Genomic DNA, 108,317 nt, shown 5'->3' with positions numbered 1-108,317 from the left:
TTATGGAATTGCCTATGAAGGCAGGTACTAAAGAGGCTGGTTTGGGCGTTTTTACCAAAAATTATCTGGATACGTTTTTGGCAAGTATTGGAATATATAGAAGTTCGGACTGGGCCGGCGGCACACCGGGAAAAAACCCGGTGGTATCCGGCTCCGGTGGGCCCGCTGACCCAGACCTGCTCCCTGTCAGTTGTTCCTGCTGCTGACCTCCATCTCCAGGCTGGTCATGGCAAAAATACTTGTGCGTGAGATGATGGAGGGGGATACGTAACGAAGGTGGGTTGTGGCAGGAGGCCGGGGGGGCCTGAGACAGCAGCCATGGTGGGCCCCGGGCCCTCCAGCTCGACCCTGATTTTATGCATATCACTGGCCAATAGGTCAAGGCAGATGAACATTTTCTCTTTATAAAGAGTTTTATTAGAAGGGAGACAAAGACAACAGTAAATTAAACAGAAGCAAATTAAAACATAGTTACATGTTTAAATTCCACCTCTCCAAATGAAACCTCAAATGATAGCTTTATTTATAAACATGTCACAGTAAGTTACTTATATTACAACATGGCCAACAATTACCAGGGTATTCGGGGAGTTTTAGTGCAACTGCTGGTTAATCCTGGGGTCCCTGCTCTCTAGCTCTAGCTCTTATTATTAAGGCAGTAGCACATGTGAAGATTTTGGGTTCTTTTTCATGCACCTGTCATAGTTGGTAGGGCAGAGCCAAATTGCCTAAAACCACCCTGATTGCCTGAAAGCAATAATGCATGCCCCTTTAAAGGCATGTGGAAACATTGCAGTCTATATTTTGAAACAATAAAGACAAGACCCCTACTTGAGACCCTACTTTGTCAGAGTCAATCCTAGCTCATAACAAGATTATAAAACATACTAGCCTTTACACCACGTCTCACCCCAATTGACCTTTAGGCTGGTCTTCCATAAGTACATAAGAGAGAGAACTATTCCCTCCAAAATTTACCCAAACCTCTCTTTAACCTGGGCCCTCAAGCCATTGAGCCTCTGGGCCCATAAAGAAACCTGCCCTTCTATTTTCAAACTGTTGTTCTACTGGGATGAGAGCACTTACTGCTACAGATAAGTAGTAGCTGCACAGCTTCTCCTCGCAAATGACATCAACTAACCCCCATACCACAATGGATAGCTAAGTAGTAGCCCACCTGCACAGCTTACACTCCCCAACCACATCAATCAGTTTGCTAAAGAGCTTCCTTGCACCTGCTGGGTAGATAGGGTTGGCATCCATCATGTCTGGCCACATCTCATTTGATCATAGGCTCCATGACATTAATTGCCAAGCAGGTACATGCTCATGGTTGGAGATCAACACCATGGGGCCTTTGATGCAAGGGTGACCAATACCATTATGTACCTCTGCATTTGCCCAGCGAGTACAGGGAAACCCCTTACTCTGAGGCAATTGAGTCTGATGCTATTTAAAAACCACTTATGGCTTTTGGTTGATCCCAATGTTATTAATAGGGGAAAAAAATAAATATATAGGAGGCCGGTATTTTTTGAGGTGGCAACCCTTCTTCCAACTCCAGAAAGAACAGAATGATAGGAACAGTTTGTAGGAACTGTGAGACCCTCGGATGACTGAAAATACACAACAATAAAACATACTTTGCTATTAAGCTTTGATGGAACATTAGGATGGACTAGAACTCTCCTTGAAGGCATCTGGGCAGAGGCGGACATAACATTCTACTGAGCATCTGTTTCCTGTTTCTTGTTCTTGCGTCCTTGCCAGTCTTTTCATCTTCCAGCTCCTCTAACAGGAAACATGTCTGCATTCCTGGTCCAGCGCTCTCTTTTTTTCTCTCCGGGCTACCATTGCTGATGACATTAAAGCAGATGTTGCTCAAGAAGAACCAGTGATGCCAAACCCACTGAGCTAATTCTAATATTTAATATCTTGTGCTTCGTGGAGTCTTGCGGAGAGCTGGTTCTAAAAGCAGCCTCACAAGGGGAGGGGGAGCAATTAGCTATTGTATTTTATGGGTTGTTAATTCTCTCTGGAGTGGAACAATGCAGTTTGTTTTGCATTTGTAATTGTGTTTGACCAGTGACAAATTGTTTTATTATTATTAACATGTGCACACAAACTCACAGCACTGGGCAATGGGCTGCAAACATTAAACATATAATAAAGAGCTTAAAAGTTTCTTCTACATGTTCATTGAAAATGGGGATAATTTCATAAAATGACAGCAGAAGCCAGGTTTCTTATTTGTATCTCAATTAAAATTTGTCAACAAATTACCAAAAGCAGCACCTAATTCCCTTGGTTGCCCCAAACTGGTGTAAGGTGTTGAAGGGGTTGCACACCTATAAATTAAGGGGGTTATTTATTAAACTCTGAATGTTACAAACTCGAAAAATTTGAGGTTTTTTTACTATAAAATCCGAATTTTTAGTGAAAAAACCCCTCAAATTTTGTAAGATTTATTATAACCCGAGGCTGAAAAAAAGTCTGAATCTGAAAATCCATCATCTGAGATCTGCCTTGGTTGTATATAAGTCAACGGAAGAGGTCCCTATACTATTTGGAAGTTTCTGTAGTCTGCGCAGGAAAACGACTATTTTGGGCTTTTCGGACAAAAATCTGAAAAATTCTGACTTTTAGGGTAAAAGCCAGAAAAAAATCGATTAATTTGGGGGGGAAAATCAAAAAAAAATCACACGATTTGGATTTTCGCTTGATTTTATTGAGTTTTTCCTCATTTGAAAGCTGGGATGAGTCAAAAAAATAAGGCAAAACCAATGAAAAATAAAAAATAAAGGCCAATTCAAAAGTTGCTTAGAATTAGGTATTCTATAACACACTATTAAAATTAGGCATTATCAGTTACATCGGAAAGTCCTACTTTCCCACCCATGGAATACTTCTGTTATTCCCTCATATTATTTTGTACCTTGTGTCCTGTACAGGTATGGGACCTGTTATCCAGAATGCTCGTGACTTGGGGTTTTCCATATAACAGATCTTGGATCTCATATCTTAAATCTACTATAAAATCATGTAAATATTAAATAAACTCAACAGGCATGGGCATATTATAAATGAAATATTCCAAAGGTGAAACTATCCCCTACAATATATATTTTACATCGAATATTAATAGACTGCAAACAAGTTATAGTTTATTTATATAGAATATAAGTTCTTGGGAGAAATAAGCTCTTTGTCCATTTTTTTTATGAAAAACCGGGTGCATTTTAATTTGAGTAATGATGGGACATGTAGAAAGAAATTAAATGTAAAATGTCAGGGCAGGTCCAGTTTCTGTTATATCCCTGTGTGTGAGTGCAATCAATTTTGTATAACAAACTACGATGACACAAAAAATATACTATACACAATAACTGATCCAACTATATTGGGGAAGAGTGCAACTACATTCCTCATGTTCATCTTTGTCTTTGTGCTGATGTATTTGTTCTGGGCACACCTTGAATTATTCACCAAATACAGGTATGGGATTCATTATCTAGAAACCCATTATCCAGAAAGCTCCACATTACGGAATGGCCATCTCCCATGAACTCAATTTTATCCAAATAATCCACATTTTTAAAAATGATTTCCTTTTTCTGTGTAATAATAAAACAGTAGCTTGTATTTGATCCCAACTAAGATATAATTAATCCTTATTCGAAGCAAAACCAGCCTATTGGGTTTATTTAATGTTTACATGATTTTCTAGTAGATTAAGGGGGTTATTTATTAAAGTCTGAATGCCAAAAACTCCAAAAATCTATTTTTTTACTACAAAATCCAAATTTTTAGTGGAAAAAAAATCAAATTTTCAAGATGGAAAAAGTCTGAATCTGAAAATCAGGCATCACAGACCTGTCGAGATTGTAAGTTAATGGGAGAGGTCCCTATCCTATTTGGAAGTTTCTGTGGTCTGCATTGGAATTAGCCTGAAAATCTGATTATTTTGGACTTTTCGGGCAGAAATTCGAAAAATTCTGGCTTTCCGGGACAAAGCCTGAAAAATCGTACGATTCGGGGAAAAAACGCAGAAAAAATCATACGATTCGGATTTTCGCTTGATTTTATCGTTTTTGGGCCCGATCCGATTAAACCAAGCTTTCTTGATAATAAAGGTCACATCATGGATTCTAGTTTGGTCGGAATTTTTTATTTAAAAAAACAGATTTTCATAAATAACCACCTTAATGTATGAAGATCAAAATTACAGAAAGGTCCATTATCTGGAAAGCCCCAGGTCCCAGCATTCTGTATAACAGGTCCCATACCAGTATTTCACTCCACACGCTACAAGGTATGGGACAAAACACAATCAAAAACTTTATTCACATGATTTAAGAATGTCCAAAATTATATAAATTCTGGACTAATATGTAACCAGATAGTAGGTGATCTCCTGAGGATTGGTGGGTGAGTTTGTTCCATTCAATAAAACTAAAATTCTTTTTTTCTGCTAAAAGATGAATAAAATAGCTGTTAAATTCCTTGCTGTCTGCAAGATCAACAGATCAGCGAGAAACTGTCCCCAGAAATTTGTATTATGGAAGCCGTGGTTGGATTCCTGGCTTGTGGAACCCCATAATGTACAAGATTGTATGCATGATATATTGCTATGTGTACAACCTGTATTTGCAAGGATGACACTACGTTGGTGGGAGGGGGATTTTAATTTGTTTTAGCAGCCCATAGACTCTTATGGCTTCCGCCCTACCATGGGCTGATGTTCCTTTTCTTTAATCACACCCACACATGGTAAGAACCTGGAATAAAAATGTGTAAAAGACCCCCTTTTATAACCCAATGCAAGGAAAATGCCATTATCACCTCAATATTAAGTGGGAATGATGTGGTCTAAAAATAAAAAAATAAAACAGGTGCCAACAAGTTTGTGCCTTTACATTACATGCAAGCTAGGGGGCATATAAGAGGACTTCCATATACTGCCCCTACCACCCAGCAAGCAAATATAACACTGCTGAATGCTGGAAATGCTTTATTCATGGGAAACATACAGGTCTTTGAACTCCATTATGGAGCCTATGGGAGGCAAACCACAAAATACATGATGCTTTGTAGCCATGTTGCACACCCTGTCTGGAAGGCCACCAGCCCTGGAGAGCTGTTTCTAAAAAGCTGTATCTGACACACTCACAATTTGCCTTTAAAGTTCTAATTAATTTATTAAGAGAAGGATAGTCCTCGGATTTCTCTGGTCTTTTTACTTTGGGTATTGGGACATCACTCTCTGTGTCTGCTTAATAAGAGACATGTGTAACATACAGTATTTATAGCACGGGGAAACCAAGCCGTGTAGCTGTTTATTTATTCATGTAGTTTGGCTGGAAATGTTCCCACTCTACATGAACACTATCCAAATATCTGGAGGCAGGCTGATTTCTTTTAATCTCTTGCCACCCTGTGGCATGCGCTCCAAGTTTATTATCCAACATCCCAAGGCAAGTATGAATGCACCAATAATATATAATATGCCTTTTGCACCCTTTTCTTCTACTGATTTGAAAAGCTGTTAACACCTGGATTCAAGGAAACCAACAGGCGTCAGACCCTGTAACTGCAGGAGGTACAAAGGGTCGCAAAAAGGAGAGACATCCCACAGGATCAAAGTAGACATCAAAGTTTGGCAACGCTTTGGGCCCCAGAAACGTTGCCAAACTTTGATGTCAAACTTTGAGCCAATAAAAGCACTTTCTTTGCACTACAAATTGGACCAATGTGCTATAGTTTTCTTGGATTTCTATGATATTTTGTCCCTGAGCAGGGGGTCGTATAGACTGTTTAGCAACTGGTACCTGGAAAGGTCTATTGGTTACAGGTGAGCACTCTCATTTTGTCTTCTATAAAGAGGCAACATGATGTTTTCATCCCTTGAGTTAATGACCTTTTTTATACAAGACAGAACTTTATTTGCTTTAGTAGCCACAGAATGACACTGCCCAGAATTAGACAACTTGTTATCTACAAAAACCCCAAGATCCTTCTCATTTAAGAAAACTCCCAACCAGTGTCGGACTGGGATGCCAGGGGCCCACCAGAAAACCTTGGACTGTGGGCCCACTTTCCAAACTATTATTCCTCCTCACTCAAACTCTTTATTCTCCTAGTCTTTTATATCTACTTACTATTTTCTTCCATTATTAAGCTTTTTTTTCACCATTAAGACATAGAGAATGACCATTAAATTGGCCAAATGGTTAGAACAGGGGTAGGCAACTCGCGGCTCCGGAGCCTCATGTGGCTCTTCATCCTTTTTGCTGCGGCTCGGTCTTGCCTGTCACATTATGGTTATGGCAACTAATGGTTAGCTTACCGCGGTCGCACACTCAGGAAGCCACCAGCAGGTGCTGTATAGACATCCCAGGAGTGAAAGCAAGACTGAGCTGCTGCAAGATGATTCATCATGGTCCTTAACGCGGTCACACACTCAAAACAAGATAAGGAAGATCAGCATGGACTTTCAGAAACAGAAGTTACATTAAACAGATGAGAACACTAGCATTTAATAGGGATATTTAGTGTTTAATTTATTTCAAAGTAGGCCTACACATACACACTGCACTTCTGTTTAATTGTGTTATGTGTTGTGCGGCTCCAGACTATTTTTCTTTACTGAAAGAGGGGGCAAAATGGCTCTTTTGATAGTAAATGTTGCTGACCCCTGGGTTAGAAGCATCAGGGCCCACTGACACCTGGGCCCACCGGGAGTTTTCCTGGTATCCTGATGGGCCAGTCCGACACTGCTCCCAACACACTGCCATTTAGTGTATAACTTGCATTTATATTATTTTTGCCAAAGTGCATAACCTGCATTTATCAACATTGAACCTCATTTTCCAGTTTGCTGCCCAGTTTCCCAACTTAGACAAATCACTGTGCAAAGTGGCAGCATCCTGCATGGAACCTATAGTTCTGCACAATTTAGTCTCATCTGCGAAAATAGAAACAGTACTTTCAATGGCCAACTCCAAGTTGAAAAGCAAAGGACCAAGCACAGTGAGTGGGCCTTGGATATCAGGTTCTACGATGGACCCTTAGATGGACAGTCCAACTCTGCTTCTATGGAACACCAAGGGACTTTCCAGGAGAGCAAAATGCTGCACTAATAAATGGCACAGTTTAGATTTTCTGGTAAGTGGTAGATGGGCCCTGACAGCAGAATGGGCCACACAGCCCAGCATTTATACATTCACAATTTTAAGTAAAGTAAATTAAATTGCTAAGCATTCACATGACATAATAATGAAGGGATCCCATTTTAGCTGCCGTGCTGTGTGAATGCACAACTAACTGCTTGAAATCGCTGAAGCATACATTGTTTTGGCAGCCTGCCCTTGGTTCATGTTCCAGTTAGGGCCACTTTAATGCACCGGTAGGTTGAGGGCAAAGATCCCAAGGCATTTATGGCATCACTTGGCACTGTCTGCTATAAAAACTCAGGTATGATCAGGAATAACTTAACCAAATGGAAAATTGCCATTCCCTTTCGGACTGAACACCAGTTTAAGTATTTCATTTTTTATTACCACTATTATTGTATTGGTATTTCCTTGCCAACCTCTAAATGACCATTCTCAATCAGAGCGTTTATACATCAAGTGGTGTCTGTACCCCTTACAAACATGGACTGTACCTCAATTCACGTGCTGTTATAAGACTTCAATACCTTGAATGCCACAGCTTTGTATGGGCACTGATTTCTGTAGCTCCTAAACCCAGGGGATAAAATTTGTGTTCAGAACTAATAAAACAGGGAAGAAAATCCCAAGAACTTCTTGTGGCTCTGCTGGGGTTCAAACTTTTAGGTTTCCAGCTGCATGCATTGACCGCTGGGCTAGGTGAACACCTAGGTGGTTTGCTTACATTAAAATATCTTATTCAACTCTCCAGTTTAGAATTTCAGCGACGATCTGGTTGCTAGGATCTAAATTACCCTAGCAACCAGGCAGTGGTTTGAGTCAGCAGAAGAAGGCAAAAAAATTGCAAACTATACAAAATAAAAAATTATGATCAACTGAAAAGGTGCTATGATTTTCCCATTCTATAACATAATAAAAGTTAACTTAAAGTATACAGCTCCTTATGAGGTTAAAAAACAACAATGTTGAGATGTAGTGATGAGCAATTTTTTCGCCGAGCATGGATTTGAGCGAAATTCCACACAATTCGCAACCTGCATATTTTTTCCCAAAAATGCGGCAAAATCCACTGAGAAAAATGTTGCTAAAACAAAAAAGTCGAAGAAACAAAACAGTCCCCTTGACTTTAATGCATCTGAAGTAAGAAAAAATTGTTTTTGTTAAAAAAAATTTGATGCCTATTGACTTCACAAATTTTTCTCCATTTCGTGAATTTTTTGACAAAGCGAAACGGGACAGATTCGCTCATCAGGAATTATTTGCCTTCGTCTTCATCTAAAAAGAAAATGCTCCGTAAGGCTACAAATGTATTGTTACTGCTAATATTTATTTCTGACTTAGAATTAAGAATTACTGTCTATTCATGCCTCTACTATTAATATTTCTGTATTTCATTCATCTCAATGTGCGCTTGCTAGGGTAGTTTGAAGTACAATGGGGGTCACTGACCCCATCTAAAAAAACGTATGCTCTGTAAGGCTACTAATGTATTGTTATTGCTATTTTGCTGCTGCTTTTTATTTCTCCTCTTTCTATTTAGCTATTTAGGCCTCTCCTATTCATATTCCAGTCTCTTATTCAAATCAATGCATGGTTGCAACTCAAACATCATGAATAATAAAAATTGAAAACCAATGGCAAATTGTCTCAGAATATCCATCTCTATATCATACTAAAAATTAACTCAAACCCTTTAATGATCAGTTTTACTCGTAAGCCTGTGGCCCCCTCGGGTCCCAGCAATGCTGTGTAATGTAACTGTATATTTATTAAGCATCAACCATATATACTACAGTGAATTGATAGTCACAAAACAAAGAAGAATGAAGACATTGCACTGAAGAGTTTCTGTATTTTTTGATGCACAGTCTTTCCCTTTGCTGATTCATTTCTTTTGGGCAAGTCACTCCCTATTATTCTCATACCTTGCCCTTGAATATACATGCGTCAGGCACTGGCAGTGTACTTAGATGAAAGATGCATGATTTATATGAATAAATACTGTCGTTTATTCAGTATCAGTGCTCCTTATTCAGTTTGTTTGCAATGCAAATATCCTGCTTGCATTACACGTTCATTGGAATTTATTTGCATGGATTTGTCATAGTGCAAATGCATTCGAATGTCATCACTAGGCTTACATTTATTTACTCACACAAGGTGTTCTGTGTGTACAACAGAACAAATATAAATATGTTAACAGATTTTAAAAATGTGTAACAATAATCTTGGAGCTTTTAAAATGCCAACATATCACTGCTGTGCTGTACATTAAAGGTAACAGATATGAGTAATGTATGGTTTGTCTTCCACGTATTTCCATTTAGAAGACAATAAAGAACAAACATGCTTAGTGTTGATGTCTTAAAATTCAAGGGCTGAGCTGTTGGCCCAGGACAAATTTGAGTCTCTGCGTGGTGGCAAACTCAGGTCACCAGCTCTTGAACTAGTGGGATTTCACCTCCAACTGGCCATACTAGATAAAATAATAGCACTAACTCAGTAATAAAAAAAAAAAAATAATTTTAATCCATTATAATAAAGGAAACTGTTCCACAGCATTGGAGTTTTGCTATCAAAACGACCAGCACAGACAGACTCACTAGCTAAAGTTGGCCATGTATGGTAAGATCCACCAAATCACCAAATGCCCACGTGGTTGGTGAAATAGGACTGATATGATTGTTTGGCCCAGACTAAATCACATTGAGTCCCTATTTAGACCCATCATGAGAGGACCATATCCAGGATCCAATGTGGTTCTCATCCAACAGAATTTGGTAGCTTTCTTGAAATTGCAACATTCAGGATCCAATGTGGTCTTCATCCGTGATGAGCAAAATGTTTCACTGCATTTCGCCTCAAAAATTATGCCTGTAGACTTCAATGGGTGAAAAAAAAAATTTACGTGCCGCATTTGACAACCATAGATTTAATGCATTTTGGCAAAGTTTCACGAAATTTTGGCAAAGGAAAACAGGTCAGATTCGACCATCACTAGACTCTTCATCCAACTGAATTTGGCAGCTTTCTTCAGAGGGCCTCATTCAGGACCCAACCTGGTCCTCATCCAACAGTATTTAGTAGCTTTCTTGATAGGACCACATTCAAGATCCACTGCGGTCCTCATCCAACAGAATTTAGCAGCTTTATTGAGATGATCACATTTTAGGATCCACTGAGGTCCTCATCCAACAGAATTTGGCAACTTTCTTGAGATGATCACATTCAGGATCCAATGTGGTCCTCAACTAACATAATTTGTCCACTTTCCCAATATCTGAGCCTCAATTTGATGGAGAATCCCTATACAAGGGCAAATAAGCAGCTGACTAGGTCAGGGGATAATGTCAGTCCGTGTATGTTTAATTTAGGTTCATTAACGTATTGTTTTTGGTCTGTTGTTGGAAGTTGGCTAATTATTTTCTAGAGACATCAAAAGAGGTATCATACTTTGTTTCCTTATTGTTTTCTAAGGAATTAATTTACCTTATTGCTCAAGGAAATTAGTCTTGTGAAAGAATGTATTACAAGCTATCTCAATGTGGGCGAATCTGACCCATTTTGCTTTGCTGAAAATTCACGAAAAGACGAAAATTCACCAAAATGCATTGAAGTCTAAGGGCGATAAAATGATGCGTGACACATTTTTGACCTGTGACAAATTTTTTCACCCACTAAACTCTATGAGAGTCATTTTCTTGGCAAAAGTTGGCGAAATATTTTGCTATCACTATTAACGATGGCTACAAAACAGTATTAAAGCTAATTGTAACAACATTTGGTGATAGTATGTCAAAATTGCAGGAGCTGTTAATGCTGCTATCGACACGTTCTGGTATCATCAGTACTGTAATACTCTGGTATATTGCCAAAGGGAAAAAAATAGAAACTTTAAAAAGGTAAAGGGGCTTGAACTGCAGATGGAAGGATGTTCCTGTGGATATGGATTATAAACTTGCAAGATCATTTAAAAAATCAGGGAAGCTTTTAATAATTGCAAGTTACTGGGCTCTACTGATTGCATTCATTGCATTCAAATGTAATGTAATCAGGAAAACACTTTTACCTGAATTTTCTAAAAGTGTTCCTGATGTTTTACTTGATCTGGTAACTTATTATAGAGGTCATAAGATATTTAGCCAAAGAGATCAAATGAAAGAAACAACAAAACTAGTATAAATGCCTTTAGCTGAGTAGCAGGGGCAGAAGGCTATAATAATTTGATCGGCTTATCTGAAATATTGGAGAAAATCCAGTCACGAGGGCTTCATGGATTGTTTTTCATTTAAACACACTCACTTTGTAATCAGTGCAGCCAGCCACTTGTATTTATTATAAGTCTCCTGGATTTTTAGGATGATCAAATAACCTTCGGCTATAAGTAATTGGCAGCAATAACCAAATAACTAAATCTGTTCATTCAATTGGGAAAATAGACTGATGCGTTTGTATGCATAATAATATAATATATAGGCATTATAGATAAGTAGAGCTTGGAGAACGAAGAGCAAAATAAGTGAGGGCAACTTTGTTATAAGATCACAGATGTCTCATCAAAAAGGGGATCATACAGTTATTTTGAATGCTTTATTTTTTCCAGCAGACATTCCCATTAGAAGTAAAACAAAACAGAGGCGCCAAAAGGATAAAAATAGCTAAAAGCACTTAAAAACCCAATGGGTAATTCAGAGGAGGTAGTAATAAACTTACCTCCTTACCTCCTCCTTTCTTCTAATTCCCATTAGAAGAAAGGAGGTTCCGGCTAAATATTCGGAAGAGGCTTGTTATGATGAGAGCTGTGAAGATGTGGAATTGTCTCCCTGAATCAGTGGTACAGGCTGATACATTAGATAGGTACAAGGAAGGGTCGGATGCTTTATTCACCTGTAGCTCCTCCCAGCAGACAGGAGGGAGCCAATGAGATTAGAGGAGGGAAAGGGGTGTTACAGGGAGAGCTGGGAAGTGAATCAGGGGTACAGGCTGATACATTAGATAGGTATAAGAAGGGGTTGGATGGTGTTTAGCAAGTGAGGGAATACAGGGATATGGGAAATAGCTCATAGTACAAGTTGATCCAGGGACTGGTCCCATTGCATTTTGGAGTCAGGAAGGATTTTTTTCCCCCTTTGAGGCAAATTGGAGAGGCTTCAAATGGTATTTTTTGCCTTCCTCTGGATCAACTGGCAGGTTATATATAGATTTAAAAGGTTGAACTTGATGGATGTGTGCAGTGTCGGACTGGCCCCTGCCAAACCCGGTGGGCCCCTGCCAGGCCAGAACCCTTCTCTCGATATTTCCAATCGCAAATTTTTTTTTTATTTTCGGCGATGCGCAGCGCCGAGTGGTGTTGTTGCGCATGCGCGCCAAACGCCGTTGTTGCGCATGCGCGCCAAACGCCGTTGTTGCGCATGCGCGCCGAACGGCTGGGCCGACGGGTTTTAGTAAGGGGGCGGGGGGTCGGCGGGGGGGCGGCGGGGGGCCCCTGGACAGCAGTCCCAGTGGGCCCCGGGCCCCCCAGTCCGACCCTGGATGTGTGTCCTTTTTCAACCTAACTATGTTACTATGTTACCATGTTACTATGCTACCTATCTCTCCATAGCTTCAGCTCCACAACATATGTCACCCTGGTGGATGCGGGAAAATGCGAAGGGAGGCAATTTCCTCCAATTAAGCTGAATCATGGCTACTAATAGGTTTCACTTGTGGCGATCTAAATCCGTGTAGTAGAACATATTGAATCTCTGGTGACAAATCTTATCATGGTCCAGCCTATCGCCCTAAAAGCAGAGAATGTCTACTTTCTTTCCAAAATACTCCTTAAAAACTTAGCATAAAGGTTGAACTGAATCAAAAGCAGATTAGCAAATGGAATTCCCCTTGAACAAGGATTATTGCCAAAACGTCTGGGTAAGTCTTATTCTGTAGCCAGTGTATCTGCTTCCGTTTGCTAATTTGCTTTTGATTATACAAGGGTGGCATGTATTGACACTTTCTTTTTTTGCTCATAAAATTGCTATGTATAGTATGAATTGTTAAATGGATTTCTTCTTTTTGTGAAAATGATGTATATTTAGTTGCCTTGTATAGGGGCACTTTTGGGCTTATTATTGGGTCTTAAAGGGGATCTGTGGTCAAAAAATATAATCTTTCTTAGGCTTTGGGAAATAAATATAATTATATTTCTAATATACATAGGGCTAATAGTGAGGGCTGGTAGTTAGACACAGATCATGATATCTTCTCACCATTCCTTTAAAGTTTCCTTCTCTAACTCTACTTCTACTACATTCCCTCTCTCAGTTGGAGTTCCTCAAGGCTCTGTTCTTGGCCCCCTGCTGTTCTCGCTCTATACAACTTCACTAGGAAAACGTATTCAGTTGTTTGGACTTCAGTATCACCTTTATGCTGATGACACCCAACTCTACTTGTCTACTCCTGATCTGTCTAATTCTGTCCTTTCCCAAGTCACAGACTGTCTCTCTGCTGTCTCCTCCTGGATGTCACAGAGCCACCTGAAACTGAACCTTTCTAAAACAGAACTCATTATATTTCCTCCAAGATCTTCCCCTGTCCCTCAGATATCACTCACCGTAAACAACACCACCTTTCATTCCACCACACAGGCTGCCTAGGAGTTATCTTAGACTCTCATCTGTCTTTTTCACCACACATGCAAAATCTTGTTGTATCCAACTGCACAACATTGCCCGAATACGACTATATCTCAGTTCAAAATCATCTAAAACACTGATCATCTCCCGCCTTGATTACTGCAACCTACTCCTCGCAGGTATTCCAACAAGTAGCCTTTCACAACCCCAATCTGTTCTAAATGCTGCTGCTAGACTCATTCATCTATCTCACTGCTCAATATCTGTCAGAAGCTCCCGACGGAGCGTCCTTCCCCTTCGGCTCAGAATCCAAGATGGTGGCGCCCATAGCTACCACATGGGTAGCGGAGGCGCCGGCGCAGTGACGTCGGCATCACATGGACTGGCGCCAAATTCAAAATAAAAGGACACCCAGGACGCCGGTTCAATGCCGGTATAGGTTCTGTTTTCTAGCGTTCCTGGGTGTTATACATTTGCTAACTTACTGATTCCTGGACTTTGACCCTGTTTACTTTGCAATATGTGCTCAATATGCACTAAAGAGGTGTCTCACCTTTAAAGGAGAAAGAAACCCTTAATAAAAAAAAACGTACCCTACATAGAGCCCCCTCCCCCCCAGCCTAGCTGCCCCTGGGCAAATGCCGCTAACTCTTAACCAGTGCAGATTCTGTCCACGGGCGCCATCTTCAGCCGCTTCGTCGGAATGAGCCCGGCCCTTCTGCAATTTTTGTGAATTTCGCAGCATGCACAGTTGTCGTCTCATGCAGAAGATTACCGAAGAGAAGAAGATGGCACCCGTGAACTCCTCTGGACAGAATCTGCATGGAGGGGTAAGTAAAGAGTTAGGGGTATTTGCCCGGGAGTGCAGGGAGGGGGTCTATGTAGGGTAGGGGTTGTTTCTCCTTTAAGTTTACTTTTAGCATGTTATAGAATGGTCAGCTCTAAACATTTTTATAGTTGGCCTTTTTTTTATAGTTTTGAAATCACTTGCCTTCTTCTTCTGACTCTTTCCAGCTTTCAAATGAGGGTCACTGACCCCATCTAAAAACCAGATGCTCTGTAAGGCTACAAATGTAATGTTATTGCTACTTTTTATTCCTCATCTATTCAGGCCTTTCCTATTCATATTCCAGTCTCTTATTCATATCAGTGCATGGTTGCTAGGGGAATTTGGACCCTAGCAACCAGATTGCTTGCATTGCTAACTGGAGAGCTGCTGAATAAAAAACTAAATAACTCAAAAACCACAAATAACAGAAAATGAAAACCAATTGCAAATTGTTTCAGAATATCCCTCCCTACGTCATACTAACAGTTAATTTAAAGGGCAACAGCCCCTTCAGAACGATTTATTCCAGTGTAAGAACCTGGTGCTTGTGTGTAGAAACCCTAAGGGCTATTTGTTCTACTACATCTCCTCATGTTTTGAGGGTTTATTGTTTTTTTAGGCAATGTAGTTATCAGGCAAACAACGTGTTCTCTTTCTCCCCCAGCAACTTGACTGCTAAGAAACAGTTTGCTCAGAGTCTTGTAACCCATGGCAACCAAGCAGCATTTAGACGCTAGGAAGGCTTATTGGTTGCTAGGAGTTACTAGACCTCACTATTACTGCCCACAGCACGTCATTCAGTTTTCACTGCTAGAGCCGCATACAATCAGTTAGAGCCGAGTTTATTGTCAGAAAATCCCTTCTTTGGGTTCACACTTGCCCGTTTCATGCTACAGTGACTCCTCTACACAAGGAAGCAGTCAGCACTGGGACGAACGTTGCCATGGCAGCCAAGCCAAGCGCAACCACCCGGAGCATGCGCAGCTATGGACCCGTGCTGACCAATGAGGAGGCTTGAAGGCGCGCTCCCATTAATTCCGCTAGCGCGCGCCCACGCTTCTCTTCACAGGGGGAGTGAGAAGCACGTGACGCTGCGAGAGGAAAGCTGAGTTGGTAGGGGCCGCCCCTTCCCATGTGACCGAGACCCCTTATTCCCGCCCATCAGATCGGAGCTTACCTAGACCTCACATGTGATCCATTCCGCTCCCGTTCCTGGTTCCACCGGGGTCTCCGGAGCTCGTTGTTACAGGTGAGCGCTGGCCACGCCCTTATAACGGGCCTGAAGGGGGAGGGGAGAGGCCGGGGGTCCCACAACTCCTTCCGCTTCCCCCTCACTTTTACTTCTTCTTGTTCTGTTACTTGTCTGTGTCTCACCCCCCCCCCTTGTTATTTGTCTTCTACTCACCCCCTGTATTTTACTCAACTTCCCTTATTGTCTCTCCCCCCCCTTATATTCTGTTTTCTACCTGCCCCTCCCCCCTTATTCCTTTGCACTGAGCCCCCCCTTATTCCTTCTACTGCCCCCCTTATTCCTTTGTACTGAGCCCCCTTATTTCCCACAGTCAGTCAGTTCCTGGTCTGTGAGTATAATCCCCCCCCTCATGTTCTCTGTGTATTTCAGGCCCCGCCCCCACAGTATCCATTGGGTGAGCAGCCCCCCCTGTATGTAGCCCCCCCTCATTGTCTGGATTTCCCCTGCACTTTGTGTCTCTCCATTTGTTCTCTAGTGTGTGACACCCCCTCCCCAAATTGTCTCTATTTTAGCCCCCACCCCCAGGTTATTGTATGTGAGTCCCCACCTTGTTGTTACATTCCCCCCCCCATGTGTCTCACTCTCTGTCTAACGGGGGCCATAGACGTAACAATTAAATCTTTGTTCCCAGGACAGACCCTTGGTTCCAATACAGACGTATATAGTCACACACACACACGTATATATATATAGACACTGTATAATCAGATATACATATCTATAGAGAGAGAGAGAGAGACAATACAGACATATATAGTCACATATATATATAGAGAGAGAGACACACTACAGACACTGTATAGTCAGATATACATAAATATAGAGAGAGAGACACTACAGACATATATAGTAACACACACACACATATATATATATATATATAGACACTGTATAATCAGATATACATACAGAGACACACTGTATAGTCACATATAGAGACAATACAATTGTACCTATATCTGACTATTCAGCAGTAACAATGGCCGATGTTTGGTCCCTTCAAAGGCACCCGATCAACATTTACTGTCCAGCCCGAGTGACCGATCTCCAAATCTTCTGCCCATATCGGTCGGCTCTTTTCCCACCAAACGCGCACGGAATATAATACGAAAATGTGTTTCTTACAATATTATGTGTGTGTGTCTATGGCCTCCTAGTGTCACTCTGTCTGGGTCCCCCTCTATATGGCTGAGCCCACCTTATTGTCTGTCTTGTACTAATCACCCCCCCCGTGTTATTGTGCCTGGTCCCCCACTACTTTATATCTCAGCCCTGTTACCCTGAAAATGTTTGTGTGAACTGTCCCCCCCCCTTCTATGTGAGATGAGCCAACTGTTACATAATTACATAGTTAAATCGGGTTGAAAAAAGACAAAGTCCATCAAGTCCAACTCCTCCAAATGAAAACCCAGCCCCATACACACACCCCTCCCTACTGTCACATAAATGATATATACCCATATCTATACTAACTATACAGTTTAGTATCACAATAGCCTTTGTATTATGTCTGTCCAAGAAATCATCCAAGTCCCTCTTATAGTCATTAACTGAATCATCACCCGGCAGTGCATTCCCCAACCTCACTGTCCTCACTGTGATGAACCCCCTACTCTGTTCCTTTAAATGAAACTTCTTTTCCTCTAGTCTGAAGGGGAGGCCTCTGGTACGTGATTCTCTTTATGGGTAAAAAGGTCCCCTGCTATTTGTCTATAATGTCCTCTAATGTACTTGTAAAGTCTAATCATGTCCCTCACAAGCGCCTTTTTTCCCAGAGAAACAACCCCAACCTTGTCAGTCTCCCCTCATAATTTAACTCTTCCCTCCCTCTAACCAGTTTAGTTGCACTTAGTCTCTGCACTCTCTCCAGCTCATTTATATCCCTCTTAAGGACTGGAGTCCAAAACTGCCCCCATACTCCAGATGAGGCCTCACAGGGACCTATAAAGAGGCAGAATTATGTTTTCATAATGTCACATACCTGTTTGCCTGTCAGCCCCCATGTCTATGACTCCCGTCCCTCAGCCCCCCCGAGCCCTCCCCATGTGCAGCTGAGCCCCCCTTATTGTCCTGCTCTGCCCGTGAGTAACACCCCCAGCCTTGTAATGTATCTGCCCCCCCCAACTGCCACTTGTGTGTTAATCTCAACCTTTGTTTTAACCCTCCATCACCTTTACTTACCTCCCTATAACCCTGCGAAGCCCTCCATCACCTTTATTTACCTCTATATAACCCTGCAAATCCCTCCCTCCATCACCTTTATTTATCTATATATAACCCTGCAAATCCCTCCCTCCATCACCTTTATTTATCTATATATAACCCTGCAAATCCCTCCATCACCTTTACTTACCTCTATATAACCCTGCAAATCCCTCCCTCCATCACCTTTATTTACCTCTATATAACCGTGCAAATCCCTCCCTCCATCACCTTTATTTACCTCTATATAACCGTGCAAATCCCTCCCTCCATCACCTTTATTTACCTCTATATAACCGTGCAAATCCCTCCCTCCATCACCTTTATTTACCTCTATATAACCCTGCAAATCCCTCCCTCCATCACCTTTACTTACCTCTATATAACCCTGCAAATCCCTCCCTCCATCACCTTTACTTACCTCTATAAAACCCTGCGAAGGCCTCCCTCCTTCACCTTTACTTACCTCCCTATAACCCCGCGAAGCCCTCCCTCCATTACCTTTAATATTTGTTTTTTACTCTATAAACCCATCTGTACAACTCCATGCTGTGTTTGCTTTCTAAAGGGGTTGTTTGCCTTTCACTTAACTGTTGGTTTGATGCAGAGAGCGATCACCTGAGACAACTGGCAATTGGTTTTCATTTTCTATTATTTGTGGTTTTTGAGTTTAGCTTTTTATTCAGCAGCTCTCCACTTTGCAATCTGGTTGCTAGGGTCCAGCTTACCCTAGCAACTATGCATTGATTTTGAAAATCGACTGCAATATGAATAGAAAGGGGGCCTGATTAGAAAGGTGAGGAATAGTAGCAATAACAAGAAATGTGTAGCCTTACAGAGCATTTGTATTTTAGATGGGTCAGTGACCCCATTTTAAAGCTGGAAAGAGTCAGAGGAAGACAATAGAATATAAACTAATAAATAACGAAGGTCAATCGAAAAGATTCTTAACATGTTAAAAGTACTCCCCTCCCATTTTGCACATGTTGCACATTTTCCAAACCCAGTTTTTCTATTGTCTGCTGCTTCCCACCATAGTTGACTGTCACCCCACCCCCAACCCCTGGTACCATCTTCTCCAACGTCCCATTCAGTGTGGGGTTCTCTGGTGTCCCGCCAGGACCTGATCAGCAATGACTGCCCTTCTGGTTCTGGAATGCTTCACAAATGCTCCTAATTGACAGTTGCTGCCAGAGACACAGACACACTGGCTGTCATGAGGCCCAAGTTGGCGCTTGCCAACCCCACAATCTTCAACGCTGCAGTTAGAGAGCCAGCCCTTTGCTGTTGACCCAATTTCTGATCTTTTTTTATCTGAGCTCATTTCCTATTCAAATAGTTCTGAGTTGAAAAGTAATTTTAACTTTATAAACCTGTATTGTTTAAGGAATGTCTGAGGTCCAAAAGATTAGAAAGGGATCCGACCGACTGCTGCAACTGTCAGTTGAATGAAAAGGTGTGTGGTTATTGGTCAGAAAATTGCAGCCTGATGCAACAATAAGTGCTTTGTTGGCGTTAGTTGTATTTTTACACTGTTACGCAAATACATTATTCTTTCTGCACACTAATCGCCGCGTCTTTGAGGCGACTAATCTCCCTGAATGGCTTGCTGGTATCTCGCACCCGCTAGCGCTAAAGTCGCCTGCGCCTATTCACACGCGGCGATACGTTTTTCAAAGTCGCTCGAAATTGCCTCGAATCTGACTTTGTGTCTCTGCCCTAAAGGGGTTTGTTCAAAGGGGTTGTTCACCTTCAAACACTTTTATCAGATCAGTTGGTTTCAGATTGTTTACTGGAAATAAAGACTTTTCCCAATAATTTTCTATTTGTGACCATTTTTCTAATAGTGTAAAGTTTAATTTTTCACCTTCTAAAGCAGCTCCGGGAGGCTGCGAGGGGGGTCGCCGACTCTGTGACTATTCTATATGCGTCATTTATCTTGTGATAATTTGGACACCATATTTAAAATACGCTGCGTATTTATGTAAAGTGTGGTTTCAAACTTGCAGATCCCATAGAGTGTTTTGATTTGATAGTTTCTCGACGTTTTAGTGTTTCTGCTAAAAACCGGCAATGCTGGCGTCCTGTGGCGGATTTCAGCTTGTAAGCGCCCTGTGAGAAGTGCGTTTTCCATTAGTTTCAGTGGTTGTGCAGTTTATGCGTATTTACGGCCGACTGAGCATTTTTAGGGTCAGTCCATACGAGCAGATTTGGGGAGATTGTCGCCTGGCGACTAATCGCCTCTTCTTCTGGGCCGACAATCTCTCCGAACTGCCTTCACGTGTCTTCCTGTTCTGTTTAATGAAAAGTCGCCTGTGCTAAAGCCTCACGAGGAAACTTCGGGCGACTTTGGAAAACGAAGCACCGCGTGTGCTTTAGCGCAGGCGACTTTTCATTATAGCGAACAGGAAGATATGCAAAGGCAGTTCTGGGAGATTGTTGCCCAGAAGAAGAGGCGATTAAATTTAAATCTCCCCGAATCTGCTCGTGTGGACTGACCCTTAAAAATGCAACGTAAAAATGCGACGTCTGGTCTTGCCCTTATGTTTGTCTCTGCTGAGCAGAATCCCAGAGTTTCATTAAAGGCAGCTGTTAGACTTGATACAATAGTTGCTAATATTCCACAGATACTGCTGAGAAATGTAGCAGCTTCATGTAGCAACATGTAACAACTACATGTAGCAACTTGTAAGGGTCAGGGCACACATGCAGATTCTCCTCTTCTTCGGGGGGACTAATCTCCCCGAACTGCTTTCCTGCCGGCTAAAATGAAAGTCGCCGGCGGGATGGCACTCTGAGCGATTCATTTCCAAAGTCTCCCGAAGTTTCCTCTTTGAACGGCTTCGGAAAACAAAACGCTCAGAATGCCATCCCTTCGGCGATTTTCATTTTAGCCAAAGGGGAGGCAGTTTGGGGAAATTACTTGCCCAGAAGAAGAGGAGATTTGTTGCCGGGCGACTAATCTTCCCGAATCTGCCTGCGTGCCCTGACCCTAAAAGTTCAGATTCTACTTGATCACTGAGCTGCCAGACTGAGGCACCAGAGACATGAACATTAAATTTACATTCTGGGGAAAATGGTAAAAAATTAAAAGCAATTGAAAAAAAGTCTTTTATGGTTAACAACCTGAAAACAACTGAACTGAAAAAGTGTTTGGAAGGTAAACAACCCCATTTAATGACAAATTGAAAGGTTAATGGAAATGAAATGGACATTCATAAAGCAACTCAGTGTCATTTATAACCCTGATTAATTTAAAGCCCCTCGGAAAAACCCTGTTTTTACTCAACGTTGCATCTGAACTCGCATGCCAGACTCCCATCACTTTAGCAATTCTGATTCTTGTGAGAAAAAAGGATCTTCATTGGATTGACTTAACTAAAGGCATAAGCTGCTTACCCTGGATAAGGTGTCTGTAAGTGGGCTTTTCAGTTATGCGATGCTGCTGGCTATTTAGCTTATTTGTGAACATGCTAGTCTGGGCTTGAGGATCTTTTTACATATATATATTTATCTCCTCGTTTTTAAAGGCCAGAAACGCCTAGAAAGAATTTAGATTGGTATACCCACAGTTTCTGTCTTGTATCTTCTTTCAAGAAGAAGTCCAGATTTTTATTGCTGTGTGTTTGCTGTTAACTCAGGTGCCGGATATATATATATATATATATATATATATATATATATATATATATAGTCGTTTTTTTTGTCGTTTTTTCCTATGGTTGTGCAGATCATGTGCATTGTGTGGTTTTTATAAAAAAAAAATATATATATATATTAAAGACCTAACGCACCCCATTCATCAGTTAGTTAAAGATTAGATCATCTACCTGGGTGCTACCTTAAAAAGCTGTATTATCCATCCACTATCCAAGAAGAAAGGTGCACGATTTTTTATAAGTGTTTAAATGATTTTCTAGTAGACTTAAGGCATGAAGATCTAAATTACAGAAAGATCTGTTATCCAGAAAACCACAGGTCCAGAGCATTCTGGGTAACCGGTCCCATACCTGTTATGGTTTCAGAACTTTTTCTGTGGGTAACCTTTCAGTTAACTAACTTTGAGTGTGCAATAGAATGGTTATTCTAAGCAACTTTTCAATTGGCCTTAATTTTTTTCTGTTTTATAGTTTATTTGCCTCCTTTTTCTGACTTTTTGCAGTTTTCAAATGGGGGTCAGCTTTTATCTTCCGGCCCTCTCCCTTTCATATTTATTCTCTTATTCAAAATCAGTGCATGGTTGCTAATGAGTAATTTGGACTCTAGCAACCAGATTGCAACGCTCTACATTATACTAGAAGTTAATTTAATGGTGGACAACAATGGAATAGAATAAAGCCAGTATCTGTGTGTGTGCGTGTATATATATATATATATATATATATATATATATATATATATATATATATATATATATATATATATATATATATATATATATATATATATATATATAGATAGACAAATACAAGATTCCTCTGCACTCAACCCATTATCAATATATTTAAGACAGAGACATTTTGTGCATACTGCTACTGAAAAATGCCTTACCCTTTAAACAAAACAGGGATTGTTTGTCCATATATTGCAATATATTTAAGCTGAACAACTACTTCACAGTCATCCCATATCTGGCCAGTCCTATGCTCAATTTTCATCTGATTCATTAAGAATTCTATGGTTTAATTATACATTTTATAAAAGGGACGAATACGTTTTACCTGCAACTTACTAGCTGCTTTCAAAGTAAAACTCCCAAACTTGGCTGCCCTTTTATTAGACACCAGTGGGATCACCTGACTATAGTTGGAGGGGGTGGGAGCTACAACATGGAGTTTGTTATAGTTCTACAAGAGCAGTGACCAGCTCCATGTTGTAGCTCCCACCCCCTCCAACTATAGTCAGGTGATCCCACTGGTGTCTAATAAAAGGGCAGCCAAGTTTGGGAGTTTTTACTTTGAAAGCAGCTAGTAAGTTGCAGGTAAAACGTATTCGTCCCTTTTATAAAATGTATAATTAAACCATAGAATTCTTAATGAATCAGATGAAAATTGAGCATAGGACTGGCCAGATATGGGATGACTTTGACGTAGTTGGCCAGCTTAAATATATTGCAATATATGGACAAACAATCCCTGTTTTGTTTAAAGGGTAAGGCATTTTTCAGTAGCCAGTATGCACAAAATGTCTCTGTCTTAAATATATTGATAATGGGTTGAGTGCAGAGGAATCTTGTATTTGTCTATATGTATTTTGTGGTCACACCCTCATTGCACCCCCGCCTAATGTTTTTTAAAAACTAGTGGTGAGCACAACTTTCCCTTGTTTGTTATATATATATATATATATATATATATATATATATATATATATATATATATATATATATATATATATATATATATATATATATATATATATATATAGTGAATAAAGTACCCCCTCTTGTAAAATATAAGGATATTATAAATTACAGAGGAGTTTCATGACCATTCGGCCTCGTGTTTTTATACAGTTCATGGAACTCCGAGGTAACTTCTAATATCCTCATATTTTGCAACTGGGGGTACTTTATTTATTATAATACACAAGTTTCAGTGAGTCATGTGACAGAAATGACATCAGAACTCACCGTTTATAACTGATGACATCAGATCTCACCGTTTATAACTGATGACATCAGAACTCACCGTTTATAAGGATATAATTTACAAGATATTCATGGCTTTTGTGTATTATATAATACACAAAAGCCATGAATATCTTGTAAATTATATCCTTATAAACGGTGAGTTCTGATGTCATCAGTTATAAATGGTGAGTTCTGATTTCATTTCTGTCACATGACTCTCTGAAACTTGTGTATTATAATAAAAAAAAGTACCCCCAGTTGTAAAATATGAGGATATTAGGAGTTACCTCGGAGTTCCATGACCTTCCTTCGGCCTTGTGTTTTAATACGGTCATGAAACTCCTCGGTAACTTATAATATCCTTATATTTTACAAGAGGGGGTACTTTATTCACTATATAATACACACACACCGGCTATTCTAAACTAAATGTAGGCCAAACCAAGTATCTTGTTTTATAAATGCCTTTTCTTATTATTTATGTATATTTATGTCTTGCTCGTTGGAGCACAGAAACAATCACATGCCATACCACGAGCCAGAAGGCCATCAGCTGCATGTGACAAGTCAGGCAGGAAATCTCCTTGAATTCACTTGTGAAAGTATTCAATAATAACTAGCGGCTAATGCATATTTATTTTTATGTTTGGTCAAGTTAAATCACCTCCAACTCTCCTCCTTTCACTTGGTGTTCCTGTCTATAAAGTGCAAATATTTGTGCCCACAGCCTGCAAGAAATTGAAGAAAGCTTTGGTTAGTGGTCATTGTCTTTGCCAAAAAATTCTTGTTGAAGGATAGTGGTGCAAACCAGTCAAGCAGTACAGAAGGCCTGTTATAAGGGGGGGGCAGCTGGGAGATGGTATGGGGGCCCCCCATGCATTTGATACAATGCCCCCCCCATTTGCATGTCACAAAAAGGGAGTGCTTCTAGCGGTGGGCTTTGGGCAGATCAAGGACATGTCTGGGCGTGGTGGTGCATGTCCCATTTATTAGCATTTTTGTTTTTAAATTGGGGGTCCCATTCTGCTTAATCTGGCAGTTGGCCCTATGCTGGGCCTTTTCTGACGGGCATCTGGCAGTGGGCCAATAACTAGGGGGGAAGGGGTTTGCTAATTAAGTAGCAGGGGTCCCTAGAATACACTCTGTGCCCCTTTAACTCTAATAAGGGGTCCGTTTACTAAAGTGCGTTAAAAATATTCGCACAATATATAGACAGAATTTTCGCCAAATATGTTATCGCCAGTTTACTAACCTGCGGTAAATATAAATTTGCGAATTTTCTTGCGCAAAAATAATTGTTCGCCAGTTATCGCATTCACTGAAAATAACGCTACGTACACATTAACGCATGGTTTACTAAACAGCGAAATGTGCTAAAGACAAAATTAACGCCAGAATATTCGCAAACTTTTACCGCCACCTATGTAGTGGCGTAAAAGTATTTTTTCGCCAGAAAATTCTCAAGGGGCAGGAAATATCCCATAATACTGTTTTTTTTTTACCCATCATTCTTTGCTGACAGGAGACAGATCTGTAGCTATTGCTGATGTTTTGGCTTCTGCTTCTATCTGGTGCAACAGCAGCAGTTTCAGCTCAGAGTCGTATTATTGGCAGCGGCATCACAGTCCAAGGATTCGTCAGCCTCTACACTTTTTTGGTTTCATTGTGATTGGCTACATTAAACTGTGCATTTCTATGAAGCAAAGAGATTGACTGGTATTTCTTGTTCCTATGATTCTATTGGCAGAAGGGTTTATATGATGCAGACATGTTTGATTGCTGTTACTCTGGTGATGTTGTTGGATGGTATAATCATCAGTCAATAAAGTTTGAGTTTTGAAGATGCATTTCTGGCCATAAACGTCACAGTAAAAATTGCCATAATAACCGCCATAAAACAAGACTATTTTATAGCATAAATATTCGCAAAAACCTAATTTTTCGCCAGAAAATTCGCAACTCGCTAAAATTACTGCTAACGTAAGCTGGTTCCTTAACGTAGTTACCGCAAGTGATCGCAATGACTTCTGAGCGCATCGCTGTTTAGTAAACTTAGTCGCTGCGAATATTCTGGCGTAAAAATATTCTCATCGATAACATGCGGAAACTTAAAGTCAGATTTACTGCACTTTAGTAAACGGACCCCTAAGTGACTTTGGACCCGTTTCTGCGGCATGAAGAGTAACGTTGGGCCGAAGCAGACGGATTTGTTGCTGTTATTTCCAGGTAGTCGTATGTAAGTGCTGATCTCTGATTGATTAACGTTATAGCTGTGGTTTCCTCTCCGTTGGGAAGCAGCATTGTGTAACTGATCAAGCTGCCTGATCGCTCGTCTGTGTTGAAACATGAAACATGAATGGAACATTGATTTGTTATCCCGCGGACATGTCCGCACTGAAAGCTTGTGCATTTAGCAGAAAAGGTCAATTCTTCTCATGCATTACACATGCAACCCACCTTCATTGAAACTGAAAGCAGTATTTATGGTCTCTCTGTCTAATGCCTGTTCTTCTCCGGCCAGCTAGCTTCTGCAACTTTGTTTCAGGAGTCAGAACCAGCAGTGCAGAAAGATACAAACCATTGAAAATTGACTCGAGCTTTTTTTTATCTTTGTTTGTCCTTGTGACATTGTTAGAAACAGAGCTGATATGAGGAAACACAATGACTCTGAGTTTTATCTGAGCACCAGATACACCCCGAGCTCCTTTAATCTGAACCAGAGCAGAGAATTAGTGTTTCTTTCTCTGCCCACTCAGACATCTGGCACCAGCTGTGTCCTCTAACTGATTCCCCAGCCCCCATGCCTGCTCTCTGCTGGGCGCATGCTGGGCATACATTTAAAGGAGAAGAAAAGATACCGAAGCAGTTTATTGCCAATAGTTTCGCCACAATAGTGCAGCTATAACACTATATTTATTGTGCAGAATGCTTTACCATACCTGAATAAACAGCTCTAGAAGCTCTCTGTTTGTTTAGTATAGCAGCTGCCATATTAGCTTGGTGTGACATCACTTCCTGCTCACTTATAGCTCTGTGCTCAGATTACAGCAGGGAGGAGCAAACTGAGCATGCTCAAGCCCTAGCCCTGGAGGTTACTGAAAACAGTAAGTCTGATACAGAAGCCCATGAGTACACAATAGAAGGAAACAAATGTGCTGTTTCTTTGGACAGAGGACTCAGAGCAGCATTACTTTGAGGGTTTACTGGTATATTTATATAGACCTTTCTGATAAAGCTTACTTTAATTTTAGCCTTTCCTTCTCCTTTAACAAGGACAGTTTAAAGTCATAGTTATGTTTAAGTGTCCTGCTAAGGTTGGCAGCTTATGAGTTAATTTCTTGTTGGCTTTTCTTGTAACCTCCGGAGTCCCATTTAAGAGCATAAAGAATGTCCATCTGTCAAAATGTCACTTGTGTTTCAAGCAAGGTATTTTCCTTAGTGGGTCACGCGTTTTATCGCTAAGCTGCGGCACATTTTACCAATACAAGTATGCGATCCGTTATCCGGAGACCTGTCATCCAGAAAGCTCCGAATTACACAAAGGCCATCTCCCATTGGCTCCATTGTCATCAAATAATAAATAGTATTAAAGTATTTCCATTTTCTGTGTAATAATAAAACAGTCGCTTGTACTTGATCCCAACTAAGATATAATTAATCCTTATTGGAAGCAAAACCAGCTTATTGGGTTTATTTCATGTTTATATGATTTTCTAGTGGACTTAAGGTATGAAGATCCAAAGTACAGAAAGATCCATTATCTGAAAAACTCCAGGTCCCGAGCATTCTGGATAAAAGGTCCCATACCTGTATGTATGTTTCCTTGATACTGGAACACTTTAAACTCCTGGACTTACCTATTAAAGAAGAAAAATACATCTAAATGCTTTGTGAATGTAGCTAGTGGACATAAAGGTGGTTATTTATCAAATTCTGAAATGTTAAACAAAGAAAAAAGTCAGACAAAGCTTGAATCCACAATTTGCTCTTATTTGTCAATAAAAAAAACTCAAACGTCGACTTTTTTTGATTCTCGTGTGAAAAATGCAAATTTTCTGCGAAATCCCAAAATGTTCGGGTTATCGTATGAAACACAGGGCAGACAATAATGTCTTTAAATTGCAAATAGGACCTCTGCCATTGACTTCTACATGACCTCGACAGTATGAAGATGGAGCACAGGTATGGGACCCGTTATCCAGAATGACTGGAACCTGGGGCTTTCTGGATAATGGATCTTTGTTATTTGTATCTTCATATATTAAGTCTACTAGAAAATCATATAAACATTAATTAAACCCAATAGGCTGGTATTCTTTCCAATAAAGAATAAATTTATATTTTAGATCAAATACAAGGTATTATTTTATTAGTACAGAGAAAAAAGGAAATTGTTAAAAAAAATTGGATTATCTTTACAAAATGGAGTCAATGGGAGACGGCGTGTCGGTAATTCAGAGCTTTCTGGATAACGGGTTTCTGGATAACTGATCCCATACCTGTATTTTCGGATTTAGACTTTTTGCAGCCTTGAGGTATAATATATCTCGAACATTTGACCTTTTTTTTTTCCCCACTAAAAAATCAGATTTTATAGTAAAAAAAAAAAACAACTTAAATGAATAACCCCCTAAATATGAAAAAATGGGCAAGCTGTATTCCTCCCAAAACTGACCCAAAGCTCTATAGCTCTAAATCAGGGCTGTCCAACTGGCGGTCCGCGACCCCCCCCCCCCCCCATTGTGTGGCCCTCCATATCAAAGTCTGCCTGCTGTGTCTGCTTACCATGTGTAAAATTTAAAAGGTATCACTACAGAGATTAAGTGGCCCCTGCATTGTTTAAACCTCATTCAGACTAATCCCCTGTATTGTTCACACTTGTGACACCTCTATTGTTCACATACTAAAGCCTGTACTGTTCACACCTCAGACCGAGACTGAAACCGACCACATTGTTCACCTGTTCACACCTTATTTAAAATGCTAATGGAGCCCCAGCACTGTGTCACTGTATGTAGTACATATTAGACTGAGAGCTTTACTTGTCTCCTGCTCTGTTTTGCCTTCTATATGCTCCCTGTGTGTCTCATACTTTGCCTGCTCTTTGCTCCCTGTGTGTGTGTCATACTCTGCCTGACCTATGATCCCTATGGAACGTAAGCCTGGTATTTGTTCTGGGGGTTTGTTAGCATTTGAAAATTGTTAGGGGTCCCTAAGATTACTGCCCGCTGTACCTGTACCAGCAAGCTCATCAGCCATCCATCATACAGCCCTCCAGCAGCCATCATATTGCCCCCAATCTTTACCTGTGTCAGCAGCAGCCAAAAATAAATCTGATCACATCATATTGCCCCCAAGTATTTATGTACCTGTGCCAGCGCCCAGCAGCAACAGCAAATATATGGGCCCCAAATCTGTACGTGGCTGTGCCAGCAGGAAGCTTCACACTTTAAAGTAATAGAAAGAAAGTCTTGAGTTCAGTGTAACTGTGCAAGTCTGAGAGCAGCGAGAGTCACACCAAGCAGCCCCCCAGCTCTCTGCCTCTCTCTGTCACCCAACATATCAGTGATGTCATTGATGCGTATACGCACGTCGCGCTGCACCGCACAGAGGGAGATATTACTTGCTGGCAAGAGGGAGAAGGTGAAGGAGGGGGATTCCACCCAACAAATTATTAAATAAACGCTTGAAAAACAATGAAAAAAAATAATTTAAAAGGGCGCCCCTCAATGATGGCGTCCTAGACAGCCGCCTACTCTGCCTACCCCTAGGCCCTGATCCCTGCAGTAAGCACCAACCATCTGTTTTTTTGGTGTGCTATTAATGTTGACATGGGTGTGGTTTAAAGTGGGTGTGGTCTAAAAACAGGGAGTGGCTAACACTGGCTTACATTATCGGCCCTCCACCATGTAGATTAGAAAAATTCCGGCCCTCGGTACCATAGAAGTTGGACAGCACTGGTCTAAATAATCTATGCGGCTGGCGGTGAACTGTCAAACTTGTACGTTCCACCTATGATTGTTTGTTCATGTGTAGTGTGTACTCATTGTGTAGACCATTCAGTGTGTAGTGTGTACTCATTGTGTAGTCCATTGTGTAGTGTGTACTCCCTGTGTAGGCCATTCAGTGTGTACTCATTGTGTAGTCCATTCAGTGTGTAGTGTGTAGTCATTGTGTAGTCCATTGTCTAGTGTGTCCTCCTTGTGTAGGCCATTCAGTGTGTAGTTTGTACTCGTTATGTAGTCCAATCAGTGTGTAGTGTGTACTCATTATGTAATCCATTCAGTGTATAGTGTGTACTCCTTGTGTAGTCCAATCAGTGTGTAGTGTGTACTCATTGTGTAGTCCAATCAGTGAGTACTCCTTGTGTAGTCCATTGTGTAGTGTGTATTTCTTGTGTAGGCCATTCAGTATGTAGTGTTTACTCATTTTGTAGTGTGTACTCATTGTGTAGTCCATTGTGAGGTGTGTATTCAGTGTGTAGTGTGTACTCATTATGTAGTCCATTCAGTGTGTAGCCCCTTCAGTAAGAACTTGGTTTAAGCCGACCATTTTAATGTAACAGGCAGGAAAATTATATTCTACATTCATGGGTTATTGAGGCACTTAAACAGTTGGGGGGGGGGGCATAGAAATCTGACGGGCCACGTTTGACCCATGGGCCTCCTGTTGGACAGCCCTGTTTGTACCGGCGTCTGAGAGCCAGTGAAATTGACATCCCTTGCACAAGTAAAGCAATCGGTTATGAATATTGACTTGCAAGCCGTAATGTGATACCAGACCTAAATTGACCGCATCCAGTCTCCAGTCAAAATAATATCTGGAAGTCAATTTGATTTCCATTAGAAGAGTAATATTAACGCGAGTCACCGTGGGCTTTGTATTGTTCTTGCTGTAAAAGCCTTAATGCCTTCCTGGTGCTAATGACCCAATTCGTCATCCTTTTAAAAGTCCCCAGTTCACCATTCGTTTGATGGCCCTGTGATTTTCTAACAATGATGCAATGCACTTTTACTGTTTTATTTGTGTTCCTTAAAGAGAAACGGCTTTAAAGGGGAAGGAAACCTAGTCGGCGCAAACCCCCCACCCCCCCTCCCGTTTGTTGCCCACCCTCCCTCCTCCCCCCTGGCCTACCCGTCCCGCTGGGCAAATGCCCCTAACTTGTTACTTACCCTTCTGCGCAGGTCCAGTCCAGGGAGTTCACAGGCGACATCTTCTTCCACGCGATCTTCTTCCTGCTGTGAACGGCGTTTTGGGGCATGCGCAGTAGGATCATTTCGCCGGTACAGATCTACTGCGCATGCGCCAAAAGTCACGCGCATGCGCAGTAGATCGTACCGGCGAAATGATCCTACTGCACATGCGCCGTTCAAAGCAGGAAGAAGATCGCGTGGAAGAAGATGTCGTCGGTGAACTCCCTGGACTGGACCTGCGCAGAAGGGTAAGTAACAAGTTAGGGGCATTTGCCCAGCGGGACGGGTAGGCCAGGGGGGAGGAGGGAGGGTGGGCAACAAACGGGAGGGGGGTGGGGGGTTTGCGCCGACTAGGTTTCCTTCCCCTTTAAAAAATGCTCGTTGTCAGATAAAGGAATATACCATCGCATTTGCACATGTCCATTCACGATTGTCTTCTTTAATCATTGCTATTTGTAGGGACCATTGAAACACCCAGTACTTATGACAATGGCCAATATTGAGCAAAATAACCGATGTTTGGGAGTGTAAAGGCAGCCAATCTGGTATCGGTTTGCCATTTTCTATTTTCGTTTGTTTTAAAAAAAAAAAAAAACACAATCTTAGAGGGGTTGTTCACCTTCAAACACTTTTTTCAGTTGGTTTCAGATACTGCTGAGAAATGGATTGACTAATTGTATCAAGTAAGGGGCAAATTTATTAAGGTTCAAATTGGAAATTCAAATTCACGAGTTGGGATTTTTGGTCAAAACTCAAAAATTTGAGTTGGGAATAATCCAGATTTGAAATTTTATTATACCTGAGAACAATTCAAATTCGACTATTCCCACCTAAAACCTGCCGAGTTCATGTAGAAGTCAATGGCAGAGGTCCAGTTACCCATTTGAAGATGTTAATTGCCTTCCTGACATTCGAGTTTTTTTTCTGAGAAGTTTAGTCGAATTAGATTCGAGTTTAGTCGAATTAGATTAAAGTTTTCGGGTCCGTAATATTCGTTCAGGTTTTAGATTTTTTTTCTTAAAGGAAAACTATTCCCCCTGAACAATGTAGGAATATATTGCATAAAACAGCTCATATGTAAAACCCTGCTTCATGTAAATATAACCATTTTTATAATAATATACTTTTTAAGTAGTATGTGCCATTGGGTAATCATAAATAGAAAACTGCCATTTTAAAAAACAAGGCCCGCCCCCTGGGATCGTCCGATTCACGGTGCACACAAACATAACAAACAAACTGAGCCAATTAATAGACAGTTCTATCTTTTGCTTCCACACTTCTTCCTGTTACAGTTAGAGCTGCAGTATTTCTGGTCAGATGATCTCTTCCTGTTACAGTTAGAGCTGCAGTATTTTTGGTCAGGTGGTCTCTTACTGTTACAGTTAGAGCTGCGGTATTTCTGGTCAGGTGATCTCTTCCTGTTACAGTTAGAGCTGCACTATTTCTGGTCAGGTGATCTTTTCCTGTTACAGTTAGCGCTGCAGTATTTCTGGTCAGGTGATCTCTTCCTGTTACAGTTAGAGCTGCAGTATTTCTGGTCAGGTGATCTCTTCCTGTTACAGTTAGAGCTGCAGTATTTCTGGTCAGGTGATCTCTTCCTGTTACAGTTAGAGCTGCAGTATTTCTGGTCAGGTGATCTTTTCCTGTTACAGTTAGAGCTGCAGTATTTCTGGTCAGGTGATCTCTTCCTGTTACAGTTAGAGCTGCAGTATTTCTGGTCAGGTGATCTGAGGCAGCACACAGACCATCACATCACTTAAGTTGATATAAACTGTCTGTTGCTCAAGTATTCATTTTGGGGTGAAGTTTTCCTTTAAATAAGATACTAGTCGAATTGTGAGGTAATTTGAGTAATATTCGACCTTTGATAAATCTGCTCCTAAATGTAGCAAATTGTAACAGTTCAGATTCTGCTCCTGGATCACTGAGCTGCCAGAGACACAAACATTAAACTTACATTTTGGGGAAACGGTAAGGAATAAAAGTTGGAAGGCAATTGAAAAAAGTCTTTGTTTATGGTGAACACCCTGAAAACAACAACTGAAAAAATTGTTTGGAAGGTGAACAACCCCTTAAAAAGCAGAAAGTGAAAAGGAGCCGTAAGTTCTAATCTCTCCATCTTGTACAATGGCTTTTATTCATTATCGGAATGTTCCAAAAACAGGCAAACAATTTTAGTTGGTCACATTTGCAACATTTTAGATTTCTTTTGGCAGTAGTTTATGATGACTCCATCATGCAGGATCAGTAAAATGGAAAAAATATGAAGTAAGTTCTGGCAAGCCAAGTGTGGGGCTTTTTTTATTTGTTTTTTTGGATCATTAAAAATATTTCTGCATCAGACTATGTTGGCCTGTGAAGGGAGCTACAACAGTCTCGTGGAAAGGGGTTAACAACAGCATTACCCATCTTAAGATCTCTCCAGCTTCAGGGTATAATGAGTCAGCATCAAGAGGAAGGAACATTTCTTTTTATGATTCAGAGAGTGATGATGTTTTGATATAAACACTGGTAAAATAAGTCAGGAGTCGCTAGCTTATGGCGAAAATGTTTTACCTCGGAAGTGCTTGTGACGCTAGGAATAGAAGAGATGTTTTAAAGGTATACTATCATGGAATTTTTTTTTTTTTTTTTACTTTTTAATACACATCAGTTAATAGTTCTGCTTAAGCAGAATCCTGCACTGAAATCAGTTTCTCAAAAGAGCAAACAGATTTTTTTTTTTATATATTTAATTTTGAAATCTGACATGGGGCTAGACATATTGTCTGTTTCCCGGCTGCCTCCAGTCATCTGACTTGTGACTGATAAACTTCAGTCAAGCTTTACTGATGTACTGCAAGTTAAGGTGGCCATATACGGAGAGATCCGATTGTTTGGCGATGTCGCCAAATGAGCGGATCTCTCTCCGATATTCCCACCTTGAGGTGGGCAATTTCGGGCTGATCCGATCGTGGGCCCTAGGGCCCAACCATCGGATCCTAACGAATGGGAACGGGCGGTCGGATTGCGGGACCGCATCAACGAACAGATGCAGCCGCGATCCGACGGGATTTTTTTGTCCCATCCGATCAAGATCTGGCCGACTTTTGGCCAGATCTCGATCGGAGAAGCCTGCCGGGGGGCCCCATACACGGGCCAATAAGCTGCCGACTCGGTCTCAAGTGATATCATCCCCTCCCTTCTCTCCCCCCAGCAGCCTAACAACAGAACAATGGGAAGGTAACCAGATAACAGCTCCCTAACACAAGATAACAGCTGCCTGGTAGATCTAAGAACAGCACTCAGTAGTAAAATCCAGGTCCCACTGAGACACATTCAGTTACATTGAGTAGGAGAAACAACAGCCTGCCAGAAAGCAGTTCCATCCTAAAGTGCTGGCTCTTTCTGAAAGCACATGACCAGGTAAAATGACCTGAGATGCACCTACACACCAATATTACAACTAAATACACTTGTTGGTTCAGGAATGAAATTTTATATTGTACAGTGAATTATTTGCAGTGTAAACAGTGTCATTTAGAAATAAAAACTACATCATAAAAACCATGACCGAATCCCTTTAAGCGATATCAGCATCGCCAAAACAACAGATTTTTAGCCGATGCAGATTACCATGTTATCCAATCATTTGACCCCTCTTGCCAAAGATTTGTTTTATGATAGAGGTCCATGTAGGACTGTTGTTGTGTAGAGGACTAGATCAATAGATGGGTGATGTCCTCGTCCCACTGGATTTTAAACTTGCACAAATGACCGTCCCCAGATATCAGGCCGACAGGTTATTTGTTTGTCCACATAGACCAATTAGCTACAAACTTGTTCTGGTTTCTTGTTGGCTTAATAAGATGAAGACAGTATTTTTGTCTCTCCCCATGATTAGCATTCCGTTATTCCATGTGTTTAGTCACCAAACAGCAGTTCATATGCTTACTATTGCTCTTTGTTGTACCCATAGTGTTGTATTGTGTTGATTACCGATGGATTTTGTGTGTTTCTCGAAATAGAGTTATATCTAGTGCAGATCAAACCATAATAAATACTCACAAATCTGGTGGGAAATTAATCTGCATTACCCTGGTTATCCTGTCATCCTATAAGCACTGGTCGTAATCTTTGAGGGAAAACCGTATATTCCCGATATGAATGTGATGCTACACATTCCTGTTTGTAAAATGTTTTTCCCTCTGGAATAAAGGCCCCCATACACGGGCAGCTAAAAGCTGCTGACAGACCGAGTCGGCAGCTTATTAGCCCTTGTGTGGGGACAGGCTTCCCTGATCGATATCTGGCCGAAAGTCAGGCAGATCTCAATCGGGCAAGTTAAAAAATCCAGCCGTCTATGCGGGCCCGCGATAATGCAGATGGTGGCAGCTTAGATATTTTTAGACGTTTATCTCCTCGAAACCAGTTTTATGCCAATACTGTGTCACCACTCCTTCACCTTGGCCTTAAAGTAAGTCTGTTGGTCTGTATGTAGGGTTTATAGCCCAGATACTCCCGACTGTCTTGTGCAGTTAATGGAAAACTATACCCCCAAAATGAATACTTGAGCAACATATATTTTATATCAAATTAAGTGACATATTAAAGAATCTTAACAAACTGGAATATATATTTAAGTAAATATTGCCCTTTTACATCTCTTGCCTTGAACCACCATTTTATGATATTCTCTGTGCTGCCTCAGAGATCACCTGATCAGAAATACTGCAGCTGTAACAGGAAGAGATCACCTGACCAGAAATACTGCAGCTCTAACTGTAACAGGAAGAGATCACCTGACCAGAAATACTGCAGCTCTAACTGTAACAGGAAGAGATCACCTGACCAGAAATACTGCAGCTCTAACTGTAACAGGAAGAAGTGTGGAAGCAGAAGACAGAACTCTGTCTGTTAATTGGCTCATGTGACCTAACAAGTATAGTTAGTTTGTTTATGTTTGTGTGCACTGTGAATCGTACGATCCCAGGGGGCGGCCCTTGTTTTTTAAAATGGCAGTTTTCTATTTATGATTACCCAATGGCACATACTACTAAAAAAAGTATATTATTATGATAATGGTTCATTTACATGAAGCAGGGTTTTACACGAGCTGTTTTATGCAATATCTTTTTATAGAGACCTACATTGTTTGAGGGGTATAGTTTTCCTTTAAGGTGACAAAACCAGCAGATCTTTCCCTACGATATGCCCACCAAAGGCAGGTGATATTGGACTAATCTGATTGCTCTGCCCTAGGGCTAAACGCTTGGATTACAGTAACGGGCATAGGCGCCAATGGGATGAGGACTACATCAACTAGAAGATTTGGTCCTCAATTGGATGGGAAAATCAAACCTGCCTGGTTGACATCTAGCCAATTTTCGGTCAGATATCGGTCAGAGGGCCTTATACAAGGATGCTGAATTAGTCTTGAGGGCCTGAATCAGAATCTTATATCTGCTAGAGTTAGTCCATACAGTAAGAACACACAGTCTTATTTCTTACAGGTGGGGGCCGATTCATCAAGCTCGAGTGAAGGATTCGAAGTAAAAAAAACTTCGAATTTCGAAGTGTTTTTTGGGCTACTTCGACCATCGAATGGGCTACTTCGACCTTTGACTACGACTTCGAATCGAAGGATTCAAACTAAAAATCGTTCGACTATTCGATCATTCGATAGTCGAAATACTGCCTCTTTAAAAAAAACTTTGACCCCCTACTTCGGCAGCTAAACGCTACCGAAGTCAATGTTAGCCTATGGGGAAGGTCCCCATAGGCTTGCCTAAGTTTTTTTTGATCGAAGGATATTCCTTCGATCGTTGGATTTAAATCCTTCGAATCGTTCGATTCGAAGGATTTAATCGTTCGATCGAAGGAATTATCCTTCGATCGTAGCATTTGCGCTAAATCCTTCGACTTCGATATTCGAAGTCGAAGGATTTTAGTTCCTAGTCGAATATCGAGGGTTAATTAACCCTCGATATTCGACCCTTGATGAATCGGCCCCTTAGTGTTCATTACTACTAAAACCGCCTGATTATAAATAAGTCATATTTGGCTTCACCCGCTGAAGATGACCAGCTTTTCCCATTCCTCGTGCGTCTAGATTATCTTCTGCTTTGTGCGACTTTCATTTTCTTTGTTTTATGTGCTGATCAATGCTTTGGCTCTGAATACGTTCCAGCCTTTAGTGCAGTCGTTTGTAATGTGTGTCCTAATCCTTTCTTTTGAGAACTAGAATATCCTTTTATCTTGTGGGCAGGGTGAGTATTGTAAAAAGGCAAAATCTGTGTATCGCTGTTCAGCGCTGGCCCGTCCCCATCAAGACTCGCCACACTAAATTCTTTGAAAAGCGGCTTTTATTCAGCTTGCGTAAGTGATAACAGGCAGTGGGTAAGTGGTGCCAAGGGGTGAGTATTGTCTCTGCATTACACATGTGCTTTCATAATAAACGGGCAGAGGCAGGTAGATGGGCTTATATTGTACCAGTACGAAGGTGTTGCTGTCGTTTCTGGATAATGGATCATTCTGTAATTTGGATCTTCATACCTTGTGTCAAATAGGTAAATCATATAAACATTAAGGGGCTGATTCACTATGGGTCGAATATCGAGGGTTAATTAACCCTCGATATTCGACTAGGAATTGAAATCCTTCGACTTCGAATATCGAAGTCGAAGGATTTAGCGTAGAAAATTCGATCGAACGATCGAAGGATAATTCCTTCGATCGAACGATAAAATCCTTCGAATCGAAGGATTTTAATCCAGCGATCGAAGGAATATCCTTCGATCAAAAAAAGTTAGGCAAGCCTATGGGGACCTTCCCCATAGGCTAACATTGACTTCGGTAGCTTTTATCTGCCGAACTAGGTCGAAGTTTTTTTTAAAGAGACAGTACTTCGACTATCGAATGGTCGAAAAGTCGAACGATTTTTACTTCGAATCCTTCGATTCGTAGTCGAAGGTCGAAGTAGCCCAAAAAAACCTTCGAAATTCGAAGTTTTTTTACTTCGAATCCTTCACTCGAAGTTAGTGTATCAGCCCCTAAATCAGGGGTCCACAACCTTTTTTACCCGTGAGCCACATTTAAATGTATATAGAGTTGGGGAGCAACACAAGAAAATGAAAAAGTCCCTTGGGTGCCAAATAAGGGCTGTGATTGGCTACTTGGTAGCCCCTTTGTGAACTGGCAGCCTACAAGAGACTCTACTTGGCACTATACCTTTTTTATACTAGTTTTTATGCAACCAAAACTTACTTCCAAGCCTGGCATTCAAAAATAAGCACCTGCTTTGAGGCCACAGAGAGCAACATCCAAGGGGTTGGAGAGCAACATGTTGCTCACGAGCTACTGGTTGGGGATCACTGCCCTAAATAAACCCAACAGGCTGTTTTTTTTTTTTTTTTTTTTGCTTTCAATAAGGATTAATTATATCTAAGTTGGGATCAAGTATTATTACAGAGAAAACTGAAATAATTTTAAGAAAATTGGAGTCTATGGCAGACGGCCCATAATAATTCAGGGCTTTCTGGAGAACGGGTTTCCGGATAACGAATCCCATACCTGTAACTAAGGTTAACTGCAGGTGCCTGGGCTGATTTTATGGAGAGGAAATAGTTTTCTCAAAGCCTCTGTAGGGTTAATGCTGAATGCTCAGGGGTTGGCCCTCCTGCTTTGTTTCATTAGTCATGTTAGTGAGCTAAATGCTTTATAAATGCAAACACCACTCCTTCCCCTGCCTGTTATTCTCTCTAGCCGGGTGGGACCCGGGCTCCTTTACAGCCTTTGACTCAGCATAGAAGTGTCTTCTTAGACACACAACTTCCATCTGCTTTTAATTCTCTTTTTCTTTTAAAATCCCTTTTATTTTGTCTATTACAGACTTGGAATATCTGCTGCTGAAGAACTCCATGTGCCTCTGAATTCCTTGGCTTATCGGGAGCCGTGCCTTTAAACACAGAGATAACCTTTTTACAGTCACATGCCGAGTCTCCGCCGTGCCTTGCTCCGCCGTCTATATGGAAATCGCCAGAAATACGTTTATTTGGGAAGTTTTCATCTGAATTTTGCAGCTTTTTCTGTTTTATTTTAAAAATATTTATCTGTAACAAAGTTTTGTTTTTTTGAAGAAGGGGGGGGAAGAAAACAAATATTTTTTTTTCCTTCCCCGTTGATGCGATAAATTGAGCGTATTGGGAGCGTCCTTTCCTAACCTGCCAGACCTACGGAGAACAGAATGTACCCCAGCTGCTGATTTTTTTCCCTGAATATTATTTATTTTTTCTAATTCAACACCAAATCTTCTGGACAAAAAAATGGTGATCTCTAAGGGTCGCTACCTGCTTCTATTCCTCTGCGTCCAGCTAGTGGTCATGGCTCTGCTTTATAGAGAAGGCTACAGGAAAAGGGTGGCTTATTTCTTTGGGATATTTTACAAAGGGGGGTCTGCTTCCATGGGACTCATCAACCCCCACAATTTATCCCAAGCTGGGGACGTTTATGCCAACCTCAGCTTAATATCCAAGCCTTCGCTGAGGGAAGAGGAGTTGCCATACTGTCCTGAGACCTCTCCTTTCTTAGGTAATTAGATTTTTTTTTTTCGGTTTAAAATTATCTTTTGTTTAAATGTGAGATTTTATGACCTGAAAAAACATTAACCACACAAGGGCTGCCTTTGTTTTCTGCTATTCTAGACTCTCTGGTATGGTCATTACATATAAATAACATAAATATAGGGATATGCCACTTTCACACAGTTTGTTCAATTACTAGAGTCCTGTTTCTTAAAGGAACACTAACTAACTAAGTGTTTTAAAGTAATGGAAATATAATGTAGTGTTGCCCTGCACTGGTAAAACTGATGTTTGCCTCAGAAACACTATAGTTCATATTAACAAGCTGCTGTGTAGCCATGGTGGAAATTGAGAAAAGACTATATGGCACAGGTTAAATAGTGGGTAACAGATTACACCATTATGTTCTACAGAGTAACCTGAGCCTTTTCTCCTTTGAATGGCTGCCCCCATGGTTACAGAGCAGCTTGTTTATATGAACTATAGTAGTACTTATCTGTTATCTACTGTGTATCCTGTGCTTGAATGGCTGCCCCATGGCTACACAGCAGTTTGTTTATATAAACTATAGTAGTACTTATCTGTTATCTACTGTGTATCCTGTGCTTGAATGGCTGCCCCCATGGCTACACAGCAGCTTGTTTATATAAACTATAGTAGTACTTATCTGTTATCTACTGTGTATCCTGTGCTTGAATGGCTGCCTCCATGTCTACACAGCAGTTTGTTTATATAAACTATAGTAGTACTTATCTGTTATCTACTGTGTATCCTGTGCTTGAATGGCTGCCCCCATGGCTACACAGCAGCTTGTTTATATAAACTATAGTAGTACTTATCTGTTATCTACTGTGTATCCTGTGCTTGAATGGCTGCCCCCATGGCTACACAGCAGCTTGTTTATATAAACTATAGTAGTACTTATCTGTTATCTACTGTGTATCCTGTGCTTGAATGGCTGCCCCCATGGCTACACAGCAGCTTGTTTATATAAACTATAGTAGTACTTATCTTTTATCTACTGTGTATCCTGTGCTTGAATGGCTGCCCCCATGGCTACACAGCAGCTTGTTTATATAAACTATAGTAGAGTTTCTGAAGCAAACACACCAGCTGAAGGAGTGCAGGGGAACAGGACACTATATTTTCACTACTTGAATAGACTTTCATTTGTTACTTTTCTTTTAATGGCCTGAGTATTACTTGTTATATCTTGTTGCTTTCCATCTGTCAGTTGTACAATGTCAATTTGGGCAACAGTCGGACACCCCCATTCCTAACTGCAGTGTATTTATCAGAGTCAATGTGTTAATCTGAGCTAAAACACAACCAGGCACAAATATGGAAACTCATTCTGTTTTAATCTTTCATCTCGTGCCAGAGGACTGACTCCCTGTGGGATTTGTATTTAGTAACACAGGTCTCAGCCATGTTCTGGGCTCTGGAATGTGCTCCGTGCCCCCCTGGGGTTTAGAAAGGCAAATGAGTCCCTTATATGTAAGTAGATAGTTTCTTATTTAGGAGAACTAAAGCCTAACTAAAGAAGTAAGTAGAAATGTTGTACATGATGTTTTGTGCTTCTGTACCAGCCCAAGGCAACCACAGCCCTTTAGCAGTAAAGATCTGCGTCTCCAAAGATGCCCCAGTAGCTCCCCATCTTCCTTTCTGCTGATTCATTGCACATGCTCTGTGCTGCTGTCACTTACTGAGCTTAGGGACCCACTCACAATATACAGTACACATAGAATAGAAATGTCACAATATAAGGCTGATTAGTAATTAATACAGATAATTACTACATGGCAGCACAGAAACCAGTGCAATTAGCATCAGAATTGAATAATCAGCAAACCTGTAGCATCATCTTATATTACAGCCAGGGAAGCTCATTTTCTGCTGGATAATTAGTGACGAGCCCTAAGCCTAGCTCCTCAACAGCCAATCAGAGCCCACTGAGCATGTGAGTGTCACAGACACTTTCCAAGATGGTGACCCCCTGTGACAAGTTTGAAGTCCTGGATCATTGCTGCTATTGACAAGCTGACACTTTAGCCTCGTGCAATAAGTTCACTATGTGATATATGGCATTTTTAACCATATTCAGTTTTAGGGTTTACTTCTCCTTTAAAACTGAGAAATGGCAAATTTCCTGTGGGTGCATATATATGAAGTGTTAGGGCATAACTTACTGTTTGCGCAGAATGTTCCTTCTATGCGTGGGAGCTGCTTATGTGCTTATCTCAACTAGGACTTGCTCTGCAAACATCACTGGTCAATGATATCTATAGAGAATCTTTTATTCTTACAGGCAGCCTGGCAGTGCCTACTCGTGTAAATAGATATAAGCAGAGAGTTCCCTCTCCTATTGATTGAGGGGAAGTAAAGTGTAAAATAGAATAAGGCTAGAAATGCTGTATTTTGTACACTAAACATAAACATGAACTTACTGCACCACAAGCCTAATCAAACAAATGATTTATGCTTTCAAAGTTGGCCACAGGGGGTCACCATCTTGTAACTTTGTTATACATCTTTGCAAGACCAAGACTGTGCACATGCTCAGTGTATCTGGGCTGCTTAGGGATCATCATAAATGATCCAAACTGCACAAGTCAAATAATATCTGCCAGAAGCCGATACAACAAGACTGATTAATAATCAGAATATACAGACTGCACTGGGTCCTGTGTTGTCATGTAATCTAATGTGGATTTTATAGTTTTTGTATTGTTTAATACAAACTTTCTCCAACTCTGCAGAACCAGTGGCTGCAGCAAAATAATCCTCCAAACAGAATCCCAGTTTATCTGTTTAAATCTGGCTCCATGATCTTTGTCCCTGCAGCTGGAGTTGGAAACAGTAAAGGGGATGTAAAGGCAAAAATAAAATCCAATACAAATCTCTACACAGTCGCCGACTGCTCTACAGGGAAACAAACAAAGCTGAGTTGAGTTCTGCATGGCTGGGAAGTAAGGCGGGGGCTCCCCCTGCTGTTCATAAGTATGATTGTTTCCCTGCAGAGCAGTTAGGGACCGTCTGACAATTCCTATCCACAGCAGTAAATGAAGGGAGAATTTTACTGAATACAGTCAGGTTTCTGATAAAAACGGTACAGATTTTTTAAATAGGTTGAGATAGGTTTCTTTTTAATTAAAGAAAGTAAAAATGGGTTTTTATTTTTTTGCCTTTACATGCCCTTTAATAACATTCCCATATGTGTTGTGGCACAAAGTATAGAGACCCCATTTGAAAACTGGAAAGAATCAGAAGCAAAAACTATAAAAAAAGATACTGAAGACCAACTGAAAAGTTGCTTAGAATTGGCCATCCTATAACATGCTAAAAGTTTACTTAAAGAAGAACCACCCCTTTAAATAACTTTTAGTATGATGTAGAGAGTGATATTCAGGGACAATTTGCAATTGTTTTGATTTTTTTTAATTATTTGTTGTTTTTGAGTTATTTAGCTTTTTATTCAGCAGCTCTACAGTTTGTAATTTCAGCCATCTGATTGCTAGGGTCTGAATTCCCCTAGCAACCATGCATTGATTTGAATAAAAGACTGGCATGTGAATAGGAGAGGCCTGAATAGAAAGATGAGTAATAAAAAGTAGCACTAACAATTAGGGATGCATCAAATCCAGGATTCGGATCGGTATTCGGCCTTTTTCAGCAGGATTCGGGCCGAATCCTTCTGCCCGGCCAATCAGAATCCAAATCCTAATTTGCATATTAGGGGTGGGGAGGGAAAATAGGAAGTTATTGTGGTGAACCACCCCTTTCAGGTACCGAACTTTATATTGTTCCAAATGTTTGGTCTTAAAGTCAACTCTCCCCACTTCTTACCTGCCAATGCATTGAGAATCGGCACGTGAAGTTTTCAAACCAACCTAAAACGGTGATATAATAAATCGAATGGCGAGGTCTCCAAATAGTAAATGGTAACTCACCACAACTAGCATCCAATATTCCTCCCCTCCTACTGCAGTTCTCCATTCTCTCATTTCCTCCTTGCCTTCTAATTTGAGTATGATGTATTTTAAACAGAATGTTTGTTTTTCAAGCAGCTGTTTGAGATTTAATATTCTATTGACTTTTTGTATACATTGAATCTTAGAGCTCTAACGATTGTGAAATGCTCATACAAATAATGTCGGTTTTTAGAAGCTCTATATTGTTAATGGTAATGTCTTTTATCTATATTTCTCCTTGAACCACATGTTTGTCTTTTTTTAGTCTATTTATTACACTACTTTATACTATTAGCACTTTGTATGTATTTTTAAATTTAAATACAAGTGAATATAATATTCCCAATAACTGTAATAGTGGTGCACACTTGTTTAAATACCTGAGGTATGGCTCTGTAAAGATAACCTATGATTAAGTGTTTGTAACATGAAACGCGTAAGGCTGTGGACACAAACTATTTCACTTTGATTCAGCTGCCTGGTGTAAGATTGCCTTTGAGTGCCTGCTTCAAAGAATTTTTGGTTCAACCCAAACGGTGAACCAAATTATATTGATCGGGATACACTATACATGGTTTATTTTGGGCAACTTGAGCATTGATCCCCAACCAGTAGCTCGAGAGCAACATGTTGCTCTCCAACTCCCCGGATGTTGCTCCCAGTGGCCTCAAAGCAGGAGCTTATTTTTGAATTCCAGGCTTGGAGGCAAGTTTTTGTTGTATAAAAACGAGGTGTATCGCCAAACAGAACCTCAGTGTAGGTTGGCAATCCACATAGGTCCTAACAAATGGCCAACCACAGCACTTATTTGGTACCCAAGAACATTTTTCATGCTTGTGTTGCTCCCCAACTACTTTTACTTCTGAATGTTGCTCATGGGTTCAAAAAGTTAGGGATCCCTGGGTTGGAGTATGGGCAGCTTTACTTAGACGAACACTTGTATCCTGCTCGTATTCCATCCTTGGGCTGGAGCATCGACTCAATACAGTTTCTCAGTCGGCCTTTGCAAATCCACTTCTCCATAGTCTGTTTTGTTTTCCCATATTTGCAGATGGGGTGTAGCTTTGGCTACGGTTCACGTGCTCCCTGTTTTACCTGACCTGCATCTAAGAGCTTTCAATTACCTGCATTCATCATTGTCGTTTGTTCTGCTAACAAAAGGGGTTTTGTTTAAAATGGGTCCATCTTGCTCCTGTGTGATAGTCCGAGGTGTTCTCTTGCAGCTTTTCTGGATTTCAAGGTCTCAACCCAAGATTGAATGCGGGACCTTTGCACCTTGGATTTGGTCTATACAATTACTGCGTGGCACTCTAGTTAAGGTGGGGTTGAGCTTTTTATACGAGCTGGTCACTTCTAAATGATATGCATAACCACCGGCCAAAGACACAAAGATAAAGTTGTCCGGTTTTTGGACGGTGTATGCATCGTCCTGTCCTTTTTCATACCATGCCGATTGGACGGGTTAGAAGATTTCTGTCGGCTAATGATGATATCTCTGCATGTATTGCCTATCTGACGGTATCAATGGGTGACAGTTACTTCTATTTGTCAGGCATAACTTTCGTACGATTGCTGTAACGGGCAGAACATCGTCTGATTTGTTCTTATTATTTCATTGTACTTTATTTAATCTTGAATGGTCAGTGGCTGGTCGAAAAATTGAGACGCCCAATTGTTCGTCGGATACAAGACTAAAATCTGTGGCCAGCTTTAGTGGTGTGCCTCTTGTTGCCAAAATGCATAACCTTATCCCTTGCTCTTCGCCATAGTTAGTGTGTGCTTATTTTCTGTTGCCTGCTCTCGAGTATTTGGTGGGGTGTCCTCCATCATCATCATCATCATTATCTGTACCAAACAGAATTGTAATTGCCATAGAGATCCTCGTATTTCCTAATATGTGGTTGGGGAATGTCCGTCAATCATTGGGTTATCCTCTAGCTAGCTGGTCCTTCTAGGAGAGCTGTTAGTTGAGGCTCATGGATGACATACTTATTAGAAAGTTAGTGTTCCATAACCATTCCATTGTGTTGCTAATTCTGCAGTTTCAGCCTTGTCTTGTTTGTTCACATGGTGGGGAACCTATGACTACTCTTATGACAAGACCAAAACCGTGACCTCTGTTGGTCACGTTGCCGTGAATACGGCAAGAAGTTATGAACAAAATATCTTTCAGATAATGTCCATTTTCTAAGCCCGTTATAGGTCAGTGTACGTCTGAGGTAACCGTTGGACCAAGCTGCCTCTTGATAAGACCCAGAGCAGTCATGGACAGGTGATATTGTGTGTTACAGGTGTGGGATCTGTTATCTGGAAACCCATTATCGTACCCTACCGTCATCAGTTCTCATTTATAGAATGTTCAGTAAATATACAAGTAGCAGTGTAATAAGAAGGAAAAAGAAAAATCATAGTAAATGGTTCCTCACCAAGACAGTCCCCAGTCCAATGGTTGTCTGCCAATTTTTTAATCTCTACCCATTTTGGCACGAAACGCATTAGGCTTCTTGTATGTCCTAATAGTCGTTTTATTTTACTAAAACCTTAGCTACTGATTTACTAGCAAATGGACCTCAACCCACTTTGAATTCTACATATGCAAGGTTGTCTCCCCTTTCTTTGCTACTTTCATTATAAGCTCTATTGAATGGGAGGAATCGGTTTAGCATTCTGTGCTCACAGTATATACTGGAGTATAAGCCATCCCGAGTATAAGCCGAGGTACCTAATTTTACCTCCAAAAACTGGGAAAGCTAATTGACTCGAGTATAAGCCTAGGGTGAGAAATGCAGCAGCTTCTGGTAAGTTTGAATCAAAAAATTGAGGGTTTCTGCTCCCATTGGAGGTGCCGGCGACCATTCTTGGACACTGGCGAATATTCTTGGAGACTATTCTTGGACGCTGGCGACTATTCTTGGATGCCGGCGACTATTCTTAGGCGCATGCGACTATTCTTAGACGCCGTGACCGTTTTTGAGCTTGACCCGAGTATAAGCCGAGGTAGAGTTTTTCAGCATATTTTGGGGGCTGAAAAACTCGGCTTATACTCGAGTATATATGGTGTGTGTGTGTGTATATATATATATATATATATATATATATATATATGGCCAGGTCTAACTAGATTTGGGCAAATATGCAGGTCTTTTAACTCTAGTCTTAAAGTTAGACTGTGTTTATGATTTCAGATCATTAGTAAAATATATGGTACTTTTTTGGCTTATGTTGCGCTTTGCCTTTAAATAATGCCTTGTTTTCTTGGAAAAACTCGGGTTAGAGCCCGGCGACAAATCTCCTCTTCTTCTGGACGACTAATCTCCCCGAACTGCCTTCTAGCCAGCTAGAATGTAAATCGCCAGCAGGATAGCGCTCTGAGCAATTTGTTTTCTGAAGTCGCCCGAAGTTTCCTTGTGAGGCATCTTCAGACGACTTCGGGAAAACGAAGTGTTCCGAGTGCCATCCGGCCGGCGATTTACATTCTAGCCGGCGGGAAGGCAGTTCGGGGAGATTAGTCGCCCCGAAGAAGAGGAGATTTGTCGCCGAATCTGACTGTGTGTCTGCCCTAAGTGAGGTACATGTTTTTTGTATTAAAATGGGGCTAAACCATGTGCATGGAGGGAATTTGAGTTTTACATGAAATAGAAACGTCCTACTGTTATTAAATGAATCCTGTATCAAAAGTTACTCCATCTACACACCCTGGGCCTTTCAGAGAGCAGATATAATTGTTACTGTGAGTAAGGAATGGGAATGTCTGAAGTCAGACAATGAAATACTAATTCCATCATCTGTCCATTTGTCTTGTACAAACGCGTCTTCCTGGCGGGCGTAAAAGCTTGTGATCATGTGGCAGTTGCACGGTTGCCAGGCTATAATGTCGTGCGAATGGAGCTTTGTGTTTAGTGCCCCTAACAACTACCTGTGTTATTAATACAACTGCTACCGACACTCTCATAAACCAGGGTGTTGGCTTTTGTCTGGAGAATACAACAAAAACATCTAGGAAATGAAGGGCTTAAAGGAGAACTAAAGCCTAACTAAAGAAGTAGGTAGAAATGTTGTACATTATGTTTTGTGCTTCTGTACCAGCCCAAGGCAACCACAGCCCTTTAGCAGTAAAGATCTGTGTCTCCAAAGATGCCCCAGTAGCTCCCCATCTTCTTTTCTGCTGATTCACTGCACATGCTCTGTGCTGCTGTCACTTACTGAGCTTAGGGACCCACTCACAATATACAGTACACATAGAATAGAAATGTCACAATATAAGGCTGATTAGTAATTAATACACATAATTACTACATGGCAGCACAGAAACCAGTGCAATTAGCATCAGAATTGAATAATCAGCAAACCTGTAGCATCATCTTATATTACAGCCAGGGAAGCTCATTTTCTGCTGGATAATTAGTGACGAGCCCTAAGCTTAGCTTCTCAACAGCCAATCAGAGCCCACTGAGCATGTGAGTGTCACAGACACTTTCCAAGATGGTGACCCCCTGTGACAAGTTTGAAGTCCTGGATCATTGCTGCTATTGACAAGCTCAAACTTTAGCCTCGTGCAATAAGTTCACTTTATAAAGTATGCCATTTTTAGCCACATTAATTTTTAGGGTTTAGTTATCCTTTAAAGTAGAACTCAACCCTAACGTTAAAAAAACCCCTACCCAATATAGACCTTCCTCCCCCCAGCCTAAGTGTTACCCCGCGCAAATGCCCCTAACTTACCCCTCAGTGCAGATTCAGGCTTCAGAGTTCACGGGCGCCATCTTCAGTCGCTTCGCTAATCTTCGTAATGAGACCGGCTCTTTGACTATTTTCATGAGTTTTACGATTCAGAAAAGCGCAAACCATTTAAGAAGAATTAACCCCTCCCACCAAAAGCCCACCTAAATTTTCTGACATTGCCCCCCTCCTCACAATGCCAGAAAGTTTAGGGTTGCTTTTGGTAAGGGGAAAGGTTTAGTTCTCCTTAAAGGGCCAGTAACATTTTTTTTAAAAAAAATCGCTGGTAAACCACGATAAAAAAAAAAAGCACCAAGACAAATTAAACTTTAAAATCGCACAACCTTTATTAAGAAATAACTTACCGAAACTCTGCTTGCGCTCCTCTTCAGAAAAGGCGATCCATCGTGTGGCACTCGATTTCTCCTCCCTGGCTATTTCCTATAAGGAAGACAGGGAGGAGAAATCGAGTGCCACACGATGGATCGCCTTTTCCGAAGAGGAGCGCAAGCAGAGTTTCGGTAAGTTATTTCTTAATAAAGGCTGTGCGGTTTTAAAGTTTAATTTGTCTTGGTGTTTTTTTATCATGGTATATTAACGCTTTTTTTTAAAAAAAAAAAAATGTTGATGTTACTGGTCCTTTAAAGGGGTTGTTTACCTTTGAGTTATTTTTAGTATGGTGCAGAGAGTGATATTCTGAGACAATTTGCAATTAGTTTTCATTTTTTATTATTTGTGTTTTTTGAGTTATTTAGCTTTTTATTCAGCAGCTCTCCGGTTTGCATTTTCAGCCATCTGGTTGTTAGGGTCTATATTTATTCTAGCAACCATGCATTGATTTGAATAAGAGACTGGAATATAAATAGGAGAGGCAAGAATAGAAAGATGAGGAATAAAAAGCAATAACAATACATTTGTAGCCTTACAGGGCATTTGTAAGCTGGAAAGAATAAGGCAAATAATTAAAAAAAAACTATAAAAAAATAAATAAGTAATGAAGACCAATTTGAAAGTTGCTTAGAATTGGCCATTCTATAACACACTAAGGACAGAGACACACGGTCCGATTTGGGGAGATTAGTCGCACGGCGACAAATCTCTTCTTCAGGGCGACTAATCTCCCCGAACTGCCTTCCCGCCGGCTAGAATGTAAATCACCGGCGGGATGGCATTCGGAGCACTTCGTTTTCGGAAGTTGCCTCACGAGGAAAGTTTGGGCGACTTCAGAAAACAAAGCGCTCCGCCGACTCTAATTAACGTGTTTGGGGAAAGTTGCTTAGAATGACTTTTTCTTTCATGATGCAGAAACACAGTGTTGTTTGCTTAATTTGTATACCGAAAATCACTGGCAAATGTAGGGTTAAGTGGAAGTTTAATATACGCAGGGTTGAGTCAGAGAGTTATTAATGAAGCAAGAGCCACAGTTGGTTTCAGGGGATTCTAGTAATTTTGTTTATAATCCTCCCCCCACATGATTTAGTATCTGAATTTCTTCCCCGTGTTATAATTATCCATCTGATCAAGGCAAGGGCCTCGCAGGAAATAAGTTGGCCCATTGTGACGTCATTGTCTGATTTGCTTCATCTCCGCCACTAACCATGGCTAGCGATCCACACCGAAAACCTTTTTGTGCTGTCCAAAAACGTTACATTTTCGGTTATAGGCTCTGCTGAAAGCAATATCACTAAGCAAATACATACAAATACAAACTATAGTTTGTATATGACGGTGTAGCCATGGGGGCAGCCATTCGAAACTGAAAAAGGAGAAAAGGCACAGGATACACAGCCGATAACAGATGAGCTCTGTATTATACAGAACTTATCTGTTAGCTACTGATAAAACTATAGTAGTACTTATCTGTTATCTACTGTGTATCCTGTGCTTGAATGGCTGTCCCCATGGCTACACAGCAGCTTGTTTATATAAACTATAGTAGTACTTATCTGTTATCTACTGTGTATCCTGTACTTGAATGGCTGCCCCCATGGCTACACAGCAGCTTGTTTATATAAACTATAGTAGTACTTATCTGTTATCTACTGTGTAACCTGCGCTTGAATGGCTGTCCCCATGGCTACACAGCAGCTTGTTTATACAGGTATGGGACCTGTTATCCAGAATGCTTGGGACCTGGGGTATTCCGGATAATGGATGTTTCTGTTATTTGGATCTACATATCTTAATCTACCAGAAAATCATATAAACATTAAATAAACCAATAGGCTGGTTTTGCTTCCAATAAGGATTAATTATATCTTAGTTTGGATGAAGAATAAGGAAATAATTTAAAAAAAATTATATTATTTGGATAAATTGGAGTCTATGGGAGATAGCCCTTACATAATTCAGAGATTTCTGGATCATGGGTTTCCAGACAACAGATCCCTTAACTGTATAAACTATAGTAGAGTTTTTGAAGCAAACACACCAGTTGTACCCGTGCAGTGTAACACTAGATTATATTGTCATTCCCTTAAAACACTTTAATTTTTCGGTGTTACTGTTCCTTTAAGCCATAATGTGCCTTTAAGGGCATCTTAACCCAAACCAGACATCGTTTTAGTGCAGGTTTTTTCAGGTGAATTTTCATTGTGCCGTTGGAGCAAATAGCACAGACTCAGATGATACAATTAATCATTAGTCCCGGTGTTAAAAGTACATTTACCATATGTTTGTTTTTCCGTATTTGCTTTGAATTTGATTGTTAGATGTACAAACAGCGGCTTTTTTTCATGCATTTTTGGAAGTGGCGCAGAAACCGCTTTTTTTTTTTGTGGACAATGCATATTTATGAGACATGTTTGTGCTTTCTTCCTACCCCATCTGTTGTAGAAGAATTCTCTACTTAATTGATTGCAGACTGATTCCTACTCCCGGAGTCTGCACTGAATATGCTGAATGTTGCTTTTGTGTCATGTTTGTCTTCATTTGTTTTCCTGCAGTTTTGCTCCTATTGGGATAATGGGCTAAGTTCGTTGACCAGTTACCTTATCATATAAGCACTAGTTTGGGAATGCTGCTGACCTTGCAAATCCCTTGTTGCTCGTGAGGTTGAGGCAGGAATATTGATGTTGTGGAGTCACAGGTCACGTTATCACAACACACAATTGGCAGGTTGAATCAGTGGCCGGCAGCCAATCAACACAGACTTACAAAAGACCAATTTTCCATTGGGAACAACTGATAATTTACAAGACCGGGTCATTCCAGCATCATTCAACTGATCTTCAAAGAAACTGGCCAACTCCACCAGCAAACGATACCCCAGATTACAGGCCTGCAGCAGGTCGGGTACCCCCGGGTTACACACAAAAACCTGCGGTTCCCTGCAGGTTGCAGGTAGACGTTCTGGATGCGGGTATAGACGCGGTTCTGTGGGTTTGCAGGTCGGGCCGCGGGTCTTCTCAATTTTTACTCCTTTTTTCTGATCACGTCTACTTCCGATGTCACTTCCTGTTTACAATGACTGCACTTCCTGTTTTGCTCCTTTTTTTCTGATCACACCTACTTCTGATGATGTCACTTCCAGTTTACAATGACAGCACTTCCTGGTTCTTGATGGTCAGCGGGTCCGGGTTGCGGATAAGGTCCTCGCGGGTTGGGTCAGGTAGCGGGTCCAAGCGGGTAAGAATGCGGGTCCGGGTTGCAGATACGGGTTCCAAAAAATGGACCCACGCAGGACTCCACCCCAGATGGCTCCCTAAGGGTGGCTGCTTACCCGATGATTCTATGATGAGGTTTTATGAGGATTAGCTGCTCATGATTTATCCAATGGGCAGCCTTTTCTGTGGCGTCCTTGCTTGTTTGGGGGTCCTACTGCCCCGCCCCTTTTATAACCGCACTCGAACCTCTTGTTCCTGGAAGCTGTTAGCCTGTCTCATGCAACATCAGCCTCACCGAAACCAATGAATTTAATGATAGGGGTGACGCAGGCTCTAATTTTGCATCATGTAATTATTCGGGATTAAAAAATTCAGGCTTGTTCCCATTGCCAAGGCCCCCCTCCCCTTAGAATTTGTGCCAAAACTACTGGTTTAACCCATTGCAGTCATGTGATGTATTTGGGGATTTGCTGAAATAGGTGTCCACAATGCTCTGGACCTGGGGTATATACTGATGTGGATAGTGGGTCTTTCTGTAATTTCATTCGTCCTACTTTGTCTACTAGAAAATCATATAAACATTAAATAAAGGCAATAGGCTGGTTTTGCTTCCAATAAGGATTAATTATATCTTAGTTGGGATCAAGTACAGGCTACTGTTTTATTATTACAGAGAAAAGGGAAATCAATTTAAAAAAATTTGTATTATTTGCATAAAATTAAGTCTATGGGAGACGTCCTTTCAGAGATAACAGGTTTCCAAAAATAACCGATCCCATACCTGTATAAATTATTCCTGGTTGGGTTTCAGGTTTTTTCCCCTATGTAGATATTGGTTGGTTCAGGCGTTGGGCTGGAACACCATGTTGGATGCCATGTCGGGACAAATATTTTGCACAAACAATGACAGTAGGAAGGAGGTTGTACAATGCTTAGTCCATCATATGCTCTGCGTCCCTTTGGCCAGTGAACTGATAAGTTGGAGAGTGTAGGACAGGGTCCCCCAACCTTTTTTTTTACCCGTGAGCAACATTCAGATGTAATCGGAGTTCAGGAGCAACAGAAGGATGAATAATGTTCCTGGGGGTGCCATATAAGGGCCGTAGTTGGCTATTTGGTACCTTCTATGTCCGTGATCCCCAACCAGCAACATGTTGCTCCCCAAACCCTTGGATTTTGCTCTCAGTGGTCTCAAAGTAGGTGCTTGTTTTTTAATTCCTGGCTTGGAGGCAAGTTTTGATTGTATAAAAAAACAGATGTACTACTAAACAGAGCCTCCTGTAGGCTGCCAGTCCACATAGGGGCAACCAATAGCCAATCACATCCCTTATTTTGCTCCATCCAGAAACATTTTTTCATGCTTATGTTGCTCCCAACTCTTTTTACATCTGAATGTTGCTTACGGGTGAAAAAGGTTGGGGATCCCTGAGGACTTCCAGCCTACAGGAGACTCTGGATTTCAAAAATAAGCTCCTGCTTTGAGGCCACTGGGAGCAACATCCAAGGAGTTGGACAGCAACAGGGGAACACTGGTGCTGCTGGATGTCCACCTCTAGGACATCTATCCGGTGGGCCATAATTACTCCTGACCTGTCCTATCTGGATGATAGGACAGTTGGGCTGCAAACACTGACCAGATTTTTCTCTCAAGTGGTTAAACCCTACGTTCTTGTGGCCAGTGATTATCAGTTTGCATTTTACTGTCCCGTCGGAATGTTATCTGCTCTACTTGGAATAAAAATGTGGAGTCACCACATGTTGTAGGATGGGCAGCCTGTTCCCTTTCCACCCCTGCAATTAAAACACTCATAAAGGAGCTGTGGGGTAAAAGGCCACTTTTTTTTTTCTTTCTTTTTTTTTTTTTCAAACTGCGAATTTCTGAAAATCTATGCGCTTGTCACTAAAGGAGCAGGGCAGGAAAGGTATCGCTGGCTTTGAACTTTGGGTTTGGAGAAAACTTTTAAGAATGCCATGATGTGAAAGGGAAACAGAGAAATGGATTCTGCTTGATTGATGGTGCACAGAAGTCTCCAAAAGTGCCACCCAAATTGGAAGATCTATCTACCAGTTATTCTGTATTGAGAAAGCCAGTTGGGTGACTGGTGAAACGTCTTCAAGAAAAAACACAGCAAGTCCAGTTGATTTGGCTTATTTCTATAGATAAACCCATGACCTGGATCAATGAGAACTTTCACAAACATCTATCTTCCAAGTGGGGCAGAGCCATGATGGTCAGAGTAGGGACCCACACCTTTCCCAGTCTCCCTCCGTGTTCTCCTTCATCAATGGCTTTAAACTTTGGACTTGGAGAAGACTGTTAAGAATGCCATGATGTGCAAGGGAAACCGAGACATGGATTCTTGATTGACGGTGCACAGAAGTCTCCAAAAGTGCCATGGAAATTGGAAGATCTATCTACCAAGTGCGGCAGAGCCATGAAGACCAGAGTAGGAAGCCACATCTTTCCCAGTCTCCCTCCTTGTTGTCCTTCATTGCTTTTGGGTTCCTGTGCTTGTGCATCAGCACTGTGATTTCAAACTTGACAATAAATGGTCATAATATTTGTTTGATGTATGTTACCATGTGATGATTAATTCGGCACCTCCTATTGGGTAATATCATGTACATGTTATCCTAGGCTTGGGCACCTTTTCAACACAAACACATGGGGCCAGGGATATTTTCCCTCAAATGTCACACATTTTTGACAGTTTTCTCAGGGATTTTTAGAAATTGCCAAAAAATTGCATTTTACTATATTATTCATGCATGGTTTGGTCCTGGACAGAAGCAAAAGTGACTGTGTAATTTCACTTTCCTTATTTTTTAAATATATGAAAACCTTGTTATTCTGAATTAAAGATTATTATAATATATCTAGAGAGGAGGGGAGAGAGAAGAACACTGAGAGAGCTTTCTCTAGCTGGATTGCAGCAACTTTGCAGCAATGCCATTTTCTGAGGACGTTGGCTGAGAGTTTTCTCTTTTCAGTTTCCACCTAGTGGCAGAAAGCAGAACTGAATCGAATCTATCCAGGGAAAAAAAATTCCACCCTTTAACTGAAAACCTTTCTCTTTTGGAAATCCCGTTTATTCCTGGCATAAGCATTGCCATTAATTGTAGATTAATCTTCAGTTTTAGAAGCTTCATTTTAAAGTATTTTTTTTACAACTAAATTATTTTATCTATTTTGTTATTTCATGTTATGTCGATGGACTCTCACTGTTATCTGCCCCAGACAAGATCTTGCTTTTTATTTTGTAAAACACTTGTAATTTGTTCTTAGACTTCCCCGTCTCTGTCCCTGTTTTTTTTTTTTTGCATGATTTATTGGTCTGTCTTAAACGTGACAGATGCATTGTGGGAAGTCTGGTATTCATTACTAGGGAGACTTTATCTTCAATTTTAATTTCCTTCTATTTGTCCAATGCAGATATTAAAGGGATTCTGTCATGATTTTTATAATGTAGTTTTTATTTCTAAATGACAATGTTTATTCTGCAAATAATTCACTCTACAATATAAAATGTCATTCCTGAACCAGCAAGTGTATTTAGTTGTAATATTGGTGTGTAGGTGCATCTCAGGTCATTTTGCCTGGTCATGTGATTTCAGAAAGAGCCAGCACTTTAGGATGGAACTGCTTTCTGGCAGCCTGTTGTTTCTCCTACTCAATGTAACTGAATGTGTCTCAGTGGGACCTGGATTTTACTATTGAGTGTTGTTCTTAGATCTACCAGGCACCTGTTATCTTGTGTTAGGGAGCTGCTATCTGGTTACCTTCCCATTGTTCTTTTGTTTGGCTGCTGGGGGGGGGAGGGAGGTGGTGATATCACTCCAACTTGCAGTACAGCAGTAAAGAGTGACTGAAGTGTATCAAAGCACAAGTCACATGACTGGGGGCAGCTGGGAAACTGACAATATGTCTAGCCCCATGTCAGATTTCAAAATTAAATATAAAAAAATCTGTTTGCTCTTTTGAGAAACAGATTCCAGCGCAGAATTCTACTATTAACTTTTAACTGATACATTTCAATGGCTTAAAGGGGTTGTTGACCTTTAAATGTATGATGTAGAGAGGGATATTCTGAGACAATTTGCAGTTGTTTTTCATTTTTATCATTTGTGGTTTTTCAGTTATTTAGCTTTTTATTCAGCAGCTCTCCAGTTTGCAGTTTCAGCAATCTGGTTGCTAGGGTCCAAATTCCCCTAGCAACCATGCACTGATTTGAATAAGAGACTGGAATATGAATAGGAGAGGCCTGAATAGAAAGATGAGTAATAAAACGTAGTAGGGATGCACCGAATCCAGGATTTGGTTCGGGATTCTGCCAGGATTCTGCCTTTTTCAGCAGGATTCACAATTCGACCGAATCCTTCTGCCCAGCCGAACAGAATCCTAATTTTCATATGCAAATTAGGGCCTTTGAGGGAAATTGCGTTACTTTTTGTCACAAAACAAGGAATTAAAAAATGGTTTCCCCTTCCCACCCCTAATTTGCATATGCAATTCAGTTCAGTATTCGGCTGAATCTTTTGCGAAGAATTCGTGGGTTCGGCCGGATCCAAAATAGTGGATTCGGTACATTCCTAAAATCTAGCAAAAACAATATATTTGTAACCTTACAGGGCATTTGTGTTTTAGATGGGGTCAGTGACCCCCATTTGAAAAATGGGCAAAGTCAGAAGAAATAAATAAAAAAAAAAAAAACTATAAATAATAATGAAGACCAATTAAAAAGGTGTATAAAATTCTCCAATCTATCACATACTAAAAGTTATCCTGAAGGTGAACCACTCCTTTAAAGTAAATGGATGGCAGACTGTTCTCTGCATAATTGCTTTTGTCCATTAGCAAAGACATTTACTAGATCTCCAGCACCTGTAATTCTACATGAGGCCACTAGGGGCATGATCCATTGTAACATCCCCATCAGAAGTAAGCTGTATGGTAGCTCTTGCTTTTGCTTCCCAGCTGCAATGTATGAGAACATAAATGGAGAGGAAACCTTTATTAAATAAATAGATGTAATTATGGGTGGAGATGTTGAAATAAGGTTCTCCTGCCGGAAAGACAATGGAGGAGCCTATGACAAGCACAGGTTGGATTTGTTCCTGCAAAGCTTTCCCAAGGCAGAAATTATTATTAGAATGAGTGTTCTGCTGACATTGAGCCCACAAGCAATTGGCAAAGAGAGTAATATGTCCCTGTTCAGATCCGTTGATCGACATGTTTCATTTTTTTTATTTTTTGTGTCTAAGCACATTGTATTAAAGGCAACAAAGTGCTCCTCTGAAACAATGTAGCAGAAATCTATCCTCTTCCCAGTCTGTTAAAGGAGAACTAAAGCCTAACTCAAGAAGTAGCTATAAATGTTGTACATGATGTTTTGTGCTTCTGTACCAGCCCAAGGCAACCACAGCCCTTTAGCAGTAAAGATCTGTGTCTCCAAAGATGCCCCAGTAGCTCCCCATCTTCTTTTCTGCTGATTCACTGCACATGCTCTGTGCTGCTGTCACTTACTGAGCTTAGGGACCCACTCACAATATACAGTACACATAGAATAGAAATTTCACAATATAAGGCCGATTAGTAATTAATACACATAATTACTACATGGCAGCACAGAAACCAGTGCAATTAGCATCAGAATTGAATAATCAGCAAACCTGTAGCATCAGCTTATATTACAGCCAGGGAAGCTCATTTTCTGCTGGATAATTAGTGACGAGCCCTAAGCTTAGCTTCTCAACAGCCAATCAGAGCCCACTGAGCATGTGAGTGTCACAGACACTTTCCAAGATGGTGACCCCCTGTGACAAGTTTGAAGTCCTGGATCATTGCTGCTATTGACAAGCTCAAACTTTCGTGCAATAAGTGCAGCATATACAGTGTGGCATTTTAGCAACTTTCATTTTTAGGGTTTAGTTCTCCTTTAAGTGAGAGAGACCAACAACCATTTTTAAAGGCATGGGACCGCCATTTAAGGTAAGGGCACATGCTAAGATTCGGGGAGATTTAGTCGCCCGCCTCTTCTTTGGGTGACTTACCTCATCGAAAAGCTGAATCTCCCGCCGGCTAGAATCTAAGACAAAGCTCTAAGTGCCATCCCGCTGGCGATTTAGATTCTAGCCGGCGGGAAGGCTTTTCGGGAGATTATTCGCCCAAAGAAGAGGCGATTCTACGCCTGGCGACTAAATCTCCCCGAATCTTATTGTGTGCCCTTTCTCTTAAAGGGACGGGTGTGGGGATGCTACAACTAGGGACGCGGCCGAACCCCCAAATCGTTCGAGAAAGATTTGGCCGAATACCGAACTGAATCTGAATCCTAATTTGCGGTGGGAAGGGGAAAACATTTTCTACTTCCTTATTTTGTGACAAAAGATCAGGCAATTTACCTCCCCACCCCTAATTTGCATATTCAAATTAGGATTTGGTTCGGCCAGGCAGATTCTGCTGAAAAAGGCCGAATCCTGGATCCGGTGCATCCCTAGCTACAAGCACATGGAAGCTTTAGGAGGTACACTTTGTATAGAGTAGGGTGTGTATAACGCAAACGGAGACAAAAAACACATGGGTGCCCTTTATTGCCCTTATTTCCCATCTTGCTCTTTAATCCCAGTCGGAGAGTTGATGTTCTTCTGCAATGCATTCCTTTTTATTTGTTCTGTTTTGGAGCTGCCATATTGGCTCTCTTAGACAGTGGTTGTAGCAAAGTTTATGCAGTCCGGGTGGGACTGGGGTGTGCGAAGCCCACCCTGGGGTAGAGTCCTGCGCAAAATCAATTTTTGAGACCCAAAGCCTGTGACTCAAACCGCAACCCTCATATTTACCCACTTGTATCCGTTACTCGACCCAGTCCGCAACTGCCTTATCCGCAACCCGCTGACCACCATTAAACAGGAAGTGCTGTTGCTGCAAACCGGAAGTGGCATCATCAAAAGTGGGCGGAGACAAAAACGTTTTGTAAAATAGGCAATATAACAAGATGAGAAATATAGATGAGACCCGCTGACCCACAACCTACAGACCCACATCTATACCCACACCTGAAAATCCTACCCTCATCCCACAGGGTACCCGCGATTTTTGTGGGTGACACACAGGTACCCGACTCACTGCAGGACTCTACCCTGGGGCCCCCACTGCACCCAACATGTATAGTTAATTTGCAGGCAAACGACTATACAGACTTTGTGTAAATATCAGGATTCAGCTTTATATTGGCGAGTCGTGAATTTATGCTGATGCCTTTCCCCTTGCCCGGCCTGTGGGGTCATTGGGGTGACATTATGTAAGGGTGTCACAATACGTAATCCATTAATAGACGCGCAAGAGCTGGCAATCTGACACCTCTTTGACTCCTTAATGTGTGGGCAAGGTGCTGAGTCCGAGGGTTAGTCCTGCTGATCTGTATGAAATCTCTCTACAATAAGCACAATTTTAAAGGGGAACTATCGCGAAAATGAAAATCTTATATAATCCTCCTCATACTGAAATAAGAAACTTTCTAAATACAATCAATTAAATATTCTGAAATAATCAAGTTTATCTTCACTGTCCCTCTCTCGGCATCTGTTTCTCTTCATTCAGGAGTTGGGTGTCAGATATTCACTGATCCAATGTGTCTTATAGGGGGGATCCATTTGCGTAGAAGATTTATTAGAGCTCACTCTAACTTGATTAGTACAGAAACCGCACAGAATATTCATATTTAGAAAACATCTCAGTATGACGAAGCTTATATTGAATTTTCTTTTTCGCGATAGTTCCTCTTTAAAGGGAAAGCAAACTTGGACTCTCCACTTCCCAGTGTCTGTTTATGTTCTCCTGTCGGGGAGCAACAATTCTATTGGCTGTTTTGACAAGGCGAATACCCAGGACATGCCTCTTTGCTGACATTTTATATCATTTTATCTTTTTTAGGGGGGCCAATAAGAGTCAAGTTGCCGGAGAACTTGTTACTGGAGGAAGTTGAACGCAAAAATCCTTACGTGACCAAAGGTGGCCGCTACAAGCCGCCCGACTGCGAGTCAACCCATAAAACCGCCGTGATCATCCCCCACCGCAACCGGGAGCAGCACCTTAAATATCTGCTCTACTACTTGCACCCGTTTCTGCAGCGGCAGCAACTCAACTACGGGATATACATCATCCATCAGGTGAGACCCAACGGATATTAGGGATGCACCGAATCCAGGATTCAGTTCGGGATTCGGCCTTTTTTTAAAAAAAATGTTTTTTAAATGATTTACATTCTAGCCAGCGGGAAGGCAGTTCGGAGAGATTAGTCGCCAAGAAGAAGAGGAGATTTGTTGCCGGGCAACTAATCTCCCCAAATCTGACCCTGTGTCTCTGCTCTTAAAGGGGCTGTTCACCTTCAAACACTTTTTTCAGTTCAATTGGTTTCAGACAGTTCACCAGAATAAAGATTTTTTTGCATTTACTTTCTATATTCTATGTGTTCTAATATTGAAGTGTAATTTTTCACCTTCTAAAGCAGCTCCGGGAGAGGGGGGGTCGCCGACCCTACATTTAGTTGATCCATTTCTTATATTTGTCCCTGTTGAGCAGAATCCCAGAGTTAAACTTGATACAATAGTTGCTGATATTACAAAGGAGCTCCTGAGAAATGTATCAACTAATTGTAGCAAAATTGAATTACTGAGCTGCCAGACTGAAACACTGGAGACACGAACATTTAACTTTAAACTTAGATTTTGGAAAAACATTTCTGGAGAACAATCTGAAAACAACTGAACCGAAGTGTTTGGAAGGTGAACAACAACCTTTTAAAGATGTTTACTGATTTAAGATAATTTGTAAATGTAATTGCAGTATTTCCCCGTCCCTTTCTACTCTTTGCACTGTTGGTTCTGACTCTTGAAATAAGGTAGCAAAAGCCATCTGATTAACACACATGTAGTCCCTCGTGTGGCATGGAGTCTTGGCCGGAGGACAGATCTAACCACTTTGGGCAGCGTTTGTCTCAATTGTTGGCCTGCTTGGAACTGCAGCAGAACTAGTGATTAGTTTGGGGCTTTATTTATTATTATTTTTATTATGAATTTAAATAACCTTGTTATGAGCTAAGGGGGCCCAGTCGAAGGTCAGTTAGGGTGAGATTTGGGGTGAGTGCTTATTTGTGCCCTGGGCACCCCTGGAACTATAGCAGGGTGACACCCCAATGTTTCTATATATCTGTAACCTTGTTATGAGCTAAGGGGGCCCAGTCTGAATTTCAGTTAGGGGGAGATTTGGGGTGAGTGTTTATTTGTGCCCTGGGTACCCCTGGAACTATAGCAGGGTGACTGTTACCTCAATGTTTCTATATATCTGTAAACTTGTTATGAGCTAAGGGGGCCCAGTCTGAAGGTCAGTTAGGGGGAGATTTGGGGTGAGTGTTTATTTGTACCCTGGGTACCCCTGGAACTATAGCAGGGTGACACCCCAATGTTTCTATATATCTGTAACCTTGTTATGAGCTAAGGGGGCCCAGTCTGAATTTCAGTTAGGGGGAGATTTGGGGTGAGTGTTTATTTGTGCCCTGGGTACCCCTGGGACTATAGTGGGGTGATTTTTACACCACATTTGGGGTGAGTGCTTATTAACTCATAAGGAACAAACCAGTTCTAATTTCTTCTAATATAACTTGTGTAGAATTCCCATTATTAAGTGTGTGTTTCTTTTTCAGGCAGGTAATTTCACTTTCAACCGAGCGAAGTTACTGAACGTCGGCTTCAAGGAGGCCATGAAAGACGAGGACTGGGACTGCCTGTTCTTCCACGATGTCGACCTCATTCCCGAAGACGATCGTAACATTTATATATGTGACAGATTTCCAAAGCACGCCTCCATCGCCATGGACAAGTTTGGATACAAGTAGGTGCTCGGTGTTTAGTGTGCACTTAAAGGGACAGTTCAGTGTAAAAATAAAAACTGGGTAAATAAATAGGCTGTGCAAAATAAAAAATGTATCTAATATAGTTAGTTAGCCAAAAATGTAATGTATAAAGGCTGCAGTGACTGAATGTGTAACATAATAGCCAGAACACTACTTCCTGCTTTTCAGCTCTCTAACTCTGAGTTAGTCAGTGACTATAAGGGGGGCCACATGGGACATAACTGTTGCTTTTGAATCTGAGCTGAATGCTGAGGATCAATTACAAACTCACTGAACAGTTATGTCCCATGTGGCCCCCCCTTATAGTCACTGACTAACTCAGCATTAGAGAGCTGAAAAGCAGGAAGTAGCGTTCTGGCTATTTTATTACATATCCAGTCACTTCATACATATACATGTATATATATTTTTGGATAACTAACTATAAATGTTTTATTTTGCACAGCCTATTTACCCAGTTTTTATTTTTATACTGAACAATTCCTTTAAGACAAACCGTGCTCTACGTGCCATTATGTACAGACGCCATCCAGTGAAATACAGCCAATAAAACCACTCAAGCTTCGTACATAGCAATTCATTAACCAGTATGGGGATCGTTAGGTTGCGGTTTGGGGCAAAGTAACATAAAATCTTTCTCTGAAAAGGTCTCTAGCAACAGAATAAGAGTGTTTGTACTATACAGATGGATAAAGGCAATTTCCCCCCCCCCCCCGCCCGAAAAAATTGTAGCCACCTACATATTCCCATCATGGTCAAATTGGGCCAACGGGACACTGGGAAATAACCCGGTGGGCCCAGAGCCCCAGGTGACCCCCAAGGCTCCAGTCCAACCCTGATTTCCGTAGAGCCCTACACTGGGTCAGGAGTGCTGGATAATTAGTGACGAGCCCTAAGCTTAGCTTCTCAACAGCCAATCAGAGCCCACTGAGCATGTGAGTGTCACAGACACTTTCCAAGATGGTGACCCCCTGTGACAAGTTGGAAGTCCTGGATCATTGCTGCTATTGACAAGCTCAAACTTTAGCCTCGTGCAATAAGTGCAGCATATACAGTGTGGCATTTTAGCGACTTTCATTTTTAGGGTTTAGTTCTCCTTTAAGAGAGAGACCAACAACCATTTTTAAAGGCATGGGACCGCCATTTAAGGTAAGGGCACACGCTAAGATTCGGGGAGATTTAGTCGCCCGCCTCTTCTTTGGGCAACTAATCTCCCCGAAAAGCTTAATCTCCCGCCGGCTAGAATCTAAATCACCGACGGGATGGCACTCAGAGCGCTGTTTTCCGAAGTTGCCTTACGAGGAAACTTTGGCGACTTCGGAAAACAAAGCACTCTTAAGTGCCATCCTGCCGGTGATTTTGATTCTAACTGGTGGGAAGGCTTTTCGGGGAGATTATTCGCCCAAAGAAGAGGCGATTTGTCGCCTGTCGACTAAATCTCCCCGAATCTTATCATGTGCCCTTACTCTTAAAGGGACGGGTGTGTGGATGCTACAACTAGGGACACTCGGAAATAGCCTGGTGGGCCCTGGCCCAGAGCCCCAGTGGGCCCCCAAGGTTCCAGTCCAACCCTGATTTCCGTAGAGCCCTACACTGGGTCAGGAGAGCCCCCACCCGCACAACAGAAATATGTCGGGGGCCCGCATTGTGTAAATTATAAGTAACATTTATGTCTATTTTCCTATTGTAGGTTGCCTTACAAATCCTACTTCGGAGGAGTGTCTGCCCTGAGCCCAGAGCAATATATGAAGATGAATGGATTTCCCAACAACTACTGGGGCTGGGGGGGTGAAGATGACGACATAGGCATCAGGTACAGGGACAATGGGAAACCCCATATGCTGAGCGGAAGCAATAGAACAGCACCCCTAGTGCTGATACTGGGTATATACTATAACTCTGCTGTGCAGACTCTCTCTCTCCTACACAATCACTGAGAGTTACTGAGCACTGACAACAGGCTAAACCCAGAGGGACCCCTGTCAGTGCAGTATAAACACTAATTAAAGCAATATTTACCTATAAATAGGTGATTATAGTACAGATAGATCCAGATATACAGATATTATAGATTATATACAACAGGCTAAACCCAGAGGGACCCCTGTCAGTGCAGTACAACCACTAATTAAATTAAAGCAATATTTACCTATAAATAGCAGGTGATTATAGTTCAGCAGTTTTCGTCATTAACCCGTTGTCTCCCTGTCTCCAGAGTGGCACTCAGTGGCATGCTTATATCTCGCCCTTCAGTCCAGTACGGGAGATATAAAATGATCAAGCACGGCCATGACAAAGGCAATGAGCAAAATCCCAAAAGGTGAGTTTTTTGTTTTTTTTAGTTTGAATACCCTCCCCCCCTCTTCCAAACACAAATGGTCTATCCTCCTTACTGTAGTATATAAAGTAAACAATATTACAGCTCAGTACATATAGGTGAATACAGAGAAGGAAAGCTTGGGCAGGAATACCTTTTATTAAATGATTTGAATAATAAAAGTTCTACTAAACACAGTGGGGCTCATTTATAAACACTGGGCAAATTTGCACCTGGGCAGTAACCCATAGCAACCAACCAGTGATTAGCTTTTATCAGCCAGCTGCAGACTGAGCATTGAATGCAATCATTTCATTGGTTGCTATGGGTTACTGCCCAGGTGCAAATTTGCCCAGTGTTTATAAATGAGCCCCAGTGGGTTTGTTGATGGGACGATGCCTGGCTCAGACACACTTATTAACAATCACTTACACTGGCACATTTCTCTGTATAAATCATATGGGGAGTGAGTCGCGGCTCATTATTTAAGTCTTGGCACCCGGCTACAATGATTAGTTTCCTTTGTGTTCCTTGGCCCAGAGTTCTGGATTTAACATTAACATGTTTACTTTATAAGCTTTTTGCCCAGTTTTTTTTCTTTTCTTTTTTTTAGTTCATCCCAAGATCCCTTTCCATAAATTCCATACTGTCCTGCTTATATCAGGAAAATTGCAGTACATGTTGCCAGTGTTTCTCTAGTGTTTGCTGAATTGTGCTTAGTACAGAGGAATACCTATGCTGCCATAGTTTTATGGGATCTCTCTGTACAGACTATGAGCAAACTTAGGGGACTGTTCCTGCTGAATTGTGCTTAGTACAGAGGAATACCTATGCTGCCATAGTTTTATGGGATCTCTCTGTACAGACTATGAGCAAACTTAGGGACTGTTCCTGCTGAATTGTGCTTAGTACAGGGAATACCTATGCTGCCATAGTTTTATGGGATCTCTCTGTACAGACTATGAGCAAACTTAGGGACTGTTCCTGCTGAATTGTGCTTAGTACAGGGGAATACCTATGCTGCCATAGTTTTATGGGATCTCTCTGTACAGACTATGAGCAAACTTAGGGACTGTTCCTGCTGAATTGTGCTTAGTACAGGGGAATACCTATGCTGCCATAGTTTTATGAGATCTCTCTGTACAGACTATGAACAAACTTAGGGGCTGTTCCTGCTGAATTGTGCTTAGTACAGGGAATACCTATGCTGCTATAGTTTTATGGGATCTCTCTGTACAGACTATGAGCAAACTTAGGGGCTGTTCCTGCTGAATTGTGCTTAGTACAGGGGACTATGCTGCCATAGTTTTATGGGAAATCTCTGTACAGACTATGAGCAAACTTAGGGGGCTGTTCCTGCTGAATTGTGCTTAGTACAGGGAATACCTATGCTGCCATAGTTTTATGGGATCTCTCTGTACAGACTATGAGCAAAATGTCCCTTAAAGTAACATAACGCATTTCCTTTGCTCTCCTTTAGGTTCAACATGTTGACTAAGACTCGGAGGACATGGAAGCAAGATGGAATGAACGCACTGCAGTACATACTGATCTCCAAGGAGCTGCAGCCACTATACACCAATATAACCGTGGACATTGGCACAGACAAAGGTTTGAGGCCCCACACGTGAGACCGGCGTCTGATTAAATCACAAGTTCTTTCTAAACTGTCGGCAGCAACTCAAGGAATTCAGCTCCATGACCATGGGACGCCCTTCTCTCTCTATATATGTATATATGTATGTGTGTGTGTATATATGTGTGTATATAGAGAGAGAGAGATTTCTATTGGCTTTTTCTGTCTTTTATCTGCAGCTGAGACTGGAGAACCAAAGAATGAGTCCAGTGTTGCTGTACAGACAGGGGGGGTCTCTTCTTCCATCTCTTGTGACTCTGAGTCCAAACTTGCTCCCCGACCCCTGAGAACTTCTATATAACTAGGGAGCGGTCTCATTACAGGCCGGGATACAAAGACCACACTGCAGTGCAGTGACCAGTTATTTGTTTTTCTACAGTATTTGTGTCTCATCTCTATAAATATCACTGGGGGGGGGGTGGAGAATCCATTACTGATCTGTATCTGAAAGTGCAATTTCTGACTTATTTTAACTAGTGGATTTTACCCATTGCTGAAACAGGACCTCCCCTTTTTTTCTTTACTTAAACCAATTTAACTCTCAATGATCTAAACCAGAGAACTGACAGTTTCCTTTACTTCCTGAACACGCCACAAACACTTTAATCGTCTAATACTTCCGACATTAACATTTTATTTCCTTCTGACTTTTTTTTTTGTTTTTTTTTCTGCCACTCTTCTCATTTCGGAGCTTTGCCAGCACCCGGCCCACCTCCATATCATTTATTCCCATCACAGACAGAAGGTTTCACTGGAATTGGTTGACCCAAGGAAAGAACTATATTCACTTCAATCCTAAGTGCCTTTGATGCCAATTTAAATGCATGGGACAAAAACTTTTTATAAAAATCCCATCACTGGTTCTCTGCCAAAAACAATTCTTACAGTTTTATGTACTGACGCTGTTCCTAAAGGTCAGACTCGTGGCCCTTCCTTATGGGCTTTTTTTTCTCTCTCTGTGAACTGTGAAAATCGGTATAAACATTTCTTTAATAAATAGATATATATATTTACTCTGTGTTTCATTGCTTGTCATAATATTTATATCTCTGTGCATTAAGATATCTTGTATATACATTGAGGTATGACCTACTGTAGATAGATTTAAGTCAGAGGTGTCTTGACATATAAGGCACAGGCTGCAGCTGAGTTTCGAACTCTGAGTATCACTCATGTTTATAAGGATAATGTACCCACTGTAATGAAGAATTAAGTCACTGAGGTGTTCTGTGACCATATAAGGAAGGGAGGTTACAGAACGCTGAGTATATCAGTATATAAATGGTAAGTACTACTGTAATAGTATTAGAGTCACTGAGGTTGTTTGTACATTAGGCAAGCTGCAGCGAGTTCAGGACTTGAGTATCTCATGTATTATAAGGATAATGTACCCCTACTGTAAATGATAGATATAGAAGTCACAGGTTCTGTGCCATTAGCACAGGCTGCAGGTTATACAGGGAACGCTGAGTATACTCATGTATTATAAGGGATAATGTACCCCCTACTGTAAATGATAAGGATATTAGAAGTCACTGAGGGGTTGTTCTGTGACCATATAAAGGCACAAGGCTGCAGGCTGAGTTATACAGGGAACTCTGAGTATCACTCATGTATTATAAGGGATAATGTACCCCCTACTGTAAATGATAAGGATATTAGAAGTCACTGAGGGGTTGTTCTGTGACCATATAAAGGCACAAGGCTGTAGGCTGAGTTATACAGGGAACTCTGAGTATCACTCATGTATTATAAGGGATAATGTACCCCCTACTGTAAATAAGGATATAAAGGTGGCCATAGATGCACCAACAATATCGTACAATATTCGGTGCATCAATGGCGGGAGATGAGTTGACCAATATCGGCAGAAGACTTGGATATCTGTTGGCTCGTTGTTGTATATTTTGCTCTTGTATAGGACGGGGCATGTGAATACTTTGTGTTCTCAGAAGCCTCTCCGTTTATGTTTTCTATTGTGAGAGGCTTTGGCTGCTTTTCACCAGGTTGGTTTCCAAACAAATACCAATAACTAAACATCAACTGTAGAATTTGTGATTGTGTGACAAACAAACTCTGTTTGAATTTGCATTTTCTTCCTTCTGCCTTTCAGATGGGGGTCACCGACCCCAGCAGCCAAAAAAAACCCTTTCTTGTTAGGCTACAGTTGTATTGTTATTGCTTTTTATTGATCTTTTTTACTTTTCAGGCCTCCCTATTTCTCATTCCAACTACAGCCTGGTTACTCCGGTAAATGAACGGATTGGTACAGCCATTATCCTCTCTCCCAGGCACGTGGCATGAGGCTTCTTTATTTCTAAAGCTTTCCACTGTGGAGGAAACAAAATACCGCTGGCTTTACACATCCAATAAAAGCAGTCCTTTCGGACAGAGTCAGCATCTTATTGGCTCATGCACGGGGCCCTCCAATGGGTCTGTCCAACCAAAAATTGGGCAGATATCAAACAGGCAGGTTTGGAAATCTCCAGTTTATCATCTGGTTCGTTGGATTCAGGAAGGAAGAGGATGAGCCGGGGGTGATAAAGTAATAATAAAATATTCATATTGGCGATTGCTGATGAGTCTACAGTGTATTTTGGGACTAAAGACTCCCAGAATCACAGAGGCGCCAGCTCATGATCCAGCCATTGTGCCAGTGTGGAGACTGGGAGCAATTTTTATAAATGAACTGTAACCCCCCCCCCCAGGTTGAAGATGAGCTCAACCCCTCAAGCAAAACAGACATTAGCTGCACCCAGCTGCCTCGTTAACGACTGGCAATTATGGGCTCAGCGATTTGCATAATATAAACACTAGGCTCCAGCCTCTCCTCGTTTGCAGTCATTAGGCTGATTATATTTAACGTCTGACTTTCCTGCCCTCTAATAACACTTACTGTTCATAATGTTTTGTTTCTCTTCATCTGCACAGCCCGTTACCCACCCCCCAAACAGCTGTGTGTCCCGGGGGCGTCACGTGACTGCTTGTTACTGACATTAAATCTGGAATGTGGGATAGATCTGCCTTTTAACCCTCATCACTCCATGATCAATGACTGGGGCTTTCCTTTTTATGATTTATATTTTTATTTCAATCCAACAGGAGAAACCTCTGCGAGTCATGTTCCACTTTACTGGAGGGCAGGGAAGTTCCCCAAATTCCTTTTGTTGGAATGTCCATCAAGTTCAACCTTAAGTCTATATATAACCTGCCTAACTGCCAGTTGATCCAGAGGAAGGAATCCTCTCCAATTTGCCTCAGAGGGGGAAATCCTTCCTGACTCCAAAATGTCAATGGGACCAGTCCCTGGATCAACTTGTACTATGAGCTATCTCCCATATCCCTGTATTCCCTCACTTGCTAAACACCATCCAACCCCTTCTTATACCTATCTAATGTATCAGCCTGTACCCCTGATTCACTTCCCAGCTCTCCCTGTAACACCCCTTTCCCTCCTCTAATTTCATTGGCTCCCTCCTGTCTGCTGGAGGAGCTACTGGTGAATAAAGCATCCGACCCTTCCTTGTACCTATCTAATGTATCAGCCTGTAACCCTGATTCACTTCCCAGCTCTCCCTGTAACACCCCTTTCCCTCCTCTAATCTCATTGGCTCCCTCCTGTCTGCTGGGAGGAGCTACTGGTGAATAAAGCATCCGACCCTTCCTTGTACCTATCTAATGTATCAGCCTGTACCACTGATTCACTTTCCAGCTCTCCCTGTAACACCCCTTTCCCTCCTCTAATCTCATTGGCTCCCTCCTGTCTACTGGGAGGAGCTACTGGTGAATAAAGCATCCGACCCTTCCTTGTACCTATCTAATGTATCAGCCTGTACAACTGATTCACTTCCCAGCTCTCCCTGTAACACCCCTTTCCCTCCTCTAATCTCATTGGCTCCCTCCTGTCTGCTGGGAGGAGCTACTGGTGAATAAAGCATCCGACCCTTCCTTATACCTATCTAATGTATCAGCCTGTACCACTGATTCAGGGAGACAATTCCACATCTTCACAGCTCTCACTGTAACAAACCCCTTCCCAATATTTAGCTGGAACCTCTTTTCTTCTAATCGGAATGGGTGCCCTTGTGTCAGCTGGAAAGACCTACTGGTAAATAAATCAGAGAGATTATTATACGATCCCCTTATATATTTATACAAATGTAGTGAATTAGTGCGAAACCCTTGCACTTATCCCTGTAAGAGATCAGGCATAGTCTGTGTGCTGTAAGATGTTACCTAGCAACCAGCTGTTCAGTAATCTCAGTGCAGCAGGAAGTGACACGGCAGCTAGTGAGTGGCTGGAAGGAAGAGGAAGTCACAGATACCGGCAAAACAGAAAACCTGGCAGAGAGAACCAGATGGAAAACAGAGAAGTGTTCTGATGTTTCTCTGCTCAGGAAGGAGATGGGAAAGGGAATATGAGGCTTCTGATCTCTTTCCTGAGAAGAGAAACATCAGGACACTTCTCTGTTTTCCTTCTGAAGTTCTTTCTTTATCTTTGTACAGTAACTGGAACTGACCAGCAGGTGGTGCTGTTGTTACAAAATTAACCATATTTGCAGTTTATAAACACATAAATGGCTCTGAAACAGAAAAAATACATGTAAGTTGCAAACCTGCTTAGAAAATTGAAATACTTTGCATTTAAAGGGGAACTACACCCTTAAGCTTTTTTTTTTATTTACCAATTGAAAGCAAATATTAAAGCAGCTTCCAATTGTACAGTATATTCATTATTAATTTTCACTGGTTAAGTGAAAATGTATTTTGTTTTTTGTCGGGCCATTTCGGTGTCATGAAACTGCAACAAAATGTCAGTTCTCCTCCGGCTATAGCTTCTGCTACAATGTTTCAGGAGTCGGAACCTTGAAGGAAATCGCTATTTGCCATTTGTCTGCACACTTTCATTGCTTGGGATTTCTGGGTACAGGTATGGGACATGTTACAAAGAATGCTTCTGTGGTTTTCCAGATAACGGATCTTTCTGTAATTTGGATCTTCATAGTCTGCTAAAAAATTAAAATAAACCCAATAGGCGGGTTTTGCTTCCAATAAGAATTAATTATATCTTAGTTGGGATCAAGTACAAGTTACTGTTTAATTATTACACAGAAAAAGGAAATCATTTTTAAAAATGTGAATTATTAAATTATAATGTAGTCTATGGGAGACAACCTTTCCGTAATTTAGCTCTTTCTGTGTAATGGGTTTCCAGATAACGGATCCCATACCTGTATATTTGCTCTTATGGGTTTACACACTAAATTGTAAATATTATATATATATATATATAACAGAAATGTAGAAAATACCGCACTCTTCACATGCGTTTTTTGCCGTGCTAGTCAAATGTAGTTATATATGAAAAAATGTAGAAAGGACCCGCACTCCGTGTTCCAAAGACCACACACAACACACACACACACACACACACACCACATCACACACACTACACACACACACACACACACACACACACACAACACACACACACACACACACACACACACACACACTACACACACACACATCACACACACACACACACACACACACACCACACACACACACACACACACACACACACACACACACACACACAAGCACAACACACACACACACACACCACACACACACACACACACACACACCACACACACACACACACACACACCTTGTTTCGTCAGAAAGACTATGTAACTTTTTTCCCTATATAACATTGGATCAACATCATTTTACGCCAGGCTGTAATACCACCAGTGGCAACCCTATTGACAACCCTGTAGCCTGATGCTTCCCCGGGCAGAATGTTACAGACGAGAGCCACGATCAAGCACCAAAACTTTTCGGATAATATTATTAGAGTTAATACTAGTGATGGGCGAATTTTGCGCCGTTTCGCTTCGCTGAAAAATTTGCGAATTTCCTGCAAAATTTGCAAAACGGCAAAAAACTTGTGAAACGGCGCAGGCGTCTAGTATTTGACGCCGGCGTCTGTTTTTTGGACGCCGGCTTAAATGCTCTGGTGTCCAAATAAAACTGACGCCGGTGAATTTTTGCCAGTGGATTTTCATGGCCGTTTGGCGAATTTATTCACCGGCGGCGAATTGCGCAAATTCGCAGAGAATTTACGCCTGCCGAATAAATTCACCCATCACTAGTTAATAGCAGTAGGTGGCAGTAGCGCTCTGTAAGTCTCTATGAATCTTGTGGTTTATTCAGTGAACAGAAAACAAATACAATTCTGCTCGTTTTGCTTTTCCTGACACTTCTAGGTTTTCTCTCTAACCATAAACCCTGCACTGGTAAAACTGCTGTGTTTGCTTAAGAAACACTACTACTGTTTATATAAATAAGATGCTTTGTGGCAATGGGGGCAGCCATTCAAGCACAGGATACACAGTAGATAACAGATAAGTACTACTATAGTTTATATAAACAAGCTGCTGTGTAGCCATGGGGGCAGCCATTCAAGCACAGGATACACAGTAGATAACAGATAAGTACTACTATAGTTTATATAAACATGCTGCTGTGTAGCCATGGGGGCAGCCATTCAAGCACAGGATACACAGTAGATAACAGATATACGTACTACTATAGTTTATATAAACATGCTGCTGTGTAGCCATGGGGGCAGCCATTCAAGCACAGGATACACAGTAGATAACAGATAAGTACTACTATAGTTTATATAAACAAGCTGCTGTGTAGCCATGGGGGCAGCCATTCAAGCACAGGATACACAGTAGATAACAGATAAGTACTACTATAGTTTATATAAACAAGCTGCTGTGTAGCCATGGGGGCAGCCATTCAAGCACAGGATACACAGTAGATAACAGATAAGTACTACTATAGTTTATATAAACAAGCCTTGTGTAGCCATGGGGGCAGCCATTCAAAGGAGAAAATGCTCAGGTTACACAGTAGATAACATATAAGCTCTGTCTGTCTAATGGTGTTATCTGTTATCCATTAGTTAACCTGTGCCATATAGCCGGTTTTCAATTTCCACCAGCTTGTTTATATGAACTATAGTAGAGTTTCTGAAGCAAACACACCAGTTTTACTAGTGCAGGGCAACACTACATTATATTTTCATTACTTTAAAACACTCATTTTTTTGGTGTTACTGTTCCTTTAAGTGTCAGCTTGTCAATAGCAGCAATGATCCAGGACTTCACACTTGTCACAGGGGGTCACCATCTTGGAAAGTGTCTGTGACACTCACATGCTCAGTGGGCTCTGATTGGCTGTTGAGAAGCTAAGCTTAGGGCTCGTCACTAATTATCCAGCAGAAAATGAGCTTCCCTGGCTGTAATATAAGCTGATGCTACAGGTTTGCTGATTATTCAATTCTGATGCTAATTGCACTGGTTTCTGTGCTGCCATGTAGTAATTATGTGTATTAATTACTAATCAGCCTTATATTGTGACATTTCTATTCTATGTGTACTGTATATTGTGAGTGGGTCCCTAAGCTCAGTAAGTGACAGCAGCACAGAGCATGTGCAGTGAATCAGCAGAAAAGAAGATGGGGAGCTACTGGGGCATCTTTGGAGACACAGATCTTTACTGCTAAAGGGCTGTGGTTGCCTTGGGCTGGTACAAAAACACTAAATACCATGTATAACATTTCTACCTACTTCTTTAGTTAGGATTTACTTCTCCTTTAAGTCAACTGGGAGATACAGAAAAGTTTGAATGGCAGCTGGGGTGGCACCATTTACTATAGGAGAAAAAAAAAGGAGCTGAAATTATAGAATGTAAGTAATAAAGTGCCAGCTCCATGGCTTTCACTTTATAATATGGATATAAATACACAAATTACTACACCCCCAATCCACTTTTGTATATTGCCATTAAAAGGCATGTAAAGTGTAAAATAGAATAAGGCTAGAAATGCTGTATTTTGTATACTAAATATAAACATGAACTTACTGCACCACAAGTCTAATCAAACAAATGATTTATGCTTTCAAAGTTGGCCACAGGGGGTCACCATCTTGTAACTTTGTTATACATCTTTGCAAGACTAAGACTGTGCACATGCTCAGTGTGGTCTGGGCTGCTTAGGGATCATCATAAACAAAGCTGCTTGAGTTCTGCATGGCTGGGAAGTAAGGCGGGTGCTCCCCCTGCTGTTCATAAGTATGATTGTTTCCCTGCAGAGCAGTTAGGGACCGTCTGACAATTCCTATCCACAGCAGTAAATGAAGGGAGAATTTCACTGCATACAGTCAGGTTTCTTATAAAAACGGTACACATTTTTTAATTAAACTATATTGGAGATTCTTTTTCATTAAAGAAAGTAAAAATGGGATTTTATTTTTTTGCCTTTACATGCCCTTTAAGTACAGTTAATCTGACGCTGCCTCAATGTGAAAACATAAAAGAAACAAGCAGCTTCTTTGAACCTCATTCAGTTCCCTATAATGAGCTCGGCTTTCTCTTCTATGGGAGCGATCGCTCAAGATGTGCTAAAAGAAACAAGCAAGAGCTTCCCCCAAAAATCATCTCCCAGGGGGGCTACAGACGAGCTTGAAAACAAGGATCCCCCTTTTTAGTTTCTCCTTAGAAATTCTCTTTCTTGTACTTTTGATGTTTCGCTGCTTAAAAAGAGAAACAAGGAATGAGCCTGATGCGCCGCCCGGGAGCAGCAAAACGACAAACAAAGAAATGAGGTCAATAAATATGTTGTTAAATTAGGGTGAAATGGATGGAACTTGGTATAATAAATGTATAATAAATGGTTCCCCTTTAAGAAGTATGCTATTCTGAGACAATTTGCAATTTTTTTTATTTGTGGTTTTTGAGTTATTTGGCTTTTTAATCAGCAGCTCTCCAGTTTGCAATTTCAGCCGTCTGGTTGCTAGGGTCCACATTCCCCTAGCAACTATGCACTAATTTGAAGACACTGGAATAAGAATAGGAGAGGCCTGAATAGAAAGATGAGGAATAAAAAGTAGCAATAACAATATATTTGTAGCCTTACAGAGTAGTTTTGTTTTTAGATAGGGGTCAGTGACCCCCACTGAAAGATGGAAATAGAAGATAAAGCCCTGGAATTACTGGCAGGTTTGTGGGACAAGGGAACGTAATAATGGCGACCATCTCAAACGTCCGTTTTATGGTAAATTTCCTTATTAGCCTGGGGGTCCGGTGGCCCCTGTAGAGGGGGGTAATAAAAGGGAACCTGGTGGTCTAGAGCCTGTGGGGGGAGGGACACTTACAGTCTCTTCTAAGCTTCAAGCACTTGTGTCTGTTCATCCTGGTTTTACTTGTGCGTCTTTTTATTCAAGTGAAGCTTGTGATGTCATAGATCTATCTGTGACCTCATTCCTATCGCCCAACGCAGGTCTGTTGTTATTTCCCGGGTATTGTCTGGTTTCCTATTATTGACCCTTGCCTGTTCCTGACCTCCGCTGCCTCTTACTGACCATTCTTCCTGATCCTCACTTTGTACTGCGCTACTGCTGTGTCACGAAGGCCAAGCGAATGGAGGGACTGGAGGAGGAGAGGGTGATCTACAGTGTCAAATGCGGCTGAGAGATCAAGCAGTATTAGTAGTGAGAAATGATTGTTGGCTTTATTGTCAGAGAGGAATGAGGTAAGTCGGTTGTAGACTAGGCGCTCAAGTAGTTTAGAGATGAAAGGTAGCAGAGAGATAGGTCGGAGGTTGTCAAGATTGGAGGGATCAAGAGAGGGTTTTTTCAGAATGGGGGTGACAAGAGCATGTTTTAGTTGAGAAGGAAACAGTCCAGTTGAGAGCGAAAGATTAAATAGGTGAATTAAGGCTTTGATTAGACAAGGATTGGTATTGCGGAGAAGTTTTGAGGGAATTGGATCAAGCGGGCAGGTGGTAAGGTGAGAAGAGGCCAGAAGCTTTGAGACTTCCTCATCAGTGACAGGGGTGAAGGAGCACAGGAGAGACTGGGGAGTGTGGAGGAGGGTGGTGGAAGTCTGGGGGGGTTGAGTAGTGTAATGTCCCTTCTGATAGTGTCAATTTTGTTTTTGAAGTGCTCAGCAATATCTTGAGCAGAGACAGATGTACATGGAGGGGGTGGAGAAGGGGAAAGGAGAGGGTTAAAGGTGGAGAAAAGTTGTGCTGGTTTTTTAGAAAGGGAGTTAATGAGTGAAGTAAAGTAAGTTTGTTTGGCTTGGAAGAGGCTGGTGTTAAAGGAGCGCAGGGCGGATTTGTAGCTCCAAAAGTCTCATTCTGAACGGGATTTGCGCCAGCGACGCTCAAGTGCACGTGAATGTCTTTGGAGCTTTTGTATGAGCAGTATGTCAAGGTTGAAGTGGTTTGGGTCGAGAACGTTTAGTTTTTATAGGAGCAGCTCATTTAGGGCAGTGGTGAGAGGGCTATAGTAGACAGGTAGCAATTAGGACATGAGATGCGAGTATTAGGTGAAGAGAGTCAAGGAGAAGGGATGGACACGTCTTAGTTGAAAACGGTAAGTCGTGGATAGCAGGGTGAGAGGGAGTTAGGAGAGTTGAATGTGACCATATTGTGATCAGAGAGGGGAAATGGGAGTTAGTAAAATTGGGGTTGAACAGAGTCTGGTAATATGAGATCCAGAGCATGTCATTGGAGTGAGAGTGGAGTCTTGAGACAAGTAAGCCTAGGGAGGAGGTTAAGTGAAAGAGTTAGAGACAGATGCAGGAGGAGGTTGTAAGTTGGAGTTGTGTAATGGGTATATTAAAGTCACCTAATATGATGGATGGTATGTTAGATGAAAGAAAGTAAGGAAGCCAGGCAGCAAAGTTGTCCAGAAATTGTGCAGTTGGTCCTGGTGGTGGATATATAAGAGCAATGCAGAGTGAAACAGGAGAAAAGAGCCTAATGCAGTGAGACTCAAATGAGGAGAATGATAAAGAGGGAACTGGTGGAAGAACTTTAAAAGTACAGCGGGGAGAGAGAAGCAAACGTACCCCACCTCCAGGTCTGTTACCAGGTCTGTGAGTATGAGTAAGTATGAGTAAGTATGAGTAAGTATGAGTAAGTATGAGTAAGTATGAGTAAGTGTGAGTAAGTATGAGTAAGTGTGAGTAAGTGTGAGTAAGTATGAGTAAGTGTGAGTAAGTATGAGTAAGTATGAGTAAGTGTGAGTAAGTGTGAGTAAGTATGAGTAAGTGTGAGTAAGTGTGAGTAAGTATGAGTAAGTATGAGTAAGTATGAGTAAGTGTGAGTAAGTGTGAGTAAGTATGAGTAAGTGTGAGTAAGTGTGAGTAAGTATGAGTAAGTATGAGTAAGTATGAGTAAGGTGTAGCCCCCATAGGACAGAGCAGCAGGTGAAGCAGTGTCAGTAGGAGAGAGACAGGTTTCAGTAAGCGCGAGTAGGTTAAAGGAATTTGCAATGAAATGGTCGCGTATAGCGGTGAGTTTGTTGCAGACAGATCTGACATTCCAGAGAGCACAGGAAAGAGTAATGGATATAGGAGTAAGAGTTCTGTACTGTTGGAATTTGCTCCGGAGAGAAGGAGCTCGTGGTTGTGATATAACTGGGATGGGGTAAGGGCCAGGGTTTGGGGAAATGTCCCCAGCTGCCAGTAATAGAAAGGAAAGATAGACTAAGTGAGAGTGGGATTTATAAGTCCTTAGTTTGTATGAAAAGGAGGAGTTTTGTGGAATAGCTAAACAGAGTACTTTATAAACTTCATGTGTGGAGAGGGAAGGAGAGGAGAGAAGAGAGGCTGAGATTTGTATAGAAGTGGGATTTGCCGGAGGAGGTAGTGAAAAATGTTGTATGAAGCATGAGAGTGAAAGGAGGAGAAATACAGGATAAAGCATATAGTGTCAAGAACAACTGACATGGCAGCTTCACATCTCGCTCAGATTTTTACATTTAAGGATAAACCTGTAAGGCATTTGCTTATAAACATGAGACCTCCATAAACTCAGGCTGTCCCCCTCCCTCTGCCCGAGACCCCCATGAAAGGGAGGCAGTAAATAAATGAGGGTTTTCTCAATTCTGATTTGTTGTGTAAAATGCAATGGGAAACACTAAAGCCTCTGTACTAAGCACAATTCAGCAGGAACAGTCCCCTAAGTTTGCTCATAGTCTGTACAGAGAGATCCCATAAAACTATGGCAGCATAGGTATTCCCTGTACTAAGCACAATTCAGCAGGAACAGTCCCTAAGTTTGCTCATAGTCTGTACAGAGAGATCCCATAAAACTATGGCAGCATAGGTATTCCCTGTACTAAGCACAATTCAGCAGGAACAGTCCCTAAGTTTGTTCATAGTCTGTACAGAGAGATCCCATAAAACTATGGCAGCATAGGTATTCCCTGTACTAAGCACAATTCAGCAGGAACAGTCCCTAAGTTTGCTCATAGTCTGTACAGAGATTTCCCATAAAACTATGGCAGCATAGGTATTCCCTGTACTAAGCACAATTCAGCAGGAACAGTCCCCTAAGTTTTTTTCATAGTCTGTACAGAGAGATCCCATAAAACTATGGCAGTATAGGTATTCCCTGTACTAAGCACAATTCAGCAGGAACAGTCCCCTAAGTTTGCTCATAGTCTGTACAGAGAGATCCCATAAAACTATGGCAGCATAGGTATTCCCTGTACTAAGCACAATTCAGCAGGAACAGTCCCTAAGTTTGCTCATAGTCTGTACAGAGAGATCCCATAAAACTATGGCAGTATAGGTATTCCCTGTACTAAGCACAATTCAGCAGGAACAGTCCCCTTAAGTGGTAATGGCTCTTGATTGAATATGAATCATAGAGTCTATCACTCTCATTATAGAATAAGAAGTGTTTTTAAAATGAAAGTTCTATAAATAATTAGTGTGACTGGTTGGCATTAAGCTGAGATGGAAGAGGTTTAATAGAATGAGCTAATTAATTTAGGAGCTGGTAATGAGCTGGGAATGAGACAAGGAGACTGATCCAGTCCTTTCCTGCAGGAGACACCCCACAGTCAGTTAACCCTACAGCTACTGGCACTGCAGCTCTGAAGAGCCAAAACACAAATATTACAACCAAAAACCACAGATATCTCCAAAACATGAAAATAAGAGACTCTGAGCAAGTTGGCATTCGGGTTCTACTTGGGTTGTAATTGTAACCCCCTTTAAAGGGTTAGTTCACCTTTAAGTTCACTTTTAGTATGTTATAGAATGGCTAATTGTAACTTTTCAATTGGCTTTCATTCTTTTTTATAGTTTATAGGTTTTTCTGACCCCATCTAAAAACAAATGCTCTGTAAGGCTACAAATGTATTGTTATTGCTACTTTTTATTCCTCATCTTTCTGTTCAGGTCTCTCCTATTCATATTCCAGTCTCTTATTCACATCAATGCATGGTTGCTAGGATAAAATGGACCTTAGCAACCAGATTGCGGAGATTGCAAACTGAAGAGCTGCTGAATAAAAAGCTGAATAAGTCAAAACCCATAAATAATGAAAAAATAGCAAATTGTCTCAGAATACTAAAAACAAGAGAAAGCAGTAAAACCCCACACTACCTTACTAAAATGAATTGAGATCTAATTATATAAGTGCTTAGTGCTACTATAAACATATGCCTAGTTCTCAATCAATTTAGCCCCAACATACAATTAATGGTATTTCAATCGATTGTGTTAATACAAATAATTATGATTAAAGTGCTATAAATTAGGTGCTGTGACATCCAACAAAATGTATCTACTCACAATTGATGAATAATCTAAAAGTTCATGGTTCTTATATGAATTAAATAAGGTGCTAGTGCTGTAGTTATAATTTTAAAGTGAGTTCATGGTATCAAACAATTAAAAATAAAGCGTCAGCAATTCATGAATAAGGGCTCTTACACATGAGCGTTTTTACCTGCGCTCCCCTGCGTTCCGTTTTTCGGCGTTCAGCCGCAGGGGAGCGCAGGAATAGACGCATTTAATTATTTCAAATGGGGCTGTACTCACACAGGCGCATGTAGGCGCCGAACGCAGGAAAAATGCAGCATGTTGCGTCTCAACATGCGCCTGTGTGAGTACAGCCCCATTTGTAATAATTAAATGCGTCTATTCCTGCGCTCCCCTGCGGCTGAACGCCGAAAAACGGAACGCAGGGGAGCGCAGGTAAAAACGCTCATGTGTAAGAGCCCTAAAAGTTAGAAATGAGAAAATAGTATAGAGGTGGAGTTGTCCCGAAGAAATTGGCTGCGTTGTTCTAAGCCCTGGGACACCACACGTGGGAGGAAGGCAGAACACTGAGGACTGGGGTCTCGTTACTACGTTTAACTGTCTTGTAAGGAGAGATAACTTTGCTATAAAACCAACAAATCCTCAGTGCCTTAGAGATAAAAGAGAATAAAAGGAATGAATGCTGCGCTAATAGCGCTACAATTCCATTAAATTTCTCTGGATCCGAGATTCAATTAAAGTTTAAAAAGGTAAGATTTCAATAATGGGTTTTTGAGGCTTACGCTTTATCAAGGCAAATTCCCCATTTGCCTTGATAAAGCGTAAGCGAAACGTACGTTGGCGAGCCTTCAAACCCTTTTTTTTTTTTTTTAATATATATTTTTTTTCTACACTATTTTCTAATTTCTAACTTTTATTCATGAATTGCTGACGCTTTATTTTTAATTATTTGATACCATGAACTCCGTTTAAAATTATAACTACAGCACTAGCACCTTATTTAATTCATATAAGAACCATGAACTTTTAGATTATTCATCAATTGTGAGTAGATACATTTTGTTGGAGGTCACAGCACCTAATTTATAGCACTTTAATCATAATTATTTGTATTAACACAATCGATTGAAATACCATTAATTGTATGTTGGGGCTAAATTGATTGAGAACTAGGCATATGTTTATAGTAGCACTAAGCACTTATATAATTAGATCTCAATTGATTTTAGTAAGTTAGTGTGGGGTTTTACTGCTTTCTCTTGTTTTTAGTATCCCTATTCTGGTTTATATCCCTCTACACAGCCTGACATTGGGTAATACAAGTGAGTGAACATTAATTAAACAAGTGAACTATATTTTTGTTTGTGATCAAAATTGTCTCAGAATGTCACATTTAAAAGTGAAAAATTTCCCTGCTCAGACCTAAAAAAACCTTCCCTGGGAGAAAGACAAGAATCCCGTTGAATTATAAAATGTAGAGGGGGGGAACTTTATAAATGAGGGACCCCTGTAATCAATTGTCATGTAATTAAAGTGGAAGCAGACATATTTTTAGGGTTCTTACTGACGAGCGGTTGCTGCGCTCCCCTGCGTTCCGTTTTTCTGCGTTCAGCCGCAGAGGAGCGCAGGAATAGACGCATTACATTTTTTCCAATGGGGCTGTACTCACACAGGCGGGTGTAGGCGCCGAACGCAGGAAAAATGCAGCATGTTGTGTCTCAACCTGCGTCCGGCGCCTACACGCGCCTGTGTGAGTACAGCCCCATTGAAAAGAATGTAATGCGTCTATTCCTGCACTCCCCTGCGGCTGAACGCAGAAAAACGGAATGCAGCTACAACCGCTCGTCAGTAAGAACCCTTAGGGAAATCCTTAATAACCTCAGTGTTTTGTTTCTGCCACTATAACAACGTCGTTACTATTAATTATTCACCAGACGTAATTAGCAGGTGGCCCAGAATCGGTAACGGAGAAATCTGTTAGGGCTCTTACTGATGAGTGGTTGAAGCTGCGCTCCCTGCATTCCGTTTTTCTGCGTTCAGCCGCAGGGGAGCGCAGGAATAGACGCATTAGGTCTTTTTCAATGAGGCTGTACTCACACAGGCGCATGTAGGCACCGAACGCAGGTTGAGACGCAACATGCTGCATTTTTCCTGCGTTTGGCGCCTACACCAGCCTGTGTGAGTACAGCCCCATTGGAAAAAACGTAATGCGTCTATTCCTGCGTCTATTCCACCTGCAAGAGGAAAGTTTCTTCGAGGATTGTGCTTCTCCTGTAAAGCCATAATGAAAAAGACCACTTTTGTGGACACGTCTGAATATGAATTGAAGGGGTAAATCAATTGCCAATGACAGACTATTACTAGGATGGTATTTATATTTATACTTTGTGTCATTTCTAAGGTTATTAGATTTACTGATGAGAAATGGAACTCTCTGGAAGGTGTTCTGAGTGAGGACTGCTAACACTTTCCATGAGATTACGTCTAACCTGTTGCTCCTACCCAAGTTATTTTTCTTCTAGGTGTATAAAGTGTCAGATATCAGGGGCCACCAGAAAACCTTAGACCATGGGCCCACTTTTTCCAAACTATTATTCCTCCTCTTCTCACTCAACCTCTTTGTTATCCTAGTCTTTTATATCTACTTACTATATTCTTCCATTATTAAGCATTTTTTCCCCATAAAGAAATAGAGAATGACCATGAAAATGGCTAAATGGTTGGAAGAACCAAGAGGCCCACTGACACCTGGGCCCACCAGAGGTTTTCTTGGTATCCCATTGGGCCAGTCTGATTCTGTGTGTATAATCTTTAAGAATTACTGACACCCATTCAAAATAAATCTTCACCCTGTTGTCAAGACCATAAGTACCATCTATCTGAGAACTCAAACTTGAGTGTAACAGGGTCTGAAATGTAACCGCTGCTCTGTGGAAGTAAACAACAAGAAGCACAACAACGTTAAAGGGGAAGTAAAGTGTAAAATGGAATAAGGCTAGAAATGCTGTATTTTGTATACTAAACATAAACATGAACTTACTGCACCACAAGCCTAATCAAACAAATGATTTATGCTTTCAAAGTTGGCCACAGGGGGTCACCATCTTGTAACTTTGTTATACATCTTTGCAAGACCAAGACTGTGCACATGCTCAGTGGGGTCTGGGCTGCTTAGGGATCGTCATAAATGATCAAAAACAGCACAAGTCAAATAATATCTGCCAGAAGCCGATACAGCAAGACTGATTAATAATCAGAATATACAGACTGCACTGGGTCCTGTGTTGTACCTTAAAAAGGTAAGATTTCAATAATGGGTTTTTGAGGCTTACGCTTTATCAAGGCAAATTCCCCATTTGCCTTGATAAAGCGTAAGCGAAACGTACGTTGGCGAGCCTTCAAACCCTTTTTTTTTTTTTTAAATATATATTTTTTTTCTACACTATTTTCTAATTTCTAACTTTTATTCATGAATTGCTGACGCTTTATTTTTAATTATTTGATACCATGAACTCCGTTTAAAATTATAACTACAGCACTAGCACCTTATTTAATTCATATAAGAAACCATGAACTTTTAGATTATTCATCAATTGTGAGTAGATACATTTTGTTGGATGTCACAGCACCTAATTTATAGCACTTTAATCATAATTATTTGTATTAACACAATCGATTGAAATACCATTAATTGTATGTTGGGGCTAAATTGATTGAGAACTAGGCATATGTTTATAGTAGCACTAAGCACTTATATAATTAGATCTCAATTGATTTTAGTAAGTTAGTGTGGGGTTTTACTGCTTTCTCTTGTTTTTAGTATCCCTATTCTGGTTTATATCCCTCTACACAGCCTGACATTGGGTAATACAAGTGAGTGAACATTAATTAAACAAGTGAACTATATTTTGTTTGTGATCAAAATTGTCTCAGAATGTCACATTTAAAAAGTGAAAAATTTCCCTGCTCAGACCTAAAAAAACCTTCCCTGGGAGAAAGACAAGAATCCCGTTGAATTATAAAAATGTAGAGGGGGGGAACTTTATAAATGAGGGACCCCTGTAATCAATTGTCATGTAATTAAAGTGGAAGCAGACATATTTTTAGGGTTCTTACTGACGAGCGGTTGCTGCGCTCCCCTGCGTTCCGTTTTTCTGCGTTCAGCCGCAGAGGAGCGCAGGAATAGACGCATTACATTTTTTCCAATGGGGCTGTACTCACACAGGCGGGTGTAGGCGCCGAACGCAGGAAAAATGCAGCATGTTGTGTCTCAACCTGCGTCCGGCGCCTACACGCGCCTGTGTGAGTACAGCCCATTGAAAAGAATGTAATGCGTCTATTCCTGCACTCCCCTGCGGCTGAACGCAGAAAAACGGAATGCAGCTACAACCGCTCGTCAGTAAGAACCCTTAGGGAAATCCTTAATAACCTCAGTGTTTTGTTTCTGCCACTATAACAACGTCGTTACTATTAATTATTCACCAGACGTAATTAGCAGGTGGCCCAGAATCGGTAACGGAGAAATCTGTTAGGGCTCTTACTGATGAGTGGTTGAAGCTGCGCTCCCTGCATTCCGTTTTTCTGCGTTCAGCCGCAGGGAGCGCAGGAATAGACGCATTAGGTCTTTTTCAATGAGGCTGTACTCACACAGGCGCATGTAGGCACCGAACGCAGGTTGAGACGCAACATGCTGCATTTTTCCTGCGTTTGGCGCCTACACCAGCCTGTGTGAGTACAGCCCCATTGGAAAAAACGTAATGCGTCTATTCCTGCGTCTATTCCACCTGCAAGAGGAAAGTTTCTTCGAGGATTGTGCTTCTCCTGTAAAGCCATAATGAAAAAGACCACTTTTGTGGACACGTCTGAATATGAATTGAAGGGGTAAATCAATTGCCAATGACAGACTATTACTAGGATGGTATTTATATTTATACTTTGTGTCATTTCTAAGGTTATTAGATTTACTGATGAGAAATGGAACTCTCTGGAAGGTGTTCTGAGTGAGGACTGCTAACACTTTCCATGAGATTACGTCTAACCTGTTGCTCCTACCCAAGTTATTTTTCTTCTAGGTGTATAAAGTGTCAGATATCAGGGGCCACCAGAAAACCTTAGACCATGGGCCCACTTTTTCCAAACTATTATTCCTCCTCTTCTCACTCAACCTCTTTGTTATCCTAGTCTTTTATATCTACTTACTATATTCTTCCATTATTAAGCATTTTTTCCCCATAAAGAAATAGAGAATGACCATGAAAATGGCTAAATGGTTGGAAGAACCAAGAGGCCCACTGACACCTGGGCCCACCAGAGGTTTTCTTGGTATTCCCATTGGGCCAGTCTGATTCTGTGTGTATAATCTTTAAGAATTACTGACACCCATTCAAAATAAATCTTCACCCTGTTGTCAAGACCATAAGTACCATCTATCTGAGAACTCAAACTTGAGTGTAACAGGGTCTGAAATGTAACCGCTGCTCTGTGGAAGTAAACAACAAGAAGCACAACAACGTTAAAGGGGAAGTAAAGTGTAAAATGGAATAAGGCTAGAAATGCTGTATTTTGTATACTAAACATAAACATGAACTTACTGCACCACAAGCCTAATCAAACAAATGATTTATGCTTTCAAAGTTGGCCACAGGGGGTCACCATCTTGTAACTTTGTTATACATCTTTGCAAGACCAAGACTGTGCACATGCTCAGTGGGGTCTGGGCTGCTTAGGGATCGTCATAAATGATCAAAACAGCACAAGTCAAATAATATCTGCCAGAAGCCGATACAGCAAGACTGATTAATAATCAGAATATACAGACTGCACTGGGTCCTGTGTTGTACCTTAAAAAGGTAAGATTTCAATAATGGGTTTTTGAGGCTTACGCTTTATCAAGGCAAATTCCCCATTTGCCTTGATAAAGCGTAAGCGAAACGTACGTTGGCGAGCCTTCAAACCCTTTTTTTTTTTTTTTAATATATATTTTTTTTCTACACTATTTTCTAATTTCTAACTTTTATTCATGAATTGCTGACGCTTTATTTTTAATTATTTGATACCATGAACTCCGTTTAAAATTATAACTACAGCACTAGCACCTTATTTAATTCATATAAGAACCATGAACTTTTAGATTATTCATCAATTGTGAGTAGATACATTTTGTTGGATGTCACAGCACCTAATTTATAGCACTTTAATCATAATTATTTGTATTAACACAATCGATTGAAATACCATTAATTGTATGTTGGGGCTAAATTGATTGAGAACTAGGCATATGTTTATAGTAGCACTAAGCACTTATATAATTAGATCTCAATTGATTTTAGTAAGTTAGTTGTGGGGTTTTACTGCTTTCTCTTGTTTTTAGTATCCCTATTCTGGTTTATATCCCTCTACACAGCCTGACATTGGGTAATACAAGTGAGTGAACATTAATTAAACAAGTGAACTATATTTTTGTTTGTGATCAAAATTGTCTCAGAATGTCACATTTAAAAGTGAAAAATTTCCCTGCTCAGACCTAAAAAACCTTCCCTGGGAGAAAGACAAGAATCCCGTTGAATTATAAAATGTAGAGGGGGGGGAACTTTATAAATGAGGGACCCCTGTAATCAATTGTCATGTAATTAAAGTGGAAGCAGACATATTTTTAGGGTTCTTACTGACGAGCGGTTGCTGCGCTCCCCTGCGTTCCGTTTTTCTGCGTTCAGCCGCAGGGGAGCGCAGGAATAGACGCATTACATTTTTTCCAATGGGGCTGTACTCACACAGGCGGGTGTAGGCGCCGAACGCAGGAAAAATGCAGCATGTTGTGTCTCAACCTGCGTCCGGCGCCTACACGCGCCTGTGTGAGTACAGCCCCATTGAAAAGAATGTAATGCGTCTATTCCTGCACTCCCCTGCGGCTGAACGCAGAAAAAACGGATGCAGCTACAACCGCTCGTCAGTAAGAACCCTTAGGGAAATCCTTAATAACCTCAGTGTTTTGTTTCTGCCACTATAACAACGTCGTTACTATTAATTATTCACCAGACGTAATTAGCAGGTGGCCCAGAATCGGTAACGGAGAAATCTGTTAGGGCTCTTACTGATGAGTGGTTGAAGCTGCGCTCCCTGCATTCCGTTTTTCTGCGTTCAGCCGCAGGGGAGCGCAGGAATAGACGCATTAGGTCTTTTTCAATGAGGCTGTACTCACACAGGCGCATGTAGGCACCGAACGCAGGTTGAGACGCAACATGCTGCATTTTTCCTGCGTTTCGGCGCCTACACCAGCCTGTGTGAGTACAGCCCCATTGGAAAAAACGTAATGCGTCTATTCCTGCGTCTATTCCACCTGCAAGAGGAAAGTTTCTTCGAGGATTGTGCTTCTCCTGTAAAGCCATAATGAAAAAGACCACTTTTGTGGACACGTCTGAATATGAATTGAAGGGGTAAATCAATTGCCAATGACAGACTATTACTAGGAGGTATTTATATTTATACTTTGTGTCATTTCTAAGGTTATTAGATTTACTGATGAGAAATGGAACTCTCTGGAAGGTGTTCTGAGTGAGGACTGCTAACACTTTCCATGAGATTACGTCTAACCTGTTGCTCCTACCCAAGTTATTTTCTTCTAGGTGTATAAAGTGTCAGATATCAGGGGCCACCAGAAAACCTTAGACCATGGGCCCACTTTTTCCAAACTATTATTCCTCCCTTCTACTTCAACCTCTTTGTTATCCTAGTCTTTTATATCTACTTACTATATTCTTCCATTATTAAGCATTTTTTCCCCATAAAGAAATAGAGAATGACCATGAAAATGGCTAAATGGTTGGAAGAACCAAGAGGCCCCACTGACACCTGGGCCCACCAGAGGTTTTCTTGGTATCCCATTGGGCCAGTCTGATTCTGTGTGTATAATCTTTAAGAATTACTGACACCCATTCAAAATAAATCTTCACCCTGTTGTCAAGACCATAAGTATCATCTATCTGAGAACTCAAACTTGAGTGTAACAGGGTCTGAAATGTAACCGCTGCTCTGTGGAAGTAAACAACAAGAAGCACAACAACGTTAAAGGGGAAGTAAAGTGTAAAATGGAATAAGGCTAGAAATGCTGTATTTTTATACTAAACATAAACATGAACTTACTGCACCACAAGTCTAATCAAACAAATGATTTATGCTTTCAAAGTTGGCCACAGGGGTCACCATCTTGTAACTTTGTTATACATCTTTGCAAGACCAAGACTGTGCACATGCTCAGTGGGGTCTGGGCTGCTTAGGGATCGTCATAAATGATCAAAACAGCACAAGTCAAATAATATCTGCCAGAAGCCGATACAGCAAGACTGATTAATAATCAGAATATACAGACTGCACTGGGTCCTGTGTTGTCATGTAATCTAATGTGGATTTTATAGTTTTTGTATTGTTTAATAAAAACTTTCTCTAACTCTGCAGAACCAGTGGCTGCAGCAAAAGAATCCTCCAAATAGAATCCCAGTTTATCTGTTTAAATCTGGCTCCGTGATCTTTGTCCCTGCAGCTGGAGTTGGAAACAGTAAAGGGAATGTAAAGACAAAAATAAAATCCAATACAAATCTCTACACAGCCGCCGACTGCTCTACAGGGAAACAAACAAAGCTGCTTGAGTTCTGCATGGCTGGGAAGTAAGGCGGGGGCTCCCCCTGCTGTACATAAGTATGATTGTTTCCCTGCAGAGCAGTTAGGGACCGTCTGACAATTCCTATCCACAGCAGTAAATGAAGGGAGAATTTCACTGCATACAGTCATGTTTCTTATAAAAATGGTACAAATTTTTTAATTAAAGTATATTGGAGATAGGTTTCTTTTTCATAAAAGAAAGTAAAAATGGGATTTTATTTTTTTGCCTTTACATGCCCTTTAAGGGTCATATTGAAAAGAATTCAATAAACAAGTCATCCATCAAGTCTTCGGTTGTTCTGTCCGTCAGTGAAGCGGAGAATTAAAGGATGCCTTGTACAGCTCCGGAGTGAAAAAATGGTTTATGTCAGGGGTCTGAGCAACTTGGACCTAACAAGGAGAGACGTGGGCATTAAGTGATTGCTCTGGTTTCCATGGAGAAGAGCTTTAACCGCAGAAAGCCAGACACGCAGGAGAGGTCCTGACCGTAATTGAGTAGCTACTATTTTTATTGAGACTTGAAAGCTTCAATATTCTTTTCCATTTGCACTTGAAGTCTATGATGGCCCTCACGGTGCCCTCATGAATATTCACAGTTCACCGCGGAAAGCAAATGAATGCAAACTAAAGTGCCGTGGGCATAAATTGCAATCGATGTTGCGTGTACTGTAGAGCGATAGAACTTACAGAACCCATTGCAAGTGGCTCATTTCATTGCAATTGTCCTTCTACCCAACATCCAACAGTGACGCAGGACTAACCTATCCTTTAGGATCAAGACATTTTTCATAAACCTATATTGAAACTACTTATTAGTCAGTGCCCCAATGGGCCTCCTATTCCTCCTAGGCCTCTTTAGAATTTGTAGGGTCTCCCTCCACTCTAGTTACAGCTTTAGGGATTTTCAGCCAAATCATGTTGACTGCCCCCAAACAAAATGTTGATGAACTTCAGAAAGAGAGTGCTGTCCCTCAATGTGTCCTGATTGTGTCACCCGCCTTAATGTATAACATAGAACAATTCCCCTTTATGACCTTCTTAAGTGAATAGCTTGTGGTCTTTGTTGTTGCTTTGGGTATTTCTCCAGCTCAAGACAGTGGTGGGCTCCATATGTAACTGCTTTAAACCTGACAGTTCCAGTGGACACAATTGTGCCATTTGGGGCATCCAGTGAAGAAGTCAGGTCATTTGGTGACCTGTCGATGAAGAACAGCTCGATTTTGTAAGGATGACAGTTGGACTGTAACAATATTTAAAAGTTAAAGAGCTGGGCAAATTACATTGAGCTTCTTGGCATGGGGCTGCCTTAAACTGCCGACCAGAGTGAATCAGAGAAGGGCACAGACCAATAAAGACTTCTAAATAAAACAATGAATATGTTAATGTTTGTAAATAAAAGTATATATCATATATTTAGAAAGTGGGGGTGGCCAAAGTTCGCCTTCGACTAGAACGTCAGTATCCAATCAAAATCAGGACCAATTAAGCGAATTACACATCTGTGATATTAATAAACGTGCACAAGTTTCCAGTTGCTGAAAGCAGTGAATTATCAGCAAAATTCCTTTTATACAGGGACCCTCTGGACCCCAGAGATAAGTTTGGGGTACAGCCCTATCTATTGTGCTCTGAAGAGGCTGATAATGGTCAGGATTTAGTGAATGGAAGCAGAGATTATCAGATATAAAGATACAGGACACAGTGGGCAGTTTTATTAAAAAAAGAGATGTGGCAGCTGCTTTGGCATCTATGGCGACAAATTCAAGGTATGTGTTCCCTCTTCACTCTGAAAATAGAGCTAAAATTGTGAAGTGTCTTCACCTGCTTTCATAGTATCTTCAGCCAGCAGATGGCGCAGTGCTACTGATACTATGGCTAGTAGGCCACATCTTTGTTCTTTACTGCAGGGTAACAAAGCAAAACCAAATTTCAACTGCTCTGGGATTATTTCCCTTTATGAATAACCTGATGTTTTTACTGAGTGACCAACAAAGTTTGGGAATAGGCCACACCTATGTTGGCAAAGCTTTATTGTATCTTTCTGTACAGGCTATGAGTGAGCAAGATATGAGCAGACAAGATATGGGCAAACTTTAAGGCTATTCCTGCTGAATTGTGCTTAGTACAGGGAATACCTATGCTGCCATAGTTTTATGGGATCTCTCTGTACAGACTATAAGCAAACTTAGGGGCTGTTCCTGCTGAATTGTGCTTAGTACAGGGAATACCTATGCTGCCATAGTTTTATGGGATCTCTCTGTACAGACTATGAGCAAACTTAGGGACTGTTCCTGCTGAATTGTGCTTAGTACAGGGAATACCTATGCTGCCATAGTTTTATGGGATCTCTCTGTACAGACTATGAGCAAACTAAGGGGAATGTTCCTGCTGAATTGTGCTTAGTACAGAGGAATTCCTATGCTGCCATAGTTTTATGGGATCTCTCTGTACAGACTATGAGCAAACTAAGGGGACTGTTCCTGCTGAATTGTGCTTAGTACAGGGGAATACCTATGCAGCCATAGTTTTATGGGATCTCTCTGTACAGACTATGAGCAAACTTAGGGACTGTTCCTGCTGAATTGTGCTTAGTACAGGGAATACCTATGCTGCCATAGTTTTATGGGATCTCTCTGTACAGACTATGAGCAAACTTAGGGACTGTTCCTGCTGAATTGTGCTTAGTACAGGGAATACCTATGCTGCCATAGTTTTATGGGATCTCTCTGTACAGACTATGAACAAACTTAGGGACTGTTCCTGCTGAATTGTGCTTAGTACAGGGGAATACCTATGCTGCCATAGTTTTATGGGATCTCTCTGTACAGACTATGAGCAAACTAGTCTGTAACATACTTTTATCTTTTCTCTCTGTATTGATTATAGGCAAACAGTGGTGGATATGGGAGGTGACGAGCAAATTGAAATCATTAATTTATCCAATAATACAAAGGAAATGTAATGATCTACCAATGCAATCCCATATCGTATCCTATACAAGTGGCAATGTGGATAAATAGCCAATTGGATATTACATTTTAAGTGATGCAGTTGGTTTAAAATGCCCAAACATGGTCGAACTTCGGCTAATAACCCAAATCCTATTTGTGTCTTGGACCACCTGTTCTGATGGGAAAGCACATTAGTGATCTGGCTGGGAAATTCTGTCAGCTGGAGAAGGCCTTCAGCCAAGGAACGTCAGGCAAGGCATCTGCACAGGCACCCATGTGATTGTTGGTTCAGGGGTTGGCTGAATGACCTACCAACTGTCTAAATCTTTCTTTATAACATTTTTTGAGGGTTATCCAACTTTCTGCTTCTTTTCTACATTTATTTTGAGTTCAAGACCTGCTTATGGTTCAACCTTTGACAATGGCCTCACTAGAAAGTGCAACCTTAGGCCAGGGTCCTCTTTAGCTCATGATATAAGTATAGATACAGGAAAATATTGGTGTATCAATTATTGGACAGCAAATAAATATTCTTCCCAAATTTCACCCCATTTGATCATCAATCTTGGCTCTTACGTGTATCTATGAGAGCAAAGGCCAAACTCCCCACTTCTTACTCTAGCCTTCAGTTATTAGTTAATTTGTTGTGTCTTTATATTTATTTAGAGCAGATTTCCCAATAATTAGGTGTCTAGATGTCAAATCTCTACAATATTGACTATAAGTGGTTAAGTGCTTGGATTTGCCATCCAACAACACTTGAAGGACTCATCTCACAATCCCAATTGTCAATATAAGGAAAGTGGAAACTGTCGAGAATTAAAAGAATATGAAAGAGTATAGAAAATGAGTCGGGAAGAGAAAGAGGATTGTTTTAATACTTGGTGTTTATTATTTTAGACACAATATCCTGAAAGCCCAAGAGCTCGGTCCCAGAAGACACCAAGATTCAAGACGTTGCCTTCACTGAATGAACCATTTGTTCAATAGTCCACTAAGTGGAAAGAATCACTAGTTCTGCCGATTCCTGTTAATTTATTTCCGTTTTTTTTTTGTCTACACGTTAATTTGATTTGCTCGTTTGTCTTTGTGGGGAGGAAATTGCATTTGTCCTTGAACATCTATTGTATGTTTCAGAAGTAACAAGTTTTATCCGGTAACAGAATGGCGGTCTGGAACAATCAGGGTGGGATAGATATTTTTTATCTTTCTATGATCCCAGAAGGTAGAATAACATTCTACAATGGTTATGTTTTGTTAGAGTAGCTGTAACATACTCTCTTGTTTAGGAACCTTAGAAGCAGCCTGCGGATTCCGGTGTTCACTAACGCTCTTTTGGGGCCCAGGGTTTCTGCTGTAGAACCTACAAGGAGTAGTGTGTAATTAGCAACAAGTCCAAGAACGAGGTACCGGCAAGGATTAGGCAAAACGTAGTCGAAGAATGGAGAATTCCCCTTTCAAAGGGAATTTGACGCCAAGATTTCAAATTTTGGCAAATGATGACGTAATGATGCTCGGAGCCCGCAGATCCGAGGAGAGACGCTGGGAGGTAAGAAGACCGGGGTAGCTGATTTTTTGCCATCATGGTTTTAAAGGTTTTGTAGCAGTGTGATGTCAAATCTGATCCAGTCTAGAAATCTGTCCATAGAAGTCTATCAACAATTTTTTATGCCATTATCAGCCATATCTTGTATGTTTGGTTATTGTCTTACAAACTGGTACTCTATGTGGCTGATGAGAATCTTCAAAGTGTAAGGATCTAATGTTGAATCCCCAGGCCTCCAGCAAAATATCTTTCTGGGCCCCACCACAACCCTGTGTAAGGCCCATCATCCTCCCATGGAAAAAGCGTAAGGCCCAACAGTGTCTGCTCCCCTTATAACTCCCATTAACTAATCTTTCCAACCATGAAAAAGGGTTGGTTGAGGAACCTAGTAGACATGTATGTTGCATCCATTTCTTTTTCTCTGCACCTACATATTTAGCCATCAACTAAATGTATCTCAAAGTACATGTTTTTGTCTTTCCTAGTAAAGCAGAACATTGTTGTCAGGCTTTATGTCAGGGATTCTTAAAATAAACCCAGCATCAGAAGAAGTGTCCCACAAGATGGGCAGTATCTACTGACCACTATGACAAAGGTCTACAGTACATGATGGTTTTGTGAGCTTATTTCACTTTATGTTCTGCAGCTTTACAATCTCAATTACAACCATATTGTTAGGGTCACTCTCCCCTACATCAAGGACGGGGCAATTTCAGTGATTGAATGGAAGATGTAGAACATTAGTGGAAAAGCTGAGAATTATACATAAATTATACCATAAATGGATGGCTGGATACATTAAATAAGGGCTAAACATGTCAAGGAAATTGTTTGTGGAGATATAAAAGGATGAATCTGAGGAATGCATGGTGAGGGAAGGATTGTTATGTAGCTGGACCATCTGTGCTGGAATCTCTGGGATTCAGTAGGAGCAACGAGACCGTCTGTCATGAGTTTCCATCCCTCTCTAAGGATTTTCTGTTGGATCCCAACAACAGAGTTATGTAACGGAGCCAACAGCTGCTGCCTTTATTGTGAGGAGATAGTCTCTTCTGTGCAAGCTGTGCTTGAGAATATGCCTGGGCACCTCTATAATCCAAGTAGTTTATCATCAACATATTTAAGGAAAGTCATTGTCAACCTTCAAATTACGAAATTGCTCTTCTGAGCATTTTTGAACTTAATCTTATTTTTGTTTTCATGATATTTGCAGTTTTAAAATGCCAATTTATGAGTGTGTAACAGCAGAGCCCCTGCTGTTCTGTTTGGGCCAACTGGCCAGACAGAAGAGCAAAAGCTTAAAGGATACCTATGATCAAACTAACGTTTTACCCATCAGAGCCGCAGTGTGGGCAGCCGTGCCGAGGAACATGCCTAGAAATAATGAGCACGTTTTCCAGCCCATTCATTGAGCGTATGCCCTGACATCAGAATTAGGCAATGCAAATGAACATATTGAGGGAACCTCAACACACACTCATTATAAGTATTCTTGTTTCTCAGCATGGCTGCCAATGCAAAGGGCTCACCCAGTGGGTCCGGCACACTCTGGTCCCCATCCTCCTGCCCACTTCCCACCTCTGCCCTGCCCAAGTCCCGCCTCCATCCCACCCTGACTCCACCCACTCTCGCCTGACTTGCGTCCTCCTTCCTCACTGCAGGTAAAAGAGCGGCTGGGGAGGAGGGGTTTTTATAAACTATAGCTAATAAACCTGTTGTTCTGGGCTATGACTGATTCTCTGCTGTTAATGGTGAGAATTATTGTTTCTGTATTCTGTGATATCACCCTTGCGTATTCATTGAGGACAGATTAAGGAAGCCATATCAATCCTACTAGGCCGACATGCTGAACGTCAACAATTTAAATTTTCCTGATAACACAACGGGATTGAAATTCTGGGAAATTCTGATTATCGGCACAAAACGTCCCATTGAGGGAGGATTTCTAAGCCAAATAAAAATGCCGCTTAAAGGACCAGTAACATCAAAAAATGAAATTGTTTTAAAGTAATAAAAATATAATGCAGTGTTGCCCTGCACTAGTAAAACTGCTGTGTTTGCTTCATAAACACTACTATTGTTTTTATAAATAAGCTGCTGTGTAGCAATGGGGGCAGCCATTCAAGCACAGGATACACAGTAGATAACAAATAAGTACTACTATAGTTTATATAAACAAGCTGCTGTGTAGCCATGGGGGCAGCCATTCAAGCACAGGATACACAGTAGATAACAGATAAGTACTACTATAGTTTATATAAATAAGCTGCTGTGTAGCCATGGGGGCAGCTATTCAAAGGAGAAAGGGCTCAAGATACACAGCAGATGAGCTCTGTAGAACACAATGTTATCTGTTATCCATTACTTATCCTGTGCCATATAGCCATTTTACAGTTTCCGCCATTGCTACTCAGCAGCTTGTTTATATGAACTATAGTAGTGTTACTGAAGCAACCACATCAGTTTTACCAGCGCAGGGCAACACTACATGGTATTTCCATTACTTTAAAACACTTTCAGTTTTTGGTGTTACTGTTCCTTTAAGTCATGAAGCGGATCAGGAACAGATAAGGTTGCCACCTTTTCCTATATTTGTTACCGGCTGGCGGGAATAAAAGGGGCGGGGTGTGACGTCAAAAGGGTCGGGCCGTGACGCAAAAAGGGGCAGGGCCACACCGCGGAGAACCGAAGACGGAGGACAAAAGCTAAGTTACAGAGGATTGGGGGCAGGCCGAGGGGTCGTTTTGAATCTACATTTAAATTTGTAATACCAGCCAGTGTTTTACCGGTTAGGCTGGTAAAATACCGGCTGGGTGGCAACCCTAGGAACAGACGGAGGACAGGGAGAAGGGGCAGAATTGAGGATACAGAAAATGTATTCAATGGCTCTTGGCCCATTTTTCCGCTGTTTGAGTATTAATTTTTGTATAACATGTTTCCTTTTGTCTGTCTTTAATCTGTTTTTTTTTTTTTTCATTCCGTCTTAGGGAGCCAATTATCAGTGTAAAGTTCCATGTCTGTTCTTTATCCTCTTGCCAACTCTACCTACTGGCGCCCAAGAATGATTCGCTTCTCCGAGTGTCTCCAATAGGAACCTCTTCAGCTGTGACAGCTCAGCCACTCAGAACCCACCGTCAGCCATCAATCACAATGTCAAGGCTCCTCAATTGGATTCCTCTCTGACGGCAGCACCACAAGGTCTCCGTGAGTCATTTTCGACCGAGTAACTTAATCGCTGAATTGATTCCGCTTAACGATGCTCCGCGGGGCTTTCCTCGAAGTGACAGTCATTTGGCTCATTCTGGCTTTTTATTTCCACTTGCCACATTGAGGCAGAAAGGGAACAAATAAATGCCTGGGGGATCAGCCCAACATTTTTTAACCCATGTTGATCAGTCATTCAGTCAGTCGGACAGGTTAGAAAATTTAGGTCCAGGGGCGTAACTATAGAGGAAGCAGACCCTGCAGTTGCAGGGGGGCCAAGGAGTGTAGAGTGTGAGACCCTAATTAATTAGCAATTTTAATATATCTTGGTAAAATAGGCCAACTTATAAATATTTTGGGGCCCTAAATTGAATTTGCTATGGGGCCCAGTAACAACTAGTTACTCTACTGTTTAGGTCCAATAACGATAATATCTTCATGTATCTGACGGTATCAATGGGTGACTGTCACTAGAATTTGTTGGACATAACTTTGTACAATTGTCAGGTCAGAAGATTGCAATGGACGATCATTTGTTGGACAAAGGAATAAATCGGGACATCTATAGCCAGTTTTTGGCTCTCAACAGGCACAAGGGAGCAAAGGATTTGTACAAGGACGGAGTGTAATCACGCCAATGGGTACAATTCACGTAGTCCGCCATTAATAAATGATTTGCAGCTAAAAGCACATTACACAGCAGATGCGGGCGCTGAAGCGAGGCTACACACTGTGCAACAGAGCGAAATTTGGTTAAATAATTGAACCAAACTGCGCAGAATTCCGAGGAGAAACCATTTTAATAACATGTAATTTATTCGCTGAACTCATGTATTCGCATTTTGTGTTTGTTTTCATTTAATTTACATGAGAAGGCGAGTTTATCTTCTGAAATTATTGTTTCTTTGGTTTCCAGCTTGTGAATTCGGGGTTTCCCGGTGCGACTGAATAAAGGCTTCGTCCATCATTCGCTTAAAGCTCGGCGTCTGTCACTTTGCCTTGATTCTGTTCCAAAATGTTATCTTTTCATCTTCAAATCACTCACAGGCCGACTCAATTTTCATCTTTGTTCCTCGCCGGCTTTTTTGTTGACGCGTTTCTGTCCTTTTTAATCTTAATTTTTTTCTAATCTTTGGATAAAGAAGATTATCACATAACAAAGTCTGCAGAAATTCCTGCTTCACTTCTCAGCTCTAGACATGGTGAGATGGTGAGAAATCTCGTCATTATCAGAGGGAAAACCAAAGGCGCTGCAATAATTCCTCCTAAATCATCTGGGAAATGTTTGTTTCTTTTCATTAAACAATGTCTCAGATTTGCACCAATCACTGCGCATCACATGCCATTAGGTCCTGCATTACATATTGCAAATTACACACATATAACTTACTCTCAGGGAGCTTTATTTACTAGAATACCCCACAGGCATTTAATCAGAATAACAAACCTTGGAAATAGAGAGGTCCATTTGTTATTTACAATTCTTAGAATCCTATGTTACAGGCGCAATCAATTTGAAACAGTCCCGATTTCGACAGCTCAACCCACAGTCCCAGACTGCTACTGAAATGTCCCGACTTTGATCTCCTGCAATGAACAGCCAGAAAAAGATACAATGTTTCTCAGACTTAATTGGCTTTTGGCAGAGAGCCCGGAATATGTGGCAGGTGCCCTTAGATACATTTGTACAATTTAAGATCAGCAAAAAAACAGCTGTAACTGTTTAAGATAAGCAGGTCTCTTGGGGAAACCCAAAAAGCTATGAATTACGGGAAGGCCGTCTCCCATAGACTCCATTTTATCCAAATAATTCAAACTTTTTAAAATTATCTCCCATAGACTCCATTTTATCCAAATAATTCAAACTTTTTAAAATTATTTCCCTTTTCTCTGTAATAATAAAACAGTAGCTTGTACTTGATCCCAACTAAGATATAATTAAAGGAGAAGGAAAACTACGGAGGCAGTTTATTGCCAATAGATTAGCCACAATAGTACAAGCTATAACAATATATTTATTGTGCAAAATGCTTTACCATACCTGAGTAAACAGCTCTAGAATCTCTCTCTGTTTGTTTAGGATAGCAGCTGCCATATTAGCTTGGCGTGACATCACTTCTTGCCTGATTACAGCAAAGAAAGGAGGGAGAGGGAGGGAGGGAGGAGCAAACTGAGCATGCTCAAGCCCTAGCCCTGGAGGTTTAAGCTGAAAACAGGAAGTCTGATACAGAAGCCCATGAGTACACAATAGAAGGAAAGAAATGCGTTTCTTTGACAGAGGACTCAGAGCAGCATTACTTTGAGGGGTTACTGGTGTATTTATATAGACCTTTCTGATAAAGCTTACTTACTTTTAGCCTTTCCTTCTCCTTTAATCCTTATCGGAAGCAAAACCAGCCTATTGGGTTTATTTAATGTTTACATGATTTTCTAGTAGACTTAAAGTATGAAGATCCGAATTATGTAAAGATCCATTATCAAAAAAAAAACCCCAGGTCCTGATCATTCTGCATAACAGGTCCCATTCCTGTAAATGAAACTGGAAACTTTACAATCTCTGCTGCTGGTACTTCTGGGTCAGAGTAGCGGCTTGTACAGCAATGAAAGTGTTAAACATTATTTTCTCCCTTTCAGCGTTTCTCCTTTACTTTCCTAAATTGCATCTGTTGTTATTATAAACCTGAATTGCATCCGAAGGAATGGGAAAGTGCAATGTACAGGCCTTAGGGAAATGATGTGGAATAAAGAGTAGCTGGGCCGGTTTATGGAGATGTATTAAATATGCCCAATGTTACTTCTTATTGCCACACAAGAATAATATAAATATATGATTTAATATATGTTTTCTCTTAGATATAAGAAAGGGTGACATGGGGGATATTGAGCTCAGACTCAGCACATAGTACAGAGGACACAGATCTTCTGGTTGCCAGGGTTCCACTAGCCCTAGCAACCCTGCAATTGATTTGTAAGTGTTAGAATGAAGGATTAATAGGAGAGGTCCTAGGTGAATGTATAACAGTAATGAACTAATCTGAACAAATAAAGGGGTGATTTATATTTAATTTAACTTTTAGTATATTATAGAATGGCATAAAATGGCACAGTGACTTCCAGCAATGAAAAACACAGAGGTTCCTTTGCATTGAGAGGTGTGAAGGAGGCTCAGATGTCATGTGATGGAGGCATGGGATGTTGCAGGGTTGCAGAGGTCCCACCAAAATTTGGACCCACTGGGATATAATCAGGTTTGTCTGACAGGTAAAACAATGGCAATCACATGCAGTACGGCAGGACATGGAGAGAGGGGAGAGCAACAGAGGGGAGCGAAGGGGACAGAGGGGAAAACAAAAGGGCAGCGGACACAGACAAGGGGTAGGCAGAAGACAAATGATAAGGTACCTGCCCTGCGCCCCCTATCATTGTGCCCTAGGTCTCTTCTGCTCACCCCTGATTCCATCCCTGAGTGAATCACATTCTTCCTGCATTTAACACTGTTAATTAACTACTGCATGAAACTGAAGGTAGAGCAACGTTTAAATTCACCAGTGGGAAAACACAGTTGTTACATTTAATTTGGAGACGTGCCTAATAAATAAATAAGCACATATATTTCGATAAAAAATAGCAATATCAGCGGTGACACAATTGTATCTAAAATGTTATATAGCAGCAATTACAAAGCATTATTCAACATTGGTAAAGACACCTACATTTGATTCAGAAGCAGCAGCAGCTACGGGAAATATGTGGTTTTATTTAGACAATTATACGATTCTCCTCCTACCTGGAGACCCTCAAATAACTGTCAGCCCACTGCTCTGAGGGCCACACTAACAAGGCCTGCACTGCCTCGGGCCCCTGAGCACAATCTCATATTCTAGTCCTGCCGTCAATAAAGAGAAGAACAGTCTCTTTGATGCATCTCAGAGTTTCAGGTCTCAGGCAAAAATTAGACTGGATTTAAAAGATGCCATTGGATATTCCATCAGCTGCTTTATACCTGTAGGGAGAGTTATGTGCTTTGTAGCAGGGCAGCTTCTCTTTGCTCTACTTTCCACTACAGATATTATCACATGAACAGTTTAACTGAAGAAAGGAACAGTAAAATAGAGCAATAAATCATCAAATTTGAGTAATTACGACACCAAGTGTCCTGGAAGTACAATATGTTTCTCTAAAGATGTTAGTTAACCCAGTAGCACCCAAGGCTGTTCAAGCTGAATGAGGAGCAGTCTATGAGCAGGTATTTGTATGGAAATGTAAGTGAAACATAAGCCTGTTTTGGGGCACCTTGAATTAAAGGGCAGGCTCCTCTCCTGTGCAATGGTGCAATACAGACAACTCTCCTGCTGATGTAATGTTACTAATCTGTGATTCGTACCCCCTGTAGGCACTTGGAGCAGCAGCATTTTGTTGGTTATGGTAAGATTTGGGGAGATACATCTTATGTAGACAGAAAAGAGATAACAGGTAGACAATAAGATAGGTATAAATAGAGGGAACAGTGATTGAAAGATGATACTCACTAACATTCCACATAGTACAAGTCCCCCCAGTGGTGTACCTTTTGGAATAGCTTTATCTCCAAGCCTAACAACGTGAGTGCCTACGCTGGTGGGTGACAGGGTATTACCCCTTTTTATCCTCCTTTGCAAATCTTTTGCTTCCCCATATAATGTAATTTGCTTCTAGAAAACTATAACAAGAGCAAGCTTTCACATTAGCCAGTCCTACCTTCAATATCTTCTTCTCCTACTGAGGTCTCCTGCCTCAAGCTCTTCAGCGCCATCAACCCCTTCTAGCAAGTGGAGTCCAAAGAAGCTGAAACTTGGGGGATCCCTAGGGAATGTGTAACCTGGAAACTCTCTAACAAACCCATGCCCTAAATGAAGCTAATCATTTTCCTAAATAAGAAGTAGACCACCCCTTACACTTGACAAAGACAACTCTTGACTTGCACATTCACAAATTTTTGATCACAAAATCACAAACAAAGGCCAGTAATTTACATAATTTCATGGTTGGTTCTCTACCTCCTTTGTGCTTGAACCTTTCAGATACCTTGGCCCCAGATTTAAAGGGACTCTTTTTGCAAAGGAACATATAGCTTCATCTCCATCTGTGCCATTTGTTCCCTGGATCCTCAACCTTAATAGGGGATTGTAAATGATTATAGATGGAGAGTATAACATTTCCAGAAAGTCTGTTTTGTTGAGGTTAACAGAGATAAATAGCCCTCTCCCTGATAAAACAAGCTGCAGAGTAATGTTCATTGTTTTACCGTGACAGATTATCAAATACTTTCTGACAATGACTGGAGGAAGCAGAGATGCTGATAGGCTGCCGACCCCTCCTTTTTGGAGCTCCTTAATCTGTATCTATTGTAATGTTCTTTACTCTCTGAAGGCAAACACTAACCCTGGTTTGGACTTATGGCTGAAAATAAGGGTGTCCCATTATAGGTAGGAATTACCTCATGGTTGATGCTTATGAGTATTCTTAGACCTAGATTCCTTTGCCTATGACAGGTTGGCAACAACCTTTATTATCTCTTTCCATTGCAAGAAGCCAGTGGAGATGATCTAATGGGCAGGTAAGTGGGATCATGGTTAGAAATGGAAACAAAACACAATGAATAACAAGTAAATTGTAACTACTGCCAACTTTAGTTTGCAGCATGGTTATCCCCCTATAGAAAGCACAATTCAGAAGGAACAGCCCCTTCTGGCAGTACAGCTTAAAACCCTGTTGATTCTGGCATTAACAAAAAGCTCTCCCTTAATTTCTATCCCCCCTAATGTCTATCTTCTAACATTAACCTGTAAGCCTTTACAATGCCATAGGTAACTCTACCATACAACTATGCCACTATAAGTATTTCTTAGAATTAATCACAGCCCAGCAGGGACAGCCCCTAAGTTTTCTCGTAGCCTGTCCATAAAGATAATAATAATAATATATTTATATATATATTTAAAATATTGTACTTTGTATTGTTCATGGGCCTATGGTAGGTTACTAAAAGGTTTAAAGAGTTTATTCGGATGAGCCAGAATATGAGATCAAAGGCGGCAAAATAACATTTTTCCCATTCCGCTGTCAGAAATGTTCCACCAAACAAAAGTGCTCTGCCTGCTCTTGAGAGATGGGGGATTGTTCATTGGAAGAGATGGACTGGGTTGCTTAGCAACCGTCTCCATACAGGACCATGGATGTGATTACCAGTGGGCTCTGGGCTTTTCTGAAAGTCACTTATTAGGCCGAGTTGACTGACCACTTATGAGTGCACTTTAGGCTTTTACTTTAAAGGATACAACAGGAATAAAAAAAGGAATCAGATGTGACCTCTTGAAGGCACCGTGACTCTGGGCACAGAACAGCGGAGAGGCTTTATTTTCCCTCCTCCTTTATATTTCCTCCTTGTTATTTCAGGCATGTTTCATACTCTTGAGTTCCATTTTAACACTCTTCTGGGCAAACTTTCATCTTTACATCTCAGACTGCAAATCCCATTTCATGCCACCAGATTAAAGCTTTTACAGTGTGTCTATGCCGGAGTTGAGTTATTATATGGTCCTACTAAGAAAACAAGAATGTCCTTTGTAATAACCTCACATATAGCACTGGGGTTTAGAAACTTTTCGTTGGGGGGGGAGGATCTGCTGGACCTCAGGTGTTTTTTTATTGATGAGAAAGGTCCCCTAAAAACTGTTGATCTTTTATCCTTGAAATACTTTACCTGGCTCTGGCTGCTGTGGAATTTTAGAAGATCGGGGTTGTATCTAGAGCAGGGATCCCCAGCCCTATGAGCAACATTCAGATGTTAAATGAGTTGGGGAGCAACACTAGCATGAAACATGTTTGTGGGGTGCCAAACAAGTGCTGTGATTGGCCATTTGGTGAACTGTCAACCTACTCGAGGCTCTGTTTGGCAGAATATGTGGTTTTTATGCAACATAAACAATAATTCAAAAATAAGCTATTGGTTTGAGGCCACTGGGAGCAACATCCAAGGGGCTGGAGAGCAACATGCTGCTCATGAGCTACTGGTTGGGGATCACTGATCTAGAGAATCCAAGGTCTATGCTTACCAATGGAAGCCATCTTCATCATATCATCACAAGTATGAAAATTGAGAACTTCCAAACCACCATATGAAAAGGTTTTCTTTAAGTCGGATATAGTGAATGATCGTTGTCGAGGAGCCCTGCATTGGGTTTGGGTAGGGAAAAGTTTTTACTTTCTTAGGGGTAAAACTCTTTACTCTACTTTAAAATCTCATCTTCTTCCTTTCCTGCCTTCCACCTGTATCACATGTATATTTCAGGGTGCATGGTAGGTTTGGTCAAATAAACTGTTAGGGTTGTCATCTTGTTTCACATATGGTGCCTATGCTTGCACCCTACTAAATGAGCCCTGTAATGTGTAAAACATGTTAGATATCTTCCACCTGGACATCTGGGGTTTCCACCATTTAATTTTTTTTCTGTGGATGCTGTGGTGGTTATCAGAATGGATATAACCATTTTCTTGTCTTGAGGGGCTTCAATCACCACATCTCTGTATCTGAATCAAATCCTTTCCCCTCTGAGGGCAAGAAGATAAAGTCAAATCACTTGTTGCGGGTGGGGATTTGTTTTTTAAGCCTCTTTTTGATACACTTTTCTTTTTAAAGAGCTGAATAATAAAACAGTGAGTTCAAAAGCAATGTAATGCTGATCTTGTTCCCTGCAACACTTATTCTGTTAGGATTTAGATGAATCATGAAAAGCCTTCTATTCTGCAGACGCAATAACAAAACATGCCCCGCTCTGCAAATTACTGGTAACTGGCAAGTGCCCCAAAATGCTTTTATTAACTGTTGTAACAATGTTTTGCGAATTCCACCAAAAATGTTTTGTCACCAATGAGTGGGACATAATATGAATAAAATTATGTAAAAATAAATGATTAATACTAATAGCTAATAATTTGACATTTTACTATGACACAAGTATATTCAGATAAAATGGTATGAAAAAGTTCACCTCAACTAATATGACATCTTGCTTTAGGTCAGTGCTTCTCAAACTGTTGGGGTGGTCCTACCTTGAAGGTGGAATTAGGGTGCTATATGGGTAACCACGCTGTCCTATTTATTTTTGAACTATGCTTAATGTCTGATACACCAATGGCTTTCTACATCTGTGACCATATTATCCTTGTGCAAAGGTTGGACCTCCAAGGGTGTTGGAAGTGGAAGTCCATCAACCACTGCTTTAACACTCAGAGATCTCAGGGCAATTAGTTCTCTATTACTGCACCTTTCTTTGCAACCCAACCCTACTGTCTATCTTTTTCTCAAGAACATTCTTGTTGATTTGTACATACAACAATGACTTCTCACAGGGCAATTAGTTCTCTATTACTGCACCTTTCTTTTCATCAAATTGCCTATAAGGTGTACACATCTGCAACCCAACCCTCTTGTCTATCTCTTTTTCCGAAAAGTTCTTGATGGTTTGTACATACAGCAATGACTTCTTACTACTGTGACAGTGATGGGCGAATTTGCTCTGTTTTGCTTCGCCGAAAAATTTGTGAAACGGCCAAAAATTCGCGAAACGCCGCCGGTGCCCGTTTTTTTGACGCCGGCCCTGTTTTTGATGCCGGCGCCCGTTTTTGACGCAAACTTTCACGGGCGTTTCGCAAATTTATTCGCTGGCAGCGAATCGCGCAAAATAAATTTGCCCATCACTAACTGTGACCACATTATTCCTGTGCAAAAGTTGAACCTTCAAGGGTGTTGGAAGTGAAAGTCCATCAACCACTGCTTTAAACACAGAGATCTCATCAAGTCACCTATAAGGTTTACACATCTGCAACCCAACCCTACTGTCTATCTCTTTCTCCGGAAAGTTATTGATGATGGTTTGTACACTTGCTACTCTCTCCCTCCAAGTTTCCCCTCTTTGTTGCCTTCATTCTTGATCAATAAACAGACATTGTTGTCTAGGAATATGAACAGTTATCCACAGTTGTCCTTCATTGATATCTTTATCTTAGCCTTCGACACCACCATTTAAATAGGTATTGTCCATCTTGAACCATTTAAGAGTTTGATGTTCTTCTCCTTGGCGTGTCTGCAAGAATGTTCCCCAACAATTACTCGTTTCTTCGCAGTTACTGAGGCCTCGATATTGGGAAACTGGGCTTGTCTACGATTTACATTATAAATGGCCCTCAACATGACAATTGCTTCCAACACTCATTTCATGACTCATTTACTCATGTTCCTTATATTAAGGGAATTTCATTTCCCATTAGAAAATGGGATACTCAGACTCGCCGCCATCCCAAGCCATTATTACAAGACACAGTACACAGCACTTTAAATAATAACTTTTCTGTTTATATTTTTTACCAGTACAGTCCCTAGAGACAACTTCCAAATTATACATTCCAGCCACTTGGAATAACCTTGTAAGTGCTAAACTGAACTGCCCGACCCGCCTTCATATGCATCTCATGAATAAACATGTATTCCGAGAAATGCATTAGGAATCAGGATTCCTTTGTTTTAGTTCATTGACTTCAATACATTGAAAAAAAGGTGTAAATTATTTATCGTCAGGCAGGTCTTGTCTAATTACTAATTAAAAAGCCGACTACTCTGACAAGGTCAAAGAGGATGAATATTGTTTGTTTTTATTTTTATTACATCAGCATAGAACTCTACAGTCACTTTCTCATAATATTACCTCCCGTTTAACCCTCTTTCTGGTACGTACAGTATGTAGCACTGGTTTTGGACCATTTTGTGTGGATGTACTGGTCACTTAGTCTGCACAGAAATGTTCTACTGAGGGCACCATACTGGGGTATCCAGCCTGAGCACATGAACACTCATTACCCCCTGCTTCATGTATGGCCTGGGGGGACTCCAGACACTTTTCCCCAGACCAACAAATTCACTCATCAGTTCAAATTGATTATCACGGCACCTTCCCTTCATCACTGCTTTCACTAATACAAAGTACTGTAATTTATGGACACATTTTCTTGCTTCATTAAAAGAAATTGATCTGTTATTCAAAAGGCAGCCCGAGCTGCTCTTAAAGAAGAACTAAAACTGGAAAAAAATTAGGAAATAATTGCAGTAGATTGGGTTTGTATTCCAGCCTTGAAGCAGTAAAGATCTGTACCTCCAGAGATACCCCCGGTACCTCCCCAATTCTTTTTCTGCTGATTCACTGCACATGCTCTGGGCTGAGGCACAAGGTACAGAAAGCCACAGGGCCTAGTTAAAAGTAGTCATATATTAACCTGTATAATATGAGTGATACTCAGAGTTCCCTGTATAACTCAGCCTGCAGCCTTGTGCCTTTATATGGTCACAGAACAACCCCTCAGTGACTTCTAATATCCTTATCATTTACAGTAGGGGGTACATTATCCCTTATAATACATGAGTGATACTCAGAGTTCCCTGTATAACTCAGCCTGCAGCCTTGTGCCTTTATATGGTCACAGAACAACCCCTCAGTGACTTCTAATATCCTTATCATTTACAGTAGGGGGTACATTATCCCTTATAATACATGAGTGATACTCAGAGTTCCCTGTATAACTCAGCCTGCAGCCTTGTGCCTTTATATGGTCACAGAACAACCCCTCAGTGACTTCTAATATCCTTATGATTTACAGTAGGGGTACATTATCCCTTATAATACAACCCCTTAGTGACTTCTAATATCCTTATCATTTACAGTAGGGGGTACATTATTTCTTATAATACATGAGTGATACAAAAAGATATTGGGAGCAGACTAAATCATAAGCCACTATTAGCCTGCAGGTTAGCAACAAATTAATAATTGAAAAAAGTGAAACAGCCACCAATCCAGTTACAATGTAGCAAGCCAACCAGTTCAGGCTATGGTTGCAACGTCATAAAATATAACTTTTAATTTAAATTGGTAAAAAAAGCTTAACTGGCAACACCAACATATGACAGCGTGTGAGACTCTACGCCGTGCGGGACCATGTCCCTAAAATCACACACAATTAAAAACAGTTGCGCAGGCTGGAACAGTGTGGATAATGCGATATACTAGTAACGGATTTTAGTATCCACTATTATTGCCAGCTCTATAAGGGATGCTAAGTTCAGTTTCCATCAGTGCCCACCCTTCCCCCAGCACACCTCCTACCTACCTACGTTGGGAAGAGTGGGAGCTATCCAAACCACCTTCCACCTAAGCCGTCCTACGCGTTTCGCTGCAAAGCAACTTCGTCAGGCCCAGGTGGCCTCATCCCATTTGCTTTCCTTATTGTCTGACAGTAGAATGATGCTCTCTATTTTAATATCCTGGAGCCTCATTTCTCAGACAGTGGCTGCACCAAATGATCCAATCTTAAAGGGCTAATGACTAAGTCCCTGGGGTTTCATGAAAGATGGAGGAGGTTTACAGGAAGCCATTAGCTCTTCTCATGGTTCAACGTTCAATAAGAAAACACATGACTTGGATGATGAGTCTGATGAGCATCTTTAGGCTTCAGAGACAGACCAGGGTGGGCTCAGACCCCCTTCATCTCATTCCCGGAGCTTTCAGTCCATTCCCCTAAAAAAAACTTTGTCTATGCTGATGGAATGTTCCCCATTTGTAACACAAAGATACAATCTAATAGCACCAGAGAGAAGGGAATGACATTCTGTACGACTTCCCTCGGATCTGTGTGCTCAATGCCGATATGAAAGCCATCTCATTTTAATTTATACAATTCAAGCATGTTTTAAATAATTCTAGCACTTAAAACAAAGCTTTCAGACTTTTGGGGACCCTACTATGTACCCAACAATATCTAGGGTCTCCCCAGATTTCTAATTGCTTTCAGAATGAGTTACTAGTAATATCCAGGATAGCAATAAAGTATTTCTGTGAATTAGCAGCCTAAAATTCAATGAAGGCCCCAGCACGTTTGAATGGGTTATTATAAAATCTTATGGAATGTTTTGGATAGGCCTAGAACAATTATGGCCTTTATGGCCAAAAATATGAGGACTCCTGCCCATCCAACATCCCATTCTTAAACCAATGGTATTAATGCGGTCCTTGTTTTGCTGCTATAATAATTCCTGCTCTTTATAAAATGTTTTTTACTAGATGTTGGAACACTGTTGCTTGGAGTTGCTACCATTCAGAACCAAGAGCATTAATGAGGTTGGGCATTTATGTTGGGGATCAGGCCTGACTCACAGTAGGGGTCCGATTTCATCCTATAGGCATTCATTTGGATTGAGGACAAGACTCTGTGAAGGCCAGTCAAGTTCTTCTATTCCCATATCAGCAAACCGTTCTAATACAGACCTTACTTTATGCATGGGGGCCATTGTTGGGCAGAACCAGGAATGGGCCTTCAGCAAAATTGTCAAGAATGTCATTGTATGGTGCAGTGGCACCTGTGTTGGCAATGATGGCTCTTCAGACTAGGTTCCACCTCACCTACTACTTTGCCCCACCCCAGAGGCCCCACAGCTTTGGAGCCTCTGCCATTAGTGACCTCTATACCTTCATTTTACATTTGTGTTTTCTATTTATTTTAATAGCTAGATAACATATATCTGAAATTCCAAATTGGAAACAGGCAATATAAAAAAAGGTAAATAATTTTAAAAAAGTAAAATGAAAAAAAAAAATATATCTCATAATATTTAAGT

General features: G+C 41.0%; 1 protein-coding gene across 2 annotated transcripts; it reads left to right on the top strand.

Moving 5' to 3' along the window:
• Nucleotides 1-15,663: 15,663 nt before the first annotated feature.
• On the top strand, nucleotides 15,664-66,624 carry b4galt3l2.S (UDP-Gal:betaGlcNAc beta 1,4- galactosyltransferase, polypeptide 3 like 2S homeolog). Of its 2 annotated transcripts, XM_041570502.1 has the most exons (7): nucleotides 15,664-15,864; nucleotides 38,767-39,465; nucleotides 59,681-59,916; nucleotides 61,449-61,636; nucleotides 63,349-63,471; nucleotides 63,874-63,978; nucleotides 65,456-66,624. In XM_041570502.1, exons 2-7 carry the CDS (start codon nucleotides 39,201-39,203, stop codon nucleotides 65,604-65,606), a joined length of 1,068 nt encoding a protein of 355 aa, XP_041426436.1. In that variant the 5' UTR covers nucleotides 15,664-15,864; nucleotides 38,767-39,200; the 3' UTR covers nucleotides 65,607-66,624.
• Nucleotides 66,625-108,317: the final 41,693 nt, after the last annotated feature.

Source organism: Xenopus laevis, chromosome 7S (genome assembly GCF_017654675.1).
Source record: "Xenopus laevis strain J_2021 chromosome 7S, Xenopus_laevis_v10.1, whole genome shotgun sequence".
Classification (NCBI taxonomy): Eukaryota; Metazoa; Chordata; class Amphibia; order Anura; family Pipidae; genus Xenopus; species Xenopus laevis.
Note: the sequence above shows the minus strand (reverse complement) of the source record. Positions and strands in the feature narration are given on the sequence as shown.

Coding starts and splice junctions, on each gene's coding strand:
- b4galt3l2.S (XM_041570502.1), top strand. CDS start 39,201: ATGGTGATCTCTAAGGGTCGCTACCTGCTTCTATTCCTCTGCGTCCAG. Junction 59,917..61,448: donor GGATATACATCATCCATCAG/GTGAGACCCAAC, acceptor TTTCTTTTTCAG/GCAGGTAATTTCACTTTCAA. Junction 61,637..63,348: donor ATGGACAAGTTTGGATACAA/GTAGGTGCTCGG, acceptor TTCCTATTGTAG/GTTGCCTTACAAATCCTACT.